This window comes from Pongo abelii, chromosome 1, assembly GCF_028885655.2.
Source record: "Pongo abelii isolate AG06213 chromosome 1, NHGRI_mPonAbe1-v2.0_pri, whole genome shotgun sequence".
Lineage (NCBI taxonomy): Eukaryota > Metazoa > Chordata > Mammalia > Primates > Hominidae > Pongo > Pongo abelii.
In genome coordinates, this window is record NC_071985.2 from 13,161,961 (window position 1) to 13,283,856 (window position 121,896).

Sequence of the window (121,896 nt, forward strand, 5' to 3'; positions counted from 1 at the left end):
CTCACTAGGTAAATACAGAGGATACTCCAGGTGCATCTTTTAACAAACTGTTCATGTCACAGCATCTGATGGTTTTCAAATTTGTTGGCATGGTTTCTACACCAGATCTTTTCCCACTTGGCCATTCAGCCATTATTAGTAGGACATGCGACAAGGTGCTGTACAAGTTTCTTCCCAGCATTAGAACGAAGAGTGGGTGGAAAGGTCCTTCCTTTATCTGTTTGCATTGTCTGGGTTTACATTTTGTTTGTCCTCATACCTTTGTTCCTGCATAAGGAATGGCTAGTTTGTAATCAGAATTAAATGGGCTACATCCAGGAAATTGCATTGTGACGGGAATTGTCCTGCCAGGAACCAGGACAGAAAGCCCGATGCTGACCTCCAGCAGATCTTCAGCTTTGATCAAAGATTCTCTATCTAGGGTGCTTATCAGATTTTCTTTCAAGTTTCAACCTGCCTTCCCCTCCTCACCCCTCCTTAGACCCTGACACATGCCCAGGCTTATTAGAATTTGCAAAAAGTAATTCTCATTCACCATTCTCCCCTCCCTCCTCCTCCCTGTCGCTTCACGGTTCAGTGTACTCTGCTGAGAATGACTGTTCTGGAAGAAAGCACGTCCCTTGCCCTGATAGAGTTTTCTGAAAGCTGAAGAGGCTGCCTGGCCAGGAGGAGATGTCAGTATTATCTCAAATGTAAGTATCTCCAACTCTGGGTGCAGGAATCTCTTCAGACAAAGACAGAAAGTTCACTGTGGATTTGAGTCACTGTTTTACAGCTCTGCAATAGAAAGAACTCTGTATTTGAAGAGCTGGCATTGCCTCTTGCTGACTGAGTGTCCTTGAACAAGGCAATTACTCCGATTCTCAGTGTCCTCATTTGTAAAATGAGAGATAAAGATACTCCTGCAGATTACATGAGATTGTAGAGATACATTGTACAATAAAGAGTTTGCAGACTAGATGAGCCATTGTTACAATCATTGATATAATAAGGTGAAGGCAAAGGAGAGATTAATTGTACAGGGGAGGAGCGGTGCAGGTTGGGGAAAGACTTTTGCAGGAGGGGGTTTGGAGCTGGACCCGTAGGAAGGTGGAAAGGCATGCCTATTATATCTCTGGTGTTGGTGGTAATTTGCTCATGTCCTACCTCTCGGGATGCCCCTTGCCCACATTCCCAACAATAGCAATACAATCGAAGGCCATCAAAATGTTCACAGCCTTTCACCCAGCAATCCCACTTTGGGAAAGAGGATTTGAGGAAAGAAGCCCTACAGAGAAAGAACAATACTCACTGCTGATGCTTTTTAAAAATAACCAAAAAATGTTTGGGCGTCGTGGCTCACACCTATAATCCCAGCACTTTGGGAGGCCACGGTGGGTGGATCACCTGAAGTCAGGAGTTTGAGACCAGCCTGGCCAAGATGGTGAAACCTTGTCTCTACTAAAAATACAAAAAAATTAGTCGGGCATGGTGGCGGGTGCCTGTAATCACAGCTACTCGGGAGGCTGAGGCAGGAGAATCGCTTGAACTCGGGAGGCGGAGGTTGCAGTGAGCCAAGATCATGCCCCTGCACATCAGCCTGGGCAACAAGAGTGAAACTCTGTCTCAAAAAATAATAATAATAAAATATAAAATAAATATAATAAATAAATAAAAATAGCCAAAAAAAACTGGAAACAACCTAAATGTTAGCAGTAGAGAAATGGTTAGATTAAGTGTGCTCCAATAAATGTAATGTAAACAAAATATTAAGCATGAACCTATGTTGCAACATAGTTTGGAGGTTATTACAGTACCAGGCTAATGGAAAGAACAAGTGAAGACAAAGTGATGTCTATATATTATAATGGCAACCATGTCTAGAATATTTGCATATTATAATGATTAGAATATTAAAAAGAAAAAAGGCGGTATCGGAGTAATAGTCTTATGTTGGTTTAAAAATTTCCAAACAAGGGGCCAGTGTGGTGGTTCATGCCTGTAATCCCAGCACTTTGGGAGGCCGAGGCAGGCAGATCACCTGAGGTCGGGAGTTCAAGACCAGCCTGACCAACATGGAGAAACCCTGTCTCTACTAAAAATACCAAATTAGACAAGTATGGTGGCACATGCCTGTAATCCTAGCTACTCGGGAGGCTGAGGCAGGAGAATCGCTTAAACCCGGGAGCTGGAGGTTGTGGTGAGCCGAGATTGTGCCATTGTACTCCAGCCTGGGCAACAAGAGCGAAACTCCATCTCAAAAAATAAATAAATAGATAAAATTTCCAAACAAACCCTTGAATATCATTACACTGGTGGAAACAGTGTTGTATTTGGAGTTAGAACACTGCATGCTAGGCCGGGCATGGTGACTCACACCTGTAATCCCAGCACTTTGGGAGGCCGAGGTGGGCAGATCATCTGAGGTCAGAAGTTTGACAGCCTGGCCAACATGGTAAAACCCCATCTCTACTAAAAATACAAAAATTAGCTGGGTGTGGTGGCAGGCACCTGTAATCCCAGCTACTTGGGAGACTGAGGCAGGAGAATCGTTTGAACCTAGGAGGCAGAGATTTCGGTGAGCCAAGATCGTGCCATTGCCCTCAAGCCTCGGTGACAGAGCCAGACTCCGTCTCAGAAAAAAAAAAAAAAAAGAAGAAGATTGCCTACTAGTCTTAGCTACGCCATATACTAGCTGTGAGACTTAGGAGACTATTTAAATACCCCCAGCTCCAGTTTCCTTACTGATAAAGTGGAGTCTGTGGTAGGTAGCCCACAGGGCCGCTGTAGTGATTAGATGAGATAGTCTATGCATCACACACTGTAAATGGCATAGATGTAACCTCCCCCTCGCCTGCAGGGCAGTGAGTCAGCCAGTCCCAAAACCTCTTCCCTGTTCTCACACCTGTGAAGGATAAAGGGGAAGGAGCACGCCAGGAGGCAGGGAGATCCTTCAGCCTTGGGGAAGGAGAAAAGGGCAGGAAGATTGGTGGGAGGACCCACAGCATGGAATGTGGATCTAGGAAAGATTGGGCTGGGCCATTGAGGCCTGCTTAGCAGATCACCCGAGAGAGGAGCAGGCATCCTACAGGAATGGGCTTGCCCCAGCACCCCCACCGGGCTCAGGGATGTGGGACCTCAGCGTGATGCAGTGATGGCCCCAGAGGCCAGCAGCTGGGGCTGTTTGTCAGGTATGCTTTGTGCCTTAGAGCTGAATGGAATACACTTAGGGCCACCATGTTCTCCTCTTCCTTACCCATCACCTCCTCAGTTCCCCAACCTTTCTGAGTCTGCCCCTGTCATGTATTGGAGTCTTCAGCTTTCTTCTGCATACTTCCATTTTTCATGTCATTTCTTCTCTAATTCCTCCCAAATCGTGCTGACAGAGTATTCATCGCAGAGTGCAACTCACCTTATGCCACCAAACACTCATTGACTTCTCATTGCCTAAGAACCCAGCCTGTCTCTCCAAGCTAGTGTGACAGGCTGGAGCCAGGCCTGCTCTTCCAGCCTCCTCTACGTCTTAGCCCGATTGTCCCTGTCTGCGGACATACATCATATATTGGGACTGCTCATGTAATTATTTATTTAATCATGAAAAACCCAGGAAGCTGCTTCTGGTTGTGTGGTGAGAAATTACACTCAGGACCTGAATTTTGTGTCCAGGGGATATGGATGGCTTTTGCAACCCATAGGAGTTTCAGAAAATGAGATTAGGGTAGAAGCAGCTTGCTAAGACCCCACTCCAGGTTTTCTGAGACCCACACACTTCCCTGGACAGGCAGAACACCAACTGTCTTCCCACAAGGCACGTGGGAGATTTGGAAAGTCAGGCCCACAGAATATTCCTCAGCCAGCTGCTTCTAGAAAGGTCTCTTTTGTGCTTATTTTGGTCATCTCTAACTTGTATATGATTTCTGTGTCAAAACCCTCACATTGGGCCAGGGCACAGTGACTCACATCTGTAATCCCAGCACTTTGGGAGGCTGAGGCAGGGGGATGGCTTGAGGCCAGGAGTTTGAGACCAGCCTGGGCAATGTAGCAAGACTCCATCCTCACCTTAAATTCCTCTGGATGTTCAGTGCTCTGTTGAATCTGCCCCAAATGAAGCTGTGCAACCTGACTTCCTCGTTTCCATGTGTGGCCTTCCAGTTACCCTGCTTTCTAGGGCATCCCCTGGCGGCTCAGCATTTGCTGTCAGAAGGTAACTGTTGCCGCCTAAATGGATGACGGTGTGTGGTTTTTAGTGGCAAGAAGCCAAGGGCTCCTGAGAGCAAGTGGCAGCTCAGGAGATGTGCAGCAAGCGATGCTTTGAGAAGGGCCTGGTGAGGGCATCCCTGGCTTTCTGCAGGGAGGCAAAGCTAGTCCCACCATGAAGTGGCCAGCAGCCCTCAGTCCCTGTGGCCTAGATGCCAGTCTTCTCAAGGATGGCACTGGAAGACCTCTTTCTTACTTATTTATTTATTTTTGAGACAGGATCTCACTCTGTCACCCAGGCTGGAGTGCAGTGGTGTGATCTCGGCTCGCAGCCTCAACTTCCCGGTCACAATTGATCCTCTCACTTCAGCCTCCTGAGTAGCTGGGACCACAGGAGTGCACCACCATGCCCAGCTAATTTTTGTATTTTTGGTAGAGACGGGGTTTCGCTATATTGCCCAGGCTGGTCTCGAACTCCTGAGCTCAAGTGATCTGCCTGCTTCAGCCTCACCAAAGTGCACCACACCTGGCCAGTACTGGCAGATCACTTTCTTCCTAACTTAAATGATGCCAGAGAGAAACAGGTGGGCCTGATGAAAACTGATGATTACTGTGGCTGTGCTGATATCTATTACTGAAATGTGATAGGTTCTGGGGATTGCAACAGATGTGTTCCTAAAAATCACTGCAGCAATAAAACCACAGGGCTTACCAGGAAAACCAGGTTAGCAGTACAATACTCGAAAACTTCATTAGTGACGTTAACAACCTTGGAACCTAATAAAAATGGCAGCACAGTTTCACACATGTTGCATGGTTAAGAAATGCATATAAAATACAACATCGACGGCACATCAGCTTGCAAAAGACCTGAAGTTCCCATGCGGGGTGTTCACCTACACTCTTGCCCACTCACCGGCTGGCTCCCAGGCCCACCACCTGTGTAAAAGAGGAAGAGAGCAAAAGAGAGAGAGAAAAAAGGGGTGGAAAAGAAAGAGAACAGAGAGGAAATACGTAAAGTAGGCTGAGAAGGAAGAAGGGAAAATTAAAGAGAAGGCGAGTTTAGGACCACACAGCCCAGTGGCCTTTGGAAAGGTGGCTGCTTGTGAGTTACTGTGAAGGGGTGGAAGGAGCAGCATCTGAAATTCAGTGTGGAAAGTTGGGACCCCAGGTGGGGGTGGGGGTGGCTCATTGTCCTGGCCAGGGTGGCCCATGGGTCGCTTTGTGCACTCCAATGCAGCTCAGTTCAATCGGGTGCAGTATTCTGTGTTTGTTCATCTAGCGTTTTTCAAAGACAAAATCTCATGTGAGCAAGTGCGGCATTCACATTATGCAATTTATTCCCTGATGAAGGCACACCTTGTTTTATTAAGATTCACTTTATAGCACTGCACAGATATAGTGTATTTTACAAATTGAAGGCTTATGACATCCCTGCATTAAGCAAGTCTATTGGTGCCATTTTTCCAACAGTGTGCACACACTTCATGTTTCTGTGCCAGCATTTTTTGACAATGAAGTATTTTTGGCATGTACATAGTTTTTTCAGACATAATGCTATTGCACTTACTAGACTACAGTATAGTATAAACATGACTCTTTTTTTCTTTTGTAAAGATAGGGTCCTACTTTGTTGCCCAGGCTGGTCTCAAACTCCTGGCCTCAAGCTAGCCTCTCACCTTGATCCCCACAAAGTGCTGGGATTACAGGTGTGACCCACCAGCCTCCTCCTCTCAGGTTCAAGTGATTTTCTTGCCTCAGCTTCCCAAGTAGCTGGGACTACAGGCGTGTGCCACCACACCAGGCTAATTTTTGTGTTTTTAGTAGAGAGCGGGTTTGGCCTGTTGGCCAGGCTGGTTTTGAACTCCTGATCTCAGGACTCCTGACCCACCTTGGCCTCCCAAAGTGTTGGGATTACAAGCTTGAGCCACCACGCCCGGCCTAAACATAACTTTAAAAAAAATTTTTTATTTTAGGTTCAGGAGTACATGTGCAGGTTTGTTATATAGGTAAACTCATGTCATGGGGGGTTGTTGTACAGATTATTTCATCACTTACGTACTTAGCCCAGTATCCAATAGTTATTTTTTCTGCTCCTATCCCTCCTCCCACCCTCCACCCTCAAGTAGGCTCCTGTGTCTGTTGTTCCCCTCTTTGTGTCCATGAGTTCTCATCATTTAGCTCCCACTTATAAATGAGAACATGCAGTATTTGGTTTTCTGTTCCTGTGTTAGTTTGCTAAGGATAATAGTCTCCAGCTCCAACTATGTTCCTGCAAAAGACATGATCTTGTTCTTTTTTATGGCTGTATAGTATTCCATGGTGTATATGTACCACATTTTCTTTATCCAATCTGTCATTGATGGGCATTTAGGTTGATTCCATGACTTTGCTATTGCAAATCGTGCTGCTATGAACATTCACGTGCATGTGTCTTTATGGTAGGATGGTTTATATTCCCCTGGGTATATACCCAGTAATGGGATTGCTGGGTTGAACGGTAGTTCTGCTTTTAACTCTTTGAGGAATCGCCACACTGCTTTCCACAATGGTTGAACTAATTTAGATTCCCACCAACAGAGTATAAGTGTTCCCTTTTCTCTTCAACCTTGCCAGCATCTGTTATTTTTTGACTTTTTAATAATGGCCATTCTGACTGGTGTGAGATGGTATCTCATTGTGGCTTTGATTTCCATTTCTGTAATGATCAGTGATATTGAGATTTTTTCCTTATGATCGTTGGCCACATGTATGTCTTTTTTTTTTTTTTTTTTTTGAGATGGAGTCTCATTTTGTCACCCAGGCTAGTGCAGTGGCATGATCTCAGCTCACTGCAAGCTCCGCCTCCCGGGTTCACGCTATTTTCCTGCCTCAGCCTCCCAAGTAGCTGGGACTACAGGCGCCCGCCACCATGCCCGGCTAATTTTTTTGTATTTTTAGTAGAGACGGGTTTCACTGTGTTAGCCAAGATAGTCTCGATCTCCTGACCTCATGATCCACCCACCTCGGCCTCCCGAAGTGCTGAGATTACAGGCATGAGCCACCGTGCTTGGCCTTTTTTTTTTTTTTTTTTTTTGAGACAGAGTTTCACTCTTGTTGCCCAGACTGGAGAGCAATGACAGGATCTCGGTTCACTGCAATCTCCACCTCCTGGGTTCAGGCAATTCTCCTGCCTCAGCCTCCCAAATAGCTGGGATTACAGGCATGCGCCACCACGCCTGGCTAATTTTTGTATTTTTAGTAGAGATTGGTTTCTCCATGTTGGTCAGGCTGATCTTGAACTCCCGACCTCATGTGATCCACCCACCTTGGCCTCCCAAAGTGCTGGGATTACAGGCATGAGCCACCGCGCCTGGCCCATATGTCTTCTTTTCAAAAGTGTCTTTTCATGTTCTTTGCCCACTTTTTAATGGGGTAGTTTGTTTTTGTCTTATAAATTTGTGTGTGTGTGTGTGTGTGTGTGTGTTTTGAAATGGGGTCTCACTCTGTCCCCCAGAATTGAATGCAGTGGCACAATCACGGCTCACTGCAACCTCTGCCTCCCGGGTTCAAGCGATTCTCCTGCCTCAGCCTCCTGAGTAGCTGGGATTACAGGCGCATGCCATTGCACCTGGCTGATTTTCATATTTTTAGTAGAGACAAGGTTTCTCCATGTTAGCCAGGCTGGTCTTGAACTCCTGACCTCAGGTGATCTGCCCACCTCAGCTTCCCAAAGTGCTGAAATTACAGGCATGAGCCACCATGCCCAGCCTATCTTGTAAATTTGTTTAAGTTCCTTATAGATGCTGGATATTAGACTTTTGTCAGATGTGTAGTTTGCCAATATTTTCTCCCATTCTGTAGGTTGTCTGGTTAGTCTGTTGATAGTTTCTTTTGCTGTGCAGAAGCTCTTAAGTTTAATTAGATCCCATTTGTCAATTTTTGCTTTTGTTGTGATTGCTTTTGCTATCTTTGTCGTTAAATCTTTGCTTGCTCCTATGTCCAGGATGGTATTACTTAGGTTTTCTTCCAGGGATTTTACAGCTAAACATAACTTTGATATGCACTGGGAAACCAACACATTTGTGTAATTTCACTTGATTGCTATATTTGCTTTATTGCACTGGTCTGGAACTGAGTCTGCAATATCTCTGAGGTATGCCTGTATGTCATCCAGGCGGAACAAATCTGCATTTTTAGAACAAGCAGTAGATTATAGGTTACTGTACTTAAGTTCAATCAGAAGACAATAGCATTTTGCGATTTTTCTTTCTACCTTTCCAATGATAATATCTCATTTAGTCTTGCATTGGAATTCTTTTTTGGCTGTATTTTGCTAGGTTTGTACTATCTTCAATGTTTTCCATAACCAAAGGCAGCAATTTAACTAACTCATGAAAATACGTATTCTGGAAATTTGGCTGATTCTTTCTGCTTTTGCTATTGCCCATTGAACTACTTTCAGATGCTATCCAAAGTCCTTACTACGGCCTGTGGGGCCAAGGGGTCTATCCCTCACTTACCCTGCTCCACCCACCTGGCTCTCTTGCCAACCTCTGGCAGCTCACTCATGCTCAAGAACTTTGCACCTGAGGTCCCCAGGACCAAATGCGGCCTGGGCTGTTCCTTTAACCTACCCAGTCGGTTCACTCCCTCACTTCTCAGGACTCTGTCCCAAAGGTATTGAAGAGCTTATAGAGAACTTTCCTGATATACCAAAATAAAATTGCACCTCTCACACCCAACCACATCACTCTATAATATAAGCTCTTTTTTTTTTTTTTTTTTTGAGACAGAGTCTTACTATGTCACCCAGGCTGGAGTGCGATAGCGCGATCTCGGCTCAATGCAACCTCCACCTCCCGGGTTCAAGCAATTCTCCTGTCTCAGCCTTCAAGTAGCTGGGATTACAGGCGCCCACCACCAAGCCTGGCTAATTTTTGCATTTTTAGTAGAGACTGGGTTTCACCATGTCGGCCAGGCTGGTCTCAAACTCCTGACCTCAGGTGATCTGCCCGCCTTGGCCTCCCAAAGTGCTGGGATTACAGGCGCGAGCCACCGTGCCCAGCCTCCACTCTGCAAGTTCTTATGTGAATTCATTTTTATCTATGGCACTTTTCTTTATCTCCATCTGACACATTATATAATTGCTTATTCATTCCTTTATTGTCTGTCTTTCCCCATAAGAATGTAATCTTCAAGAGAACAGTGACCATATTTTGTTCTTAGGTGTGCCTTTAATGTCTAGCACTGTGCCAGGTACATAGTGAGGTCTCAATAAATATTAATTGATGAATAAATGATCAGTATGGGTTATTAAGACTGATCAAATTAACATATGGGAGTCCATTGTTAGAATAAGGCAATTAACAACAGGTACTGAGAAGCCATAAATATACACTTTTAAGATTAACCTCCTGGCTGGGTGAGGTGGCTCACACCTGTAACCCCAGCACTTTGGGAGGCCGAGGCAGGAGGATCACCCTGAGGTGAGGAGTTCAAGACCAGCCTGACCAATATGGAGAAACCCGTCTCTACTAAAAATACAAAATTAGCTGAGGGTGGTGGCGCATGTCTGTAATCCCAGCTACTCAGGAGGCTGAGGCAGGAGAATCGCTTCAACCTAGTAGTTCAACTGCGGAACTTGAACCGTGGAGGTTGTGGTGAGCTGAGATCGCACCGTTGCACTTCAGGCTGGCAACAAGAGCAAAACTCCGCCTCAAAATAAACAAACAAAAAGATTAACCTCCTAATACCTTCTTGTAATATTGTCTTGGGATAAAGCATAGTTATAAAAATGCTGTTTCAAAAATGATTTTGGAGAGAAAATATTTAGAAGAAAATGGATATCAACTTAAAATTTGATATCAACAGAATTAAAAATTCCATTATTCCAAAATGGAATTAAATAATATGTAGATGCTTTAAAACTCTAAGAATATGAAAGATAATGTCTTTGTTGGTAATAATAGTAATAATTTTGGAATTTAAGGAAATATTACTAAGTAAATTTACTTTCTAAAAGAGTCACGTAAAGAAACCTGGCAGATACCACTGGAATCAATCAATCAACATTAACTTCAGCAGTAACGGGACACGGTGGCATCACGGATCTCCTGAAGAGATGCTCTGAGAAGGACACCCCGTGAGTTTTGTAGCATTCCTGCCAGATTGCATAACCCTAATCTAATCATAAGAGAACAATTAGACACACCTGAATTGAGAAACCCACAAAACAACTGGCCTGTTCTTTTAACAAATGTCAATAACATGAACAAGAAAGAAAGGCCAAGAAACTATTCCAATTTAATGAAGACTAAAGAGACAGGCCAGGCCAGGTGCAGTGGCTCACACCTATAATCCCAGCACTTTGGGAGGCTGAGGCAGGCAGATCACATGGTCAGGAGTTCGAGACCATCCTGGCCAACATGGCGAAACCCTGTTTCTACTAAAAATACAAAAAGTAGCCAGGCATGGTGGTGCACACCTATAATCCCAGCTACTTGGGAGGCTGAGGCAGGAGAATCACTTGAACCTGGGAGGTAGACATGGCAGTGAGCTAAGATTGCACCATTGCACTCCAGCCTGGGAGACAGAGTGAGACCCCGTCTCAAAAAGAAAAAAGGAAGGAAGGAAGGAAGGAAGGGAGAGAGAGAAAGGAAGAAAGAAAGAAAGAAAGAAACAGAAAGAAAGAAAGAAAATCACAAAGTGCAATGCATGGTCTTGGGTTAGATGATCATTTTTTTAAAATATAACTAAAAAGGTTATTGGGACAATTGGTAAAATTTGAATATGGATTGTATATTTAGACAATAGAATTGTGTTTCCTACGTACGATTAGTACACTGTGGTTATAAAGAGAAAGTCTTTGTTCTTAGGAGGCCTATGTACAAGTATTTAGGCATGAAGGGTCATGATATCGGCAACTGACTCTCAAATGATTATGCAAATAACAATAAGAACATACAGAGAGGTTCAAAGACGTAAAGCAAATATGGCAAAATGTTAACAATTGGTGCATTTGGTTTTCATTTGATTTTTGAGACAGAGTCTCACTCTCATGCCCAGGCTAAAGTACAGTAGCACAGTCAGAGCTCACTGCAGCCTTAAACTCCTGGGCCCAAGTGATCTCCTGCCTCAGCCTCCCAAGTAGCTGGGACTCAAGGCACATGCCACCACCCGTGGCTAATTAAAACAATTTTTTGTTGTTGTTTTTTTTGTAGAGACGGGTCCCACTATGTTATCCAAGCTGGCCTTGAACTCCTGACCTCAAGTGGTCCTCCTGCCTCTGCCTCCCAAAATGCTGGGATTATAGGCCTGAACCTCTATGTCCAGTAATTGGTGCATTTGGATGTTTTTTTTTTTTTTTTACCAAATTTTCTGAGGGTTTGAAATCAATTCTTTCTCTTTTTTTCTTTCTTTCTTTCTTTCTTTCTTTCTTTCTTTCTTTCTTTCTTTCTTTCTTTCCTTTCTTTCTTTCTTTTTCTTTTTTTCTTTCTTTCTTTCTTTTTTTTTTTTTTGACAGAGTCTTGCTGTATCGCCCAGGCTGGAGTGCAGTGGCGCAATCTTGGCTCACTGCAACCTCCACCTCCTGGGTTCAAGCGATTCTCCTGCCTCAGCCTCCCAAGTAGCTGGGACTACAGGCGCCTGCCAACATGCCTGGCTAATTTTTTTGTATTTTTTGTAGAGGCGGGATTTCACTACATTGGCCAGGCTGGTCTTGAACTCCTGACCTTATGATCCACCCACCTCGGCCTCCCAAAATGCTGGGATTACAGGTGTGAGCCACTGCGCACCATGCCCGACCTTCTTCTTCTTTTTTTTTTTTTTGAGACAGAGTCTTACTCTGTTGCCCAGGCTGTGGTGCAGTGGCACGATCTCAGCTCACTGCAACCTCCACCTCCTGGGTTCAAGTGATCCTCCCGCCTCAGTCTCCCAAGTAGCTGGGATTACAGATGCATGCCACCACGCCTGACTAATGTTTGTATTTAAGTAAAGACGGGGTTTTGCCATGTTGGCCAGCCTGGTCTCGAACTCCTGACCTCAGGTGATCCATCCTCCTTGGCCTTCCAAAGTGCTGGGATTACAGGCGTCAGCCACCGTGCCAGCCTGAAATTTTTCAAATTAAAAACTTTAAAAATGACCACCACTGCCAAAAACACCAAACAACCTGATTCAAAATGAGCAAAGACATGAATAGACATATCTCCAAACAAGATGTATGAATGGCCGATAAGCCCTTGAAAAGATGCTCAATATCCCCAATCATTAGAGAGATGCAAATCAAAACCACAACAAAATATATCACCTCATACCCATTAGATGGCTACTATTAAAAACTATAAAATAGGAAGTGTTGTCAAAGTATATAGAGAAACTAGAATGCTTGTACACTGGTGGTGGGAATGTAAAATGGTACAGCTGCCACGGAAAAGGGTATGGCAGTTCCTCAAAAAATTAAAAATAGAATTACCGCGTGATCTAGCAATTTCCTTTCTGGGTATACACCCAAAAGAATTCTGACCAGGGTCTTGAAGAAATATTTGTCCATACATGTTTAAAGCAGCATTATTCACAATAGCCAAACATGAAAGCAACACATATGTCCACACACAGATTAATGGATAAGCAAAATGAGGCGCTACATACATACAATGATTTTTTATTTTTTTTGAGACAGGATCTCGCTCTGTTACCCAGGCTGCAGTGCAGTGGCATGATCACAGCTCACTGAAGCCTTGACCTTCCAGGCTCAAGTGATCCTCCCACCTCAACCTCCCCAGTAGCTGAGACTACAGGTGCACACACCATGCCTGGCTAATTTTTGTATTTCATAAATTTTGTATTTTTGTATTTTTTGTAGAGATGGGGTTTCACCATGTTGCCCAGGCTGGTCTCAAACTCCTAGGCTCCACCTGCCTTGGCCTGCCAAAATGCTGAGATTACAGATGTGAGCCACAACACCCAGCCTATGCAATGAAATATTATTCAACCTTAAAAAGGGAGGAAATTCTGACACATGCTACGATATGGATGAACCTTGAGGACATTATGCAAAGTGAAATAAGCCAGTCACAAAAAGACAAATAGTGTATTATTCCATTAGTATAACATCTAGAGTAGTCAAATTCTTAGAGATGGAAAGTGGAATGGTAGTTGCCAGAGGCTGAGGGAAGGAGGGAGGGGAAGTACTGTTTAATGTGTACAGAGTTTCAGTTTTGTGAGATGAAAAGAGTTCTAGAGATGGATGATGGTGATGGTTACAAAACAGTATGAATGTACTACCATTTGATACATTGAATGTAATACTATTGAACTCTACACTTAAAAATCGTTAAGATGGGAGATATTATGTATGTGTAGTTTACCAAATAAAATTCTTTTTCAGTAACTGAAGAGAGAAAAATATTTGCAACCATTACAATAACAATTGATTCTAGTAAGAGTCATTAATGGGGTTAAAATTAGAGGGTAAAAGTTTAATGAAAGACAGAATATTTATATACTGTCAAATTATCTGTTTCAAATATATTTATTAATTAGAAAAAAAAACCTAGTAATTTTACAGTGGAGAAATTAGGAGGTATAAATCAAAGTAAACACTATCAGCATTAGGACAAATGGACATGTTCCTCCTGACATGTTGCACTAGGAAGGACACGATATCACTTCTATGTTACTACTGCCAAAATTTATGCAAAATCTGATCTAATGATGAAGGAAACACCAGACAAACCCAAAATGAGGGACAGCCTACAAAATAACTGGTCTGTCCTCTTAAAAAATGTCAAGGGCCAGACTCAGTGATTTGTCCCTGTAGTTCCAGCTACTAGAGAGGCTATGGTGAGAGGATCACTTGAGGCCAGGAGTTTGAGGCTATAGCATGCTGTGATCACACCTGTGACTAGCCACTGCACTCCAGCCTGGGCATAGCTAGATCTCATCTCTAAAAAAAAAAGTTAAGGTCATGAAAGATCAAGAATGACTGAGGAACTCTTTCAAGTTAAGAAGACTGAAAGCACGTGACAACTGAATGCAGTTTGTAATCTGGCATTTTCTTTTGCTATTAAAGAACATTATTTTGACATCTGGTGAACTCTGAATAAGAGCTGTCAATTAGATTATAGTATGATATCAATGTTAATTTCCTTATTTTGGCAATTGTGTTATGGCTAGGTGAGAGAATGTTCTAGTTTTAAAGAAGCATATACTTAAACATTCAGAGGTAAAGAGGTATCATGTTTGCAACTTACTCTCAATGGTCCAGATAAAAACATATGTATATATATGTATCGATGTGTCTGTGTGTGTGTGCATGCATGTGTGAGTGTGTGGCAAGAGAGAGAGAGAGAGAGACAGAGAGAAAGCAAACATGGCAAAATGTTAATATTAAGGAAAATCTGAGTATATGGGATATGGGAATATAAGGGTATATGGAACCTTTTTGTATTATTTTTGCAATTTTTATGTAAGGCTGAAAATTACATAAATCAAGATTAAAAATTAAAATAACAATGAAAGGCAAGTGGAACCCCCCCAGCAGTGAATGCTGGAGGTCTGATGATAATGAACCAGGAAACGTTCATGGGAAAACAGGATGTAGAACTATAGGAATTAAACTTTACCCTGAAAAGCTTGGCATCTTCCCAAACATAGGTGGACATAATTGTGTTTTCCCAAAGTACTTTTTATCCTAATCTCCTTTGAAAACAGAATAAAGTGAGCACCAAATCCTGCTTCACTCTCATCCTTTGTCAGGGTGTCTTTTTTTTTTTTTTTTTTTTGTCATTTTTATCTGAGATCACAATTGAGTGTGGGTTGTTTAAAATATTCATGAATTGGCCGGGCGCGGTGGCTCACGCTTGTAATCGCAGCACTTTGGGAGGCCGAGGTGGGTGGATCACGAGGTCAGGATATCGAGACCATCCTGGCTAACATGGTGAAACCCTGTCTCTACTAAAAATACAAAAAAAAAAATTAGCCGGGTGTGGTGGCGGGCGCCTGTAGTCCCAGCTACTCTGGAGGCTGAGGCAGGAGAAAGGTGTGAACCCAGAAGGCGGAACTTGCAGTGAGCCGAGATCGCGCCAGTGCACTCCACGCAGGGCGACAGAGCAAGACTACGTCTCAAATAAAATTTAAAAAAAAATTCATGAATTAGGTGAATTCCCTGGAATTGGAACACTAACACATTTACATCTACATGACATCTGGAAAATAAAAGAAAGCTCCATGGCCATACATGGTCAGTTTCCAATCCTCACAGGAGAGTGAGATTAGAACAAATGCCTCCTTCAGTGCAATAGCCAATTGAGCTATTTTCCCACTCAGCTGCCTGGACTTTTGTCTGAATCATCAGAGAGGAGAGTTACCTTGGGGCCGGGTGTGGTGGCTCACAACTGTAATCCCTGCACTTTGGGAGGCTGAGGCAGGAGGATCACCTGAGGTCAGGAGTTCGAGACCAGCCTGGTCAACATGATGAAATCCCATCTTTACTAAAAATACAAAAATTAGTCAGGCGTGGTGGCATGCCTGTAATCCCAGCTACTCAAGAGACTGAGGCAGGAGAATCACTTGAAACTGGGAGGTGGAGGTTGCAGTGCACCGAGATCACACCACCGCACTCCAGCCTGGGTGACAGAGGGAGACTCCATCTCAAAAATCAAACAAACAAAAAAAGAAAAGTTACCGTGGCTTCTTATAGACACACAGCCTGAGACCTGCTTCTTAAATTTTGTTTCTGCCTCATCAGGATGACAGCCATCAAGAAAAGCGCATAAGTCTCAAAACAGCAAGGTTTCATTTTTTTTTAAAGCTGGTGTATTACAGAATTATGGGTACCGTTGGTACTGCAGATATCAGATGATTCTTAAACATATCACTGAGTTCTTAAATGGTTAAGAACCGTGCACATTTTATTAATGTGTATGCAGCATTGGGCTAGGCTCTGTGAAGTCAGGAACACAATAAAGCACATGGGCCTTGCCCCCAAAGAACTCTTATCCCCGAAAAACATAAGAAATGACTAGAGAAAAAGACCGAATTATTATATACACTTAGAAAATGTCCAGAGCACAATATAAAAGTAAGTGTACGATGATGAATGTGTTTGGAACTACTAATTCTAAAGGAGTGACAGGGACACACTGTCCTAGTAGGAGACACAGCATCAATATTACGTCCTACAAGGACTAGGCAATGTGAGGCGAGTGAAGGGCTATAAATAGTAAATGACAGAGAATTTACCGTATATACTGGACTTACTCAGGCCAAGAGATACTGATGAAATAAAGGAGCACAAGCATGCACAAATAGATCATGAGCATTATGTATAAACAATGGAGCAAATAGATCTTGTGAGTGGAAATAAAGGGAGAAACCTTTCCTTCCATAGATGGGCAGGATGGTGCGGCAGAAAGAATAATAGCTTCGGTGTCAGACAAACTGGGATTCAAATCCTAGCTCTTTCACTACCTGTGTAAAACTGGGCAAGTTACCTAATCATTGCAAACGTTGTTTTCCCCATATAGGGCTACTAGCTTGTGCAGTTATCAGTATTAAATTGAATGCTACATTAAGCATCTAGCAGAAGCAGCATTCAACAAGCGATATCTCTTGTTGGTTTGTGTATTTCTTAAAGCATCGCACTGTGTTATTGTTGTGTTTGTCTCCCTGATAGATTGTGAGCTTCTCAAAGAAAGGATTGTGCCTTAACGGTCTTGGCATTTTGAATTTCTAGTATAGAATCTGGCTCATGGTAGATTCTCAGTAATTGTTGACAGAATAAGAATCACAAAAACTGTACATTTAGGTAACAATGATGGTTTGATATTAACGGAATACTTACTTTGTGCCCAGCTAGGAGCATTTAATGAATCACCTTATCTAATCCTTATGACAATCCTTTGATTTTAACTATGAACATCCCATACAAGTGACAAGGATATTGAAGCTTAGAAACCTGCCCATGCTTATACAGCTAGTAAATGGAGAGCCTTGACCTCAGCCAGGCTGGATTCAGGCTGTGCTGAACCAGCAAAGTAGAGAACTGCTCTCCTCCTGTATTCGCTGAGGAAAGTCCCATGGATGGACCAATAGGAGTTTCAGAAGCTGCCTGAGTACCAAAAAGGGAGAGAATTTGTGAGAAGGGTAAGAGCATTCCAGGCACAGACTACAGCTTCAGAGACAGCTCTGATGTGTGACAGAGGCTGGGGTGGGGGTTTTTGAAGGAGGAGTGTTGGAGGTACAGGCCAAAAAAGGCCTACTGAGCTTGGGGTTTCCCTCAACCACAGGGCATGGGGAAGTTGTGGGGCCCGTGTCATGTGCGGGTGAACACAGAGAAGAATCTCCATACAGAGATCCCGTAGCAGCTGGAACAGGCAATGCTGGGGCCCAGAAGCCCAGAAATAGTCAGAACCACAGATGGCATAGAGTCGAGTCAGAAGTGCTTCAGGGGAGGAGGCTGGGGGCTCACAGTGCTGTATTGTTGGGAGGGAACTGAAGGAAAAGCACTGTATTTGACAACAGACTGCAGGCTGCAGTAAAACATAGTAAACAGAGGGCACTTAATGCAGTGGTTATAAGTGGGGTCCTTGCAGCTGGAACACCTAGGGTCACTTACCGGCTCCCAGCTGTGTGACCTTAGCAACATGACTTAACCTCTCTGGGCCTCTATGCCCCTTCTCTGTAAAACAGGGAAGGTCTGTTTCCTAGGGTTACTGTGAGTGCAAAATGAATGAATACTTGTAGAACACATGTTGTCTCTGATGGGTAATAAATGTTATCTCTGATGGCTAATGAATTCAAAAGAAAAAGACAAGGTCTCATGAGTAGATCAAAAGCGTTTTGCTTAGAAAGCATGTTTCCTTTGCTTTTTCTTCCTATCTTTGCTGGTTCAGAACTCACGCCCCCTAAATTTTATACAGAATTTGCTGTTTTCTGAAAAATTATTATAAACTAGGTTCAAGGTCGTTACTTTTAGCTGCTGACAGGAAACAGGGACGTCCTGTTGACCCCTCCAAGTTAATAGGTTGGACATCAAACATATCCAACTCCAGCTGTCCCAGACCCTCTTCCCTGACGTCAAAAGGCAGTACTGGTTTTCCAGTCCTCCGAGTGCAAACTCTTGAACTCAATTTTAACTTCGTATCTTCTCCTCTTCAATGCCAATCTTATAATCGGGTTTTGCTCCTTCTTTCATTTCTATGTTTTAGACTTGGTCCTCTAATAACTTACCTGTCTCTACTTTCACCCTAGTGCCAAATTAATGATCAACCGATTATTCAGGATACCACTTAAATCGCTTATCTCCCTTTGTCAAGAACTTTCAATAGTTTCTTCTCCGAGTGATAGAGCGAATTCAAATTCCTAAATTTGTGATTCAAGGCTGTGCTTCAACCGGTCCCTCCCCAAATCCTCTGCTGGGGGATGGTGCCCTGAATAAACCCAGCTCGGTCCTCCACCTCCCTTCTCTGCCGCCTGATGACATCCCATTCCTTCCAGAGGACCCGGGTTGATTCCCGCCGTCCCACCTGCAGCTTTCCCCGCCAGTTTTTCCAGCCCTAATGTCCTTGATGACTTGGGGCCCCCATCTGACACTGGCTTGTGTTGTACACTGGTGACTTTGCCTCGGAGGGTGAGACCCCGTTTCCTGGCGAACCTCCACGGTACGGAGCACAGGATCAGGCACTCAAAAACGCGCAGTGAATGGGTGGATGAGCCCATGAACGTGCTGGTGGCTCGGTCCCTTGGCTCATTCCCAGCTCCCACCCGGTCTTCCTACCAGGGTCAAGCGAACTGGACCCCGGACGCGGCCGAGCGGCAATGGGGTGGGCGCCGTTCCTGAATCCGGAGCGTTTCCACGTCGCCGGCTCTCCACGACCCAACCCTAATCAGAGGACCACGGTGCGGGTCCCGCGCTCTGCTCCCCCTCCCGGAGGCGCCGTTCGCTGGGAGTCGGGCTGGTTTCGAGAATCGCAGGCACCGGGGCCCACGGCGGGAGGTTCGGCTTCGCCCCTCGCCCTCCCCCTCGCGGCCATTGGGCTGCCCCGCGGCGCGCCCGCTGGACGGGGCGGGGCCCTCCCCTCTCCCCTCCGCTCCCCTCCCCTATTTCCCGGGGTGGGAACGCCGGGAGGCGGGAGGCGAGGGGGCTGCCAGGGGCGTCCGGTTACATCCCCGCCTTCCTCTGCCCTGGCCGCGGGACCGGGTTTGCGGGACCGCAGTTCGGGAACATGTTGGCCTCGAGAAGCCGGATCCGGGCTGCGTGGACGCGGGCGCTGCTGCTGCCGCTGCTGCTGGCGGGGCCTGTGGGCTGCCTGAGCCGCCAGGAGCTCTTCCCCTTCGGCCCCGAACAGGGGGACCTGGAGCTGGAGGACGGGGACGACCTCGTCTCCCCTGCCCTGGAGCTGAGTGGGGCGCTCCGCTTCTACGACATATCCGACATCGACTCAGTCTACGTGAGTGAGCCCCGGGAGGGCGGGCGAGGGGCTGCAGGGCGCGACGGGCCGGGGGCGCCGGTGGAGCCGGACGGACGTGGGCGTCGCAGGCGGGGACCGGGACCCGCTGGCCGCCGGGGCACCTGGCACGGCGCAGGGTCTCCCGCCTCTGCAGGGTCCGCGAAGGTCTCCCCGACCTGGTCCCTGCTCTTCGAAGAGCGGCTCGCGGGATCTGGGTGGCTCCGCGCGCCCCAGGCCGTGACCCCGGCACCCATGGACCCCGCGGAGCTTCCTCCCCGGCGGCTGTGGGCTGCATCGCCGCAGGGAGGTCAGTCCGCGTCCCTCGGCTGTCCAGTCCCTTCGGGGCTAGGACCTGACCGGTCCCGGGTGGAGCCAGGTTCTCGCGCGGAACCTCCGCAGGGCAAGAGCCGGAGCTGGGTCGTAGCCTGCGCGCGGGCCCCGGGACTCTTGTGGCTGCGGGAGAGTTTCGCCGGCAGCCTCCTGTATTTGTGTGTGGACTCCGGATGTGTCTTGGCAGTGATGCTGCTTTCCAGTTGGGCTCGTTTCAGAGTCCAGAGTCCAGAGCGGGAAACACAGGGCTCCCAGTGATCCCATTTCCTGTGGCCAGACATTGTCACCACGGAGGCCCCAAACGAGGAGCGGGACCAGATGACCTACAGCTCCCTGGAGCCTCCCCGGGACTGGCCGGGCCTGGGGGCGCTGTCAACTTGTTGAAGTCCTTTCGTGCCGCTGCCTTCCTCGGCCCAGGCACCATGTGGATTTCATATAAGGCTTGTGTGCATTCCAGAAGTGTGGGGGGTTGGTGGGGGGAAGGGGGTTGGAACTGCAAATGCAGCGGCTGCAGCCTGTCCTGCCCGTGAAATGGCTGTGCTCCCGGTCTGGCCTGGGCACACTGCGCCTTAGACAACACTCACGTGGAACTTGTAGGCTTTGCCTAAAACGAATGAGCCCTTCAAGTCTGGATCCACAAAGAGCCCTCCCCCTTGTTGGTTGACTGCCCTGGCCTCTTTGGACACTGGTGAAGCCTGTAGATCCCTTTTCAGTATAACACTTTTATTTTAGTTTTTAAAGAGACGAGGTCTTGCTCTGTTGCCCAGGCTGGGTGCAGTGGCGTGATCTTGGGTCACTGCAGCCTCCAACTCCCTGGCTCAAGCTGTCCTCTGGCCTCAGCCTCCTGAGTAGCTGGGACCACAGGCGAGTGCCACCACGCTGGGCAGTATACAGTTTTAAATGCATAAAATAAAATCCACAAGATGACCAAGGAAGGCAATTATGTTGAAATACAGATCAAAATATTAAAAAAACACACATCTTATGCTCTTATGTACTATATATGCTTATATGCTTACTTTTTTTTTTTTTTTTTTTTTTTTTGGAGACAGAGTCTCTCTCTATCCCCCAGGCTGGAGTTTAGTGGCACAACTCACTGTAACCTCCACCTCCCGGGTTCAAGTGATTCTCCTGCCTCAGCCTCCTGAGTAGCTGGGATTACAGATGACTGCCACCATACTTGGCTAATTTTTGTATTTTAAGTAGAGACATGGTTTCACCATGTTGGCCAGGCTAGTCTTGAACTCCTGACCTCAGATGATCTGCCTGCCTCAGCCTCCCAAAGTGCTGGGATTACAGGCATGAGCCACCATGCCTGGCCCAATATATGCTTACTTTTTTTTCTTTTTTTTTGAGATGAAGTCTCACTCTGTTGCCCAAGCTGGAGTGCAGTGGCAAGATCTTGGCTCACTGTAACCTCCACCCCCCAGGTTCAAGCGATTCTCCTGCCTCAGCCTCCTGAGTAGGTGGGACTATAGGCACGCACCACCATGCCTGGCTAATTTTTGCATTTTTAGTATAAACGGGATTTCACCATGTTGACCAGGCTGGTCTGGAACTCCTGACCTCGTGATCCACCCACCTCCGCCTCCCAAAGTGCTGGGATTACAGGCGTGAGCCACCAGGCCTGGCCTATACGCTTACTTTTAACAACATTAAATAATAAGGTGTAGCAGTGGATCCAAGGGCAGGTAATGATTGAACTTTGAAGATCGTAAGCAATATTCTGAGACACATGCAGCAACTATGATATGATATGAAAAGATCTGTGACTTCTATTAGTGACTGCTTTGTTGCCTGCATTCATAATTAAAGGAAATGCTAAATATCAGTTTTTGGTTATTCTTTTCTTTTTTTTTTTTTTGAGACAGAGTCTTGCTCTGTTGCCCAGGCTGGAGTGCAGTGGCTCAATCTTAGCTCACCACAACCTCCGCCTTCCAGGTTCAAGAGATTCTCCTGCCTCAGCCTCCCGAGTAGCTGGGATTACAGGCGCGCACCACCATGCCTGGCTAATTTTGTATTTTTAGTAGAGGCGGGGTTTCTCCATGTTGGTCAGGCTGGTCTCTAATTCCTGACCTCAGGTGATCCGCCCGGCTCGGCCTCCCAAAGTGTTGGGATTACAGGCGTGAGCCACCATGCCCAGCCATTAGAGATTTCTAAGTAGATGGCTGACACGATTTAACTTTAAAAGATTATCATTTTCTTCAACAAATAAATGGCACGGTGGGGAAAAAGGAGGGAGACCTGATGTGGATCAAAAGAGACTTCAGAGGCTTGCTGACCAAATGCAAGTGAGGACTTTGTTTCAGCCTGATTAAGACAAATCGGCCATAAAAAGGTGTCTTTGAGACAAACTGCATTTCTAGAAGAGGTATACATGCAAATGTGTAGACATAAGTTTCATTTCTTTGGGGTATATACCTAGTACTGGAATTCCTGGGTCATATGGTAACTCTGTGTTTAATATTTTGAGGAATTGTCAAAGTGTTTTCCAAAGTGACAGCACCATCTGACATTCCCACCAACGATATATGAGGGTTCCGATTTCTCGACATCCTCACCAACATTTCTTATTTCTGACTTTTTGATTTATGGCCATCCCAGTGGGTGTGAAGTGCTGTGTTGTGAATCTGATTTGCATCTCTCTGATGGCTAATGACGTTGAGAATCTTCATGTGCTCATTGGCCATTTGTGTTTCTTCTTTGGAGAAATGCCTGTTCAAATCCTTTGGTCATTAAAAAAAAAAATCGTTTTTTTTTTTTTTTTTTATTGTTGAGAAGGGCATCATCTCTCAACAAGAATACTTCATAAATGAGACCAGCCTGGCCAACATGGTGGAACCTCATCTCTACTAAAAATACAAAAACCAGCCAGGTGTGGTGGCGTGCACCTGTAATCTCAGCTACTCAGGAGGCTGAGGCAGGAGAATCTCTTGAGCCTGGGAGGTGGAGGTTGCAGTAAGCCGAGATCGCGCCATTGCACTCAGCCTGGGAAACAGAGTGAGACTGAGACTTTGTCTCAAAAAAAAAAAGAGAAGAATCCTTCATAAATGAAGCTGTATTTTTCACATTGGATAACATTAGCAGGCAAGTGATGTCTGATTATTGCTTGGCTTGCCACGCTAAGATTAATACCTGGTGTTAAGGAGATTACAGCCAGATCATGCCTGTGAAGTTATATTTTTCCCCAGGTGAGCAGCAACTGAGCTATGGGGTGACACTCACTTTGGCCTTATCATCTATTTCCTTGCCCACCAACCTTTCACCTAACAGTTTTAGCATCTATTAATAATCTTTGCCTGAAACAGTAATTAAATTAAAGGTTGCCGGATGCTGTTTTATTTTGTTTTGCTGGTTGCTTATTTCTGTCATTCTTTCTGCATTTATTAGCTGGCATATTCTGTAAAGAGGTTTTCCTCATCAGCCATGACTTTTGGGTAACACTGATATACTGTTCCTTCTGGAAAGGCAGATAAATGCTTAACTCTTTTCCTGTAATTTTTTATGTTTAAGTTAAGGAATTTGTGTAATACAGTACTAGGCTCCAGTTGCCACAGGTAAACTTCTGATATCTATATTCAGGTTGTTAAGGAGAAACATGTGTCTCCCCAGAGATTGGGGGTCTCACACCCCAAGGCCCTTGGTGTTGCATCCTCGAGGGCTACTTCTTTGATAGACAGACCCATAGTTAAAATTTAAAGAACCCAACAATTTTTTTTTTTTTGCCGGTCAAATTTAGCCTGCGGGGTTGTATATCAACTTTAGTGATACTAATGCTAATAAGTTCAGATAACCCACTACCATTGGAAAAGCCCCAATCATTTTTAAATGTTGGAAAGTAATCTCAGGTAGAAATTTTCTGCAGAAGAGAGGGGTAACTGATCCAAAGTCACTTGAACATTAACTGGATTAAGTTGAAAATGTTGACTCATCTCTATTACCCTTGTGTCAGAGGCATGTGAACTGAGCAACTCCATCTTGAACAGGCGCTGGGTAAAATGAGGCTGAGACCTACTGGACTGCATTCCCTGATGGTTAAGGCATTCTAAATCAAAGGATGAGATAGGAGGTCAGCACAAGATACAGGTCATGAAGACCTTCCTGATAAAACAGGTTGCAGTAAAGAAGCCCACCAAAACCCATCAAAATCAAGACAGCGATGAGAGTGACCTCTGGTCATCCTCACTACTACATTCCCACCAGCGCCATGACAGTTTGTAAATGCCATGGCAACATCAGAAAGTTACCCTATATGGTCTAAAAAGGGGAGGCATGAATAATCCACCCCTTGTTTAGCATATCATCAAGAAATAGCCATGAAAATGGGCTACTAGCAGCCCTTGGGGCTGCTCTGTCTATGGAGTAACGATTCTTTTTTTTTTTTTGAGACTGAGTCTCACTCTGTCACCAGGCTGGAGTGCAGTGGTGTGATCTCTGCTCACTGCAACCTCCGCCTCCTGGGTTCAAGCAATTCTACTACCTCAGCCTCCCAAGTAGCTGGGACTACAGGTGCGTACCACCACACCCAGCTAATTTTTGTATTTTTAGTAGAGACGGGGTTTCACCATGTTGGCCAGGATGGTCTCGATCTCTTGACCTCGTGATCCACCTGTCTCGGCCTTCCAAAGTGCCGGGATTACAGGCGTGAGCCACCGCGCCCGGCCGCTGTTCTTCTATTCCTTTACTTTCTTAATAAACTTGCTTTCACTTTAGGGACTTGCCCTGAATTCTTTCTTGTGCAAGATCCAAGAACCCTTTCTGAGGGTCTGGATCGGGACCCCTTTCCAGTAATCCTTAGATTGTCCCTAAGCTTTATTTACTAATCCTTTTGTTTCTATTTCTATTTCATGCCAGAGTCATTTCTTCTGTGGGGTTAATGGGGATCACTTGCAATTTGGACTTGGAGTTTTGTTCTGGGACTTCTAGTGTTTGATCTTAGGCAAGTTATATAAACTGAAACTCATTTTTTCCTCAAACGAAGAATGAAAATGTTATTAATCTTTACTAGGTTTAATGAGATAACTAAAGTAAAAACACTTTGTAAACTGTAAAGCGCCTTGCAAACGGATTAGGCTCAGATCCACCTGTGGGCTCTAGGCTGAACTTAATCAGTCTCCACCTTGATTGTGTCCTGGACTTGCCTATTTTCTGGACTTCCTTTTTGTGTTTTACTTTTTTTTGGACTCATTTTGTTTTCCAGCTTTTTGTAGCTGCTCAGTCACTAACTTTGAAGCCATCCCAAAAAACATTGCAACTTGCCTGACTTTTGCCCTCAGTGTCTCTAAGCTAGGCAGCCAGTGTAACAGAAAGAGTACGGGTTATGGACTCCAACAGATGTGGGTTCCGATCTTGGTTCTATCACTTGCTGGTTGTGTGACATTAAAGCTAAATTAAAATCCCTTGTCATTTCCTTGTCTGTTTCAAGTATGCGAAAAGAGGGATGGTTGTACTAAATGCCTGTCATATGAAATTTTAAAAGATAAAAAGAGCCTTAGTAAAGGACCTCAACATTAGGTGACAGCCCATGTTTGCTGCGTTTCCACTCTTTATGTTAAATTATTTTAAGTTCCTGCTGCCTCTCACCCATGGAGTTTGCTTTTGCAAGTTTCACTGTCTTCTCAGTACAGCGATTTGTGTTTGTAAAAGGACCCTGTTTGTTTCTTACTTGTTTCTACCTCAAGTATTCTCTAAACACACGTTTTGGAGAAGGCTCCCCCAAGACTATTGCAGGCCGCTTTCTGCCCTGGGGACTGTTACTAGGCTCATCTAAGCCCCTCCACCAATGGCTGTTGTTTCACTTTTTCAGGGTGTATTTGGACATAAGAAATCTAACAGAAATTTTAAATTTATTGAGCATCTGCATGTAGACTTTCTCCAGTGATTCGTGCTGTCTGAAAGTTCACGTTAAAGATGAAATGAGACAGGAAGTGCTTTCTAAGATGGGAAACACCCTCCCATTATAAGTTAGGTGCTCTGTCCATCCCCTTCTTGTCAGTTGGTTGAAACAATTGTACATAAGTGGTTCCAGCTGTTACCCATGTGGTACTTGGCATTTTCACCCTGGGTTTTTTTGTGATCTAATTGACATGCTCTGCCCTAGGGCAGCTGGATGAAAAGCCGTATTGTTTGTTGTGTTTCTTGGGGTGAGTGGGAAGACATGGTTCTGTAAAGGGGCATTTAGTTTTACTAGCCACATAGTGAGCTGAAGTTTAACTTTGCTAAAGGAACTTTTTCTCAGTGTGAACTGATGTTGTAAGCAGTATTTCAGGGAAATATTTACATTGCTCAACATGCTGGAAATAGCTGTTTTTCAGTAAAGAAGTTTTTACTCCTTAATGCAAATTCTCAAAGAACCTCACCCAGGCAATATTTGGTTACCTTAAGTTACCCTAAGATGATAATATTACATTATTATCATCAGCAGCACTCTCAGTGATTCAGATGGGCTTTCTCAGAAATGCATTCACCCCATGAGGGTTTTGCGATATGATCAATGCAGCAAGGAACGTGCTGCTGCCATTGGGAGTCAGGATCCCTAAGTGAGGGATCTAAGATGCCAATTGCAAACTTAAAGAGAGGGGCAGACAGAAAGAAACATGTGATAAACCCTGGTTGGGAGGTCAGAAAGCCTTCACAAGGGAAAATGAGACTTTGCCAAGCACATGAGCTGAGGATTATCAAGAAGGTTTTTCGAGGTTTTCTTTTTCTTTTTTTCTTTTTCTTTTTTCTTTTCCTCTCTCGCTTTCTTTCCTTCTTTCTTTCTTTCCTTCTTTCCTTCAGTCTTACTCTGTTGCCCAGACTGGAGTGCAGTGGCGAGATTTTGGCTCACTGCACCCTCAGCCTCCTGAGTAGCTGGGATTACAGGTGTGCATGACCACCCCAGGCTAATTTTTGTAATTTTAGTAGAGACAGAGTTTCACCATGTTGGCCAGGCTGGGCTCAAACTCCCGACCTCAGGTGATCCGCCCACCTCAGCTTCCCAAAGTGCTGGGATTACATGCGTGAGCCACCACGCCCAGCTGAGGAAGTTTCAAGAAGGAGGGAATCATATAGATCCAAAAGCATGTAGTGTTAACTAGGAGAGACACCATGGAGAGTTTGGAGAATTAAAAGCAAATCTAAAATTTTTTTCTGGCACATTTCTCCTCTAGCCTTTTACTCACCAACATTCATAAAAACTAAAGTGTGGTCCCATCATCCATGTACTTTTTTGAGATGGAATCTCTCTCTGTCGCCCAGGCTGGAGTGCAGTGGTGCAATCTCGGCTCGCTGCAACCTCTGCCTCCCGGGTTTAAACGATTCTCCTGCCTCAGCCTCCTGAGTAGCTGGGATTACAGGCACCCACCACCATGCCTGGCTAATTTTTGTATTTTTAGTAGAGATGGGATTTCACCATGTTGGTCAGGCTGGTCTCAAACTCCTGACCTCAGGTGATCCACCTGCCTTGGCCTCCCAAAGTGCTGGTATTATAGGCATAAGCCACCGTGCCTGGCCCCGTGTACTTTTTAAACTAGTACAAATGTAGTGAACAGAAAGTGATACTGGTAACTACTGTGCAATACTTACGCTTCATGCTTTTTTTTTTTTCTGGACTCAGGGCACTGTATGGGGTGCCTCAGGCTCTGTAACTTTTGATTAGTTTTAATTACAAAATCTTTTTTTACCAGCACCACCTTCTACTCATTAATGTGGTCTAACGTGCCCAGGGCAACGAACACTCCTGTGTCCCTAGGAGGGCAGTGGCAGTGGTAGGAAAGTCTGGAGAAGGAAGAAATTCAAAGACCATGAGGGATGGACGTAGAGAGTGGAATGATGGTTACCAGAGGCTGGGAAGGGTGGGGTATGGGATGAAAAGAGGTTGGTTAATGGGTACAAACATACAGTTCGATAGAAGGAATAAGTTCTAGTGTTTGACAGCAGAGTAGAGTGACTATAGTTAACCAATATTGTATATTTCAAAATAGTTAGAAAGGAAGATTTGAAATGTTCCCAATGCAAAGAAATGATAAATGTTTGAGATGGTGGATTTCCTAATTATCCTGATTTAATCATTACACATTGTATGCAGGTATCAAAATATATACTCCACATGTACCCCATAAATATGTACAAATATGATGCATCAATACAAATAAAATAATAAAGTGGATCTTCGCCAACACAAAAAGGACAGTGAAGGAGTCCCGCTTCTTCATTTTTGCTTTTGTTGCTTGTGCTTTTGGTGTCATGTCCAAAATATTATTGTCAAGATCAATATCAAGGAGCTTTATCCTTAATGTTTTCTTCTAGGAGTTTTATAGTTTCAGGTCTTACGTTTAATTCTTCAATCCATTGTGAGTTAATTTCTGTGAGTGCTATAAAATGGGCGTCCATTTTCATTCTTTTGCAGGAGGATATCCAATTTTCCCAGCACTGTTTATTGGAGAGACTACCTTGTCTCACTGTGTGTTCTTGGTGGCCTTGTCAAACGCTAGTTGACCGTAAATGTGTGGGTTCACCTCTGGGCTCTTAGTTCTGTCCCATTGATCTATCACGGCTATCTGTGATAGCTTTGTTAACCAACTTGATTGTGGTATTCATTTCACAACATATACCTGTATCAAATCACGTTGTACACCCTAAACTTATACACTTCTGTTTGTCAGTTATACCTCAATAAACCTGGAAAAACAAAACCAGACAAAAACAAGGACAATGAGCTGTAGGCCCTACTGACAGAGAACGTTAGTCTTGGCTTATCTATTAGAGCCATTTGCCTTTCTTTGCTGAACTTCAGATCAATCAAGTTTGTTATATGTTTTTTATTTTTTATTCTTTTTATTTTTTGAGATGGAGTCTCACTCTGTTACCCAGGCTGGAGTGCAGTGGCATGATCTTGACTCACTGCAACCTCCACCCCCCGGATTCAGGTGATTCTCATGCCTCAGCCTCCCCAGTAGCTAGAATTACAGGTGTGGTTAGCCACCGCACCAGACCCGTTATATGTTTTTACAAAATAAACTTTTATTATGAAAAATTTCAAATATACTCAAAAATATAATGAACTCCCATGTATCCATTACCAGCTCCAACAAGTACCAATTTGAGACTAATCTTCTTTCATTAATGTCCTCACTTATTCCTAATGTTCCCTCCCCATCCCCAAACTGAATTATTTTTAAGCAAATCACAAATATTTCATCTTTTTGTAAATGTTTCAGAGTGTACCTCAAAAGAAAAGACTCTTTAGGCTGAGCACGGTGGCTCATACCTATAATCCTAGCACTTTGGGAGGCCGAGGCAGGCGGATCGCTTGAACTCAGGAGTTCCAGACCAGCCCGGCCAACATGGTGAAACCCTGTCTCCACTAAAAATACACAAATTAGCCAGGTGTGGTGGCACACACCTGTAGTCCCAGCTACTCGGGAGGCTGAGGCAGGAGAATCGCTTGAACCAAGGGGGTAGAGGTTGCAGTGAGCTGAGACTGCACCACTGCACTCCAGCCTGGGTGACAGAGTGAGACTCTGTCTCAAAAAAAAAAAAAAAAGATTCTTTAAAAAAACAAAATAGTAAAATCATGATCATACTTTTAAGAAATGATAATTCCTTAATATTGTCCAATGTGCAAATGGTTTCATGAAATGTTTTATTTTGCTTTTCAGTTGTTTGGTTTAAATCAGGGCCCAGACAAAGCCCACACATTGCATTTGGTAGACGTGTCTCTTAGGACTTTTGTTTTGAGATGGAGTTTTGCTCTTGTAGCCCAGGCTGGAGTGCAATGACGTGGTCTCGGCTCACTGCAACCTCCACCTCCCGGGTTCAAGCAATTCTCCTGCCTCAGCCTCCCAAGTAGCTGGGATTACAAGCACCTGCTAACACACCAAGCTAATTTTTGTATTTTTAGTAGAGACAGGGTTTCACCATGTTGGCCAGGCTGCTCTTGAGCTCCTGACCACAGTGATCTGCCCGCCTTCGCCTCCCAAAGTACTGGGATTATAGGAGCAAGGCACCTTGTCTAACTGCCTCTTAGAACTTTTAAAATCTACAGATCTTCCCCCAACCCCCAGCTCTTTTTTTTTCTTTAAAATTTATTTGTTCAAGAAACTAGGTATTTCTCCATTTTAGTGTTTTATATTCTGGATTTTGCTGATTGCATCCCATTGTGTCCATTAGCATGTTCTTCTGTCTCCTGTATTTCCTATAAACTGGCAGTTAGATCTGGAGACATGACTGAATTCAAGTTATGCACTTTTTATTTTAGTAATTGGCATTTTACTCCAGTGGCAAGAATGGCAGTAATGCACAGTTCTCTGACCCTTCGTATCACTTACAACTGAGCTCGCCCTCAGGCCTTATTTCTAAAATAACCTGGGCGCACAGGTCTTATCCTGCTTTGAACCTGCCTGTCCCGTATATTGGAGGAAGTCAAGAAGTGGGGAGACTTGTATGTATCAGACCATGTGTAAGCTCTGGAACTACCGTGGTGACCAAGACAAATGGAGTCCCTGACCCTGAAGAAATGACCACATAGTGGGGAGAGAAGCCAGAATCTACAAATAGGCAGGAAGAAGACATATCAGGGGCTGGGGGTGTGAGGGAAGGGAGAAAGGAGTGAGTGGAGGGAGCTTCCACTGGAGGGGATGCCAGGAAGCTCTCTGAGAAGGCACTGTTTCAGCTGAGGAATAAGGGTAAGAAGGGCCAGTCATGTGACTAAGGGGGTGGTCGGGTTGGACGGGGTCGTGCTGGTGGTAGCTGAGATGGAGAAAGTGCCATATACAGTAACTTCTCACTTAACATTGTGGATAGGTTCTTGGATACTGTGGCTTTAAGCTAAAAATGCATAACTAAACCGATTTGACTGTCGGGTAATTGACAGAAACATTTAAGTTCCTATGGCTTATTTCTGGTCAGAAACACATCACCAAACTTCCCATGAAGCCCAAAACACTTCTAGTATTAAACATTGAAATAAATAAATGTGAGCTATACATACATTTAAGATGAATAAAAACAACCAAGATATTATTTACCCAATTTTTGATGAATCAGTGAATAATGGAGGTCATGACGGTGGTGGGTTCAATCAAGGAAGAAATGTTTGCAAAGCAACATTGTCAACACTTCTGACCCACAAAGCTCAAAAACAAACAATCACAAATCCGACAGCTTGCTGAGTGCTTTTGTACAGCATAATTTATTGGTGTGCATTTGGGTGATTACTCGTACTTAATGCATTTTCATTCTGTGATAATTTGTATTCATTCATTCATTCATTCATTTTCCAGCTGCTTATTCTAGTTCAGAGTGGAGGGTGGCCGGAGCCCATCCCGGCAGCTCAGTGTGCCAGGCAGGAGCCACCCTGGACAGGATGCTGTCCTATCGCAAGGGGGTTCCCATACACCCACACTCACTCACAGTCGGACAGTTTAGACGTGCCAGTTCACCCGACTTTGGCATAGCTTTGGGATGTGGAAGGAAACCAGAGTACGCAGAGAAAAGCCATGCAGACATGGGGAGAACACGGACACTCCACACAGACAGCGGCTCCAGCCGGGAATAGATTTTTTTTCTCATCAACGTTGTAACAAAACAACATTGAATGCAATGAAGTTATTTGAGGACCTGCTGTAGTTGGAGACAGGACATGCAGCATGGGTGGTAAGAAAGACGAAGGAACCAGGACCCACTTCCAGGTTTCCTGGCTTCACCAACTGAGCAAATATTGGTGATGGCCTGGGCATCAGTGGTCTCATGGGCCCGAGGACTCCCCAGCCCAGTGCCCTTGGGGATTGTGCCTGAGTCTGTGCCTCCTCCTGCCTGAGTGCCTGTGTCCTTTCCCTTTTTGCTCCCTGCCCTTCTGCTGTTGAATTGCCCAATGGTACTTTCAAAAGATGGAGAAAAGGAACAAGGCTGATAGGAGCATCGTGCATTTGACAGACTTTGCAAAATGAGACTTGCACCCAAGTGGACGGGAATATTGTTCATCAACTTTGCTATTAACTGTTACTTCCAGGAAAATGAAGTTTACAAGGGAGAAGTTTAAAGCTAAGAATCCAGTGAAACTTCTGGCTGTTCTTCACATTACATTTATCTTTGAAGTCATCTTTCTTCATTATCACAGACGATCGAGTAGAATGTTCAGTAAAATTAGCTGAAAAATAATTTTCCAATGCAAATACTAATGAGGGTTATATGACCGTTGTCCAAAGCATTGGCAGTGCTGCATGACATTTGTCCTAAAACCTGACTCTTAAAACATTCCTTGTGAAAATAGAAATATTCCCATGCCTAGATTCCAAATAATAAAAGACACTGAGAGGGTTTTCAAAATTAATGGACTGATTTAAATTTCACTGGAAAACAGCTTTTTAAAACTAAATTGTCTGGATGTGGCCTCCCTGTGAACACTTCCAACTGCTCACTGCCAACTTCTGGCGGCTTGAGAGAGTGAGCCGTTTCCCACGCTCCCACACGGCAGCTCCCTGGGATGCTTGTGCTGGGAGATGTTTGGGTCCCTGGAAGGGAGACAGAGGGACCGGCTGGAAGAAGCCCCTTGCCTGACTGCCTTCTCTGCAGCCTGCCAGTATCTTCTAGAAAAGCCTTGCTGGTGCCAGGTGAAGATGTAAAAATATGTCACCCAAAGAGTTAATAGCCCATAACATGTGGTTAAAAGGGAAGGTTTTGTTAAGTCTGCGTTTCACTCCCAGAGCTCTGGTTCCAATCCTTACCTGGGCGCCAATCAGTTCTGTACATTGAGCCTTTTTATTAATAGCAAGTTTTTGGCATGTTTAGAGTTTGGTCTTTAGTTCCTCTCTGTTTTTCTGTCCCTGCCCTCTCCTCTAGTAATGAGGTGTGAAGTGACTGAGGGATAAGACTCTGGGAGGAGGAGGGGGGGCGGGATGGGGAGGGAAATAAGTGGCCTGGAAAATCCACTGGCCTTCTAACAACTGAGGGTTGCTATTCTGGATTCGTGTTTTTCCAATCTGCAGCCCTTAAAGAGCAAAATAAAGTGCCATTTGCAAAATCTCTCCCTTTTGATTAGGGAATCTTTTTCTTTTTCTTTTCTTTTTGTTTTTTTTTTGAGACAATCTTGCTCCGTTGCCCAGGCTGGAATGCATCAGTGCAATCTCGGCTCATTGCAGCCTCCGCCTCTTGGGCTCAAGCGATTCTCCTACCTCAGTCTCCCAAGTAGCTGGGACTGCAGGCTCTTGCCACCACGCCCAGCTAATTTTTTTTTGTATTTTTAGTAGAGACGGGGTTTTGCCATATGGGCCAGGCTGGTCTCGAACTCCTGGCCTCAAGTGATCCACCCACCTCCGCTTCCCAAAGTGTTGGGATTACAGGTGTGAGCCACCGCACCCAGCTAGGGGATTTTTTCTTTCAATTCACAGATTATCTAAGGAAAACTATCACTGGCTTGGTCTTCCATGTCATCAGTGGATTGTGCACTAACAAGAAAGTGAGGGGGTGTTAGACCTCATTGGTGAGCCTGAGTGCCCCCACACCAAGGGGCTGTTTGCCACAGTATCTCAGGGGCCATCTTCCCATTTTCCCAAGGAGCATGGGTTTTAGCTGAGTAAGAACAGTGATATCTTTTTTTTTTTTTTTTGAAATGGAATTTGTCTCTTATTGCCCAGGCTGGAGTGCAATGCACAATCTTGGCTCACTGCAATCCCCGCCTCCCAGGCTCAAGCGATTCTCCTGCCTCAGCCTCACGAGTAGCTGGGATTACAGGTGTGCGCCACAAAGCCTGGCTAATACTGTATTTTTATTAGAGAAAGGGTTTTGCCATGTTGGTCAGGCTGGTCTTGAACTCCTGACCTCAGGTGATCCACCCGCCTCAGCCTCCCAAAGTGCTGGGATTACAGGCGTGAGCCACCACACCTAGCCAGTGATATCTTTTAATAGGCAGTTATAACTGATTTCAAGAAGGCAATTCATGAAGTAATTAAAAGGACTGATTTTGGAAAAGGACCAATTTTGGAGTCGGACTCCATGGGTTCAAATCCCAGTGTTGCCACTTATTACTTGGTAACTTTGGACACATTGATGAATTTGCCTAATTTTCCCCATCAGAAAAATATGGATATCAGTAGTACTTAGTCTTTTTTTTTTTTTTTTACCTGAGACGGAGTCTTGCTCTATTGCCCAGGCTGGAGTGCAGTGGCGCAAACTCGGCTCACTGCAACCTCCACTTCCTGGGTTCAAGTGATTCCCCTGCCTCAGCCTCCCGAGCAGCTGGGATTACAGGTGCCCGCCACCACGCCCAGCTAATTTTTGAATTTTTAGTAGAGACGGTGTTTCACCATGTTGGCCAGGCTGGTCTTAAACTCCTGACCTTGTGATCTGCCCACCTCAGCCTCCCAAAGTGCTGGGATTACAGGCGTGAGCCACCACGCCTGGTCAGTAGTACTTAGTCTTAAGAGGTTCTTCTGAGCATTAGATGTTAGTAAAATGCCTGGAATATGGTAAGTATTCAGTAAATATTAGCTATTATCCTGACACATTAAACTATTCAAAATAATTAGTGATGCCATAATGCCCCATACAGATTTGCTTCTTGACACTATATTGTGTCATCATCTCTTTGTGTCAGTCCTTTCCCTTATCCTTCTGGATTGTGGGTTTCTTAAAAGGAGGGGGCTGGACCTTAACCATTTTTCTTTTCTTTTCTTTTTTTTTTTTTTTTTGAGACAAGGGTTCACTCTGTCACCCAGGCTGGAGTGCAGTGGCATGATCATGGCTCACTGCAGCTTTGACCTCCCAGGGCTTAAGCCATCCTCCCAGCTCAGCCTCCCAAGTAGCTGGGACTACAGGTCTGAGCTACCAAGCCTGGCTAATTTTTGGTATTTTTGTGTAGAGATGGGATCTCACTTTGATGCCCAGGCTCCTAGCCATTTTTGTACGCACACCAATTAGCAGTCCTGGTAGGGAGGGATTACTCCCTTTTTCATGTAAATTCATAGAATTTGAATAATGACTCCTGTTCGCTTTCCACACAGCCCATTTTGCCTAGAAAAGAATGCTGGGGTCTGCAGTTCAGGCTCGTATCTTTCTCAGATTCTGTTGTATTTTACATAGCATGGGTACTGGTGACAGTATTCTGGGAGTGGGTGGTCAGTTTTACTGAGAAAGGACCTGTTTCTGCATATTCCTTTTAACCACACTTGGTTTTGTACAGGTCACCACAAATGGCATCATTGCTACGAGTGAACCCCCGGCCAAAGAATCCCATCCCGGGCTCTTCCCACCAACATTTGGTGCAGTCGCCCCTTTCCTGGCGGACTTGGACACGACCGATGGCCTGGGGAAGGTTTATTATCGAGAAGACTTATCCCCCTCCATCACTCAGCGAGCAGCAGAGTGTGTCCACAGAGGGTTCCCGGAGATCTCTTTCCAACCTAGTAGCGCAGTGGTTGTCACTTGGGAATCCATGGCCCCCTACCAAGGGCCCAGCAGGGACCCGGACCAGGAAGGCAAGGTAAGCACTCCTCCAGGTCTAAGTGGAGGTAATCAGACACATTGGCTTCATACGCTTTGGTCTCACACTTTGTGCTGCTTTGACATAGGTTTTACACCATTGATAAAGACAGGAAATCCAAAGCGAAATCTAGTAGGCTGGTTATTGCAGGTCCCAAACCTCCAAAAGCTTACCTGCAAGGTTGTATAACTCTATGTTTCAATGATAAGTAGACATAAAGTAAACCAATTCCTGGTAAGACTGCTACGAGGCAAAAATAGGGTTGATAAATGGCATCTCCTGGCTGCTCTTACCTCAGTTGGCAGATAGTGGAAGGATTATTTATTTATTTATTTATTTATTTTTTCTTTTTTTTTGAGATGGAATCTCGCTCTGTCGCCCAGGCTGGAGTGCAGTGGCGCGATCTCGGCTCACTGCAAGCTTCGCCTCCCGGGTTCACACCATTCTCCTGTCTCAGCCTCCCGAGTAGGTCGGACTACAGGCGCCCACCACCACGCCCAGCTAGTTTTTTTTGTATTTTTAGTAGAGACAGGGTTTCACCATGTTAGCCAGGATAGTCTCGATCTCCTGACCTCGTGATCCACCCTTCTCAGCCTCCCAAAGTGCTGGGATTACAGGCGTGAGCCACCATGCCTGGCCTGTTTTATTTTTGAGCTGGAGTCTTGCTCTGTTGCCCAGGCTGGAGTGCAGTGGCACAATCTCAGTTCTCTGCAGCCTCCACCTCCCAGGTTCAAGCAATTATTGTGCCTCAGCCTCCCGAGTAGCTGGGATTATAGGCATGGGCCACCACACTGGTTAATTTTTGTATTTTTAGTAGAGACGGGGTTTCACCACATTGGCCAGACTGGTCTCCAATTGCTGACCTCAAATGATCCACCCGCCTCAGCCTCCCGAAGTGCTGGGATTACAGGTGTGCGCCACCGAGCCCAGCTGGAACGATAGTTTCTGATTAGAGAAATTATTAATATGAAGCGATAGGTTAAAATAACAAAGTACTCCTGAGGGATGCAAAGATAGAAAGGTAAAGCCCAGACTCTAGTTGGGGAGACAAGAATCATTTGGACCATGCGAGTAGTTCAAAACCCAAGTATTGTCATAACCCAGGGTTGGCCTCTCCGTGGGCGCAGTCATCAGGGAGGGCTGGAAGGACCAGGCTGTAGAGCACGGACTTGCCCTTGAAGGAAGCAGCATCTTTGAGTAGGTCAGGAACTCGTTGCTAGACCTGAAGTGACTTTTTAGGACAGGCCTCGATTTTCCCTTGGAAAAATAATCTCTCTCTACCATAACTTCACCTTTACAGGAAAATGAGGAAGAGAGAAACTTGAAGGGTCCCAGAGCACTTCATATAAATGGGAGGTATTTCGGGCTGGTGGTTCCTAAAGTGTGTACTGCAAAACACCAGTCCTACAAGATAGTCCTTGAGGAAAAGGCCTTCTAGTTTGGGAAATGCTAAAACTGTATCTCCCTCTTGGTGATTCACCCTGTTCACCCTGAAAAGTCCTGCAGTCAGGAAACTTGTAACTTGCCTAATACTGTTTTTTTGTTTTTGTTTTTGTTTTTTTTGAGACAGAGTCTTGCTCTGTTGCCCAGGCTGGAGTGCAGTGGTGCCATTTTGGCTCACTGCAATCTCCACCTCCTGGGTTCAAGCAGTTCTCCTGCCTCAGCCTCCCAGGTAGCTGGGACTAAGGCCGTGAGCCACCATTCCAGCCTTGCTGAATATTGTCTAACTGAGCGGTCTCCAAACCTGTGACCATACCTCTTCCCTTCCCCAGCTCCAAAAAGGATGCATTACATCCCACAGAGCACACTTTGGGAAAGTCTGTTAGGGGCCTGCATGACACATTTTGCTTGCCAACTGTTATCTGTCTGAGTGCCAAACTTGAAAACAGCTTAAATGTTAAATGTCTCAGCTGCCTCCCTTTCACTTGGGTGATAAATGCCTAACCCATTGGTATGCAGCCCTTGCTTGCCTCTTGGGCCTAATCTGTTCCACCTCTGCATACCCTTTGCAGCCGCTGTACCAAATTACATGTAATTCCCTGACCTTGCCCTTGCTCTTTTTTTTATCTGCAGTATCTTGCACAGGCTGTCCTCTCTGCTTGGGGCGTCCTCTCCCTGACCCCCCTACAGGTGGCAGCTTCCTCCTGCTTGTTCATTCAGACTGGGCCCTCCCGTGAGGCCTTGACCAACCACAGTCTCCTGGCATGGGATGCACTCCCACCCCTCCTGGCATGGGATGCTTCCTCTTACGGCTCCTGCAACGCTTTGCAAATGTTTCAATTACAGAATCCAACCTCAGGTTTTGCAATGTTTTGTTCACATGTCAGCCTTCCCAAAGTGCTGGGATTACAGGCATGAGCCACTGCGCCCCGCATGTGCCTGCTCTTTCATACGTGACCTCATGTAGTCTTCCTCATTTCTGTAAAGGAGGTGGTTTTATCTCCATTTTACAGATGCAAACTTCGAGGCTTAGGGAACTCAAATACTTTCTCTGTGTCTGCTCTTTCTTTCTTTTCTTTTTCTTTCTTTTTTTTTTTTTTGAGATGAAGTTTCACTCTTGTTGCCCAGGCTGGAGAGCAATGGCACAATCTCAGCTCACCGCAACCTCCACCTCCCGGGTTCAAGCGATTCTCCTGCCTCAGCCTCCCGAGTAGCTGGGATTACAGGCACGCGCCACCATGCCCGTTTAATTTTTTGTATCTTTAGTAGAGATAGGGTTTCACCATGTTAGCCAGGCTGGTCTTGAACTCCTGACCTCATGATCTGCCTGCCTCGGCCTCCCAAAGTGCTGGGATTACAGGCATGAGCCACCGTGCCCGGCATGTGCCTGCTCTTTCATATGTGACCTTGTGTAGTCTTCCTCATTTCTGTGAAGGAGGTGGTTTTATCTCCATTTTACAGATGCAAACATCGAGGCTTAGGGAACTCAAGTATCAAGCCCAAGGTCACATCATAATGAGTAGAGCAAAGATTTGGATCCAGGCCTGTTTTCTCCCAAATCTCATGTTTTGTTTTGTTTTTCTACTGTATGGTGCTTGGGTTCAATAAATGTTTGTTAAATGATGAATGTGGTTGAATATGTTAACAGCCATGGAAACAAATTCTGTGAGTAAGAATTTCCTAAATTGCGTGAGATTTTAGGCCACCATCTGGAGGTACCATCTGTATAATTTTTGGTTAACCTTAGGGCCACAGTTATGCAGAAGATATTTACGAATTAATCAGAAAATGTCATGTTGACGTAGCCTTAGGGATATTTCAGTGGAACTATCCCGGAATCCTTGGTTCTTGCTACAAAAGTCCTTCTTTTAGAATAAGGTGAGAATATTGCCATTGCTTTACAGCACTGTACGCTTTATGGATAGTCTGGCGAATAACACATTTTAAGATCTATAGATATTTTTCCGAGTAACTGAATTTTAACTCATCTTCACAGAGAAACACGTTCCAGGCTGTTCTAGCCTCCTCTGATTCCAGCTCCTATGCCATTTTCCTTTATCCTGAAGATGGTCTGCAGTTCCATACGACATTCTCAAAGAAGGAAAACAACCAAGTTCCTGCCGTGGTTGCGTTCAGTCAAGGTTCAGTGGGATTCTTATGGAAGAGCAACGGAGCTTATAATATATTTGCTAATGACAGAGAATCAATTGAAAATTTGGCCAAGTATGCTTTCTTTGTTCTTCAGTAGATTCTCCTCTTAATATTTTTTAATGTGGATAATGTAATGTGTATTATAGATCATTACCTAAAAATGTTCCTATGGATTTAAGTTTTGCATATAGTTTTTATATTATGAAATACTCTTTTTCTGATGAACTTAAGGAAATGTATTTTTAGAATGAACAGATATCCTATTTTTTAGATATCATCCTCATTTAAAATAGTTTTTTTTTGTTTATTTGTTTGTTTGTTTGTTTGTTTTTGAGACAGAGCCTTACTCTGTTGCCCAGGCTGGAAGGCTGGAGTGCAATGGCACAATCTCGACTCACTGCAACCTCTGCTTCCCAGGTTCAAGTGATTCTCTTGCCTTAGCTTCCCAAGTAGCTGGGATTACAGGTGTGTGCCACCATGCCCAGCTAATTTTTGTATTTTTAGTAGAGACGGGGTTTCACCATGTTGGCCAGGATGGTCTCTAATTCCCGCCCTCAGGTGATCTGCCCACCTCAGCCTCCCAAAGTGCTGGGATTTACAGGCATGAAGTGCCGCGCCCAGCCTTAAAACAGTTTTTACCATTTTGTCTATAAACACAGTTAGAAATAAGGGTTATTCAAACCTATCTCCTTCTTTGATCTCAAGGCTGAGAAAACCTTTTCCTTCACATTGACTAGGGGGAAAATTCTTTTTTTTTTTTTTTTTTGAGATGGAGTCTCGCTCTGTCGCCCAGGCTGGAGTGCAGTGGCACGATCTCAGCTCACTGCAAGCTCCGCCTCCTGGGTTCACGCCATTCTCCTGCCTCAGCCTCCTGAGTAGCTGGGAATACAGGTGCCTGCCAATGCGCCCGGCTAATTTTTTTTGTATTTTTAGTAGAGACGGGGTTTCACCGTGGTCTCGATCTCCTGACCTCGTGATCCACCCGCCTCGGCCTCCCAAAGTGCTGGGATTACAGGCGTGAGCCACCGCGCCCGGCCGGAAAATTCTTACAACAGAAGTAGTGCTCTCAGGTTATGTTGTAGAATTTGACAAAAGAGGGAAAAGCCCAAATTGGTTTTTGAAAATTAAAACCTTTCCTCTCCCATTCTTTAAAAACCAAGAGTGAATCCCCTAAACCACCTTTTAATTTTATATCATCAAATCTAGCTTGAATTCCTCTGCCCTTCACTTAGTGGTGTGCTGGTAAATGCTTAACAACAACTGGTTTTATGAGGGCGGAGGAGCCCTGATTTATAGCATTTGCCTATTTCTGTGATGTAAACACTCCTACGATGGCCAATTTCAAGTTATTAACGTCACGTCACTCAATGAAGAGTTCAGAAAACATGCACCATTATATATATTCTCACCATAAAGATACAATAGGTTTAATATATATAATTTCAAGAGCATGGATAGCAGTAAAAGAATTAGAATATGATGAGTTTTGAATATTTTTTCCTTTTAAAAAATATAACTTGTTTAATTGGAAGTTCATGTAATTTAATTGTTTAGAATGGCTGTGTTTAATAACTGGCTTGAAAAATTCCTAAAATTTTAACAGCCAGCTCTCACAAGCTAGTACATATAAGCTCCACACACCACTGTCTTTACTTGAATCCCAGGCAGACAAATTGATTAGACGTCCTATTTATGCAGGACTTTTGTGATTTATCATCCCCACCCCACCCCATTGTTTTGCTCAGTATTTTCCACTGAGTAATGTATGTCCCCTCTGTCCATCGTATAATATAATCATTTCATGTAATTTCTGATAGGAGCACTTCCAATCACAGATACAGAAGAATCGTAAAAATGGTGGAGGAAGAAGTAGAGATTAGGGATATGCTACTATATTTTATAATTATAAAATGCTTTTGGATTTTGTATCTCATTTGCTTTTCACCATATCCTTTAAGCACCAAAGGTAAACTGAGACTAGTCCAAGATCCCACAGCCAATGGAGTTGGGATTTCTTTTTTTGTTGTTTTTGTTGTTGTTTTGAGATGGAGTCTTGCTGTGTCGCCCAGGCTGGAGTGCAGTGGCACGATCTTGGCTCACTGCAAGCTCTGCCTCCTGGGTTCATGCCATTCTCCTGCTTCAGCGTCCTGAGCAGCTGGGACTACAGGCGCCCACCACCACGCCCAGCGAATTTTTTGTATTTTTAGTAGAGACGGGGTTTCACCATGTTAGCCAGGATGGTCTCGATCTCCTGACCTCATGATCTGCCCGCCTCGGCCCCCCAAAGTGCTGGGATTACAGGGGTGAGCCACTGCACCCGGCCCTGGAGTTGGGATTTCTAAAAAACCATGTCTGCAATGGTTTCACTCACACTTCTGAAACCAAATGGGTGGGGTTTTTTCCCCCCACACCAACCAATTCTCTGCACACCAGCCGGGTGTCCTACACTTCAGTTCAATTCTAGCACTGGCGTTAAGTGCAGACCCCACAGGCTGGACTGCCCCCACTTCAGATCCCAGTGCCAAGTCCTGTGTTTCCACCGGTACTTCTGACCAACCAGCTATAAATGGAGGGTTTCCATGACATGCTCCTCAGATTTGATAATTTGCTAGAATGGCTCACATAACACAGAAAAATGCTTTACTATTACCAGTTCATTCTAAAGGATACAACTCAGGATGGACCAAATGGAAGAGAGGCATAGGACAAGGTATGGGGAAGGGGGCAGGGTTTCCATGCCGTCTCTGAGTACACCAGCCTTCCAGCACCTTGATGTGTTCAACCCAGAAGCTCTCTGAACCCCATCATTTTAGGGTTTTTATGGTGGTGTTATTTCATAGGCTTGGTTGATTAAATCACTGATCATTGATGATTGACTCACTCTCCAGCCCATCTCCCCTCCCTGGAGGCAGTGGGGAAAGCTGGACATTCCAACCCTCTAATCATGCCTTGGTCTTTCTGGCCACCAGCCCCCATCCTGAAACTGTCTAGGAGCTCCCAGCCATCAGTCGACTCATTAGCCTACAAAAGACACTCTTATCACTACAGAAATTCCAAAGGTTGTAGGAGCTCTTGTTTCAGAATGTGAGGACAGACCAAACATGTATTTTCAATTGTATCATACCATGCCATGGAAAGAGATAGTGGAGAGCGTGAATGACTTCAGTCCTAAAGCCACTGTCAGTCCTATGAGCCACCTTAGCTCATAAGGTAGAGCATGTAACCAGCAATTAGGATGAGTAAGCTGAATTTTAAGTCCTGATAGTGTCCCTGGAGCACACCTCTGGAATGGCTGGAACTGAGCTTGTGCTAGTATTGTGCCCATTTGGACACAGTCTCACCAGACAGCCCTAGACTGTCTCAGCCACATGATGCTCAGACGTGACGGCCAGTGCCCTTCCACTCTCCAGTCCTAGCTGCAGGTGATGGCTTGCAGACCAACACAGATCCCCAGGGCTCCCTCTGCTTGGGTAGTGGTGGCTGTTGGTGGGTTGCTGGCCTGTTTCTAAGAAGCCTGTCCTTCCTCCTAGGAGTAGTAACTCTGGGCAGCAGGGTGTCTGGGTGTTTGAGATTGGGAGTCCAGCCACCACCAATGGCGTGGTGCCTGCGGACGTGATCCTCGGAACTGAAGATGGGGCAGAGTATGATGATGAGGATGAAGATTATGACCTGGCGACAACTCGTCTGGGCCTGGAGGATGTGGGCACCACACCCTTCTCCTACAAGGCTCTGAGAAGGGGAGGTGCTGACACATACAGTGTGCCCAGCATCCTCTCCCCGCGCCGGGCAGCTACCGAAAGGCCCCTTGGACCTCCCACAGAGAGAACCAGGTCTTTCCAGTTGGCAGTGGAGACTTTTCACCAGCAGCACCCTCAGGTCATAGACGTGGATGAAGTTGAGGAAACAGGAGTTGGTAAGACCATTTAAATTGCAGTTGGTAATGGTCTTGTGTGGGCTTCCAGACAGGCGTACTGCTGGGGAGATGTCAGTTGTGAGCATTACGTGGTGGTTTGTAAGGATAAGAGCTTGGGAAAGTAGAGGCTGAACTCTCACCGCCGTGGAGCCTTGGTGTTATATGCCCAGTGGCTTCAGAGATGCTCAGTGATCTTTTGGGATTAGGATCGTAGTTTTGGAGACTGCTGAGTGTGTCTTCTTTCAAGTTTCCTAGTATTCCATTCTGTCTGTTCTAAAGAGAAAACGTCTGTTAGAATTATTTTGAAAGTCAGATTTTCTTGTGATTTCTTAGATCAGAAATGTATTCATCCACCTGAAAAAACATTTTAGAAGTTCTTTTGGCTGTCTATGAAGCTTATCTTTGACATTTATTTCCTCTTGGTTTTGAAATTAGAATTGTTGATTATTTTTCTTCCCAGGTCGCGTCAGTTTCAGAGTTGGTTTGTGAAGATAAAAAAAATATATATATATAAGTAGATACTCTTTAAAAAAAAATAGGGCCGGGGGTGGTGGCTCACATCTGTAATCCCAGCACTTTGGGAGGCTGAGGCAGGCGGATCACAAACTCAAGATATTGAGACCATCCTGGCCAACATGGTGAAACCCCATCTCTACTAAAAATACAAAAATTAGCTGGGCATGGTGACACACGCCTGTAGTCCTAGCTACTTGGGAGGCTGAGGCAGGAGAATTGCTTGAACCTGGGAGGCAGAGGTTGCAGTGAGCCGAGATCATGCCACTGCACTCCAGCCTGGCAACAGAGTGAGTCTCTGTCTCAAAAAAAAAAAAAAAGTTTTACAGTACATTTTCTGGTCAGCTATGTTATAGCAGATTTTTGCTACGTTTTGAGGGAAAATAGAACTCCTGGATGCTTTCATTTGTCTTATAAAAGATGTTCTGGCCGGGCACAGTGGCTCATGCCTGTAATCCCAGCACTTTGGGAGGCCAAGGTGGGTGCATCACCTGAGGTCAGGAGTTGGAGACCAGCCTGGACAACATGGTGAAATACTGCCTCTACTAAAAATGCAAAACATTAGCTGGGCGAGGTGGTGGGCATCTGTAATCCCAGCCAATCTGGAGGCTGAGGCCAGAGAATCGCTCGAACCTGGGAGGTGGAGGTTGCAGTGAGCCGAGATCGCACTATTGCACTCCAGCCTGGTTGACAAGAGCAAGACTCTGTCTCAGGAAAAAAAAAAAAAAAAAAAAAAAAGATGTTCCAACTAAACTGTCCTTCATTATTTTTTTTTCACATTAGTTTGATATGGAATCCACTAAGACTCATATAGATGGGATAGTCCAAGCCTTTAGATAAGCTTATTGTGGCTGTCTGCTGCTTTTCTACTAAGGAATGATCATAAAACCCTTAGAAAAGTCTGCCCCATTCCACACTGTTCACACATTTTTATTTGCCCTTACTTGTTCTGATTTATCTCACAGCAGTAGCCATACACGCTTGTTCTCACGAGTATCCCAAACCATGGACGAGATGGGGTGCTTACTGGCTGGCGTGCTCGCTTACTTCTGAGGCACGGAAATGGAGAAGCTGCCATTTGGTGGCAGGACAAGGACAGGGACCCATGTCTCAGGGTTCTTCTACTGCACCCTGGGTTCCTGGGGTGATGCTCACATTGCTCAGCACATGCCACTCTGCCGTGGATTTTGGAGTCATCTCCCCCAGATGTGTTGGGTGTGTTTCCTTGCAGATGTTGGGTTTTGAGTCCCATCCTGTCTCCACCCTTTCTAGGTATCTCTGAAATTCTCATTTGTGGAGCCATCACATTTGAATGAGACCATATCCAGCCCAACAACTTGGGGCCGTGTATTACTTAAGACTGAAAAAAGCCTAGATTTGAACGCAGATTGTGTCTAAAACAGATGTTTTCCTGTCCCTCTACGCCAGTTATTTCCCTATGTTTATGAGAAAGGTCAGTCTTCTGTGGCCAGTAGTGCATTCCTGGTGTTATTTGAATAGTTCACATATACACAGGCCATAATGACCCCTGAGAGCTCTGCCCACAGCTGGAGTTTAAGTAATCAGTAGCATCACGTGTTCAGTTCGGGGCTCAAGTGTGCTCAGCTCCAAACGCTGTCTTTATAAAGCCAGAAATTCCCTTCCGAGTATGTAGGACTCAATAGAGTCTACCTGGGTTTAAACTTTGCTTTTCTCTTCACTCGTAACAGTCAATTATGAATGGGATCATTATCCTCTCTGAAAGTTTACCCCTCTTGTGCTTTTGAATTTCATTCCAAATTAATTTGCTCTGGATTATTAAATATAATGAGCTAGTGCATGATTCTAATAAAATGAACTTGGAATGTGGAAATTTAAAATAGGGAGACATGCTTTTTCTTTCTTGGGTCAAAGGCTTTTTAGCCCAGGTGTGACTAGGGCATTATTTTTGTTCAGCTTTTGAGTATAAGTGCTTCCAAATTATTCCTCAGGGAAAAGTGTATGTTGGGGGGTGGTGGGGGGTGATTTAAAATTAAAAAGAACATAAGCCAGGCACAATGGCACCCGCCTGCAGTCCCAGCTACTTGGGAGGCAGAGGAAGGAGGATAAAATATATGTACATATTTTAAGGTTGTTAAAATGGCAAATTTTATGTTATATATATTTTACCACAATAAAAAAGTAAAAAAATTATATCATAATTATATGTAGCATATATTGTATTATATAACATATAAATGTATTTTATCTGTTATAATGTAATATAATGTAATATATTGTATTTTATATAATGTAATATAATGTAAATATATATTATATATTTACATATATGTATATGTACATATTTACATATATGTTATATATTTACATTTATATATTTACATATATGTAATATATTTATGTTATATATGACCTATATAACCTAGGTAATATATATTATATATGTTTCAATACGTATATTTTTTAAGAGTCCCCCGAAACATGCAGCTCGTTCTTCTCACTAGTTTAGATGGACATCATCCTAAGATTGCTATTGGATAGCACTAATCTAATATTGATGCCAAGTACACTAGATTCTAGCAGTTTTCAATAATTAATAATCACCTTGTGATTTCTCAACTCCTTTTAGACATATTTGCCTCAGTGATGTGAGTTTCACCATGTTGCCCAGGCTCACGTAACTATTTAAGTGGCTACCTGTACGGGATTGTAATCTTCTGTAGTGAGCCTGGTCCCTTGAATTGCCCATGAAGGTGTGAGTCCCTGCAGTGCTTGAGGGTGCCTAGATGAGAGAGCCCACCGGGCTAGAGCTGCGTGAAATGCTTACAGGTGTGCAATTGTTTTCTTGGACCAGTTTTCAGCTATAACACGGATTCCCGCCAGACGTGTGCCAACAACAGACACCAGTGCTCGGTGCACGCAGAGTGCAGGGACTACGCCACGGGCTTCTGCTGCAGCTGTGTCGCTGGCTATACGGGCAATGGCAGGCAATGTGTTGCAGAAGGTAATTTGCTTTTCTATGTTCATTTCATGTGGGAGAAGGAGGAACGGAGTTTTTGTTTTGGTGCTCGTTTTCCATGTTGCTTTACCCACATCTCCGGAGGTGTGTAGAGTTTTTCTTATGGCAGCCATACGTGGTCTCTCTTTCCTCATTTTTTCTCATATTCTCTACAGGCATCCCCCAGGAAGGCCCGTTTTTCAAATATGGCAAAGTCTTTCTTTCCTGTGCTATTTCTCCATCTCAGGGGACAGTCACTGGGAGCCCATCTTCACAACTGCATGGTGTGTGGCCACAAAGGCCGTGGTGTTAAAATTATGCAGCCTGGACAAAGAATTGTTTATGCCCCTCACTTTCCTCCACTTCTTTGAAATCTCTTTCATGTATTTTTTTCTTAGAGTCTCTCTAATTTTATGTGGTGTTGCTCACAGACCTATCTTTTTTTTTTTTCTTGAGACAGAGTCTTACTCTGTCACCCAGGCTAGAGTGCAGTGGCGTGACCTTGGCTCACTGCAGCCTTCATCTCCCAGGTTCAAGTGATTCTCCTGCCTCAGCCTCCTGAGTAGCTGGAATTACAGGTGTGGGCCACCACACCCAGCTAATTTTTGTATTTTTCATAGAGATGGGGTTTCTCCATGTTGGCCAGACTGGTCTCGAACTCCTGACCTCAAATAATCTGTCTGCCTCGACCTCCCAAAATGTTGGGATTACAGGCGTGAGCCAGCGCGCCCGGCCAGACCTATCTTAATGGTTGTTAAGCCCCAGCAGGGCCACAGAAGGCTGGCTTAGACCAAAGTCTGTGGCAGGTAAAGTTTATCCCATCATCCTCTCCCTCCTGTCTCTCTTTCCTGGTGCTCCTGAAGTCATAGCATGCTTACAATTGAGCATCAGAGATGCACCATGGTTAATGCTGGGGTGCCAATCCCATTGTGTGGCCAAATGGATTCGGCTGTGGGCCAATGTCCATTCTAAACTCTGCCCTCAAAAGGATCAACTGGTTTGGAGGCTTGCAGATGGTCAGGAGAATCCTTTCTGTGCAAATCTGGGGGTCCTGGTAACGTTCACTCAGTGCACCGTCTGGGAGGCTGGAATTTGTCTTAATTCCAGAATTAACACAAAAATGGCAAAACCCCACCATGTTAAATGTTCCTCCCTTCAGATGCGGTCTTAGTCACTTTTCTGATGCCTCTAACAGAACACCTGAAGCTGAGTAATTTATAAAGAAAAAAAATTTATTTCTTACAGTGATGGAGGCTGAGAAGTCCAAGATCAGGGAGCCATATTTGGTGTTGGCCTTGTTTCTTGTGGGGGCTCTCTGCAGAGATGGTACAGGAGGCTGAGCATCCTAGCTCGGGTCTCTCTTCCTCTTCCTGTAAAGCCGTCAGTCCCATTCCCGTGATAACGCATTCATCCATTAATCCATGACTGCATTAATTCATTCTTCAGGGCAGAGCCCTCATGACCCAATCAGCTCTGAAAGGCCCCATTTCTAAATGCTATCACATTGGGGATTAAGTTTCAATATGAGTTTTGGAGGGGATATTCAAGCCATAGCAGAAGCCAACAAATTATCTCACTTGTCATGGGTCATTTTCCTTGTGTGTTTAATGTGGAACTTCAACTGCTTTGCAAAATTTGACTAAATAAAAGTCAACTGGAAGAATGGTTTCTGCTTTTCAGACCCCCTACCTGCCATAGTTACAGTTAAATTCATTATCATTTTAAGTTGCTAAAAACAAAAAATCATTTCCTTCTGTGTCCCCATTAGATAAAGTGAGGTTTTAAAAAAATACTACCTTCAGCAATGGAAGAAAATTGAGTATGCTTTACTTATTAATTTTAGGGGATGTTTTTAACTTCTAAACTGTTTTTGATTTTCTTTTAAATCCCATCACCCCAGGGGTGGTGTGCCTTTGCTTCTTTGTTTCAGGCTTGGCTTTTGTATCTTCTCCACCCCAGGAGAAGCTTCCAAAATCCACAATAAAAACTTATTCTTAAAGAGCAACCTCTTAGCCTTTTCTACCCCAAATATCAGAGCTTGAAATGCTGAACAGTTTGTGTTTGGCAGCCAGCTCAGATATGACAAACTGTTCAGTCACATATTTTGACATTATATACACACCCTGGAATAGATTTGTGGTTTAAATATTTGTTGGATTCTTGCTACTTAAAAAAAAAAATGTTTCTAGCTCAAAGTTTGGTGGAAAAATTTTTGTTTGGTTTCTTAACTTGGCTTTCTTGCTTGTTTTCCTGATTGTTCTTGGGATACCTTTTTGCGCTGTTGGCCAGCTAACTTCACAGCGTTCCCCAGAGTAATGACACAACATGCGTGCAGAATGACTCTGTTGGATATGCCCTGATCAGAGAATGTGTTGAGCCATTTGGGCATATGGAACCCAACGAAAGGTCATCAGAATGCAGCTGATCCCCAGGTGCCAGCCCCTGCCTAGGGCTATTCAACAGCATTCACTGAGAACTTACTACATAAAGAAAACCCTGCCGAGAACCTGTGAGGGGCCATGTGTAAAAGTCCTGACTCTATGATGATCATAATCTAGGAACAGAAATAAGATATGTACAATCAATAACTGAAAGTAATACCACATCAAACCTAAACAAGGCAACGTAACCTTTGTTTTCCCTCTTCCTTCAGTTTTTGTTTTCCTGAGATATAATTCACATACCTTTTTAAAGTATACAATTTGGTGGGTTTTAATAGTTGTCCAATAGTTGGACAAAGTTGTCCAACTATTACCTCTATCTAATTCTAGAACATTTTCATCACCCCCAAAAGAAACACCATATCCATTAGTAGTCACTCTTGATTTCTCAAAATGCTCCCAGCCCCTGTCAAGCCCTCGCCTACCTTCTGTCTTTATAGGTGTTCCTATTCCGGACGTTTCATACACATAGAATCGTACAATACATGACCTTTTATGTCTGACTTCTTTCCCTTAGCATGATGATTTCAAGGTTCATGCCTGTTTTAGCCCATATCAGTATTTCATGCCTTTTTCTTTTTCTTTTCTTTCTTTCTTTCTTTTTTTTTTTTTTTTTGAGATGGAGTTTCACTCTTATTGCCCAGGCTGGAGTGCAATGGTGCAATCTCAGCTCACTGCAACCTCTGCCTCCTGTGTTCAAGCGATTCTCCTGTTTCAGCCTCCTGAGTAGCTAGGATTATAGGTGCCCGCCACCATGCCTAGCTAATTTTTTGTATTTTTAGTAGAGACGGAGTTTCACCATATTGGCCAGGCTGGTCTCGAACTCCTGACCTCAGATGATCCACCTGCCTTGGCCTCCCAAAGTGCTGGGATTACAGGCATGAGCCACCGGGCCCAGCCTCATGCCTTTTTCTAGGCAAATAATACCTTAATGAATGGAGGTACCGTATTTTGTTTATCCATTCATCAGTTAATGGACATTTGGGTTGTTTCCCTTTTGGCTCTGGTGAGTAATGCTGCTAAGAACTTTTGTGTTCACATTTTTGTGTGGACATACGTGCTCCTTTCTCTTGGCTGTATACCTAGGAATTAGAATTGCTGGGCCATACAGTAACCTTCAATGTTCTTATTTGAATACAACAAAGAGCAATTTAATTTCTTTAGTTCTTTTTTTTCCCTGTTTAAACAATAATAAATATATGCAAGTTATAAATACTCAAAAATTATAAAAATTTATATATAGGAAATGAACGTTCACTACGTTTTCCCTGAGTTAACCACTGTTACCAATTTCCCCCCAGGTATATGCCAACATTTATTATGAATGTAATTTTTTAAGCAAAAATGGTATCCCAGATCAGTTTATTGTCAAGGTATTAAGGAGGCTTTTAAATTTGTCATAGTAGGTCTCAATTCCATTGTTCCCAATTGTCTAAATGGAACAATCAGCACCAGACATGCCAAGCTGGTTCTGGTTCAGAGGGCATGCCTGTGTAGCCTGGGCGGTGACTCTGTACTTGTCTGTGTGGCTTGTGCTGGCTGAGGCTCCAAGACTCAGACTGGCAGTGCTAACGCTGGGTGGTGGGACTGTATATGAGCCCATGGTGTTTACTAAAGTGTGTTATAGATCAGGCAGGCAAATGTCTATACTCCCAGGGCCATTCAGGTTAGCCTTGCTGTCCCAATGAAATGAGCAATTCCACACTCCTTTTACTCTCTCTCTCTTTTTTTTTTTTGAGACAGAGTCTTGCTCTGTTGCCCAGGCTGGAGTGCGGTGGCACGATCTCGGCTCACTGCAACCTTAGCCTCCCGGGTTCAAGCGATTCTTCCACCTCAGCCTCCTGAGTAGCTGGGACTACAGGCACCTGCCATCATGCCCAGCTAATTTTTTTATTTTTAGTAGAGACAGAGTTTCACCATATTGGCCAGGCTGGTCTTGAACTCCTGACCTCAGGTGATCTGCCTGCCTCGGCCTCCCAAAGTGCTGGGATTACAGGCATGAGCCACCGGGCCCATCCTCCTTTTACTCTCAAATGTGATAAATTCTATGATTCCCTTAGTTCTAGATCACCCCTGATATTGTTCTTCTTCTGAAATTCTATTTTTTACTCCTGTAGTTCCTCAATGGCTGTCCGTGGAGCCACCTTTTGTGCTACCCATTTTCAGTCACAGGAAGAGAGGCAGGGGCGGTGGAATTTTGAAGGCTCGCAGCATACAGTTGTGGGTAGTCTCAGGAAGAACAACTACTTTTGCTTACCCAAAGCCATTGACCCCAGTGCTGTTTTGTTTCTTTGCTTTCTTCACCAATAGGTACAGGTCCTACATATTACTCATGTTTGAAAGGCTGGCTTGGAAGTGATCTCTATATTCTTTCTTTGTCTTCTTGCTTAGGTTCCCCCCAGCGAGTCAATGGCAAGGTGAAAGGAAGGATCTTTGTGGGGAGCAGCCAGATCCCCATTGTCTTCGAGAACACTGATCTCCACTCTTACGTAGTAATGAACCACGGGCGCTCCTACACAGCCATCAGCACCATTCCTGAGACCGTTGGATATTCTCTGCTTCCGCTGGCCCCAGTTGGAGGCATCATTGGATGGATGTTTGCAGTGGAGCAGGACGGATTCAAGAATGGGTTCAGCATCACCGGTAATTTATATCCGACATTAAAATTAATGGGTCACACAGTAGTGCCTAGGGGGAAGCCCGGGGATGGATGGAAGGAGAACTCTGAGTCTGCAGACAACTTAGAAGCATGTTGTTGCTCCTTTTTGTCTGTAGACCGGGCATCCTGTAGTTCTGTCTTGGAAATAAGATGATGAGGTAAAATGAACATGTAATATTATCATTAATATATAGCAACTGAGACTGCCTAGAATTGGGTTTTGATTAAGAAGCAATTTCGTGGTGGAGATTTAGGCGTTTCTGGCAGAACGAGTGATATCGGCTCGTAGAACCTCACAACTTCACAGTTTGCTTCATTCTATGAAGCCTGCCTCTGAATTCCAAAGCAACCTGAAACTGATCTCAAGCCTGCCTCTGAATTCCAAACCAACCTGAAACTGATCTTTGCTATTTCCTCAGGATCTGCTCAGACAGAAGGAACCTGCCGTTTCTAGCTAGTTAATTAAGCCGTATAAACATAATCCTCAGAAGTCTTAGGAAGCCCAAATATCCTTGGAGTTTTTTAGAGACTGTGCCCTATTGAGGAAGATTCAGTCTTTACTGGACGCGTGGGCAGATGGCTTGAGGGATGTTTCCTTGGTGTTGTGTGGTGGCCTTCCCCTTGCTCTGCCAGGTCCAGCCCCACCTTTGCATGCTGGAGGCCCATTCCCGGGAACAGCTGGGTTGGAGGAGTCTGTGTCCTTCATCGCTGGTCACTTCCAGGACCTGGAGCTTGTTGTGCTGGGGCACAGGTACCTAGCTAGCCACTGCCTCCAACAACCTAGACCTGCCTTCTTCCCCACTGCCCGAGCCAACCTGGAGCCTTAGCCAAGGCTTTATTAGAGGAAACACTGCTGGAAGCAGGGTCTCCATCCAGGCTGCACGCTGGTAACCCCTCCAAAAGTTATGGCATATAAATACATAAAGTGTGGCCGTCTTAAGAAAGGAGAGGCTATGTATTAGAAAAGGAGCGAGGCCGGGCGCAGTGGCTCACGCCTGTAATCCCAGCACTTTGGGAGGCCGAGGTGCACGGATCACAAGGTCAGGAGATTGAGATCATCCTGGCTAACACAGTGAAACCCTGTCTCTATAAAAAATACAAAAAATTAGGCAGGTGTGGTGGCGGGCACCTGTAGTCCCAGCTACTCAGGAGGCTGAGGCAGGAGAATAGCATGAACCCAGGAGGCGGAAGTTGCAGTGAGCCGAGATCGCACCACTGCACTCCAGCCTGGGCGATAGAGTGAGACTCCGTCTCAAAAAAAAAAAAGATTGAACTGCTCAAAAGATTTGCTACTTTTTGGCTTAATGTTTTTTCTCCCTAGTCCACAGGCATATATATTCTGAGTGTTATAACCATATTGATGCTCTCATGTAAACCAGATGCCCTTTTCTTTGCAAATATCATTGAGCTGCAGTCAAACTCACAGACCCCACTCCTTCCCTGCACAGCTTTTCACAGTTTGCTTTTTTAAATATGAGTTAATTTATATTGGTGCTATTTTGTAATATACATGGACTTCAGCTGGGCTGAGGGAGAAGAAGTCTTTGCAAATTCCCGACAGCAGCAAATCTGTTTACTACAATGATCCTTCTGAATTTCTCCTGGTCCTGTGTTATCAGTGAGATACTTGCCTGGGACTTGTTTAACTATAAAGCTGAGGTTGTCAAACTTTTTCGGCAAAGGGCCGGATAGTAAATATTTAAAGCTATGCCTAATTATTTTAGGCCATATGGTCTCTGTTGCGACGGCTCAGCTCTGTCATTGTAGAGTGAAAAGCAACCACAGACAATATATAAATGAATGAGCGTGGCTGTGTTCCAATACAACTTTTTGACTAGGCACTGAAATTTAAATTGTATGTAATTTTCACATACCATGAAATACTGTTCTTTTGATTTCTTTTTAACCATTAAAAAATGTAAAGACCTTTCTGAGCTCAAGGGTTGTAGAAAAATAGGCAGCTGGCAAGATTCAGCCCTGAGGCCATAGTTTGTCAACCCCTGCTGTCATGGGGCAGGTCATTGTGGAAAAAGGAGAAGTACTTTTCCTGCCTGTCTGGGGCTGCCGCCTTGCACAGACCAAGAGGAGTTCCTAAGCCATCATGGTAGCAGGTGATCCTAGGATGGTTTCTGGTACTGGGAATGGTTTGCCATGAGCAACTCACCCATCCAACCGGGACGTAGCTATTTCAATATTCATCACTGTAACTGGCATTATGGAGCACTTGACAATTTGCAGAACATAGATTGTATCCTTTTTTTTAATCATCAGGAAATGGAGGCTCACAGGAGTAAAGTTCACCCAGACAGAGCCTAGCACAGCTGGGAGTCCAACCCCTGTCCTCCGCTATTTCCAGCACAACCCTTGAGCCAACCCAACAGATGCTGGGCTGTGGCTAGGAAGCCTCTTCTCTCCTCTGTGTGTGGCTCAGTTGGGCCACAGGAATGTCTGAGCTCTGTCTTCAGTGTCACCAGCTCTATGTTCTACTAGCCAAACCAAACCACCTGCAGAAGGGTTCACACCAACCCCGCTCCACACTGTGAGCCTGCGGCAGGCAGAAGGGCGCGCTCCCCAGTCAGCAAAGTGACAGTCTCATCTTGTTTTTCAGGGGGTGAGTTCACTCGCCAGGCTGAGGTGACCTTCGTGGGGCACCCGGGCAATCTGGTCATTAAGCAGCGGTTCAGCGGCATCGATGAGCATGGGCACTTGACCATTGACACGGAGCTGGAGGGCCGCGTGCCGCAGATTCCGTTCGGCTCCTCCGTGCACATTGAGCCCTACACGGAGCTGTACCACTACTCCACTTCAGGTGAGCCCCAGTCATGTCCCAGGGCCAGCCCCGGACCGGCCACTAGCCTCGTGCTCTTGACCCACCACGGCAGCCTTGAACTGGGGCTGTCTCTGGGATCTGGAGAGGGAAATACACTGGGCCTTACAGTCACCTTCCCCTCAATTATAGACATAGGACGCACTACTCCTTGTAGAGAATTTTGTGCAAAAAAGACAATACGCATGAGTTAGAGTTGTAAAACCTGGACATAATTATTATGACATTTAAGTGTATTTCCTTTCAGCTCTTTCTCCAGTATCTATCTATTTACATGTATATGAAATATCCCAACATATAATTTCATGATAAACTAATATAATTTTATTATACATCTATTTGTACTTTTTTTTTTTTTGAGACAGGGTTTCACTCCTGTTGCCCAGGCTGGAGTGCAGTGGTGCGATCTCAACTCACTATAACCTCTGCCTCCTGGGCTCGAGCAATCCTCCTGCCTCAGCTTCCCAAGTAGCTGGGCCTACAGGCACATGCCACCACACCTGGCTAATTTTTGTATTTTTAGTAGAGACGGGCTTTCACTATGTTGGCCAGGCTGATCTGGAACTCCTGACCTCAAGTGATCTGCCTGGCTCAGCCTCCCTAAGTGTTGGGATTACAGGTGTGAGCAACTGCGCACGGCCACATCTATATGTACTATTAAAAACTACATTTATTCTCCATTTGGTGCCTGGTTTTAAATAATTTCAAACTTACATGAAAACTGAAAATAGCCCAAAAAATGTTCACATACTATTTATCTAGCTTTACCAATTGCTAACATTTTGCCACATTTACTTTACCATTCTCTCTCTGTCTCTGTCTTTCCATATATATAGAGAGAATACAAATATATGTATACATATATATGTGTATGTATACTGACCATTTGAGAATAAGTTGTATATATCATGATAGATCATTCTTTAAACACTTCATTTGCTTTTCTTGAGAACAAGGACATTATTTTATAAGGCCACAGTACAGTTATCAAAACTGAGAAATTTAACATAGATACACAGTGATATGTATAGTTTTTGTTGTTGTTGTTTGTTTTGAGACAAGCTTTCACTCTGTCACCCAAGCTGGAGTGCAGCGGCGCAGTCTTGGCTCACCGCAACCTCAACCTCCTGGGCTCAAGTGAGCCTCCCACCTCAGCCTCCTGAGTAGCTGGGACTATAGGCACACTACCATGCCTGGCTAATTTTTAAATTTTTGTACAGATGGGGGTTTCGCCATGTTACCCAGGCTTATAGTTTTTATTTATATAAAATTGCAATCATACCACATTGTTATATCTTCACCTTTACAGTTAATGTCAAATCATGAATGTTTACTAGTCTCATTAAGCAGTCTTTGAAAACACTTTTTAAGGAATCTGTATGATTCTACTGGATGGCTATTAATTCAGACCATTCTTCTACTTTCTAAAGCTTGGGTTGCTTCCATTTTCTCCTCTTATTATGAGTTGAAATGATTGTCTTAATCATAAATCTTGGCCAAATTTCTGATTCTTTTCTAAGACTCAATTCCTAGAAATAGAAGTGCTGAGTCAAACAGTAGGAATTTTTGATTTTTTAATTTAATTTAATTTTTGAGACGGTGTCTTGCTCATGTAGAGACCCACTGAATAATATTCATGAACGTGAACTCATATGTGGGTCATTAAACCCCAGGTTAAGAACCCCTTTGGGTTTTTTTTTTTTTTTTTTTTTTGGTTGTTGTTGTTTTGAGACAGGGTCTTGCTCTGTCACCGAGGCTGTGGTGCAGTGGTATGGTCTCAGCTCACTGCAACCTCTGCTTCCCAGGTTCAAGTGATTCTCCTGCCTCCACCTCCGAAATAGCTGGGATTATAGGCGCCCACCACCAGGCATGGCTAACTTTTGTATTTTTAGTAGAGACAGGGTTTCTCCATGTTGCCCAGGCTGGTCTCAAACTCCTGACCTCCAGTGATCCTCCCAAAGTGCTGTGATTACAGGGATAAGCCATTGTGCCTGGCCACCTTTTTAAAGGCTCTCATTAAATTACTGTTAAGAAAGGTTGAAGCAATTACTGGAGTTTTGTGGCTTGGTTGAGTTCTCCTGGGGAGCTGGGAGACAGTGAAGAAGAGGAGGAACGAGCAACAGGACCACAGTCGCAGCTGGCTTGCAGCTGAATGGCCTTTCTGGCGTGTGGGAGCTGGACAGGAGGCAGCTTACACTGATCTTTTATTTATCCTCTGGCTTTTATGCTTCTATTATGGAGCAAACTGCAGCAGAGCACAAAGACATAAAGAGTCTTTTATGCTTTTTTTTAAAAAAACAGAAAGTTGAGGGTTTTGTCGTATGGGCCATAGCAGGCCCTCTTCTGAGTGGGGAGGACTGTCTCTCCTCTCCTCTGTTCAGGCTTGCTCATGGTGCTTTAGTAATTTTTCCAAACCTGGCTACTGAAACTCATTTAATATCTCATTTTTTTGGTATTACAGAATGGCTTGGTCTAGACCGGTATGTAGAAATCACCATTTATTGGCCAGACGTAGTGCCTCACACCTGTAATCCCAGCACTTTGGGAGGCCAAGGCAGGCAGATCACTTGAGGTCAGGAGTTCAAGACCAGCCTGGCCAACATGGTGAAACCCCATCTCTACTAAAAATACAAAAAAATGAGCTGAGCATGATAGCACATGCCTGTAGTCCCAGCTACTCGGGAGGCTGAGGTGGGAGAATCGCTTGAACCCAGGGGGCAGAGGTTGCAGTGAGCCATGATCGTGCCATTGCACGCCAGCCTGGGTGACAAGGCAAGACTCTGTGTCAAGAAAAAAAGAAAAAGAAATCACCATTTATTGAATCGTAATTGAGATAATCTATATAAAGCAGTTAGCACGTTGTGACAGAGTAAATGCTCAGTAAATGGTAGTTTATCTTACTATTAGTCTGCTTGATTCCAGAAATTGTACATACATTACCTGGTCTGATTCTCACCTCGACCTATTTTATATGAGAAACTGAGACCAAAGATGTTGAGTCATCAGCCAGTGGCCACACAGCTTGTGAGTGGTACTAAGTGTAAATTCAGGGGCGTCTCTTGCCAAGTGTGTATCCTCTCTACCTGACTTTCATCTCTAGTTCTGGGAGTCTTCAAAACTTACAGAGAACCACTTGATGAGAAAAACAACAAATATACATAATACGAATAATACCAATGATCATATGGCAAATCCAGGTATTTCACAGAATGAGTCTCAATACAAACAAATGGTCTTATTCAAGCTGTTCTGTCTGATCTGTCATCTGGTAGCCTTATGGGCAGGGAATGCCACTGGTGCCTTTAAAGCCCTTGATTCAGCTTCTTGCATCCTTAACCATCTCCCCTTTGTCTCCCTGCCTTGTCCCCTCCATCCTTGCCACTCTGCAGTGATCACTTCCTCCTCCACCCGGGAGTACACGGTGACTGAGCCCGAGCGAGATGGGGCATCTCCTTCACACATCTACACTTACCAGTGGCGCCAGACCATCACCTTCCAGGAATGCGTCCACGATGACTCCCGGCCAGCCCTGCCCAGCACCCAGCAGCTCTCGGTGGACAGCGTGTTCGTCCTGTACAACCAGGAGGAGAGGATCTTGCGCTATGCTCTCAGCAACTCCATCGGGCCTGTGAGGGGTAAGGGGACACAGCTCATGCTGGGCACAGGTGCTCATGCATTTTTAAAACCCCACTCTTTGACATTGTTTTTGGTCTCTTACTCTCAGTCTATAGAAGAAAATTATGCTAAAGTATCTTCTGGCAGGAAAAAAAGAATGTCTTATTGTTTTTGATTCTTGGAAAAACTGCCTGTCTGTTCTTCTAACCAAAGGCCTATTCATGATTCTATTTAGAGTAAAGTGCAGAATGCTAACCTGTTGAGGTGCCTTACAGAGTGGACCCTCTTAAGGCTACTGCTGGCATTGGCAGGGCTTTAAAAACCCTTTAATATTCAACCTTGAAAGAAATTGTAGGCCAGGTCCAGTGGCTCACGCCTGTAATCCCAGCACTTTGGGAGGCTGAGGCGGGTGGATCACTTGAGGTCAGGAGTTTGAGACCAGCCTGGCCAACATGGTGAAACCCTGTATCTACTAAAAATACAAAAATTGGCCAGGCATGATGGCACATGCCTGCAATCCCAGCTACTTGGGAGGCTGAGGCAGGAGAATTGCTTGAACGCAGGAGGCAGAGGTTGCAGTCAGCTGAGATTGCACCACTGCACTCCAGCCTGGGTGACATAGTGAGACTCTGTCCCAAAAAAAAAAAAAAAAAAAGAAAAGAAATTGTAGGGCCAGGCGCAGTGGCAAAAATAAATTGTAGGGCCGAGCGTGGTGGCTCATGCCTGTAATCCCAGCACTTTGGGAGGCCAAGGCGGGCGGATCACCTGAGGCCAGGACTTTGAGACCAGCCTGGCCAACATGGAGAAACCCTGTCTCTACTAAAAACACAAAACTTAGCCGGGCGTGGTGGGGTGTGGCTGTAATCCTAACTACTCGGGGTGGCTGAGGCAGGAAAATCGCTTGAACCTGGGAGGCGGAGGTTGCAGTGAACCAAGATCACAACACTGCACTCCAGCCTGGGCAACAGAGCGGGGCTGTCTCAAAAAAAAAAGAAAAAGAAATTGTGTGGTTAGTGCCTGAGGAAATTAAATAAAATTAGGGAGGGAGCCTAAAAGAAACGCTTGCCCTGTGACTGCACATCACTGGCGCTGTGGTCTGGTCTGTGGGCGTTCCCGGCTGTCGGGAAGGAGCTGAGGTTTAGGGAGCTTTTGTGACATACCGGTGTCAGACTTCACATTTGTCCATATCTTTAAGCCTCAGGGGCCCTGTGTAATTGGGGTCTGGTCTGGGCCTTAAAATCTTTCCCTTTTTTCAGTTGTCTTTGATTCTTCCTCCATATCCAAATCATTTCTCCAGCTAATTAATTTGTCCTCACTTTAACTTTATGAAGCAGAAAGAAGGTAGGCGTTCTCCCTCCTATAGCAACTGCGGCTCCAGGCATCAGGAGTCAGTGCATTTTTGGTGAAGGACCAGATAGTAGGTGTTTTAGGTTTTGCCGGCTATGCAGTCTCTATCACGACGTGTCAGCTCTGCCGTGGTAGCACAAATGCAGCCATAGACCATACATAAACAAATGGACGTTGCTGGTTGCTAATAAAACTTTATTCACAAAAACAGGGAGGGGGCCATGCTGGTCCTGCCCCAGGGCAACACAGGAATTGGCTGGTGTCCCATTCCACTCTGCTCTTCTGTGATCACCTTCTTGCTCACCAGTTGTGGTTGACTTTCTGTGGAAGGAGGAAACCTGAAAGAGCTCCTGAAGATTCACTTGGTTCCAATGTCTCTGTCCTCACAGAAGGCTCCCCTGATGCTCTTCAGAATCCCTGCTACATCGGCACTCATGGGTGTGACACCAACGCAGCCTGTCGCCCTGGTCCCAGGACACAGTTCACCTGCGAGTGCTCCATCGGCTTCCGAGGAGACGGGCGGACCTGCTATGGTACAGCCTTTGATTCTGACTTGTTGGGGCTGGGAAATCAGGCGAGGAGGAGGCATCCAGATTCTGTAAACCAGAGAACTGGGTGCAGCAAGGAAGCACGGATGAGATAAATTCTAGTGGACATGCCAGGCCTGAATTATTTGTGCTTCACATTCACTGTTCCCGTGGGTAAACTCGGGAGTACTGGCCCATTCTTTTGTCTGATTAAGCAGCAGAGTAGAATTCCTAAGGCCACAGTCCACTCCATCTTAAGAATCCACAGGTTTAAAGGGAGTTGTAAGTCAGAGCTGTTAATGATAACACCAGTAATATAACGATAGCTATACTTTACCCAGGCGCCGATTGAACTAAGTGCTTCCCAAACATCATCTCATTTAATTCTCCAACAACTCTAATGAGATAGATTTTTTGTTCCTTTAAAAACAAAATTGTTTGATTGAGGTAAAATATACATAACATAAAATATACCATTTTAACACTTTTTAAGTGTACAGTTAAGTGACATTGAATGCATTCATTTTATTGTGTAACCATCACCACTGTTCATCTCCAGAACTCTCCATCTTGCAAAACGAACGCTGTACCCATTAAACAACAACTCACATTTCCCCCTTCCTTCAGTCCTTGGCAATCACCATTCCACTTCCTGTCTCTACGCATTTGATTATTCTAAGGATTGCATATGTGGAATCATATTGTATTTGTTCTTCTGTGATTGGCTTATTTGACATGGCACAGTGTCCTCAAGCCTCACCTATATTGTCACATGTGTCAGAATTTTTTTTCCTTTTTAAGGTTAGATAATATTCCATCGCAAGTACATATCACATTTTGTTTATCCATCCGTCAGTGGACGCATGGGTTGCTTCCACCTTCTGGCTATTGCAAATAATGCTGTTATGAACATGGGTATGCAAATATCTATTGAAGTTCCTGCTTTCTGTTCTTTTGGGTATATATTCAAAAGTGGGATTGCTGAATCATATGGTAATTCTATCTTTAATTTTTTTTTTTTTTTTTTGAGATGGCGTCTTGCTCTGTCGCTTAGGCTGGAGTGCAGTGGCGTGATCTTGGCTCACTGCAGCCTCTGCTTCCTGGGCTCAAGTGATTCACCTACTTGTCTCCTGAGTAGCTGGGACTACAGGTGCTTGCCACCATGCCAGGCTAATTTTTGTATTTTTAGTAAAGAGGGCTTTCACCATGTTGGCCAGGCTGGTCTGGAACTCCTGACCTCAAGTGATCCGCCTGCCTCGGCCTCCCAAAGTGCTGGGATTACAAGTGTGAGCTGTCACGCCTAGCCTTTCCATCTTTAATTTTTTGAGGAACCACTACAATGTTTTCCATAGTGGCTGCAACATTTTCTGTTCCCACCTACAGTGCACAAGCATTTCAATTTCTCCATCTCCTTGAAAACACTTGTTTACTGTGTTTTTTAAAATAGGAGGCCAGGTATGGTGGCTTACACCTGTAATCCCAGCACTTTGGGAGGCCGAGGTGGATGGATCATGAGGTCACGAGTTTGAGACCAGCCTGGCCAACATGGTGAAACCCCGTCTCTACTAAAATGCAAAAATTAGCCGAGCATGGTGGCAGGTGTCTGTAGTCCCAGCTACTGGGGAGTAGGAGAGGCAGGAGAATTGCTTGAGCCTGGGAGGCAGAGATTTCAGTGAGCCGAGATCACACCACTGCACTCCAGCCTGAGTGACAGAGTGAGACTCCATCTCCAAAAAAAAAAAAAAAAAAAAAAAAAAAAAAAAAAAAAAAAAAAAAAAATAGGGGCCATCCTAATGGATGTGAGTTTCATTCTTCTATTTATTTATATATTTTATTTTATTTTTATTGTTTTTGAGACAGGGTCTCACTCTGTTGCCCAGGCTGAAGTGCAGTGGCAAGATCTTGGCTCACTCCAACCTCAACCTCCTGGGCTCAGGTGATCCTCCCACCTCAGCCTCCCGAATAGTTGGGACTACAGGTGTGCCACCATGCCTGGCTAATTTTGTATTTTTTGTAGAGATGGGGTTTTTCCGTGTTGCCCAGGCTGGTCTCAAACTCCTGGGCTCAAGCAATCCGCTTGCCTTGGCCTCACAACGCTCTTTTCTTGTAGACGAGAAAACTGAGGCTCATTAAAGTGAGCCGTGACAAATGGTATTTGAACACAAGTCTCTGACTCAAGCATCGTATTACTCCATCTTCTAGTTGCAGTTATTTTATTATTTATAACTTAAGTTCAAATACTTTCATGTAGGCAGCTTGATATTTGTTTGTTACTTAATTGTAATCTACTGCCAAGGGGAAGTCAGTCCACTACTAAGGGCAAGGATGCCAAGTGCTTCAAGCAGTGCTATTTAAGTCTGCAATTAGTGAGAGGGCTCACTAATGAGCATAAGGAATGCTAGAAGTAAGCTTCCCTGGGGATGAATAGTGTGTTCACATATGGTTGGCCAGAAAAATGAATGGCTCCCTCTACCCCTGCTTGACCGAGATATAAGAATCTGGCAAGCCCAGCAGTCTGAGAATTTGGGAATCATGCCTGAGGTCTGGAATCCAGCAGCCACAGCTAGTGGCAGATTTGGTGTGCTGATGTAACATGAAGGTTAGAAGATCCTGCTGTCAGGGCCTTGCGGTGTTGGCTTCACAGTGAACCTTTCATGCAAGGTGCCTGTCAGGGTGTCTGAAATACTGGAGGGCAGGAACTTCTGCGCATAGTGCAGGCTGTATGTTTGGCCAGCTTGCTGATAGCTTTGTATATGTGGTAGAACTCAGTCTGAGACTCACCTTCCTGGTAATGTATCGCTAGGGAGGGGACATAGTGCCTACTCACCTACAATCGTCAGCTTCCCAGTATTTCCTGCAAAGAGCCTGACAGCCTTGAATGGCTGAATTGGCTCCGGCCAGTTCAAAGCAGCATGATGCTGTGTGCGTGTGAATGGGAGCCCTCCCAGTCTGTGAGACGGCTGGCGTGCGGCGATGGGGCTCCTTCACCGATCCACGCCTCCTCATTACGCAGCCGTGCTTCAACTTCATAAGCCTCCTGGATAGTAATAAAGTGTGGAAGTAACCCAGTCTGCTGCTGTTGAACTGTGACCTCGTGGCTGATTCTGCCCTTGGTGCCTGAGCTTGCCATGGTGGGAGTGCTTCACTTCAGAAGGCACAACCAGCCATCCTTTATGTAATCTGCACCATCTTAGAAAATCCTCCGATATCCTTGTCCAGGAACACAGGTGGTCGCATGTAGACTTGCTTTTGTCCTGTGGTGAGTGGTTCTTCTGACTTATTACCTCCGTGGAATGCGAGTGTATTCCCAGTCAGGACACCTATTGTTCTGGGTCACTAGAACATGCCTTGAAGTGTTAATGCATCGAGACATGAGGCTTAAAATAGGAAATTGCATTAAGCAGATCACTTCATGTGTTATTTCGACTTGGGAAGTGCGTTAGAAGAGAATGAGGATGAGCCTTTGTGATTCAGTGTGTGCAGCGCTGATATAATGGTATATGACACCCCAAACAAGGGTGGTTTTGGTAAGATGTCGCACAGTGAATCTCCACAGTAATTTGGAAAGGATTTCACAGAGCTCTGTGATTCACTCTGGTCCATGGCAGGATGGCTCCCACTGTTTCTCAGTTTAGAGCCTGTAGAGATAGTTTCGGCTCATCTCTCATTGAGTAATCGTTGAGTATGTAGAAGGCATTTAGCAAATTGGTAATGAGACTCTTCTCTAAGAGCCTGGCCTTTATAAAAGGGAAAAATTGGAGAAACTTAGAGTTGTTGAAAATATGTGAAAAGTAGCCACTCTGAAAAAAGTCATAAAGGAGGCAGCAATGACAAGAATGATCCAGGATTTTCCTATTGAGTTAGAAAGTGAACCTGTGAAAGGAAATCTCTTTCCAGAGAAGAGGTTGACCAGATGTTAAATAATAAGAATCATCATTTTCCAGCAGATACTGTGGTATGTTATGAGAGACAGTTATTGCCAGTTTACAATTTCCACTGAAGAAAGGGTTAAGTACCTGGCTTCAATTTATAGAAAAGAAGTTTTTTTTTTTTTTTTTAAGACAGAGTCTTGCTCTGTCACCCAGGCAGGAGTGCAATGGCGCAATTTCGACTCACTGCAACCTCCACCCCCTGGGTTCAAGCAGTTCTCCTGCCTCAGCCTTCCAGGTAACTGGGCATTACAGGCACATGCCTCCCGGCTAATTTTTGTATTTTTAGTAGAGATGGGGTTTCACCATGTTGGTCAGGCTGGTCTCGAACTCCTGACCTCAGGTGATCTGCCAGCCTCGGCCTCCCAGAGTGCTGGGGTTACAGACCTGAGGCACCGTGCCTGGTCCTAGAAGAGAAGATTTAAATTATACATTAGGAAGGATTTCCAAACTGCAAAGACCGTGGACTATTAGCTCGGAAATTGCTAGGGTCTTGTCCCTTAAGAAAGGGTGTTGTCTAGTCTGGCGTGTATGTGTAAGCTGGCATGGAGGTGGAGGTTGTGCTAGGGAACCATTCCCTCCATCATCCCAGCAGCCCTGAGGTCCTATTTGTCAATAGCTTTTCAGGTAGGGCAAGAGAGAAGGGCCTGGTCACATAGAAGCTTTTTTCAAAACACAGCTTCCCCTTGCGTAAATGTTCCCAGGGAGGAACAGAGCTTGAAGAAGATCCCCTGTGATTTTGCTCTGTCTTCTTGATTGAAAACTGCTGTTCTGTGCTCTCGTGCTTTGGCAATGCAGTCTAAGTCACTGAGCCCTGCAATGTGTACAATGTTTCCAGACATCTGTGCTGGGAGTGTCCTCTGAGAGCTGCAGCACAGAGGCAGTGGACACAGGAAGCCCCTTTTTTCTCCCATGTTGCAGCGGCAGCTGATGGATGGAGCTGTGAAGTCCAAACGTGCTGGGTGCACTCCTCCCCCACAGCCTTCGCAGCTCCAGCTTGCATAACAGCCTGCTTTGGGAGGGGCTTTGTTCCAGAACCTTCTGGCTGTGCCTGGTTCAGTCCTGAGAACTTGCGTCTTAAACACGTCACAGAACACACACATATTAGTATAATCTCTAAAAGTTGAATAGCATTTGGTTTGGGTATTTGCCTGGGTACAGGACAAACTACGGGGCTGATGTGGCAAGAATGCTTGTCTTGTGCAATGTTGACCAATAGGCCACTAGGACATTTGTCTCACCAACGAAGGCCTGGCTAGACTGGACATTGAAGGTGGACATAGGAGTCTTTGACTCCCACGTGTCAAAGATTCATATGAAAGCATTGGGGAAGAGATTTATGAGGGGGAGAAGAGTTGTGTGGTCTCGGCCATTATGAGAAACATGTCTTATTTGTTTTAGGTCTAAAACATGTCTAAATTTGTTTTAGGCTAGGGGCTGTGGCTCATGCCTGTAATCCCAGCACTTTGGGAGGCCCTCCTCATGCACATCTCAGGGTTTTAGAAATGCCAGAAGTAGCTGTCTACACTCTGAGTATGAGGTTGACGTGGGAAGGACCTTGTGTAACTGTTCATTTCAATCCATCAGTGGCCACATAACCAGGGGGAATGACAGGTTAGCTCAGTTTCTTGCCTGGGCCCACCAGCCTTACACAAGTGGTAGCCACAGCCTGGCCCCCAAAGCCTGGCGGCCATCTGAGGGGCGTGTTCCCAGAGTTAGCCGAATTCATCACCATGACTGGGGTTTTGGATGAATTTCTAGTTAGTATAATCATAGCTGGGTGTTTAGAACATTGCTGGGTGCTTCTCTGGCCTCCATCCATTTTCCGTAATCTGCAGAAGAACCCTCAAGATGAGCAGTAGTATACTTATTTACCAAAGGGGGAACTGAGGCTGAGTAGTTGGATAACTTGCCCAAGACCACACAAGTTAGTAGCTAAAGGAAGCAGGATTTGAACCTAGCTATGTCCAACTCCAAAGCCTATGTTTGTTTGCTCCACGTTACCCCATGATGGTGGCTGTAGTATTGTCATATAAAACGACATCACTCTTTTTGTTCATTTACAATCTCATGAGTGAATGACTTCCCTTTTAGTCCATTAAGCCCTAGATAATATTCAAAAATTCACAATTAAGCTGTAAATTGTCCAACTTTCCTTTGTAACAGTAATGGAGAAAGTAATATTTTTGAATAATAGCATATTTAAATATACTCTCAAGTTTAGGATTTGAAAGTATATTTAATATTCAGAGACTCAGTATTCAGAGTCCAGAGATGTGTCTCTGTGTCCTTGTAACATGTATTTGACAATCTAATAGCAGAGACTCATGTTCAGGGGCCCCAGGCTTGGCAATTAACTCCAGGAGAGGTGGGGGAAGCACACGTTTCCTTAGGAGAAGGGCGTGGGGATCACTCTCTCCAGTTATGCACAGACAAAAATTGTATTTAACACTACTTTTGATACATAGAAGATTTATTTTAGGCTAGGGGCGGTGGCTCACACCTGTAATCCCAGCACTTTGGGAGGCCAAGGCGGGTGGATCACGAGGGCAGGAGTTTGAGACCAGCCTGGCCAACATGTTGAAACCTCGTCTCTACTGAAAATACAAAAATTGGCCAGGCGTGGTGGCACACACCTGTAATCCCAGCTACTGGGGAGGATGAGGCAGGAGAATCACTTGAACCCTGGAGGCAGAGGTTGCAGTGAACCGAGATCGCGCCATTGCACTCCAGCTCTGGGCAACAGAGCAAGACTCCATCTTGGAAAAAAAAAAGAAAATTTTGTTTTAAAATTGATCTATTCTTAGGTGAAAATGCTATTTTATTATACTCAGTAATGTTTGAAGAGATTTAAAAAAAGCCTGCATTAAAAAAAAATTTTGCTGCAGATATTGATGAATGTTCAGAACAACCCTCAGTGTGTGGGAGCCACGCAATCTGCAATAATCACCCAGGAACCTTCCGCTGCGAGTGTGTGGAGGGCTACCAGTTTTCAGATGAGGGAACGTGTGTGGGTAAGTTCTCCAGGTAACTTTTCGAAACAGTATTCACATGGTGTGCATTAGCTCTTGTGCAGAAGGTCTGGTCCCAGGTAAAATGAGTCTGGTCAAGTTGGAAGGTGCTGGGAAGGGCAATTTATAAAGATGAATCAGACTTAGCCTCTGCCCTCCAACTATCTGGAGAGTTACAAGTATAATGAGTAAGCAACATTATTGCCTACACTAGTAATACCATCGCCTCACCTGTTGCGAGCTTTTGCATTACATTTGCCTCTTATAAACTTCTTTTAATCATTTTCATTATGCTTTTAATAACTATAAAGCTATTAGACACGTTTCTTCCAGTAATTAGTAGCCTTGGGATTCATATTGAGGGACCACCTTATAGGTACTTTTGTATCATTACCTATCTTAGATTGAATTCTACCTGAGTTACACCTAAAATTCCAACTGGGGTCATTCTATTTATGGATTTTAATTTTACTAACCATGAGCAGCAGCATAATTTCTTAGCCTTATTGAAGTAATTTGTGGCTATTAATTAGGCTAATTATGCTCTTGCTGAATGATGATTTTGGTGATGATGAGGATGGGCCAGCCACAAACAGCCAGATTATTTAAATTCTTCCTCTTTTTCCTCCTGCTGCACTTTGACCTGGTCATTCAAGAATCTTGAACGACCAGGGCCAGCATGTTCCCAGGTCTGGAGGGTGCCATGTCAAACGGGCATCTGAACTCAACATGTCTTCCCAATTTAAAACAGATTCCTCTTGTACCATGTCAGCAAACCATCTTCTTGCCTCTTCCTCACTGTTCACTAAACCCTAGAATGTTTTCTTTTTGCTCTGTCTCAAAGCTTGGGTAAGGCTGCCAAGGTCCTGGGGTGAGGTGGTGTCTTGAGGGTGGGAGGGAACAGGCAGTTCTCGTATTTTGAGTGTGACCCAAACATCTGTGAGCTCAGGGAGGCCGGTCCCCTCTGCACAGTTGAGATTTTCACTCTGCTAAAGTTACTTCTTTTTTTTTTTTTCCTCAGTAGAGAACATCAGTTTCTGTGTATTTGACCTGATTTCTTTCTCTGCTTTTTGAGGCTAAGGAGATTCAAAAGTTTAATTTTAACAGCCATACCATTTACATTACACTTCAGCTCAAGCTTGGGCAGTGGATACTTTATCCCTTGGGTGATGATGTGCACAGTAACTGGAACACCTGTGTGAAGCATGGTGACCTGGGTTTCTGGATCCAGTCATACCTGATGTCCACATTCACTGAAGGGGCAGGGTGGGGTGCAAGACAGGTGCTGGGCAAATGTCTGCTTCAGACATTTACTTTTGAGGAAGGCAGTCTCTCTGGGGCTCAGTTCCTTGTCTGTAAAATGAGGTGATTAGACCGGATCATTGGTTTCCTGTGACCCATGGAGCTCTTGGAGGTGCCTCAGGAGCTGTCAAGGAGGACACAGGCCAGCTGTGGGCAGGTTCTTGTCCTCTCCCCTGACCTCTAGCCTCCCTTTTTTTTTTTTTTTTGAGATGGAGTTTTGCTCTTGTCACCCAGGCTGGAGTGCAATGGCGTGATCTTGGCTCACTGCAACCTCTGCCTCCTGGGTTCAAGTGATTCTCCTGCCTCAGCCTCCCGAGTAGCTGGAATTACAGGCATGCGCCACCACTCCCAGCTAATTTTTGTATTTTTAGTAGAGACGGGGTTTCACCATGTTTGCCAGGCTGGTCTCGAACTCCTGGCCTCAGGTGATCTGCCTGCCTTGGCTTCCCAAAGCGCTGGGATTACAGGTGTAAGCCACCACGCCCGGCATACATATTTGAGGGAGAACATCTTCGCCCCTTTTAATTGGCTCCTTTGAGACTCACTGTGTAGAGAGAAGGCTCACTGTAGAACCAAGTCTGCCTACACGCGTTCAAAGAAATAACTCTGGCTTGTCACTGAGTAATTGAGTGGTCATTCCATCTCTCTTGGAATTCCTTGTTGAAACAGTGTTCTAGGTCAGAAGCCTGCACTGGGAAGGTTACCCTGCAGGTCAGAACGGGGCAAGGTGAAGAAATAAACGGGGCAAGGTGTGCTCTGCCAACTGTGAGGGGCTGGGGGCTCAGGCAGGGCATGTGGGCTGGCCAGGGTGAATTCTCTTTTCATGAGGATTGGTATCCATTATCGGGGAAGGGATGTTTGTGGACTTCCATCTTTGGCATTTTCTATAAACTCATGACTCTCTTTTCCACTGGGAACCAACTTTTGCAGTTAATTGAAATGTGCAAAACATGTTTTTGTGAAGGAAAGGTGGGCCTCAGCTTGCCCGTAAGTCACCTTGATGTGAAGACACAGACACCCCTCTGAATGGACATAGCCCTGTGACACTGGGCTGGCATATGGAGTGTGGTGAACTTGAGGTCCTACTTCACCCCCCTAGTCATCGTGGTGCAGGGCATGATAGCATACATCAGCTCTTCTCTCGAGGCAAGAACAGGGCCCAGGCTTAGGCAAAAAGCTGTAGCAGTTAACTTCCAATATGCCAAGCACAGAGAGGCCAGTAGATGGGACAGTGATTCTCTTAAGGGTCTTGATGATAGAACTCATGGAAGGAGGGCTGAGGAGTAGGTGAGTGTCACAGAGGCTAGCTGATAATGCTCCATCTTGTGCTGTTGCCTCAAGATGGAAGGCAAAGGTTGAGGTCTACAGGGTGATTTTCAGCTGGTTCAGTTACTCTGGGGTTCCTAAGGCACCATTGCATTTTGCTTCTGATTTTCTAAAAGAACTCAGATCCAGGACAGAGTCCCATCCTCACAATGTCAGAACACAAATCATTCCCTCCCAGCAGGCTTTGGGTAGTTGGATTATCCCAGATGAAGGAAGACTCATGTTTCTCCTCCATGAGTCTTCCTAAGATTGATTTCAGTGTGTCCTACCTTAAGTGCAGACAGACAGAGAGAGAGAGAGAGAGAGTTGGGGGGCGGGGGAAGAACATAAGGCAATTTATCTAAGGCCGTGTGGTTGACCCACAGTACCTGGTATATACCAAGGCTGCCTGCTCCAAAGGCTCACAGTCTTCCAACCATACCTATCTCCCTGCCTTAGAAACATTTATTTGTCCTTCCTTGGTGGCAAGTGGGTGACTGACTTGGGCATTTGTAGTGAATGTTCCACCTGTACAGGGTGGGCCAAGGCTGAAGACACCACGTGGAAGTCTCAGGTCCTTCCCTCCAAGCGGTCTCGACAGAGTTGCCATCAGAAGTGTGGCATCTGCGGATGTCCCACCCCCATATCCAGATGAAGGGAAAGTTGGGTCCTGGGGACCCGTGATGGGGATCTAGTTTGGAAAGTGGCCTGAGACAGACCCCTAGAGTGAAACTGAGGTCAAGCCAGGCAGAATGACAAACCACAGTGTCAGTCAGCCAAGACCCATCAGAGGCAGAACCCAGATGGGAGGAAACAGTGAAGGCAGTGGTACCAGCCCAGTGAGGAGTGGGGTGCGGGTGAAGCTGTGGACATGCCTAGAGGTCTAGGGTCCAGGCATGGTCCCTCTTTGTAGAGCTGGGAGGGGCACGTGGCCTGCTCAGGGGACTTTCTTCCTAAAACTGTGCATCAACCTTTTGTTCTAAAGCTGTCGTGGACCAGCGCCCCATCAACTACTGTGAAACCGGCCTTCATAACTGCGACATACCCCAGCGGGCCCGATGTATCTACACAGGAGGCTCCTCCTACACCTGTTCCTGTTTGCCAGGCTTTTCTGGGGATGGCCAAGCCTGCCAAGGTGTGTGGTTGCTCTGATCTTCCCCTGTGTGTAACCTGAGAAAGTTTCCTAGGTGGTACCTGTCATGTGCCAATCACCAACTCACTCCCAAATAGAAGAAAGAATTCTTCTGTCATCTCCACTGAGTAAACACGTTGCTTTTTATATCTCTCTAGTAGTTTGAACTATGCATTTTCTTTTGGGAGCTGTTCTCATTGGTGACTGTTTTGTTCTAGGTGACTAGTTCATTCAGGTGACAATTAGACACCTGCTCTCTGCTAGGAACCGGGGATATTTTCTGTCTTTCATGAAGAGACAAACTGTCCTTTTACATGGAGGATGTCCTTTTACATGCATGGATCTTAAAGTCTATCTTTTTATTTAATAAGATGTATTAATATATAGTCATTCAACTGGCTTGTTCTAACCTTCTCCTTCAAAAAAGCAAAGTTCTCTGATTGAATAAATGACTGTGGAGTCAAAGAATAAATGACTCAATAGAATCCTTCAGACTTGAGCTTCTTGGCTGCCAGGGTGTTCTTATAGGTAATTTTAGGTAAGATAGCCCATCAATAGAGTACCCTGAGTGTCTTGGTTTGCACAATTACTTGATATTATACCATAGAGTATTTCTAAAAAGTCCCAACTGAGATAGAATTTCTGAGATACTTTCTCTTTATTACTGAACATGTGAATGTTTTCTTTTCACTTGGCAGAGGGTTTTCTGCCAAGCAGTTAATAATCTGTTTGTAAACACTCACACAGTTTTGAAGCTCTCATTTATGACAGGAGGGAGAATTTTATAATACAAATAGATCCTATCTTTTCCCCTGTTGTAAGGTTGATGAAAACGTTCTTTTCTTTCTTTCTTTTTTTTTTTTTTTTTTTTTTTGAGACGGCATTTCGCTCTTGTTGCCCAAGCTGGAGTGCAGTGGTGCGATCTCAGCTCACTGCAATCTCTGCCTCCCAGGTTCAAGCAATTCTCCCGCCTCAGCCTCCAGAGTAGCTGGGATTACAGGCGCACATCACCATGCCCAGCTAATTTTTTGTATTTTTGGTAGAAACAGGGTTTCACTGTGTTGGCCAGGCTGGTCTCGAACTTCTGACCTCAGGTGATCTGCCCGCCTCGGCCTCCCAAAGTGCTGGGATTACAGGCGTGAGCCACGGTGCCTGGCCAAAAACATTTTTCATGAAAACATTGTTGCCAAAGTGAAACACATTTGTAAGTGCAACAGATAGAAACTGGGGAGTTAGTGACTTGATAGTTAATGTTTAGTGAGTTTTGAATTACTGTTCCCAGATCAGAAGCAGGTTCCCATAGATTTGAGTAAGTGGCTTAAATTACTGGGTAAACGACGAATTCTAGAAGAAATCTCATTGTCCCTGGGCCTGGTGGCTGTTTTACAGATGTGGATGAATGCCAGCCAAGCCGATGTCATCCTGACGCCTTCTGCTACAACACTCCAGGCTCTTTCACGTGCCAGTGCAAACCTGGTTATCAGGGAGACGGCTTCCGTTGTGTGCCCGGAGGTAAGGTGGGACATCTGGAGTCAGTAGCCCATTGCCCTATCCATGAATCCAGAGCACATGGCCCATTGCCCTATCCATGAATCCAGAGCACATGGCCCATTGCCTTATCCATGAATCCAGAGCACATGACCCAGTGCCCTATCCATGAATCCAGAGCACATGACCCATTGCCCTATCCATGAATCCAGAGCACATGACCCATTGCCCTATCCATGAATCCAGAGCACATGACCCATTGCCCTATCCGTGAATCCAGAGCACATGGCCCATTGCCCTATCCATGAATCCAGAGCACATGGCCCTGGGAGAGAAGGTGAGGTGGGAAAGTAGGAGGCTCCATGGAGAGTTCTACGGGTTGTTGAGGTGGGAGATCAGAGCATGGACTGCAACGTACAGCATTCTTTGAAATGGTAGAACATCAGGTGGGAACATTGCCTGTAATCCCAATATTTTAGGAGGCCGAGGTAGGCGGATCACTTGAGGTCAGGAGTTCGAGATCAGCCTGGCCAATATGGCAAAACCCCCTCTCTACTAAAAATACAAAAATTAGTCAGGCGTAGTGGCATGTGCCTGTAATCCCAGCTACTACGGAGGCTGAGGCATGAGAATCGCTTGAACCTGGGAGGTAGAGGTTGCAGTGAGCTGCAATTGAGCCACTGTAGTCCATCCTGGGTGACAGAGTGGGACTGCCTCAAAAAAAGAAAGAAAAAAAAAAGAATATATTTGACACCTTAGACTGGAGTTAACCAGTTGTGTTATTTATTTTTAATTACTGCTGCTGTTGTTAGTCAGATATCTTCATGCCACTATAAATGTTTTCAATTAGAGATAAGTAAACATTTTCATCTCATCACTTTTTAAGCAGTTAAAAGCTTTAAATGACCATCCCCTTCACTAGCCTGTAAGCGCATGGAGGACCTGTGAGCTCATTGAGGACCTGTGAGCTCATTGAGGACCTGTGAAGCTCATTGAGGGTGGTGCAGGTACACTTTATTTTTTTGTATGTTTCCAGCACCCAGTGGAGTGTTTGGTATATGGTGGGGCTCACAGCTATTTATAGCTGTTGAAGAAATAAATGAATGCACCAGCTCCATTCCTACAACAGCATTTGAAAATATTTGTTTATCTTCACTCTCACTAAGACTAGTTTTTAGAGTAGTTGTCTATCAAAAAAGAGAAAATATCAGATTAAGATTTAAATTTTGATGTATAGTAGCACATATCATTAAATTATTTTCTTCTGCTTAAAATGGGGCTTAGCAAACTACAGCCCATGGGCCAAATCTGGCTGTCTGTTTTTGTAAATAAAGTTTTATTGGAACACAGCCATGCTTATGTATAGTCTATGGCTGCTTTCATGTTACAAAGGCCGAGCTCAGTAGTTGTGACGGAGACTGTAAGCTCTCCAAAGCCTAAAAAGCATAAATAGGCTGGGTGCCATGGCTCTCGCCTGTAATCCTAGCATTTTGGGAGGTCAAGGTGGACAGATAACTTGAGTCCAGGAGTTTGAGAGCCAGCCTGGGCAACATAGCGAGACCCTGTTTCTACAAAAAATAGAAAAATTAGCTGGGTGTGGTGTGGCACACCTGTAGTCCTAGCTCCTCGGGGGGCTGAGGTGGGAAGATTGAGCCAGGGAGATCAAGGCTGCAGTGAGCCAAGATCACACTACACCCCAGCCTGGGTGACAGAGTGAGATTCTGTCTCAAAAAAAAAAAAAAAAGGATAAATAGCCTACTACGTGGGCTCTTAACAGAAAAAGTTGCTGACTCCTGGCTTCGATAAACCCAGGCAAAGCAACCTTTTGTTCCTGAAATTATGGGAACAAATACCACTACTCATAGATTTTAATGGGCAGGTTAAATAGAGAAGAGTTTATGATCATTTGAGTCAACACATTCCAGCTACTATTAAAAATGATTAATATTCATTATTTCCTCAGGCTTGCTTCACATCTCCAGCTTAAAGAGAAGCAGATGTTTCCAGTTTTGTTTTTTTGTTTTTTTAACCTGACTTTTTGTCCCCTCTTGAAAACTCTGTTGACTAAACAGAAACAGATCCAGGCGTGTAGGCTGGAATCTAAAGATGGGACAAAGTTAAAACCAATAAGGGCTGTTTTCCAGGATTGTTTCGATATTGGATCTTGTTCCCTTAAGAAGTTTAACATTTGGTTATTTACTGGAGAGATTGTGCACTAAAAACGTGTAAGAATGTTCATTGAGTTTTGTTTGTAATAGAAAAAAATATAAATGACTGCAAACAAGAGAACAAACAGATGACTGTTGGTATAATCCTTACAATGAAATGACACAAAGCAGTTAAAATGAATGAACTAGAGTTCAGGGGTAAGTCTCAAAAGCGTAATGTTGAGCAAAAGAAATTATAAAAGGATATGTATAGCATGGCCCCATGTGTATAAAACATAAGCCTATGTGAAAATATACCTACATGTGTTATGTTATGTACATACATAAGAAAGCTACAACATGCATAGTGAATGAGAAACGAAAAGTTCAGGGCAGAGGTTACCTCTGTAATGGGAGAGAGGGAATTGGGACTGGGGAGGGATACATGGTGTGTCTTAGTCTGTTTGGGGCTGCTCTGGCAAAATACCATACACGGGGAGTTTATAAACAACAGAAACTTGTTTCTCACAGTTCCAAAGGCTGGAAAGTCTGAGATCGACGTGCTGACAAGTTGAGTGTCTGGCGAAGGCTCACTTCCTAGTTCACAGGCGGCCAGACATCTTTCTGCAATGTCCTTATATGGTAGAAAGAGCAAGAGGTCTCTTTGGGGACACTATTATAAGGGCACCACAAAGGCCATTCATTAGGGCCCCCCTTTCATGACCTAGTCACCTCCTGGTGGCCTCACCCCCAACGCCATCACCTTGGAAGTTAGGATTTCAGTATATGAATTTGGAAGGGGACATAAACATTCAGACTGCAGCACAAGAGCTGCATCTGTGTTTCTAATGTTTTATTTTTCAGTCGGAATATGAATACAGATATTTTCATCATATTATTCTAAATTGTGTATGACTAAAATACTTTATGAAGACTGGACGCAGTGGCTCATGCCTATAATCCCAGCATTTTGGGAGGCCAAGGCGGGTGGATCACCTGAGGTCGGGAGTTCAAGACCAGCCTGACCAACATGGAGAAACCCCGTCTCTATTAAAAATACAAAATTAGCCAGGTGTGGAGGTGCATGCCTGTAATCCCAGCTACTTGGGAGCCTGAGGCAGGAGAATCACTTGAACCTGGGGGGCAGAGGTTGAGGTGATCCAAGATCACACCATTGCATTCCAGCCTGGGCAACAAGAGCAAAACTCCATCTCAAAAAAAAAAAAAAAAAAAAAATTAGCTGGGCGTGGTGGCGCATGCCTGTAATCCCAGTTACTCAGGAGGTTAAGGCAAGAGAATAGCTTGAGCCCAGGAGGCAGAGGTTTCAGTAAGCCAAGATTGCACCACTGCACTCCAGCCTGGGTGACAGAGAAATACTCCATCTCTAAATAATAAATAAATAAATAAATACTTTATGAAACGTTACACGGAGAAAAATAATACACAGTGTCATCTGGTCTCCTGGTGCCTATCATAGTGAAGGACAGGGATCATACAACACTTATTTGTTACTTACTGTATACAGAAGGGGCTAGTTTCCAAAAGAAAGCTAAACTGGCTTTGAAGGTGAGCCAGTTAAGATCATGGCTACAGCAATGTCAATTGATGACAGACAAACTATAAGAAATTGCGATTTGTTCCTCTCTGTCTTCTGCACGCTGCTCCACACCCTGTGTATGGATTGTAAAGTTAGTTTAGTGGCTTGCTGTTCTCACTTTCTTTTAAATGGCATGTTGAAATAGCAAACAATAATCTAGAAAATATCAGAGTGAGGAGAATGTATGTAGTAGGAGTAAGTATTGTTTCATGAAGCAATACTTGTATGTATATTTGTGTATGTGCATGGGTGAGTGCATGCCAGCATGTGTGCGTGTGTGTGTGCACATGTGTATGTGTGTCTAAGTGTGCATGGGCTGGTGTACTGGGATGCTGAATAAAATGTATTTCTTTCTGTGGGTCATGGTTAGAAAGTTAGAAAGCCACCATATTAGTTTTCTATTGTTGCATAACAAATCATCCCCAAAGTTAGCCACTTAAAACAATAAACATTTATTTTCTCACAGTTTCTGTGGGTCGGGAGTTCAGGAGCAGCTTTCCTGGGTGGTCCCTGGACCCAGGGACTCTCATGAGGTTGTTGCTGAGACATTAGTCGGGGCTGTGGTCTTCTGTGATGGCAAAGAAGGATCCCTGCTGAAGGACCCGCGTGGTTCTCGGCAGGCCTCAGTTCCTCGCAACATGGGTCTCTCTACAGGGATGGCTAAGTGTCTTCAAGACCTAGCAGCTGGCTGCCTCCACAGCAAGTCAAATGAGAGAGAGAGAGAGAGAGAGACTGACCAAGATGGAAGCCCCAGTCTTTTATAAACGAATCTTGGAAGTGACAAGTATCGCTTCTGTTGATACCATCAGTCTCGGGCCATCCCTCTTGCAGTGTGACAGGGGTCTGCCCAAGTATGGAAGACCAGGCGGTGGGGAGAATGAGGGCCATCTTGGAGGTCGGCCACCATAGCCACTGACCCTGACCTTGCCTGGACAACATCTGAGGGAATGTAACTGGCTAGGTTTTTGTAACATAGGGGAGTTTATTAGAGGATCAAAGAGAGGCATAAAATGTCTTGGGTTAGAAATGTAAAACCTGGTCCAGGAGTTTAAGAACACCCTGGACAACATAGCAAGATCCCATTTCTATCAAAAAATTTAAAACTTCTAGGCATGGCATTTAAAAATTAGCACACACCTGTAGTTCCAGCTATTCACAAGGCCGAGGCAAGAGCATCACTTGAGCCCGGGAGTTCAAGGCTGCAGTGAGCTATGATCGTGCCCCTGCACTCCAGCCTGGGGTGACAGAGCTGGACCCTTTCCCCAAAAAAATTTAAAAATAATCAACAAAATGAAGCTTTCCCTCAACCCTGCATCCCTCTTTCACTGCCATCCCCTCTCCCTCCTCCCCTTTATAGTTTAACTCTTCATCGAGATTGTCTGGAATTGCTGCCTCCACTTCCTACTCTCTCATCTTCCATTTTTTTCCTATCTTTATATTGTAAAAATAAAACATAGATGCAAGCAATATGTAGTTCAAGGAGTTACTCTAAGGTGAGCCTGGTTGTTACTACCACTCAGATCTTGAAGTAGAGCTTTACCAGCAGCCCCAGGAGCCCCACCTGCCCCAATCATAGCCTCTTCTCTCTCCTCAAAAGCAACCACTAACCTGACATTTGTAGTTATCTCTTCCTTGCATTTCTAATAGCTTTATCACACTTAAGTGCATTCCTAGTCATTGTAGGTTTGGTGCTGCTCATTTTTCTATCTATAGTTTTCTTCTCCATCCCTTTCTTTTCCTTGCATTTGGTCTGTTGAAGAACCCATGCCTTTAGATATGTAGTTTCCCACAGTCTGGGTCTTGCTGATTGCACACTCATTGTACAGCACTACATGCTCCTTTGTCCTCTAAATTGCCTGCAGATTGTCAGAGGCTTGATCAGACTTAGATTCAATCCTTTTGGCAAGACAATAGGTCGTGGTGTGATCTTTCATCGGGAGTGCATGTCTGCTTGTCTCACTTTTTGTGATGTTAGGAGCTATTGATGATTACTGCCTAGATCCATTAATTTCTAGGGGGTGACAAATGGTGATATTCTAATTTCATCATTACTTTCTCATTTATTAGTTGGAACTCATGCTCATTATCTGGGTCCACTCATTTCTAATGGGGGGAGCAAAATGGTGATAGTCTAATTCTATTCATTGCAACGAAATAACAGCTAAAACTGTATTTGTAATTTGGAAGTGGAGAGGTAGCTTTATTCGGTATATGGGTGGAGAAGCAGAGGACAGTCAGTTTCCCAAGAGAAAAATAAAGCAAGTGAGTGACAAGGAGACAGGAGCTCTTAGTTCCTGACAGTTGTCTATTTCTGGTTCCAGTCCCTTTTTTGATTCACATGACATAACTATATTTTCATAATAAATTCTTCCTTTGGGTTTAGGTTAAGTCAGAGTGGTTCCTGTTACTTTAGTTAAAGAACTTTGACCAGTGAGGGCACTGTGCACATTTATGATGATATTATTACTATTAGAAAGTGCGGGCTGGATAATTAGCTACTATGCTCTGTACAGAAGTTAGTTGATGTTTATAGATTTTTGTTCATTTTAAAATTCAGGTAAGCTGTTTTTGACCACTTTTCCTTTCTGACGTGTCTTCACTAAAGAATGCCTCCCTAAAATAATATGAATAGATATCTACTACATCAAACAATAGTTTAAAAAAGTGAAATTTTTATCTAGTGGAAGAGATAATACTAAAGTAATAATAGCTAACACTTATATAGCACATAATTTTTGCCCAGTATTGTTTTAAAAATAGCAAAATGTAAGGTAAATTAGAAGAAATCTTTTTAGTAAATGAAATTTTCTGTCAAAGTGTATGGCATATGAATCATTTTGCAATCAGAAAAAAACAGACAATTGGTTCAAATATTTTGAGAGTTGTATCTTACAAAATTATGATCGTGTGTTATTTATGGTTTCCAAAAGCAGTTGTTTAGGTTCTTGTGTTTAGACTGCCAGTAAATATGCTTTCAGCAGAACAGAACACTCTTGCGTCTTCAAAAAAAAAAAAAAAGCATTACAATTTGCTTTTGAGATTTCCTGGCTCTCTCCCCATCCCCCGCCTATATCTGGACCTTCTCTTCCCTGGTCTTTGCTTACATTTTTTTGTTTGTCTGTTTTTTGTTTTCTTGAGACGATGTTACCCAGGCTGGAGTGCAGTGGTGTGATCTCGGCTCACTGCAACCTCCGCCTCCCAGGTTCAAATGACTCTCCTGCCTCAGCCTCCCGAGTAGCTGTGACTACAGTCGCACACCACCATGCCAAGCTAATTTTGTATTTTTAGTAGAGATGGGGTTTCACCGTGTTGGCCAGGCTGGTCTCGAACTCCCAACCTCACTGATTTGCCCACCTCAGCCTCCCAAAGTGCTGGGATTACAGGCGTGTGCCACTGTGCCGGGCTCCATCCTGCTTAAGTTTGATCCCACTCTCAGCACTGTCTTCCCAGCGTGATGCCCTGACAGCCCAGTCAATTTCGTAGGGTCTAGCTCTTCCAGCCCCTTTAGTCTTTAACTTTTTTTTTTGAGACAGAGTCTCGCTCTGTCACCCAGGCTGGAGTGCAGTGGCATGATCTCGGCTCACTGCAAGCTCTGCCTCCCGGGTTCACACCATTCTCCTGCCTCAGCCTCCTGAATAGCTGAGACTGCAGGTGCCCGCCACCGTGCCCGGCTAATTTTTTGTATTTTTAGTAGAGACAGCGTTTCACCGTGTTAGCCAGGATGGTCTCTATCTCCTGACCTCGTGATCCACTCGCCTTGGCCTCCCAAAGTGCTGGGATTATAAGCGTGAGCCACTGCTCCCAGCTTAGTCTTCAACTTAAAGTAAGAAAAACCCTCCCAGTTTTGCTGCTGTTTTTACATTGGCCTGCAGTACCTTCTAGAGTGCCTGTTAGCGCTGGGGCTTGCCTGTTCCCACACTGTGAGATGCTCTGCCCCTTTCCTCTGCTGTCTTCCACACAAAGATGACAAGTTGGTGGTGTGTCCCTTCACCCTTCCTTATCACCGTGTTGCTTTGTAAATGTCACCCGTGGGCTATGGATTTTGTTATCTAGTTAATCCATCTGGAACTGGGCTCTAAAAAGTAAGTGCCTGCATTCTTCCAGAGTCTCTCATTCTCTCTCTAACCACTGCAGTCAGCTTCTTTCCCCACCACAACACCCAAATTGCTCTCATAAAAGTCAGCAACAACCCTCCCTTTGTTAGATCTGAGGCCTCGTTTCTTTTTCTTTTTTTCTTTTTTCTTTTTTTTGAGACAGAGTCTCACTCTGTCATTCAGGCTGGAGTGCAGTGACACGATCTCTGCTCACTGCAACATCTGCCTCCCGGGTTCAAGCGATTCTTGTGCCTCAGTCTCCTGAGTAGCTGGGATTACAGGTGTGTACCACCACGCTTGGCTGCTGTTGTTGTTGTTGTTTGGGACAGGATCTCACTCTGTTGCCCAGGCTGGAGTGCAGTGGCTCCATCTCAGCTCACTGCAGACTCCAACTCCCGGGTTCAAGCAATCCTCCTGCCTCAGCCTCCTGAGTAGCTGGGATTACAGGTGCTTGCCACCACACCAGGCTAATTTTTGTATTTTTAGTAGAGACGGGATTTCACCATGTTGGCCAGGCTTATCCTGAAATCCTGGCCTCAAGTGATCTGCCCACCTCTGCCTCCCAAAGTTCTGGGATTACAGGCGTGAGCCATCGTGCCTGGCCTGAGGCCTCATTTCTTGATAGCACTTGGCACAGTTGGTCTCACCCTCCTTCCTGAAACACTTTCTTCATTTGGTATCCAGGACAGCACACCTCAGGGTTTTCTGCATTTCTGGCTGGTGCATGTCACTGCTGGTACGATTAGCCCCGCTGAGTGCATGAAGATATGGGGGTTAGAGAGACTAGATAATTTGTCCGAGGCATCCAACTAACTAGTAGCATAGCCAGGACCAATAGTTAAATATTTCTTAAGCATCTCTTGTGTGCCTGTCACTGTGCTTGACACATGAACAGTAAAACGACTCCACCCTGGAGGAGTCTGCACTGTAACTGGGCAGGAAAAGGGAATACTTGAAATTAGCAGTGAATAACTACTAGTTATTCACTAGGAGGGACAACTACTAGTTATTCACTAGGAGGGACAACTACTAGTTATTCACTAGGAGGGACAACTACTAGTTATTCACTAGGAGGGACAACTACTAGTTATTCACTAGGAGGGACAACTACTACTTATTCACTAGGAGTGACAACTACTACTTATTCACTAGGAGTGACAACTACTACTTACTCACTAGGAGTGACAACTACTACTTACTCACTAGGAGTGACAACTACTACTTATTCACTAGGAGTGATAACTAGCAGCAGGAAGCAGAGATGCAAGTGGGCTAAAAAAGCTGGGGAAAGTGAGAGAGGGAGGATTTGCACTCAGCCTTGAAGGACAGGTGAGATTTGAATAGGAGGCAGGGAGGAATAATGAGGAGGAGGGGCAGTCAGGCAAATGGGGGAGTTGAGGTTGAGGAGGGTCCAAACCAGGCCACCCAAAGGCTTGAAAAGCTCCCGGTCTTGATGCCTGTGGCCGCGTCTGACCGCCACCTCCTTCCCTTGTGACTCTCACACGGCCTCATTTCCAAATCCGCGGAGTCATCGCTGAGCCTGTGGTTCCTCCATCTCTTCTTTTTCTTGAAGTCCTCTCTAACCTAACCCCAGGAAGCACAAAGTCAACCGTCCTCACCAATACCTGGAATTTCTTGACTTCCTATCCGTCTGCACTCTCAGCCTGCAAAGCTCTTGTCTTAAGTCAGTTCAGCCACTGCGCCTAGGCTGCTGTGGCTGGGTGTATTGGAGACACCGCAGATTTATCGTCATTTTTTTTTTTTTTTTGACAGAGTCTCGCTCTGTTGCTCAGACTGTAGTGCAGTGGTGCCATCTCGGCTCACTGCAACCTCCGCCTCCCGGGTTCAAGCGATTCTCCTGCCTCAACCTCCCGAGTAGCTGGGATTATACGCATGTGCCACTGCGCCTGGCTAATTTTTGTGTTTTTAGTAGATACGGGGTTTCACCATGTTAGCCAGGCTGGTCTCGAACTCCTTGCCTCAGGTGATCTGCCTGCCTCAGCTTCCCAGAGTGCTGGGATTACAGGTGTGAGCCACCGCGCCCAGCCTGATTTATTGTCTTTAATGTCAGCCAAGCCCCTGACCAAGGCAGGTGTGGTGCTTTTCCTCTCTGTCCCATAGCAGCCTGTCCAGACCACGGCCAGCCGCTTCTCTCACTGTGCCACTGACCAGGGCCCTCATCTTTTGCACTAGCCTGTACAATCAAGGACTCTCCTATTTAGCCCTTGCAGGGCGGCTGGCTGATGGCAGCTTTCACTAAATGCTTATAACACTAGTGAGTAAGTGCTTCACGTGTCCATGGGGCTCTTGACCTGAAAAGTATGATGACTACAGTGATTTTAAAAGCCTGCAGTGGTAGAATTTCGGGAGAGGAAGGCAGCCAGGAGCCAAGAGCTGCTCCAGGAAACAGGTGTGATGAAACTCAACAATGCAGTTTCACACCGCGACAGAAGAGACTGCACACAGAGGAGGAGTGCGAGCTCTCTTCCATGCTGGTTTACAACCTTTCTGTTTTCCCTTCTTTGTTTGCCTTTTCCTAACTGTGAGTTCAGTGCCCCTCCCTGGCCATTCGTCTTCCTCTCTAGCCCTGTGAGAATGGGGGTAAATGTTGGGAAGGGACATGAAGAGAGTTCATAAGTAAAGAAAGCTGTCATCACCATTATTGTTATTGCTATCACTATTATTAGTAGTGTTGTTCTTAGTGGCCCCTAGGAACATGAGGATGAAGACCATGTCAGACGGACATTGCCCCGTTGACTTGTAAATTCCCCTTCTTGGAAATTTGGCAGTCTTGCTTGGACTAACAAGTGTCTATTTGGCAGTGAATGAGATGGGGCTATAAGCCAGCAAAATCTCAAAGCCAGGCTGGGCGTGGTGGCTCAAGCCTGTAATCCCAGCACTTTGGGAGGCCGAGGTGGGTGAATCACGAGGTCAGGAGTTTGAGACCAGCCTGGCCAACATGGTGAAACCCCGTCTCTACTAAAAATACAGAAAATTAACTGGGCGCAGTGGCAGACACCTGTAATCCCAGCTACTTGGGAGGCTGAGGCAGGAGAATCGCTTGAACCCTGGAGGCAGAGATTGCAGTGAGCTGAGATTGCACCACTTCACTCCAGGCCAGGCGACAGTGATATTCTGTCTCCAAAAAAAAAAAAAAATTCTCAAAGCCAGCAGAGACCAGGGACTGTTCACTGCACCCGAGTGACCTTGTCCAGAGATGTGTGTCCCAGAGGTGCATGCTCAGAACCCGTGTAGGCCCTGGGAGTAGCTGCCCCTGTAGTGGGGCGTGGACTCTGTGCAGGAAGATGCTGAATAAACAGCACCTTCCCAAACAAGTTCCATTCTGAGTAGCCCATGGGTTCTCCCGCGGTTGCATGTCATCTCTTCCCACAGAGTCTTGACATCTGTGAGCACTTCCCCTCTCTCCACTCTACTGAGTATATGAGAGGCTACAATGATCATTTATTTGAATGAACACAGAGAAACCAATTTAATCAAGCAAGGGATGGAATGCAAATCCAAGGTCAAGAATGTACTTTCTTCTTAGTTCTCCTTCTTGTAAACCAAAAAGTATCTGAGACAAGTCTCAATCAATTTAACAATTTATTTTGCCCAAGTTAAGGACATGCCTGTGACACAGCCTCAGGAGGTTCTGATGTCATGTGCCCAAGGTGGTCAGGCTACAGCTTGGTTTTATAGATCTTAGGGAGACATAAGACATCAATCAATACAGGTAAGATGTATGTTGGTTTCGTCCAGAAAGGTGGGACAACTGGGAGCCGAGTGTAGGAGGGAGAGCTTCCAGGTCATAGGCAGATTCAAAGATTTTCTGATTGTCAATTGGTTATTATCTAAAAACCTGGAACCAATAGAAAGGAATTTCTGGGTTATGATAAGGGCTTGTGGAGACCAAAGTTTAATCATGCAGATGAAGCCTCCAGGTAGCCGGCTTCAGAAAGAAGAGATTGTAGATGTTTCTTATCAGACTTAAAGAGTCTGTTCTGCCAGGTTTTGTTGTTGTTGTTGTTGTTGTTGTTTTAATTGAGATAGAGTCTCACTTTGTCACCCAGGCTGGAGTGCAGTGGCGCAATCTCAGCTCACTGAAACCTCCACCCCCTGGGTTCAAGCGATTCTCGTGCCTCAGCCTCCCAAGTAGCTAGGATTACAGGCGCCTGTCACCACGCCCAGCTAATTTTTGTATTTTTAGTAGAGATGGGGTCTCACCACGTGGCCAGGCTGGTCTCAAACTCCTGACCTCAAGTGATCCACCCGCCTCGGCCTCCCAAAGTGCTGGGATTACAGGTGAGAGCCACAGCGCCCGGCCTATTCTTTCGGTCTTAAGGTCCGTGTTGATGTTAATGTTAATGAGACATGGCCAACCCTCCCCTTCCTCTCACAGCCTGAAGCAGTTTCATAGGTTGATTTTGGAATGCCCTTGGCTGAGAGGAGGGGTCCATTCTGATGGTTGGGGGACTTGGAATTTTATTTTTGGTTTACACTCTGTTTCATTTTCCTCTCATTCTCTTTGTCCCCCCACCTTGAGAAAAGTCACCCCAGACTTTCTGCCATTCCTCAGATAAGTATCAGGTCTTGCATGCTTTCTTCCCTAGCAGCTCCAGCTAGATGAGTAAGAAGACGCTTGTCTGAGTCATCAATGTATCAACCAGAAACAAGCTCAGGAAATGCGTCTTTAGCATCCCCACTACCCCCACCCCATCCACCAGGCCTTTAATGGAAAGTTTCCCATGGGGGCCTGGGAGACTCAGCACGGAGCTCTCCCTAGAGCCCCTGGGCTGCTCCCACTGTCTGCTGGCCCAGGAAGTCCACCGAGATCACAGCTTTTTATAAACACACTTGAGATTCTATTTCGTGAGTACAGTTGAGGTTCCCCCTCCTTTTTACAAGTTCAAGATACAGTACTTCAAAGTTCCACTGTAAATGCTAGATCCCTTGAGATTTTGTGTGCTGACCAAATACTTTGTTAACACAACTCTGTTGGCCACATAAAGTGGAACAACACTTACTGCCTGAAAAGTTTTGTTTGGTTGACAGCACACAGGATACCAGTTTTGTTTTCTAACTGGAAAAGCACCACTGTATGCAGATGTGATGGTAGGAAAATGGGTCTGTGGATGCACAGGTAATTTCGGTGAATGTGCTAAGGTAATGTGTGTACATCATTGTTGTCATAACAGGTTCAATGTGAGGGAGCCAACTGAGCACTGGCAATGTGGACGCCAGATGCCAGACCAGAAGGGCGGGGCTAGACCAGAAGCCCAGAGACCTAGGTTCTCGTTAGAACTGAGCCACCAACCAGTGCTGTGGCCTGAAGGAGTCTCAACTTCTCTGAGTTCCAGTTTCCTCATTTGGTGTAAAAACTGCAGTTGCTTATCACGTAGGATTGCAATGAGAATCAAATGAAATATATCTGTGAATGGAAACAGCTTATATGAAAACTCTAAAACCCTATGCCAATGTAAAATTTTGTGGAAGTAAACACGTTTTACATTCAAGAGTGAACAAAACCAGATGGTTTTTTTTTTTTGAGACGGAGTTTTGCTCTTGTCGCCCAGGCTGGAGTGCAATGGCACAATCTCGGTTCACTGCAACCTCTGCCTCCTGGGTTCAAACGATTCTCCAGCCTCAGCCTCCCGAGTAGCTGGGATTACAGGCGCCTGCCACCACACCCAACTAATTTTTGTATTTTTAGTACAGACGGTGTTTCTCCATGTTGGCCAGGCTGGTCTCAAACTCCTATCCTCAGGTGATCCACCCACCTCAGCCTCTCAAAGTGTTGGGATTACAGGTGTGAGCCACCAAGCCCAGCTAGACATTTTTTATTCTAACCAGATGGCTTGCTTGTATCTTTGTTTGGTGCTTCCTACATCAAATGTTTTGTTTTGTTTTTTATATTAATTAGCCTCTGGGACAAAAGAAAAGCATGCATAGTTTTCTCTTGCCGGGTTCAACAAATACTTTTCTGGCATGCTAACTGCTTCTCACCAAGGGAGCAACCACGTTAAGCAAGCCAACATGAGAAATGGCAACGCAGACAAAGGTACTTCAAATATTCACTGGCAACACACTTGTGGAATATCATTGTGTCTACCTTGCGGGGATCCAGTTGCAAATGAACATCTGGGTGCAGAGCTTGAAATGTCTCTGCGTGCCTTGTCTCGTCACCGCCCACTGACTCCTCAAACAATCCTATGAGATCTGTTATTACTGCCATCCCTGTTCCACTGCTGCAGGAGGCACAGCTTAATCTGTATCATTGACACGTGCAAGGTGACACCAGAAGTAATGGAACTGAGGCCAGGCGTGGTGGCTCATACCTGTAATCCCAGCACTTTGGGAGGTCGAGGCGGGTGGATCACCTGAGGTCAGGAGTTCGAGACCAACCTTGCCAACATAGTGAAACCCCATCTCTACCAAAAAAAATTCAAAATTAGCCAGACATGGTGGTGAGCACCTGTAGTCTCAGCTACTTGGGAGGCTGAGACAGGAGAATTGCTTGAACCCAGGAGGCAGAGGTTGCAGTGAGCTGAGATCAGGCCACTTCACTCCAGCCTGTGGAAGACAGAGTGAGACTCTAACTTAAAAAAAAAAAAAAAAGTAATGGAACTGAGAATCAAAAACATTCCCAGGTGCAAAATGCTGAGAAATATATAATAGTCTATGTGATTACAGTATATTTTTTATTATTAACATTTTAGTATATATTAATTAATGTACACATATGTAAACATATATACAAATAAGTACATATTTCCCCTTGACATAACTAGTAATGCCCTAGAGCAGGGGTTGGCAACTATAGTCCCCATAGGCCAAATCTGGCCCACTGTTTGTTTTTGTAAATAAAGTTTTATTGGGAAAGCCACACTCATTCATTGACGTATGAAACATGATTGCTTTCATGCTACAACCACAGAGTTGTATAGTTGTGACAGAGACCTCATGGCCCACAAAGCCGAAAATATTTATTCTTCCTCTTAACAGGAAAAGTCAGTTGAGCCCTACCATAGACCTATTCAACCACTATCTTCTACTCATTCAAAAAAGCACAGAGGAGGCCAGGCGTGGTGGCTAATGCCTGTAGTCCCAGCACTTTGGGAGGCTGAGTCGGGCAGATCACCTGAGGTCAGGAGTTCAAGACCAGCCTGACCAACACGGTGAAACCTCGTCTCTACTTAAAATACAAAATTAGCCAGGCATGGTGGCAAGCATCTGTAATCCCAGCTACTCGGGAGGCTGAGGTAGGAGAATTACTTGAACCCGGGAAGCAGAGGTTGCAGTGAGCTGAGATCACGCCACTGCACTCCAGCCTGGGCAACAAGAGCAAAACTCCATCTCAAAAAAAAAAAAAAAAAAGCACAGAAGACTGAGACAGGAAGATGACTTGAGTCCAGGAGTTGGAGGCCAGCCTGGGCAACATAGCAAGACCCTGCCACTTAAAAAAAATACATAAAGTGGCCAGGCATGGTGGCTCACACCTGTAATCCTAGTACTTTGGGAGGTCAAGATGGGTGGATCACTTGAGCTCAGTAGTTCAAGACCAGTCTGGGCAACCTAGTGAGACCCCATCTCTACTAAAAATACAAAAAATTAGCCAAGTGTGGTGATGCATGCCTGTAATTCCACCTACTCAGGAGGCTGAGGTGGGAGGATTGCTTGAGCCTGGGAGGTGAAGGTTGCAATGAGCTGAGATTGCACCACTGCATTCCAGCCTGGGTGACAGTGAAATCCTGTCTCAAAAAAAAAAAAAAAAAAATGCATGGAGTGAAAATGGACAGAATTAAAAAGAGAAATACAAATTATATGTTTTAAAAAAAAGCACCTAGGCATTCCTTGGCTCTCCAGGCCTTGTGGACGATCTCTTCTTTGTAGCTGCTGTCTCCTGGGCTCCTCTGTCAAGGCAGCCACTCACTGAATTGTAAATATGTGTTCAGTTGTTGGCTTCCCTCCAGACTGTAAGCTCCCTGAGGGCAGGTGCTATGGGTTATTCCTGTGTGCATCCCCCAGCACAGTCAAGTAGGTTCTTCTTGGATTTTGGGTATTCGTTTTGTTTTTTAGGGGACAGGGTCTTGCTCTGTCACCCAGGCTGGAGTGTAGTGGCGTGAACATGGCTCACTGCAGCCTCAAACTCCTGGGCTCTAGAGATCCTCCTGCCCCACCCTCCCAGGTAGCTGGGACCACAGGTGCATGCCACCACAGCCAGCTAAGTTTTTTATTTTTGGTAGAGATGGGTCTTGCTGTGTTGACCAGGCTGGTCTTGAACTCCTGGGCTCAAGTTATCCTCCCTCCTTGGCCTCCCAAAGTACTGGAATTACAGGTGTGAGCCACTGTGCCTGATGGAGTAAATGCTTCTTGACTAAATGTTAAAGTGATTTTTTTCATGGAGATAGACAAGGAACAGCTCCTTAGAGTCAGTGTGATACAAGTATGGGTGGGCAAGCCCAGATCACCCTGGGAGCTCACAGAGGGGATTGGACTCAGCCTTGGGGAGCTGAACAGACTTCCTGAAGGGAGTTAGGTGCCTAAGCTGATTTCTGAAGGCTTAACCAGACAGGGAGAAGGAGAGTCACAAAAAGAATAGCACATGGAAAGACCTGGGAGGGAGAGGCAACAAGACGTGGATGAAGTATAGCTCTTAGCAGTCAGTGACATGGACAATGGGTACCTCCTGCCAGTGTCTGGACATTGCTTTGTGTGGTCGATACTGCAGAGGCTACAACTCTGGACTGGTGACTGAACTCTAACCAGTGTGGAACCCAATACAGCTTGGAAGTTGTTTATTCCAGGCCATAGCTGCTTATTAGCAATTCCTCAGCTTTAGAAGTACAGCTGTCCCTCAGTATCCATGGGGCATTGGTTCCTGAAGATACAAATCCACAGATACTCAAGTCCCTGATATAAAATGGTGTAGTATTTGCATATAACCCATGTACACCCTCCCATATACTTTAAATCATCTCTAGATCACTTACAATACCTAATACAATGTGAACGCCATGTAAGAAGTTGTTATATTGTATTGTTTAGGAAATGATGACAAAAAAGAAATCTGTTCATGTTCAGTACAAATGCAACCATCCTTTTTATTTTTCCAAATATTTTCAATCTGTGGTTGGTTGAATCCACAAATGTTGAACCCATGGATATGGAGTATTCACTGTATTTCCCTGTCTTAAGATCTGAGTTGTACAGTTTACAGGTCAATTTCCATGCCAAAAAGCAGGACGTAAATAAAGGAAAACATACAAATGCTGGTAAATGCACTTGGTGGTATCTGTTCCCTGAAATCTTTGGCCTTGACTTGTCGGTTATCAAGAAGCTTGAGATGCTAGCATGGCCAATATGGTGAAACCCCGTCTCTACTAAAAATATAAAAATCAGCCAGATGTGGTGGTGCTTGCCTGTAATCCCAGCTATGTGGGATCGTAGGGCAGGAGAGTCACTTGAACCCGGGAGGCATAGGTTGCAGTGAGTCGAGATCATGCCACTGCACTCCAGCCTGGGCAACAGAGTGAGACTCCGTCTCAAAAAAAAAAAAAAAAAAAAAGAAGCTTGAGATGATAAAAATGACACTTTTAGAAAAAACAAACACAAAAATTTCTTAAAATAAAACTCAGTGATGTTCAAAATGGATAAGCAAAATATGATCTGTCCCTACAATGCAATGTTATTCAGTCATGAATATGAAGCGGGTTCTAACACATGCTACCACTTGGATAAAGCTTGAGAACATTCTGCTAAGTGAAAGATGCCAGACACAAATGTCACATGTTGTATGATTCTGTGTATACGAAATATCCAGGATAGGTAAGTCTGCAGAGACAGACTGCAGATTGATGGTTGCCAGGGGCTGGGAAGAAGGGGGAAATGGGGATCTACTGTTTAATGCATATGGGCTTTCTTTTGGGGTGATGAAAATGTTTCAGAACTAGGTAGAGGTTGGTGGTTACTTAGCATAGTGAATGCACTAAGTACCATTGAATTGTTTACTTAAAAATGGTTCACTCGGCAGGGCGCAGTGGCTCATGCCTGTAATCCCAGCACTTTGGGAGGCCGAGGCAGGCGGATCACCTAAGGCCAGGAATTCGAGACCAGCCTGGCCAACATGGTGAAACCCTGTCTCTACTAAAAATACAAAATTAGCCAGGCGTGGTGGTGGGCGTCTGTAATCCCAGCTACTCGGGAGGCTGAGGCAGGAGAATCACTTGAACGCGGGAGGCAGAGGTTGCAGTGAGCCGAGATGGTGCCACTGCACTCCAGCCTGGGTAACAGGAGAGAAACTCCATCTCAAAAAAACAAAAAAAAGTTCACTTTATGTTCTATCAATTTGCTTCAATTCTTTTTGCCTCAATTTTTAAAAAATGTTTTAAAAGGAACTACCTAGGAGTAAAAAGGAGATGTAAATATCATTTTGTTGACAGTTAAACCTATTCAATAATAATGATGTTTCTGCATTTTGAATAACTGATGAAACAAAACCCCTCGTGGTTCTGAGCGAGCTGCGAGGACTCCTGCAGCCCCTCCAGGGAGCACTGACGGATAATGCACCTGACAGCTTTCTTGTTGCCTGTTTCTCTGACAGAGGTGGAGAAAACCCGGTGCCAGCACGAGCGAGAACACATTCTCGGGGCAGCGGGGGCGGCAGACCCGCAGCGACCCATTCCTCCGGGGCTGTTCGTTCCTGAGTGCGATGCGCACGGGCACTACGCGCCCACCCAGTGCCACGGCAGCACCGGCTACTGCTGGTGCGTGGATCGCGACGGCCGCGAGGTGGAGGGCACCAGGACCAGGCCCGGGATGACACCCCCATGTAAGTGGGTGCAGGCCGTGCTTGGGCGTGTGTCTGAGAAGGACCTCGGGGGACCGGAATTGCTGAACAGGCACTTTGCTCTTCTGCTGGCCCTAAAGCTTGAACTGTTTCACTGGCTCCAGCCCCACCCCCTCCTGCTGCACCCCTCTTCCCTCTCACTTACCCCGCTCCTCCCCATGCTTCCTCTCCTCCTCACCCTCTCTGTTCTCTTGCCCTCTTCTTTCTCTTTCCCCACCCAACACACACACGTTTAGGGTGTAAATACCCAGTGGGACCTGCCACAGCAGTACCCTTAATGGTAGCAGAGCAGCTGTGTGTGCTCCAGGCCTCCCAGAAGAGCTCTCTGCCGAGGGAGGGGTGGAGGTGGAATGTTCCTGCACTGGGACATGGCAGGGATGGTGGGGACCAACCTGAACCCTTCCCCAGGGCTCTGTGTCCTAGGCAGTAGGACCTGTTCAGACCCTTGCAACCCTTGCCTCCTTCAATCGTGCCCTAGGGCCTTTAGTTACTTGGGTTGATTTTCCAATCCAAGGAGCAAACAGCCACAAAGCTTTCTGCATGAGCTGGTTCTAAGACCATCACCGGAGGCAGTGGGAAGCTGCTGTCCTGGGGGACAGGGGCCCTGTGTGAGGCCCAGCCTGGTGGCTGTGTGACTCTGGACAGACACCTTCCCCAGCCTCAGCGTCCTCAGTCTCAACCTAAACATGAGGCAAAATAACCCCGAGAGTGATTCCCAGCTCTAAAATTCTGCTTCTGTTGCAAATGTAGAAATTGGTTATTGTCACAAATTACCAAAAGCGAATATAATGAATCTTTGAATCTCTACTCACAATTTAGCTAATAATCATAGATTGATCTCCTATCAAATATTTCCCCAAAGCTGCTAAGAAACAGTAAAACAATTACTCAGAAACTTCACTCATTCACACAGCCAACATTCACTGAGGGGCCAATGCTGTGGTGGGTGCTAGGATATCCAGAGGAAAGTCACGGTGCTGGGCCCCCAAGAAGCGGAAAGGACGGTGAATAAACAGGAACAGCGTAGGGAGATGAGCTTTTGGAGAAGCAGACAGCGACCAGGGAGCCGAGGAGGAATCCTGGCTTGTGTGGGGCGGTGGGCTCATGGGTGAGGCTTTACAGAAGCAACACCATGTGAGCCACGTTTCTAAGCCTGCGTATTGGTCATGAGGGCAATGAGGAGCCTGGGATGGGTTTGGAGCAGGCGCCCATGTGAAGCAGGGTTTAGTTTTAGAATATCACTGGCTGGGGGCATAGAAGCTAAGAGACAGGCTTGACAGTCCCTGGTGGGAGGAGGTGAAGGCTGTTGCACTACTTACGATGAATCCAGGTAAGAAACGGATGGATTTCAGAGATATGAAAGAGGTCGACCTGATTGGTTTATGTCACCGATTGGGTGTAATAGGCAAGACAGACAAGAGAAAGTGACCTTGGGGACAACCTTGTCCAGCTCTCACTGTAGACAGCGGGAGACCAGGCCCTGGAAGATGCATGCCCTGTGCACACAGCAAGTGAGCGGGCGGGGCCAGGACAGGGCTCAGGTCTCCAGACACTCGATCAGCCCTCTTAGCCCTCCTTACTCTGCAGCACAGCTGTGTGTCCCTCCTGGGACATTGTCTTATCAAGTGAATCAAGGAGCCGGGCCAAGGGTTGAGGTCAGCAGATAGGAAGGCAAGCCTGATTCTGAGGGAAAAGGAGCCCCTGGCCATGATTTTGTTCTTGGAAGCCCATAAACGTCATGTTCTTGCTTGTCAGGCCCCAGGCTCTCCCATCCCTGTGGCACTGGGACAGAGTGCACTGTATGGGGCAACTCACTGTGATAGGCTCCTCCAGCATGAAAAAGCTCAATAGCTTGCACTAGAACCTGGCTCCCTGTGGGCAGGGAGTTCAGGGATGCTGTTTTCACTGTTGTGCTACCACTGGTGCTGCTGGTGCTGCTGCTGGTGCTGCTCTTATTTGGTTCACTCCTCTAGCGCCAGTACCTAAAGCAGAGCATGGGTAGCCAAAGCTTTTCTATTAAGAGGGAGGCCGGCCGGGCACAGTGGCTCACACCTGTAATCTGAGCACTTTGGAAGACCTAGGTGGGCAGATCACTTGAGGTCAGGAGTTCGAGACCAGCCTGGCCAACATGGTGAAACCCCGTCTCTACTAAAAATGCAAAAATTAACTGGGTATGGTGGTGGGCGCCTGTAATCGCAGCTACTCAGGAGGCTGAGGCACAAGAATCACTTGAACCAGGCAGGCAGAGGTTGCAGTGAGCCAAGATTGCACCATTGCACTCCGGCCTGGGTGACAGAGCAAGACTCCATTGCACAAAAAACAGGAAGGCCAAGCCATTTTTTTTCACATGACCTTTAATGCTGTGTATTACCTTCTTCATCAGTGCCCTTTGATTGACTAAGGGCTTTCTAATTCTGGTGCTTTCAGCTCTAAAATGGGCATTGTGTGGCTGTGGCAGTTTGTGGTGCCATGAAGGTGACGTGACCTGATGTGTGGGTGTGTGTATGTGTGTGCATGCGTGCATGTGTGTGGGGGTGTGTGTGTGTGCATCTGTGTGTTCCTGGTGCACACGGGCCTCACTCACTGACCCCTTCTGCCGTGCAGGTCTGAGTACAGTGGCTCCCCCGATTCACCAAGGACCCGCGGTGCCTACCGCCGTGATCCCCTTGCCTCCCGGGACCCATTTACTCTTTGCCCAGACTGGGAAGATTGAGCGCCTGCCCCTGGAGGGAAATACCATGAGGAAGACAGAAGCGAAGGTGTTCCTTCATGTCCCGGTGAGTGCTGGCTGATTACACCTGGTGACAGCTCCTGCTTCAGTGACCTGGAGAAACAAGCAGGACGAGGTCAGACCAGAACCCCAGGCTCAACCCCTGGAACCATGGGTGCTCATTCCATGTGGCCCTGAGTGACCATCTCTAGATGGGGCCACTGTATTGCTGAGCTGCTCGTGATCTTTCCATTCCCCTGCCAAATTCATAGTGATTCATCTTTCAGCAGCTGCTCAGTTTAAGAGCCTCATATCTGCTCTGATGTAGCAACAAGCATTGGAGTTTTTAGAGGCTTTCAAAGCTTCAGAGATGCATTTTGTGATTTAGGGACTTCTTTTCCCATTAGATAGAGGTTGGGCAATTCAGAAAAGCCGTTCGGTTTTATCTGATCCTGACCCATGCCAAGAAACCAAACCTGAGACCTGCAGGCTTCTACTACAAGGCTGAGTCAGAATTGCTGGAGCAGTGGGAGGGGCTGTGAGGGTCCCATGAGGAGTGAAGGAGAGGGAGGGTCTGAGATCACTGACTCTTGTAAAAGAAAGCCCAGCAGAAAGCCCTATCATTCCTCACTGGAGGCACAAAGTCTACTTGAAGATTCTTGGTAAAGATGCTACTTGGGCCATCTTGTCTGCCACAGGCCCAGCTTTCAGTTTTTCTTATCTTCCTCCTTTCTCTACCCATTGTGTTTTCTTCTTTTTCTATTTAGTCTTCCTGAATTGATCTCCATTTCATAGATGCCACACACAGCCACATCCCTTCTTTGGGACCAGGGAGGAAACATAAGCAAAAAAGTATCCAAAATCAAAATACTTTTCAAAAGCCTCTTGCAAAGAAGTCTTTATGAGATTCATGTCCTTTTCCTACACAAAGCCCTCAAATGGGTTCCCTCTTCACTCAGAATAAACTCCAGTCCTTTCCATGGCCCTCAAAGCCCTATAGGATCTGGCCTCTGGCTCCCTCTCCCACCCTGTTCCCTACCACTCTCACCTCACTTACCGGCTTCAACCCTCTGGCCCTCTGGCTGGTCCTTGAACACACCAGGCACATTTCTGTCTCAGGGCCTTTGCACTTGCAGTTCCCCCTGCCTAACAATTGCACAGTTCACTGCCTCACTTCATGCAAATTTCTGCCAAAATATCATCTCTCAGAGAGGCCTGTCCTGATCCTCCTGTCCAGACAGCAGCCACCACTGCTCTCTAGCTCTTTATGCTGCTTTGTATTTCATCAGAGCTCTTGGCACTATGTGATGCATTAAACACCCATATTTGTGTTGTGTATCTGACATGTATCTTCCTATTAAAATATCAGCACCACAAGACAGGAACTGTTCATTTCTTTCATGGAGGTATTGGTTTCATGTGGTATTTCTAGACCCAAAACTGCTTGGCATATAGGAAGCACTCGAAAAAATATTTGCCGAACAAATGCATGCATGATCATTGTATTCATCTATTGCCTTGCTGAAAATGTAAACCTTGAAGATCATCTGTGTCATTTCCATCTCCAGCACTTGCTCTCAGGTAATAGGAATGTGTTAAATTCCCTGTGAAAGACATTCTTTCCCAAGACCAAGGGGAGAGGCTAAATGTCATGTGAGGCAACAAAAAGCAAATAATTTACAGCCTGGGCAACATGGAGAAACCCCATCGCTACTAAAAATACAAAAATTATCTGGGCATGGTGGTGCATGCCTGTAATCCCAGCTACTTGGGAGGCTGAGGCACAAGAATTGCTTGAACCTGGGAGGCAGAGGTTGCAGCGAGCTGAGATCCTGGGCGACAGAACGAGACTCTTGTCTCAAAAAAAAAAAAAAAGCAGATAATTTAAGTGGGCTAGGTGGTAGGTGGTGGAACGGGGAATGCTGAAACAACAGGATAAACATTCACCATCTTTTAAAAACCTGTTGAAAGTGGTATTAAGTATATAAACAATGTTATGCAACTATCACCTCCATTCATCTCCAGAACTTTTTCATCATCCCAGACTGAAGCTATTAAACAATACCTCCCCATTCTCCCTCCACCCATGTCCTAGCCCCTGGCAGCCACCATTCTACTTACTGCCCTTATACTTTTGACTTTTCTAGGTACCTCCTAGAAGCAGAATCATACAGTATTTGTCATTTGTGTCTGGCATATTTCACTTAGCATAATGTCCTCAGGTTCATCCATATTGTAGCATGTGTCATAATTTCCTTCTTTCTTAAGGCTGAAATCCCATTGTACGGATCTGCCATATTTTGTTTATTTATTCATCTATCAGCAGTTGCTTCCACCTTCTGGCTTTTGCAAATAATGCTGCTATGAACACAGGTATACAAATATCTGTTTGAGTCCCTGCTTTAACTTCTTTTCGATACATATACCAAAGTGGAATTGCTGGATCATACAGTAATTCTATATTTAATTTTTTGAGAAACAACCATACTGTTTTCCACAGTGGTTGTACCATTTTACCTACTCACCAGCAGAGCACAGGGGTTTAAATTCCTCCGTATCCTTACCAAAACTTGTTGGCTGTTTTTGTTTTTAAATGATAGCCATTGTAATGGGTGTGAAGTGGTTTTGATTTGCATTTTCCTAATAATTTATAACATTGAACATCTTTTCACGTACTTATTGGCCACTTGTATATCTTCTTTGGAGAAATGTCTACTTAAATCCGTTTGCCTATTTTTTGATCAGTTCTTTCGTTGTTGTTGAGTTGTGGAAATTCTTTATATATTCTGGATATTAACTCTTTAAAAGATACATGATTTGCAATATTTTCTCCCATTCCATGGGTTGTCTTTTCACTCTCTTGATTGTGTCCTATAATGCACAGAAATTTTTAATTTTGATGTAGTCCAATTTACCTTTTTTTTCTTTTGTTGCATGTGCTTTTGGTATCATATTGAAGAAATTGTTGCCAAATCCAATGTCATGAGGCTTTCTTCCTGGTTTTCTTCTAAGAATTTTATAAGTTTGCTCTTACATTTAGGTCTTGATTCATTTGAGTTAATTTTTGTATGTGGTGTGAGGTAAGGGTCACTGTCCTTTTTGACTTGACCCCTTGAGGAGGAAGTATGTGCTCATCCTCCTGATTTTCCCAATAAAAGATCATCCTAGTCTACCACTTCCTTGGTCCTGAGACCTTCCCTCCTGAGTCCTTCCCTGGCTTCGTAATGCCTATTACTGTGTCCACGACCAAGCACCTACTCCCAGGGTTTCTTGTAACTGAACAATTCAGTGTTTCAATAGTTTCCAGGCTATTGACAGAATCTAACCTCACCACATGCTGAGATCATACAGCCCGGCAGCTTCTCCCTGAGCCTCTCATGGGCAGCATCTAAAGAAAGGAACTCCTCACTGTCTGATCAAGGGAAAAGTCTGTGCTTCTGTTTTGTATTTAAGTTTTTATTTTGAAGTAATCAGAGCCACAGGAAGTTGGAAAGGTATACAGAGAGGTCCTGTGTACCTTTCACCTGGTTTCTCCCAATGGCTAAATTTTATGTAAGTATGAATGCCTATAGTTTTAAAATATTTTAATTTGCAAAAGATCTTGACAAAGCTTTGCCAAATCAACCTATGGGCAGATGGCTTGTTTTGAGGTGGTTGCTTTAGGTAAGTTAAGTAACTCGGTGTTCTTTCTAGGCTGGAGTTTTGTCTAAATATCACCACAGTTCGTCATACGTAATGAGCACCTAATAAATACTCGTTAATGAGTTACTGGCGGGTAATTGATTTGCCTTTTCTGAGGAGAGGCTGGCTTACTCAGAGCTAACTCTCAGTGGCTTTTCAAACCGAACTATAGCCCAGTAGATTTTCATGAAACTCAAATCACATGTAAAACATTACTCAACTTTGCTTCCTCTGGTCCTTTTCTGTCTCACTTTTGTAAGAACCAATGTGTGGAAAAGGACTCTGGGCGTGTTTGCTGAAGGAAATGTTTTCTTTCCTTAATGCCATGGAGGGCCAGAGAAGTTGATGAGCATGTTTGCTGAAGGAAATGTTCTCTTTCCTTAGTACCACGGAAGGCCAGAGAAGTTGATAAGCATGGGATGCTGTGAAGGAGGTACCCACAGTTGGGGCCTGAGCATTTGGTTGTGATGGTTTAAGAAAGTGAATATCTTAAAAGTGCACAGCGTTGTCTGGGTGCACTGGCTTACATCTGTAATCTCAGGACTTTGGGAGGCCCGGGCGGCTGGATCAGTTGAGCTCGGGAGTTCGAGACCAACCTGGGCAACATAGTGAGACCCTGTCTCTACAAAAAATAGAAAAATTAACTAGGTGTGCTGGCACATGTCTGTAGTCCCAGCTACAATTTAAATGTAAATTGTTTACATTTAACCTTATTTATCCCTCCATTTATTTGGGTCTTTTATAGTTTCATGCTGCAATGTTTTATAGTATTCAGTGTGGAATCTGGCATATTTAAAAATGTTTATCCTTATATATTTTCTGGTTTTTTTGATGCTGTCACAATTATTAAGGTTTATTTTCTATATTTTGCTAGTATATAGAAAAATAATTTTATATTGACTTTGTATCTTGCACCCTTGCTAGATTCACTTTTGGTTATAGTAGTTTTATAGATTCCCCATGACTTTCTACATAAATAACCATATTATCTTAGAATAGAGTAATTTTACTTCTTCAGTATGTATGCCTCTTATTTCTTTTTCTTTATCACCTTCAAGTAGGCAAAGATTTCTTAGTATTCAAAAAGCATTAGCCATAAAAGGAAAAAATAATAAATTAGACTTACTAAACATTAAAAACTTTTGCTCTTCCAAACACTATTAAGAAAATGAAAGAGCAAACTACATACTGAGAAGAAATAATAAGTGGGTGCAGTGGCTGCTGCCAGTAATCCCAGCACTTTGGGAGGCTGTGTCAGATGGCTTGCTTGAGCCAGGAGTTGGAGACCAGAGTGGGCAAGACAGTGAGACCCTGTTGCTACAAAAAAATTTAAGAAATGAGCTAGGCATGGTGGCACATGCCTGTAGTCCCAGCTACTTGAGAGTCTGAGGGCGAGGATCACTTGAGTTCAGGACGTTGAGGCTGCAGTGAGCAGTAATCACACCACTACACTCCAGCCTGGGCAACAGAGACCCTGTCTCAAAAAATACATATTTATGCATATATCTATACACACACACACACACACACAAATTCCTACACATATAGATGTGCATATATATGTATATGACAAGAGTTTTTTCTGAAATATACGAACAACTCCTACAACTCAATAATAAAAATTTTTAAATGAACAAAACACTTGACACTTCATTACAAAAGATATCCAAATGCCTGTAGGCATGCAAAAAGATTCTCACTATCAGATGCTTGTAGATGGACCATTCTAACCACTGGTCTTCACTTCCAGGCTAAAGTCGTCATTGGACTGGCCTTTGACTGCGTGGACAAGATGGTTTACTGGACGGACATCACTGAGCCTTCCATTGGGAGAGCTAGTCTACATGGTGGAGAGCCAACCACCATCATTAGACAAGGTAAGCAAGCAAATATCATTTTTCCTTTTTGGTTTTGCTTCTGGCAGCCAAAGTGGCCATGTATGCCAGAGAAGAACAGCAAATGAAGCCAAACTTTCACAAACATTTCTCAGTCTTTTGTTGCATTACTACGATAAAGTGCGTGAAGTTTAGGCACCTTCCACTTTTTTTTTTTTTTTGAGACAGAGTCTCACTCTGTCACCCAGGCTGGAGTGCAATGGCACGATCTTGGCTCACTGCAAGCTCCGCCTCCTGGGTTCACGCCATTCTCCTGCCTCAGCCTCCTGAGTAGCTGGGACTAAAGGCGCCCACCACCATGCCTGGCTAATTTTTTGTATTTTTTTTTTAGTAGAGACTGGGTTTCACCATGTTAGCCAGGATGGTCTCTATCTCCTGACCTCGTGATCCACCCGCCTCGGCCTCCCAAAGTGCTGGGATTACAGGCGTTAGCCACGGCGCCCGGCAGGCACAATCTACTTTTCAGTGTTCAACCTCAGTTCCTCAATTGAGGAAATTCCTCATTAAGGATGCCAATTTCAACCAACCACTCTGTGCATTGTTTTTCATGCCTATGTTCATCAAATCAAGATTATTTTATACGGGTATGATTTATCTAGTTCAAAGACCATTACAACAAAAATCCAAGGGCCTCTAAAAATTCCACTGTGCTGAAATGGTCAAGTATTACATGTTGCTTAATTCAGTGACTCATCAACTGACTTGGGAATATTTTTGCTCATATGGCATTGTCATGCTGATGATATTTGTTCTGTGGAGTCATCTTGTGTTCTCTGCAAAATATTCACATCAAAGATACATCTTTAAAATAGAGCAGCTTCATTTTGTATTTCTTTTTACTTGGCACTGAATGTAGTTTTTTCTATTTTCAATGGAATGTTTCCCTCACAACTGATATTCTAGAAGATTTCCTGTGCCTGTGGAACAACTCCCGAAGCATTTTTTCCCTTCTTTGTTGCCCTCAGTAAAGATGATGCAGCAGGAATGAAGCTGAGGTTGAATTAACTATGTCTGGCTTTGGACATAGACCCTGAATCCTTTTCTGGAAGCCAACAGGCTGTTTAAATCATGTCTTCCAGTTTTCATGCTTTGGTTTAGTGAAAAACAGTTTGAAAATGCATATCTCTGTGTGTTAAAAATGTTATTGTTATTATCTACGATTTCATTTTAAAACCCAGTGGAAGAGGGGAATAGGTCATTGTTTGCTATTTCCTGTTGCTTTTGGAGCTCATAACCATCCAAGAACGCTGTAAACACAGTAAGAAGCATTCCAAGCAAAAGCCTAGTTACTGTGAAAACACAGAATTAAACCAAAATGTGATCTTTGTAGAAGAAAGATCACTGGGAATAATTTTCTTTCTTTTTTTTTAAGAGAGAAAGAAGCTTCCAGTTATCTCCTTAGCATGGTACAGGTTGGTGCTTCCCTAGTGAGTGAGAGTGACAGTTAGGTATCATTTTCTTTTCTTGCTTATTTCATAACAGCCTGGATCCCAGGCTTTTCTTTCTTTCCTTGAGTTACAGTCCCAACAAGTATCTCTAAAAGTACCACATCTTTGAGGTAAGCAGTAAGGAATACTTCTTCCTCGGACTGCACATTGAAGGATAAGATTTTCCAGACCTTTCCCTTGGAAGAGTAGCTCATAAAGAAGTATTTTGAGTTGAGGGAGAGGGGGGATGGTTGCTCTTGGGTTTGAGATCGGGACCAAGGCTGGTTCTAAGGAGACGATATGCATGGAGCTCATGGAGCTTCCTCCAGGTGCCTCGCAAAGATACTCTCGCAGAGCAGCCTGTATCCTCTGTTTTCTTTGCGTATATCTGAGTAGCTCTTGTCTCTCACAAAGGATGTGCTCATTCCAAATATACTCCAGAATGACTTATTCTGGTTCTATCTGAAAGCCAGAAGGGACCTTTGGAGGTCAGTCTCACTGTCCCTGTTCATCTAGGGACATGGGAAATATTTTAATATTTTATAAATCTCTACTTTGGGTTTAGATAATAAAGACCTTGTTCAAGTGGGGTTTCTCATTCTCAATAAACTTCCTCTGGTGGGCTTTCTTTCTAGGGGCTCTGATGTGTCCAGCATCCAAGGTCACCATCATATTAGGGCTCTGGCGAAGGCTAATGCAAAGGGGGCTGAGGGTCTGCATTGCTTGTATATTGACAAAAGAACACAGTATTGGAGCCAGGTGTGGTGGCTCATGCCTGTAATCCCAACACTTTGGGAGGCCAAGGTGGGGGATCACTTGAGCTCAGGAGTTTGAGACCAGCTTGGCCAACATGGTGAAACCCTGTCTCTACTAAAATATGAAAATTAGCCGGGCATGGTGGTGCACACCTGTAATCCCAGCTACTCGGGAGGCTGAGGCAGAAGAATCCTTTGAACTCAGGAGGTGGAGGTTTGCAGTGAGCCGAGATGGCACCACTGCACTCCAGCCTGAGCAACAGAATGAGACCCTGTCAAAAAAAACAAAAAAAAAAACAGAATGAGACCCTGTCAAAAAAAACAAAAAAAAAACCCCACAGTATTGGAATGGTTTCCTCACACCCCAGATCCCTCAGGTAGGGTAGCTCCTTCTCCTTCCTGCTTATACTCCAGTCATACTAAATGACCTTCATTCCTTTAATCAGTAGAAGGGAAAGAGTCCTAAGTGATATCAGTAAAACACAAATTGTTATTATTAATTTTAAAAAACTATATAATAAAACACCAATGCAATCTTCAGCTTCCAGTAAAGTTAGATGGGTTCTGAGGGTTTGCAGTGGAGGTTCATGTTACCTAGTGGCAACTCCTGGCTTGAAAATCAGTTGCTATAACCCAGTAAAGACTGGGGTGTTATTTGTAATCACTGACACCCCTTCTTTGTACCCCTTATACTTGTATGAAAGTAATAACAGCTATGGTTTCTTGAAAGTATTATTTCAATGACCTTTATCCCCGATAACTAATGAACAAGATAGAACTATTTTTCCATTCCCCATCTTAAGATCGTCCACTGCCTCCCCTCTGCCTAAGTTCTAAGTTCATTAACACGGCTTCCTACCTTCATCTCTGACCACTCCCCCATCCTCATAGTCTCCAGTGACATACAATGACATCCTGTTCACTTTAAGCCACCGTCCAGCCTTCCTTTATACCTATGTGCCAGTCCCGCTACCTAAAAAGCCCTCATCCAGGATCCTTGTCTGACAAACTGCTATTAGTCCTTCAGGTGCCAGCTTCAAGCAATGTCACCTCCCCCAGGAACCCCTCCCTGTTCTCCCCAGGCTGGGGTTCCTCCTCCAGGCTCCCATAGGACCTGGAACTCAGTCTCAACTGTGGTTGGCTGTGGGCTCATGGAAAACTGGGCCTCGGCTTAGTCATTGTTACTGTCCTGGTTCCCAACGTGCAGCATGATGGATACCCACAGAGTGAGTAAATGGCATTTTTGAATTTGTCACTTTGAGTGTTGTTTATCTTATAAACAACAAGCATTTCACATTCCCATGTGGTTTCTTAAAGTGCAGGGATTGGACACCATGTGAAATAACATTGAGTGTTCAGAAAAACCTCATCTCACCTGCTTAGAAAAGAAAAAAAAATTAGAGGAGCTCTGTGTTTACTTCTAGATCTTGGAAGTCCAGAAGGTATTGCTGTTGATCACCTTGGCCGCAACATCTTCTGGACAGACTCTAACCTGGATCGAATAGAAGTGGCGAAGCTGGACGGCACGCAGCGCCGGGTGCTCTTTGAGACCGACCTGGTGAATCCCAGAGGCATTGTAACGGATTCCGTGAGAGGGTATCTTTGTGTAAATATGTGTGTGCATCTCTTTGATTTGCATCTGCCCTTTTAGAGATTCTCAGATGTGAGGCTTTAACTCCAGCATTGCTCTCCTGAAATTAATGAGTACGGGACGAAAGAGTCTACGGTTGGTGACTTGTAGATATCCACGGTACAACGCCAGAACACGTATTACAGTGTGGACTTGATACCATGTCCCACTTTCAGATCTTTTGCCAGGAGACTTTACAAGTTGGCATGCTCAGAAATTGGATATTTTCCACATGGCTTCAATGTGGATCAACACTCAGGTTATATCAACTCCAGAAGAGTAGCAGGGCGGCATAAATGGACTGCTGAGGCTGCTTTCTGGGGCAGACCCAGCCTGAACACCCTGGAGATCCCTTCCTGTGTGTTTCTTCGGCACATCCATGCTTTCTCTTCCTTCTTACTGCAAGCTCTACCTCTTACACAACAGGCTCTTAGCTCCTCGACACTGATTCCTTCCCTTTGAGACCACATCTCTGATTCTGTGGCCACTCAGCCACCTCCTTGAAGGCAGGTGCTTTGACCACAGCCCCTGCCAACATCTGCTTCTCGTCCTAGTCTGGTCCCCTGGGTCTGCTATGCTGTCCTCCATGTGGGCCTCATGCAGGGAATTCCATGTATTTATGCCAGTTATAGCATTTTACTTTGTTTTCTTTTGCTAACAGCTTCATTGAGATATTATAGGTCAGTTATGTTAAAGGGAACCAAATTTGTTAGTAACAGGATCATCAAACTCAAACGAGGAACCAAATCCAAGTGTCTTTACAAAAGAAAATGTGTTTATCACCTCTCGATCCTTTCAGGCGTTCTGTTTTCATGTCTGCCAATCACTTCATTGTAATTCTTTTCAAGTGTTTTTCATAAACTTTTTCTCATGCATCCTTATTATTTCTTTTCCTCTTTCCCCCCTTTTTCCTCCTCCAGGAACCTTTACTGGACAGACTGGAACAGAGATAACCCCAAGATTGAAACTTCCTACATGGACGGCACGAACCGGAGGATCCTTGTGCAGGATGACCTGGGCTTGCCCAATGGACTGACCTTCGATGTGTTCTCATCTCAGCTCTGCTGGGTGGATGCAGGTGATGGAAAGCTGGACACTGTCCAGGGCGGGTCTCAATCTCCTAAGTCAGGGGTGGGCAAACTAGGGCCCTGGGGTCAAATCTAACCAGCCATCTGTTTTTATGTAACCCAGAAGCTATGAATGGTTTTTACATTTTTAACTGATACATTAAATATATACTGGTACAAAATTGTATAGATACCTGCATACTGTCCTTGGTTTTGCCTCTTGGCCTGCAAAACCTGAAATAATTTACTATCTGGTGCTTTAAGAAAAAGTTGGCCACCCTCGTGTTGTAAGTGGCACTGCACAGAGCCTGGAGTCACCCTGATACCGATAAGCAATTCGCAACTTACATTACCCTGCCCTGGCTCGTGCCTCCCCAGCAGAAGCAACACAGGAGAGAGACAACTTCCCAGTTTTTAAGAGCAAGCCCCATGTGTTCTCTGGGATTTGTCATTGTAATGCTTAATTTCTCCCACTCTTGCCCTCATTACTCTTGTTTTTTTTTTGCACAAAGGGGCCATTTCTTGTGTGAACAATGAATGACTTGTTTCCACTCCACACAGGCACCAATCGGGCGGAATGCCTGAACCCCAGTCAGCCCAGCAGACGCAAGGTTCTCGAAGGGCTCCAGTATCCTTTTGCTGTGACAAGCTACGGGAAGAATCTGTATTTCACAGACTGGAAGATGTACGTCAGCTGTAGCCATGGGGGCTGCGTGGGCCTGCCCCTCCACCCACTGTCTCTGGGAGGCCAGGCCCTTCCCATCTGGCCTCTTGGCTTGACTTTTGAGCCTCCAGAAATGTCCCCTCTAGAGATGTCCCCTCTCCCTCATCCTTCTGGTTGTCAGGAGCCAAGAGAGGAGCATGAAGAAGGAGGGAGGACAAGGCCCTAGGGGACAGGAGGTGCCATTTATCATCCAGATGCTCCTGACTGTGTGGTTTCAAGTCTTTAAACCTGGACTTCCTCAGCACATCTGTTCTTTCTCCAGGAGCTGGCCCATGGTCACGTGGCCAGTGGGCTCCATGTCCACTTCATGTCGCTGCTTCATTATAGTTGTTAAACTGCAATATTCCCACGGCCTCTTCCTGACTATCCCTTCCTGCAAAAGGAGGGATTAAACTAAGAAGACAACTGGCCAGGGGCATCTGTCTAGAAAGCTCATTTCCCACCTGGGATTTAGAGTGGGAGGGGAGAGCTAGCTGGTCTTTACCCTTTTGTAAAAAGCCAGAGAAATGCAGGCTTGGCCCACCCCAGCGGAAGGAAGAGATGTCTAGGAAGAAGGCCATCATGTCTGTTTATGGCCTCCAGTTTATCCTCAAAATGACAAAGAGGCTGCCTTGTTTAGATAGATACAAGTTCAAGCCATCAGATGTGTTTTCATCTTCTGCCCTTTGGTGCTTTGTAGGAATTCTGTGGTTGCTCTAGATCTTGCAGTTTCCAGGGAGACGGACGCTTTCCAACCCCACAAGCAGACCCGGCTGTATGGCATCACCACGGCCCTGTCTCAGTGTCCCCAAGGTAACTCTCCTGTGCTGTTACTGTTGGGGTACCGGGGGCACCTGGAGGCTCAGAGCCCACACTCTGGCTGCTACCCGTATGGCCACTAGTAGACTTGTTTATGCCATAAGAGAGATCCAGTCCTTTGCATCCAGGGTCTTCATTAGCAGGTGGACCAGTTAAACAAACAGAAAATATTAGGTCATGAAGTTGTCAGGATGAGGAAAAGCATTGAGTTTTGGGCTGGATATAAAAGTATAGGGTCTTCAGGTTCCAAATAGTCAGGTTAGGATATTACAATGTTAGGATCTCTGCTCCTTTAAAAGTCCATCCATTTGGCCTAACAGCAATAACAATAATTAACAATAAGAATTGAAAACATATGTGTGGCACTTACTGTGAGCTACAAACTTTACATATATCGACTCACTTAGAGTTCTAAATACTTTGTATTTGTTAGTTCATGTAATCCTCATAGCAACCCTATGAGGTAGGTACTATTATTATGTTCATTTCATAAATAAGCAAACTGAAGCAACTTGCTCCAAGTCACACAGCTCATAGGGGCAAGTCCAGGCAGCCTGGCCCTGGAGTCTGTGCTATGCTGCCTCTTGAAGGCCTCTCCCCTCACCCACTTTCCTTCTCAGCTTCCCTCATCTTCTCCTGTCAGTGTGAAGCTAGGAGTGCAAGCTACATAAAAAGAACTTTGCACTTTAAAATTCCAATTCCATGTTATAATCAGAGCTGGAGAACTTCCCCTGAGATCTGTTTAATAGCCTTTGTAGAAAATCTGCATAACCCCCAAGTTGGGAATCAGTGTTTGTGTCTGTCTGGTTTAATGCTGATAAAACAAACAATGGATCAGCTCAGCTGACTGCCTAGCACAGTGTCCCCATTCTCCTGAAGCCTTCCTAGCATGGCTTCAAGGAAACTAAAAGGGGATCACACACAAGAAGGAGCCCACTATCTTAAATGGCTATGGAGTCAGGGCAGAGAGAGGGCTATTGAACTGATTTCTGCCTTTTCCAGGCCATAACTACTGCTCAGTGAACAATGGCGGCTGTACCCACCTCTGCTTGGCCACCCCAGGGAGCAGGACCTGCCGTTGCCCTGACAACACCTTGGGAGTTGACTGTATCGAACGGAAATGAAGACAAGAGTGCCTTATTTCCTTTCCAAGTATTTCACAGCAACACTCTACTTGAAGCAACTTGGTCCAGATTGAAAAGTGTCCTCTGGCTGAGTGGCCACTAGGCCCAGACCCAGCCTAGCCTGAGCCCCAACAACTTTTCCCTCACTGTTCCCCAAAACATGCACCCTAGACTTCTCTAATAGAAAAGTCTCCACCCCTACACAAGGACAGAACCCTCCACCCCTACCCCAACCCTCAGACAGACTTATACACCCCTGAGTGAGGATTACAGGCCCATTCCAGTGTCCTAGGACCTTTTCCCAATACTAGCCCCCCAGTGGTGAACAGAACCTCCCAAATTTGAGTTGCACCCTTCCCTGTGGCCTTATGAGCTCAGCCTCGCTTTGAGGTACCCACCATCCTGTCAGCTCCTTGACCTACGAGCCGGGGCCTGACTAGGAAAAGTTGGGAGTTAAGGAGGGAATTAGCATTCCTTAATGTTTTGTTTTGGTGCTCTGAATTTCTTCTTTATTATAGTCCTATAGTTTTACTCCTCAGTTCCTCACCATCATCACCTTGTCTAAGACCCCCATTATAATGTTCATGCTCTGCTTTTCCATCAAAACCTACCCTGTCCTAGAGATCTATGGGCATTTGGTGGATGATAATGAGCAGCCCCTCCCAGATAGAATGTCAATATTTGAGCAATAGGATATTGGCATTTGTTAGTTAAAGGCTTAAATCAAAAGACTGTCCAATGGTAGGAATTTCAAGGTGTAGGTCAGATATTTGAGAATAGGGGATTGCTTTGATGTGCCTTAAATTATACCAAAGATTACTAATTATTCCTCTTTGCCCAAAATACTTGCATCCAAGGTTCTAGTCTCTGTTGCTGTGCTGGTCTTTAGCCCCACTGCTGGCACCGATGTCCCTCCTTTTCATGGAGACCTATCTGAGGTACAGGATGGGGCTGGCACCAGATGATGTCCCACCACAGTCCCTCACCTCTGGCCCCCACATGACAGAACCAATTTACACTCAACCATGACCTCACCCCTCCTTGGTTTCTCCCTCGATCTGTGGCCCTTTTTGGATGTATTCTCATCTAACAACACAATCCGGAAAGACTTAATTGAATATTTATACTAATGGTTCATATCCTTTATTGCTCAATGATCTAATTAAAGGGATCATTGCCACATTTCATGTTTATATTTCTACAATTTGTTTAGAAAACATCTCCTGACCATATCAGTAGCTTGTGTTATCTTTTTATCAACTGCTTCCCAGAGTCCTAAAACAATAGAAATTTTGGATTGAAAAGTTCAGCATAAGGAGTTTGAGTCAGTAAAGGATGGGATAAAGGAGTCGAGAAGATTCAATGAAAAATATCACAAAAAAGAGATTGATCAACAAGAGAAATAAAAAAGCCCAAGAGGAAGTGGTAGGGGAAGGAATTTAAGAACAGCAATAAGTAAAACTCTTAAGTAACTCCAAAAAGAAAATGGTACATTTTGCCAAAGACCACTTATACTTGAGAACATGGAAGAATTTGCCTGATACTCTCTTTGGGGAAAAGAGTCTCTCCTCTTTTCCTCAAACCCCAGTACACTCAGCCTCTCCGCCCGCCTTCTCCTGACTTTGTCCTCACTTGCTTCTGCAGTACATTGGAACCTGAATTGAAAGAAAGCCTTCCTTGAATAATTGGAGTTTGTCTTGAGAGGCAAATATAGCCCCAAGAATCACAAGATTCGAGGACCATGTAGGTCTTTTACATAGCCCAAATCCATAAATTAGTCTCACTTTTTGTATTTATCGTTTCATATTAAACCCTCTATATCAAACGTTCATCATGATTTTGTATGATTTTTATAACTATTTTATTCATTTTATTAGATTTATTCTAAAATTTTTTAATGCTAAATTCTTAAACTGTGGAAACCACTGAAGGTGCTTATTAACTGTTCTCCCAGATTTGTACAAGTATTGGATGATTCCTTGAGTTTACAGCTGTACAAATAGTGTGGAAAATAAACTTTTTTGTTAAAAAGAAAATCTTCCTCTATCTTTTCTGAATGAAGAGATTGAATGTTGGGAGGTTGATTCACGACAGACAGACAGACAGCCACTTAATAATCTGCAAAACCTGTGGAACCCAGAAACTCTTATCCCAGTATTATGAGAGCTAGTATGTTTCTCAACCACAAAAAAAACTTAGGGGTTGTAATTTACCTAAAAATGAGTGCAGTGTCTCACACCTGTAATCCCAACACTTTAGGAGGCCAAGGTGGGTGGATCACTTGAGGCCAGGAGTTTGAGACCAGTTTGGGCAATACAGGGAGACTCCATCTCTGCAAAACATCAAAAAAAAAAAAAAATAGCTGGGCATGGTGGCACACACCTGTAGTCCCAACTACTCAGGAGGCTGATGTGGGAGGATTGTTTGAATCTGGGAGGCCAAGGCTGCAGTGAGCTATGATCATGCCACTGCACTCCAACCTGGGCAACAGAGTGAGACCCTATCTCAAAAACTTAAAAAAAAAAATAAAAAATAAATTATATTATAGATTTCAAGCCACCCTTTTGGATATTGTTTTCGTTGAGAAAATATATTCTACAAGCAGGCAATAGAAAAAGTTTTCTGATTCAGCTCTGGAGATAAGCTATGTTTTAATTCTCTTTTTACCTCCAGAAGGAAGAAAGATGCTTTCCTGGCACTGGCTATGGAGTGAGACCCCTGGTCTGTTCTAAGCTGCCACCAACAGGCAATGCCACTCATGCTGGCCCCTCGGTGGGATGAGAATGGCCTCTGACTTGGACAGAGTGAAGGGGGCTCAGAAGTTGCAGGAATGAGGTGTCCAGAGCTCAGTTGTTGCAGAGAAGGGAATTGGCACCATCAGTGGAGCCAGTATACAGCCTGCCAGTGTGAATTTCTTGAAAGAGACAACTTACATATGTTAGGGCTAAAACTTCCAGTGTTTTATGCTGGCCATAAAATCTGGTTACTCAAAGATGATATCAAGCTCCATGGTGGAGATAAGAAGCTCCTGGAATCTATCGCTCCATTAAAACAATTGAACTGGCAAGAGCTGTCTGATGCAACTATTTTGGAATTCGGGATCTTAGGGAACACTTGCAGCACCCAGGAGAAAGCCTGATGAGGAGGCTGGCAAGTTTTGGTCAATTTCAGCTCTTTACTTAGTGGTGACTACCACCGACCTTGATCAGCCCCAGGGCAGTCTGTTGTGGGGACAGCAGCTCAGGTACTTAGTGTGGCTTGCTGGAGCCAGGTTGGACAATAAAGACCCAGTTTTCCAAAAACCAAGATTGTGGGTTCTGATTACTGATTGCTGCTTTTGATCCTTGAGGGGCTAGCATATAGGGAAACATTTTCATGATACTGGGTTTGTCAAATATTTCTTGGATAGGATACCAAAAGCACCAGCAACAAAAGAAAAAAACAGGTAAGCTGGACTTCGTCAAAATTAACATTTTTGCATCAAAGGATACTATCAAGAGAGTAAAAAGACAACCCATGGAATGGGAGAAAATATTTGCAAACTCTATATGTGACAAGGAATTAATATTCAGACTATAACTACATTTCAACAACAACAAAAGCAAACAATTTAAAAATGAGTAAAGGATTTGAATAAACATTTATATGAAGAAGATATACAAATGGCCAATAAGCATATAAAAAGATGCTTAATATCATTAGTCATTAGGTAAACGCAAATAAAAACCACAATTTGACACCAGTTTACAGCATTAGGATGGCTTTTATCAAAAACAAAACAAAACAAAACAAGTACTGGAGAGCATCACATCTGGAAACTTTGTCCATTGCTGATGGGAATGAAAACAGACAGCTTGGTGGTTCCTCAAAAAGTTGAATATAGAATTACTATATGATCCAGCAGTTCCACTCCTAGGACTATACCCAAAATAATAGAAAACAAGGGCTGGAACAGATGCTTGTGCGTTACTGTTCATTGCAATATCATTCACTGTAGCCAAAAGATGGAAACAACCCAAGTGTCCATCAACAGATGAATGGATAAACAAAATACGTTATGTACATATAATGGAATATCATTGAGCCTAACAAATGAAATCCTGATACATGCTACAACATAGATGAACCGTCAGGACATTATGCTGTGGGAAATAAGCCAGACACAAACTAACAAGCAATATATATGCTTCCATTTATATGAGGTATCTAGAATGGACCAATTCATGGAGACTGAAAGTAGATCAAAGGTTACCGGGGGCTGTGGGGAGGTGGAATGGAAAGTTATTGCTCAACGGCTACAGAATTCTTACTTGGGAAAATGAAAAGTATTGGAAATAGATAGTGGTGACGGTTGCACAATATTGTGAACGTAATAAATGTCAGTGACTTGTACACTTAAAAATTATTAATGGCCAGGCACGGTGGCTCACGCCTGTAATCCCAGCACTTTGGGAGGCCAAGGCGGGTGGATCACAAGGTCAGGAGATCAAGACCATCCTGGCCAACATGGTGAAACCCCGTCTCTACTAAAATGTAAAAAATTAGCCAGGCGCAGTGGCGCGCACCTGTAGTCCCAGCTACTCCAGAGGCTGAAGTAGAGGAATCGCTTGAACCCGGGAGGCAGAGGTTGCAGTAAGTCGAGATCATGCCACTGCACTCCAGCCTGGCAACAGAGAAAGATTCTGTCTCAAAAAAAAAAATTATTAACATGGCAAATTTCATGATATATACATATTTTACAATTTTTAAAATTAATAATGTAATATACCCAAAACCACTGCAGGTACACTTTGGGTGAATTACATAGCATGTGAATTATATCTCAATAAAGCTGTTTTGGGTTGGCACAGTGACTCACATCTGTAATCTCAGCACTTTAGGAGGCTGAGGCAGGAGGACAACTTGAGGCCAGTAATTTGAGACCAGCCTGGGCAATATAGTGAGACCCCCATCTCTACAAAATCTTTTAGAAATTAGCCAGGTGTAGTGGCAAGTGCCTGTAGTCCTAGCTACTCGGGAGGCTGAGGCAGGAGGATTGCTTGAGCCCGGGAGTTTGAGGTTACAGTGAGCTATGATCATGCCGCTGCACTCCAGCCTGGGCCACAGAGCAAGACCCTGTCAAATAAATAAATAGGCTGTTTTTTAAAAATCACCGTAATTAAAAACAGAAACTCCTGGATACCTAAGGTTGGCAAAATGCTGATCGTTGTTGTGGCTGGCTGAATTCTAAAGATTTCAAGATTCTAATTTAGTACTGCTCTGAAGGGACTTTGCAGATGGAATTTAGATGACTAAGTAGCTGACGTTAAAACAGGGAAATTATCCTGGGTTAGCCAGGCAGGGCTTTAAAAACAGAGGAGGGAGGCAGAAGAGTCAGAGAGATAAGGCAGAAACAGAAAGCAGTAGAGGAGAGGGTGAAGGGGGAGAAGGACTGTTTACACTTCCCTTTAGGTTATAGTTCACTAGGCACAGAGAAACCTTTAGGCTGAACTTAAAATATGTGAGTAGCTTTAGGCTAAACTTGATTTAACAGGGAGAAACAGGACTTTGCAAAAATTCTTTTAGGGAGTGTACTATCGAGCACATTTGAAGACCACAGGTCTGGAAAGCGGGGAAGACGGGACCCAGAGTCCCCCGCAGCAGCGTCACGGCCCAGCTCTGGTTCTCAAGTTGGGCTGCTGTTTTTCCCTTTTTTCTCTTACAACGGAGAAAGCGTCTTTGCTCAGACAACATGGACTTAAGAGATGGAAGGGCCAAAAAGGCTCGAAAACAGGCTCGAAGAGTGGCTTCCTGCTAGCTAGAAGCTTAAGTGGGGACAGATGAGCTTAACCGGCAAGCCTGCGTGTGTGCTCTCCAGCCCCCGTGATTCAGTTTAAATCTGGGCGGGTCTCCTCAAAGACAGTTCCAGAATGGGCCACGTGAGGGCAGTAAGAGCCTCTCAATGCCTGTTTTTGGGGGAAGAGAGAAGTGAGGGCGGAGCGCGGGGAGTGTCCCAGGCCTGGCTACCCAGATAACTTCCCGAAAAGAAGCTATGCTCAGGCCTTCCCATCGTCCCACTGAAGAGCTTTCTTCATATTGGTGAGTTGCCCAACTGCTACCAAAAGAACTTCCCAATTATGGTCAAGCCTCTTCATCTAAATTCAGATTTCCACCAAATAGCCCAGCCCTTTTCCTCCCCAAGTCATCTCCTTACTCAATAAACATTTATAGACATTCATCACACGAGATCCCCAGCCGTAGGCTCAGCATCGTACACCGAGGTACGAATACACGGAAGTATTCCTGAGTGTATTCTGTGTATGCGAAAGTGCATACGTCTCTTCATGGACCAGGTTCTGAGTGAATCTAAGTGGAGAACACGGAATAGCAGGCTAATTCCAGAAAATGCAGGGCCTTTGCAAATAAGTGGGCATCTAGTCACTAAGCAGATAGTAATAACAGGTGGTGCTACATGATTGCTTCAAACCACTTTGTTAAGGGGATCAGAGAAGGCAGAAGGCTCAGGAGAGATAGTGCAGCTGGATGGAAATGGGAAAACTAACTCAGAATAACCTTATGCAGTAGAATTTATTGTGCCCATTGAGTAAGTCAGGAAACTGAGGGTTAAGGAGGTAAAGTAACTTGGCAAAGGTCATGCCGTCAGAGCAGAGTCCAGCTCCAGATTTGGTTTACTCTAAATACCCTCCCTCACCCCCCTTTTTAAGAAATACCTTAAATAAAAATTTATTTTTACTTTATCTTACATTATTATTTATTTGTATTCAGCACATTTTCATTTAGAAAGTTGGAAAATAAAGGCACGAAAAACAAATAACAGTAATTTCATTACTCAATAATGGCCTCATCACTACAATTTCTGTTTACAACAGAAATGTTGTAAACACACACACACACACGCACAATACTGTTACATATATTTTTGTAAGATATATATATAACAACAAATGCGATCCTGTTATACTTTTCTGTATTTTTGTTTTCCATTTAAATAAATGTGCATATGAACATTACTTTGATCAACTACATAATAGTATCATACTCTATTATATGGACAATAAACTCTCACCAATTCATTTATTGATGAAATTTTAGGGTATTTCTATGTGTTTTTTGATGTGATAAATAACAATAAACCAATAAACACCCACATACTAATATCAGTGTCCTTTTTTTTGTTTGTTTTTGAGAGTCATGCTCTGTTGCCCAGGCTGGAGTGCAGTGGTGCAATCTCAGCTCACTGCAACCTCTGCCTCCCGGGTTCAAGCGATTCTCCTGCCTCAGCCTCCCGAGCAGCTGCGACCACAGGCATGTGCCACCATGCCCAGCTAATTTTTTATATTTTTAGTAGGGATGGGGTTTCACCATGTTATCCAGGATGGTCTCAATCTCCTGACCTCATGATTCACCCGCCTCGGCCTCCCAAAGTGCTGGGATTACAGGCATGAGCCACCGCGCCTGACCCTCAGTGTCCTTATTAATATCTTTAGGATAAATTTCAACTCATGATTATTTAAAAATTTAAGACTTTCAATAGATACTCCCCAACTGCCTTGCAGAAAGTTTGTACCACTTTATACTCCCACCAGCAGGAGTGTTGGAGAGGTCCCGTTTACCTATATTTTTGCCTTTGCATAGTTTATTTTTTCATTTTTGCCAATTACATAGGTGGTGTTTGTTTATTAAAATTTACATTATTGGCTGGTTGCAGTGACTCACGCCTGTAATCCCAGCACTTTGGGAGGCCAACATGGAGGATTGCTTGAAGCCAGGAGTTTGAGGCCCAGCCTGGGAAACATAGTGAGGCTCTGTCTCTAAAAAGAAAAAAAAAATTACACTCTTTAAATTGTGGTAAACTTTTGAAATGCACACTAGCCACTTAAAGTTCTTTTGTCAATTGTCCTTCTAGTCCTCAGTTCTTTTTTCTAATTGGGAGAATCTCACTGATTTATAAGGGTCCTTTACATTTTAAAGCTAATTAACCTTTTGTTGTCTATTTTGCAAATAATATTCCCCAAGGGTTTTTTGTTGTTGTTGTTGTTTGTTTGTTTTTTGAGACAGGGTTTTGCTCTGTCGCCCAGGCTGGAGTGCAGTGGCGCGATCTTGGCTCACTGCAACCTCCATCTCCTGGGTTCAAGCTATTCTCCTGCCTCAGCCTCTCCAGCAGCTGGGATTACAGGCATGTGCCACCACACCTGGCTAAGTTTTGTATTTTTAGTAGAGATGCGGTTTCACCATGTTGGCCAGGCTGGTCTTCAACTCCTGACCTCATGATCTGCCAGCTTCGACCTCTCAAAAAGTGCTGGTAACAGGTGTGAGCCACCACGCCCGGCTTTTTTGTTGATTTTTTGTTCTGGGGGATTTGGGGACATATGGAAGGTTTTAATCTACATGTAGTCAATTCCTGCTCAGTATGAATTAGAACAAAAGTACCAGCCAAGAAGTCATGAGGCCGAGAATGTCCAGGCTCCACCCTGTGGCAGATGGTATTTTCCAAAATGGCCTCAACACAATCTCCCACCCCACATATTCTTACAATGATGTGTCGATGTGATATTGACATTCCTCTCACCAAGAACTAGGGCCTATGTCCCTCTCCTTGAATCTGGATGGGCCTATGACTATAGCAGAGGGGATGACATGTGGGTTCTGAGGCTGGGTCATACAAGGTGAAACAGCTTCAGCCCAGTCTTCTTGGGATTCTCTCCGGTTTTGTGATAGGAGGAAGCTCAGGCCACATGAAGAGGCCATGTGCCTGGGTTGGCAGCTCCAACTGTAGTCTCAGCCTACAGCAGACATCAATCACTAGACATGCAAACAAAGAGACCTCCCTGGTGACTCCAGCCCAAGCCACTGCCTGACAGCAGTCTCACAAGAACGGTCCAGGAGACCCCAGTCAATTTCAGACCATGAGAGAGAAAACAGGCTGAGCAGCCCTAATCCAGAATTTATAAAATCTGAAATACTCCAAATTTCAAAACTCTTCGAGTGCTGATACGATGCTCAAAGGTCATGCTCAAAGGAAATGAATATTGGCACATTTTGGATTTCTGATTTTTGGATCAGGGATGCTCAACTGATCCAAATATTTGCGTGAATATAACGCAAATATTCCAATATTTTTTAAAAATCCAAAATCTAAAACATTTCTGTTCCCAAGCATTTTGGGTGTTTTTTTTCATAGGTAATTGGGGAACAAGTGGTATTTGGTTACATGAGTAAGTTCCTTAGTGGTGATTTGTGGGATTTTGGTGCACTCATCACCCAAGCAGTATACACTGCACCATATTTGTAGTCTTTTATCCCTCACCCCCCTCCCACCCTTCCGCCCAAGCCCCCAAACCCATTGCATCATTCTTATGCCTTTGCATCCTCATAGCTTAGCTCCTAGATATCGGTGAGAATATACGATGTTTGGTTTTCCATTCCTGAGTTACTTCACTTAGAGTAATAGTCTCCAATCTTATCCAGATCACTGTGAATGCCATTAATTCATTCCTTTTTTTGGCTGAGTAGTATTCCATCAGATAGATAGATAGATAGATAGATAGATAGATAGATAGATAGATAGATAGATAATCTAGACAAGGATGCCCACTAGATATCTATCTATCTATCTATCATCTATCTATCTATCTCTCTCTCTCTCTCTCTCTCTATCTCACAGTTTCTCTGTCCACTTGTTGATTGGTGGGTATTTGGGTTGGTTCCACAATTTTGCAATTGTGAATTGTGCTGCTATAAACATGCGTGTGCAAGTATCTTTTTTGTATAATGACTTTTCCTCGGGGTAGATACCCAGTAGTAGGATTGCTGGATCCAATGGTAGTTCTACTTTTAGTTATTTAAGGAATCTCCACACAGTTTTCCATAGAGGCTGTACTAGTTTACATTCCCACCAGCAGTGTAGAAGTGTTCCCTGATCACCTCATCCACACCAACATCTACTGTTTTTTAATTTTTTTTTTTTTTTTTTTTTTGAGATGAAGTCTTGCTCTGTCACTCAGACTGGAGTGCGATGGTGCGATCTCGGCTCACTGCAACCTCTGCCTCCTGGGTTCAAGCAATTCTCTACCTCAGCCTCCCGAGTAGCTGGGATTACAGGCACCCGCCACCAGGCCTGGCTAATTTTTTTTATATTTTTAGTTGAGACGGGATTTCACCATCTTGGCTAGGCTGGTCTTGAACTCCTGACCTTGTGATCCACCCGCCTCAGCCACTCAAAGTGCTGAGATTACAGGCGTGAGCCACCGCGCCCAGCTGGTTTTTGATTTTTTGATTATGGCCATTCTTGCAGGAGTTAGGCGGTATCACATTGTGGCTTTCATTTGCATTTCCCTGATCGTTAGTGATGTTGAGCATTTTTTCATAAGTTTGTTGGTTATTTGTATATCTTCTGAGAATTGTCTATTGTCCTTAGCCACTTTTTGATGGGATTGTTTGTTTATTTCTTGCTGATATTGTTTGAGTTCATTGTAGATTCTGGATATTGGTCCTTTGTCAGATGTCTAGATTGTGAAGATTTTCTCCCACTCTGTGGATTGTCTGTTTACTCTGCTGACTGTTCCTTTTGCCGTGCAAAGCTCTTTAGTTTAATTAAGTCCCAGCTATTTATCTTTGTTTCTATTGCATTTGCTTTTGGGTTCTTGGTCATGAAATCCTTGCCTAAGCCAATGTCTAGAAGGGTTTTTTCAATGTTATGTTCTAGAATTTGTAAGGTTTCAGGTCTTAGATTTAAGTCCTTAGTCCATCTTGAGTGGATTTTTGTGTAAGGTGAGAGGTGAGGATCCAGTTTCATTCGCCTACAGGTGGCTACACAATTATCCCAGCACCAGTTGTTGAAAAGGGTGTCCTTTCCCCACTTTATGATTTTGTTTGCTTTTTTGAAGATCAGTTGGCTGTAAGTATTTGGGTTTATTTCTGGGTTCTCTATTCTGTTCCATTGGTCTATGTGCCTATTTTCATACCAGCGCCATGCTGTTTTGGTGACTACGGCCATGTAATTTGAAATCGGGTAGTGTGATGCCTCCAGATTTGTTCTTTTTGCTTAGTCTTCCTTTGGCTATGTGGGCTCTTTTTTGGTTCCATATGAATTTTAGGATTGTTTTTTCTAATTCTGTGAAGAATGATGGTGGTATTTTGATGGGGATTGCATTGAATTTGTAAATTGCTTTTGGTAGTGTGGTCATTTTCACAATATTGATTCTACCCGTCTATGACCATGGGATGTGTTTCCATTTGTTTGTGCCATCTATGATTTCTTTCAGCAGTGTTTTGTAGTTTTCCTTGTAGAGGTCTTTCACCTCCTTGGTTAGGTATATTCCTAAGTATTGTAATTTTTTGCAGCTATTGGAAAAGAGGTTAGGTTTTTTTATTTGATTCTCCAGTTGGTCGTTGTTGGTGTTAGAAAAGCTACTGATTTTTGTACATTAATCTTGTATCCGGAAACTTTGCTGAATTCTCTTATCAGTTGTAGGAGGTTTCTGGAGGAGTCTTTAGGGTTTTCTAGGTAAACGATCATATCGGCAGCAAACAGTGAAAGTTTGACTTCCTCTTTACTGACTTGGATGCCCTCTTGTCTGATTGCTCTGGCTAGGACTTCCAGTACTATGTTGAAGGGGAGTGGTGAGAGTGGGCATCCTTATCTTATTTTAATTCTCAGAGGGAATGCTTTCAACTTTTCCCCATTCGGTATTATGTTGGCTGTAGGTTTGTCATAGACGGCTTTTATCACATTAAGGTATGTCCCTTGTATGCCGATTTTGCTGAGAATTTTAATCATAAAGGATGCTGGATTTTGTTAAATGCTTTTTCTGCATCTATTGAGATGATCATGTGATTTTTGTTTTTAATCCTATTTATGTGGTGTATCACATTTATTGGCTTACGTATGTTAAACCATCCCTGCATCCCTGGTATAAAACCCACTTGATCATGGTGGATTATCTTTTTGATATGTTGTTGGATTTGGTTAGCTAGTGTTTTGTTAAGGATTTTAGCTTCTGTGTTTGTCAAGGATATCGGTCTGTAGTTTTCGTTTTTGGTTACGTCCTTTCCTGGTTTTGGTATTAGGGTGATGCTGGCTTCATATAATGAATTAGGGAGAGTTCCCTCTTTCTCTATCCTGTGGAATAGTGTCAAAAGGATTGGTGCCAATTCTTTAAATGTCTGGTAGAATTCTGCTGGGAATCCATCTGACGCTGGACTTTTTTTTGTTGTTGGTAATTTTTAAATTACCATTTCAATCTCACTGCTTGTTAGTGGTCTGTTCAGGGTATCTAATTCTTCCTGATTTAAGCTAGGAGGGTTGTATTTTTCCAGGAATGTATCCGTCTCTTCTAGACTTTCTAGTTTATGTCTGTAAATGTATTCATAGTAGCCTTGAATGATCTTTCGTATTTCGGTGGTGTCAGTTGTAATATCTCCTGTTTCGTTTCTTAATGAGGTTATTTGGATTTTCTCTCTTCTTTTCTTGGTTAATCTTGCTAATGGTCTATCAATTTTATTTATCTTTTCAAAGAACCAGCTTTTTGTTTCATGTATCTTTTGACTGTTTTGAATTTCAATTTGATTTAGTTCTGCTCTGATCTTGGTTATTTCCTTTCTTCTGCTGGATTTGGGTTTGCTTTGTCCTTGTTTCTCTAGTTCCTTGAGGTGTGACCTTAGAATGTTAGCTTGTGATCTTTCAGTCTTTTTGATGTAGGCGTTTAGGGCTATGAACTTTCCTCTTAAGACCGCCTTTGCTGTATCCCAGAGGTTTTGATTGGTTGTGTCATTATTGTCGTTCAGTTTGAAGAATTTTTAAATTTTCATCTTGATTTTGTTTTTGCCCCAATGATCATTCAGGAGAAGGTTATTTAATTTCCATGTATTTGCATGGTTTTGAAGGTTCCTTTTGGAGTTGATTTCCAGTTTTATTCCATTGTGATCTGACAGAGTGTTTGATATAATTTCAGTTTTCTTAAATTTATTGAGGCTCTTTGCTGCCTATCATAAGATCTATCTTGGAGAAAGTTCCATGCGCTTTTAATAGAATGTGTATTCTGCAGTTGTTGTACGAAATGTTCTATATATATCTGTTAAGTCCATTTATTCCAAGGTATAGTTTAAATCCATTGTTTCTTTGTTAACTTTCTGTCTTTACCTGTCTGGTGCTGTCAGTGGAGTATTGAAGTCCCCCACTATTATTGTGTTGCTGTTTGTCTCATTTCTTAGGTCTATTAGTAATTGTTTTATAAATTTGGGACCTCCAGTGTTAGGTGCATATATGTTTAGGATTGTGATATTTTCCTATTGGACAAGGCCTTTTATCAGTATAAAATGTTCCTCTTTGTCTCTTTTAACTGCTGTTGCTGTAAAGTTTTTGTCTGATATAAGAATAGCTACCCCTGCTCGCTTTTGTTGTCTTATTTGCATGAACTGCCTTTTTTTTTTTTTTTTTTTGAGACAGTCTCTCTCTGTTGCCCAGGCTGGAGTGCAGTGGTGCAATCTTGGTTCACTGCAACCTCTGCCTGCCGGGTTCAAGCAATTCTCCTGCCTCAGGCTCCTGAGTAGCTGGGACTACAGGCACGTGCCTCCATGCCCGGCTAATTTTTTGTATTTTTAGTAGAGACGGGGTTTCACCATGCTGGCCAGGTTGGTCTTGAACTCCTGACCTCATGATCCGCCCACCTCGGCCTCCCAAAGTGCTGGGTGGCATGAGCCACCAAGCCTGGCTGAAATGCCTTTTTCCACCCCTTTAAGTTTATGTGAGACGTGAGTCCTTACGTATTAGGTGAATCTCCTGAAGGCAGCAGATGGTTGGTGAGTTCTTGTCCGTTCTGTGGTTCTGTATCTTTTAGGTGGAGCACTTAGGCCATTTACATCCAATGTAACTATTGAGGTGTGAGGTACCATTGCATTCATCATGCTCTTTGTTGCCTGTGTACTTAGGTTTTTTTGGTTTTGGCTTTTGCTTTTTAACTTGCATGTTTGTTTTATAGGCCCTGTGTGATTTATGCTTTAAAGAGGTTCTGTTTTGATGTGTTTCCAGGATTTGTTACAAGATTTAGAGCTCCTTTTAGCAGTTCTTCTAGTGGTGGCTTGGTGATGGCGAATTGTCTCAGCATTGTTTGTCTAAAAACGACTGTATCTTTCCTTCATATATGATGCTTTGTGTTGCTAGATACGAAATTCTTGGCTGATAATTGTTTTGTTTGAGGAGGCTGAAGATAGGGCCCCAATCCCTTCTAGCTTGTAGGATTTCTGCTGAGAAATCTGCTGTTAATCTGATAGGTTTTCTTTTATAGGTTACCTGGTACTTCTGTCTCACAGCTCTTAAGATTCTTTCCTTCATCTTAACTTTGGATAACCTGATGACAATGTGCCTAGGCGAAGATCTTTTTGAGATGAATTTCCTAGGTGCTCTTTGTGCTTCTTGTATTTGGATGTCTAGGTCTCTAGCAAGGCCAGGGAAGTTTTCCTTGATTATTCCCTGAAATATGTTCTCCAAACTTTTAGATTTCTCTTCTTTCTTAGGAACACTGATTATTCTTAGGTTTAGTCATTTAACATAATCCCCGACTTCTTCGAGGCTTTGCTCATATTTTCTTATTCTTTTTTTCTTTATCTTTGTTGGATTGGGTTAATTCAAAAACTTTGTCTTTGAGCTCTGAATTTCTTTCTTCTATTTGTTCAATTCTATTGCTGAGACTTTCCAGAGCATTTTGCATTTCTGTAAATGTATGCAATGTTTCCTGAAGTTTTGATTGTTTTTTCTTTTTGCTATCTATTTCCTTGAATATTTCTCCCTTCACTTCCTGTATCATTTTTTGGATTTCCTTGCATTGGACTTCGCCTTTCTCTGGTACCTCCCTAATTAGCTTAGTAACTAAATACCTGTATTCTTTTTCAGGTAAATCAGGGATTTCTTCTGGGTTTGGATCCATTGCTGGTGAGCTAGTGTGATTTTTGGGGGGTGTTGAAGAGCCTTGTTTTGTCATATTACCAGGGTTGGTTTTCTGGTTCCTTCTCATTTGGGTAGGCTCTGTCAGAGGGAAGGTCTAGGGCTGAAGACTGTTGTTCAGATTCTTTTGTCCCACGAGGTGTTCCCTTGATGTAGTATCTCCTCCTTTTCCTATGGATGTGGCTTCCTGAGAGCTGAACTGCAGTGATTGTTGTCCCTCTTCTGGGTCTAGTCACCCAGCGTGTCTACCTGGCTCCAGGCCGGTATGGGGGGTTGTCTGCACAGAGTCCTGTGATGTGAACCATCTATGGGTCTCTCAGCCATGGATACCAGCACAGTACTTGGGGTGACTCCTGGGTCCTGCAGGAGAAGTCTGCTTCCTTCATTGGGTCTGTGGGTCCTCTCAGGATTCCTGGTTTGTTCTTGCAGTCATTCTGGAGCTAAAATTCATGATGTGAGCCTCCACACACTGCTCTGTCCATCCGA

The 121,896-nt window shown here is 44.5% G+C and overlaps 1 protein-coding gene across 1 annotated transcript; it reads left to right on the forward strand.

Moving 5' to 3' along the window:
• Positions 1-19,104: 19,104 nt before the first annotated feature.
• Positions 19,105-108,505, forward strand: NID1 (nidogen 1). The gene is made up of 20 exons (XM_024251211.3): positions 19,105-19,607; positions 35,098-35,397; positions 38,834-39,060; positions 42,519-42,901; positions 46,248-46,397; positions 51,224-51,475; positions 54,100-54,300; positions 57,708-57,953; positions 59,670-59,813; positions 66,625-66,750; positions 70,340-70,489; positions 71,876-71,998; positions 90,413-90,640; positions 93,263-93,435; positions 98,800-98,926; positions 102,551-102,722; positions 103,677-103,834; positions 104,385-104,508; positions 105,227-105,339; positions 106,348-108,505. The coding sequence occupies exons 1-20, from the start codon at positions 19,383-19,385 to the stop codon at positions 106,467-106,469; spliced, it is 3,744 nt and encodes a 1,247-aa protein (XP_024106979.2). The 5' UTR covers positions 19,105-19,382; the 3' UTR covers positions 106,470-108,505.
• Positions 108,506-121,896: the final 13,391 nt, after the last annotated feature.

Excerpts from the sequence above, each read along its gene's own strand:
- NID1 (XM_024251211.3), top strand. The coding sequence starts at position 19,383 with ATGTTGGCCTCGAGAAGCCGGATCCGGGCTGCGTGGACGCGGGCGCTG. Across the intron at positions 46,398-51,223 it reads CAGGCAATGTGTTGCAGAAG|GTTCCCCCCAGCGAGTCAAT; the intron begins GTAATTTGCTTT and ends CTTCTTGCTTAG. Across the intron at positions 70,490-71,875 it reads GGATGGCCAAGCCTGCCAAG|ATGTGGATGAATGCCAGCCA; the intron begins GTGTGTGGTTGC and ends GCTGTTTTACAG.